Source organism: Teleopsis dalmanni, chromosome X, assembly GCF_002237135.1.
Source record: "Teleopsis dalmanni isolate 2A chromosome X, ASM223713v2, whole genome shotgun sequence".
Lineage (NCBI taxonomy): Eukaryota > Metazoa > Arthropoda > Insecta > Diptera > Diopsidae > Teleopsis > Teleopsis dalmanni.
In genome coordinates, this window is record NC_051848.1 from 45,729,819 (window position 1) to 45,842,989 (window position 113,171).

The 113,171-nt window shown below is 31.6% G+C and overlaps 4 protein-coding genes across 4 annotated transcripts; 3 read left to right on the forward strand and 1 right to left on the reverse strand.

Annotated features, from left to right (window-relative positions):
- Nucleotides 1–8,539: 8,539 nt before the first annotated feature.
- Nucleotides 8,540–74,081, reverse strand: LOC119688362. Its single transcript, XM_038103040.1, has 2 exons — nucleotides 74,049–74,081; nucleotides 8,540–9,232 (listed from the first exon to the last, which is right to left on the reverse strand). Exons 1-2 carry the CDS (start codon nucleotides 74,079–74,081, stop codon nucleotides 8,540–8,542), a joined length of 726 nt encoding a protein of 241 aa, XP_037958968.1.
- A 355-nt stretch (nucleotides 74,082–74,436) lies between these two features.
- LOC119688363 (S-phase kinase-associated protein 1-like) lies at nucleotides 74,437–74,796 on the forward strand. Its single transcript, XM_038103041.1, has one exon. The coding sequence runs from the start codon at nucleotides 74,437–74,439 to the stop codon at nucleotides 74,794–74,796; it is 360 nt and encodes a 119-aa protein (XP_037958969.1).
- A 12,499-nt stretch (nucleotides 74,797–87,295) lies between these two features.
- On the forward strand, nucleotides 87,296–88,006 carry LOC119662206 (S-phase kinase-associated protein 1-like). The gene is made up of 2 exons (XM_038071781.1): nucleotides 87,296–87,388; nucleotides 87,452–88,006. Exon 2 carries the CDS (start codon nucleotides 87,495–87,497, stop codon nucleotides 87,879–87,881), a length of 387 nt encoding a protein of 128 aa, XP_037927709.1. The 5' UTR covers nucleotides 87,296–87,388; nucleotides 87,452–87,494; the 3' UTR covers nucleotides 87,882–88,006.
- A 5,349-nt stretch (nucleotides 88,007–93,355) lies between these two features.
- LOC119662732 (dynein heavy chain 2, axonemal) lies at nucleotides 93,356–109,135 on the forward strand. Its single transcript, XM_038072466.1, has 16 exons — nucleotides 93,356–93,448; nucleotides 93,511–94,221; nucleotides 94,280–95,039; nucleotides 95,108–96,197; nucleotides 96,247–96,417; nucleotides 96,629–97,139; nucleotides 97,201–97,585; nucleotides 97,658–98,101; nucleotides 99,284–102,463; nucleotides 102,520–102,718; nucleotides 102,779–105,300; nucleotides 105,449–106,803; nucleotides 106,867–106,971; nucleotides 107,024–107,966; nucleotides 108,019–108,509; nucleotides 108,568–109,135. Exons 1-16 carry the CDS (start codon nucleotides 93,394–93,396, stop codon nucleotides 109,113–109,115), a joined length of 13,470 nt encoding a protein of 4,489 aa, XP_037928394.1. The 5' UTR covers nucleotides 93,356–93,393; the 3' UTR covers nucleotides 109,116–109,135.
- Nucleotides 109,136–113,171: the final 4,036 nt, after the last annotated feature.

The window sequence follows — 113,171 nt, forward strand, 5'->3', positions numbered from 1 at the left end:
TAATATTAGCTCACCATTTTCTGTTCTGCGACCAAGTGCATGATTACCTAAGTGGGTTCAAAAATCGTACCTTTCGGGCCAAGTTGTGCATTGAAATCGCCCATCAATATCATAATATCATTCCGTGGTACTTCAAGTAAACCTATAGTTGCCTATAAAATTCTTCTTTTTCAGTGATATTACTATCGTACCCTAATAGGTGCATAATATTGTATGGTTAATTGTTTGTAATGTTTAGAGTTAAAACGAATTGTAATTATTATTTCTGAGGCAGAATTTCACTTCAGTAATGGCTCACTTATCTTTTTTCTCAAGTAAAAACCTACATCTCTAACATACTAAAGAATCCTTGATTAGAAACTCGTTTTTCGCTGACAATTGCGCTTATTTACCCGTATAATGTAAAATACGAACATTCCAACACCCAATTCGAGTCCGTATTCCGTTGCGAATATAGTCGTCGAACTATTATTCGTCGAGCTATTATTCGATTCAGCTCTCGAGTTATATAACATTCTTCCTGTAGAAACTCGAATCAAATTACAGTTTCAACAGAGCTGCTAACTTAATGTTAAGTTATTCACTTATGTTGCCTCCAATCCTGCGGATGCCACATGTAGTTGCTATTGACATTTCCTTCAGACATCTAATACACATCATATATTCTGCCGCATGCTCTTTCGCCAGAGCATCTAAAATTGAGACAAGAACCATCACAGAACGACAGAAGTTGACATTAACTCATGGAAATCTTTGAGATATGAATCAACTCAATTAATTTCCGCTAAAATTTATTACTATGTGCTTAGCGTATAAGATCGAATTTATCTATCCATTTATCTATTCATTTTCAATACATACATTAAGACTGAAAAGTTTTCGGAAATTCTCATTTAAAATTCGCGCGCTGTATATTTTTCGATATTTTAAGTTTATGTAGTTTGGCAGCACTGTCCTTAATTACTATGCCAAAAATGAGCTCGATCTGTCAGACAGTTCGTTTACGGCAGCTGTTGAAACCAGTTCACCTCAGTAGTGCGTTGCGAAATGTCTTCGACGGTCGTACGACCGTCCTGGAAGGCTTTGTACCACTCATAAACTTGAGTTTTCGATAAAACTGATTCCCCATAAGCCTTTTGTAGCATTCGCAACGATTCTGCACACGAAATTTCGTTCGAAACACAAAATTTGATGCAAACTCTTTGTTCAATATTTTTTTCCATTGTTTTTTTCGCAACGCCCTACTGAGGTGAACTGGTTTCAACAGCTGCCGTAAACGAACTGTCTGACAGATCGCGCTCATTTTTGGCATAGTAATTAAGGACAGTGCTGCCAAACTACATAAACTTAAAATATCGAAAAATATACAGCGCGCGAATTTTAAATGAGAATTTCCGAAAACTTTTCGGTCTTAATGTATAAGCCTACAAACAAAAATGTTTAATTTTAAACTATCGTAGCATAAAAAAAACTTGTTAGGTACGAATATATGTTTAGTTGGAGTTAAGTTAAATGTTTGACTTACTTCTAATATATTTATGGTTTTATAAAATGATAATGAAACCCTTAACAAAACATTAATAACTTTAAAGGTCGTGAATCGAAACTGAACCTTAAAGGAAAACCGACAAAAACCCGATATTTTTTACATGAAACAAAACCGGCACCTTATTGAAAAAAGCATTGATTTATTTTAATTCAACATCATATGATTTTGACAATTGGTACCGAAACCAATTATTATTTCAAAAACAAATATAATTCTTATTCAGTTTAATAGAGTTGACTTATAAGTATTTGTAATTTAAAATAGGCAGTGTTGATAATTTTAATATAAATTTTTATTTTGGTGAAATTTGAAATAGAAATACCTGAAGCAATATCTAGTTTTCAATAAAAAATAATAATAAAATATATCTCAACTTTAGTTAAGATTAATTTTTTTTTGTCACCATATTAGCCTGGACACTTATGAAACAGGCATTTAATAATGTTTTTATTCATTCTATTCTATTTGATTCTAACTTTTAATATTAATTGTAATTTCTATTTTAAACAATATGAAATTAAAACAAAAATTATAAATAATTATATCATTAAAATAGCATTGCATATTTATATTAAATAGAACAATTGTTTCATCAGCTTCCACACGTTACAATCACTATCTCAATGCAAATTAAGTAACGAGGATTCATTTCAGTATAAAAATATATTATTATACACTACTTGGTTTATATAAAATTTTTTTCGACTATAAGTTGATTTTTTGCTACCCGGACCCATTATTTAGTTATGCCGCAAGTAAAGGAGTTTTAAATTAGTATGTCGAATATCAATCCCTTCATAACTCTGATACCATTGATTGTATGATATAAATATTTTTTTTCAAAAAATTGTAAATCGTTAGGTATATATAAAACTTACTTAGGGTTAACATATTTTATACCTAATATCAATCCCTTCATGACTCTGATACTATTGATTTTTTGATATAAATATTTTTTTTCAAATGATTGTAGATCGTTTGGTATATATAAAACTTACTTAGGGGTAATTTATTTTATGCCTAATATTAATCCCTTCATGACTCTGATACCATTGATTTTATGATATAGACATTTTTTTTCACAAGATTGTATATCTTTTGGTATATATAAAATTTACTTAGGGATAATATATTGTAGAAAAGTTACTCATAATATAAGAACTTCTCTGTATTCTTTCACATAGGTATTTAAAATTAATATTACGCCCAGATTTAATTAGGCAATATTTCATGTTTTATATTTACGGGCAATAAGATATATTAAATTTGTACAAAATATATTATTTGAGTTACTAAAACTCTAAAAAAAGGACTCTTAAGTTCGTTTTTAATTCGGAATGAATTAATTTGAGAAATATATTTGCAACCGAACCAGATATAAGCAAGATGTGAAGATATATATAATTGACTTGTCCAGATCATGATAAATGATTCTCTCAATTTGTGTCCTTCAAAACACAAATTTTTCTAATGTTGATTTTATTTTGTCGGAAGTGACTCGTCTTATGACGAAAAGAAACTATTTAAAAGTTAAAAGGGTTTGGATACAAATGAAAAGACAACAACAAAAATTTTTTAATTAATTTATTGCAGTTTGACTGATTGTACAATGATGTTTCGAGAATTGCCCACTGTACATCATCACTGATCCTAAAAAATATTCGAATTTTTTAATTAGTTTATAGTCCGTTTATATCTTTTTGTGTCTTTATATCAACTATTACCTTTTTCAGCATTTTAATATTAATTTTATTTCAATACTAATTGGTGTTCTCATAGTCTCATCTTTAATTTTTTTACTGTTTAATTTAATAAATTGAAACGAAAGTTAAAATTCTATTATATTTCTATTTTAGAAATAATTTTAATTTCTTTAAGATATTTAAGTATAATGAATAAATTTTTTGATGGCGGGGATTTCAAGTTCATGAAATATAATTAAGCAACACTTTATTATATTAATTACATGTCTTTCACATAGGAGTGAAAGTTTAAAGTGAACATTATTAAATGCCTCAATTAGTGCTTCAATTAAATAAAAAATAAAGACATTTTTCCACGGTTTTGCCGGTACTTGCATGTAAAACAAATTACTTATAATCAAATTAGTTCAGCCTCAATAACTGTTTCAAGACTCAAATAAAATTCTGAATCATATAAATAAATTTATTACAACACAGTTTCCTTCGACAAAAAGTAAGAAATTCTTCCCTTTTCGACTTCTAATCCAACCACCATTGCCACTCTCAGCCACCAAACGAGAAACTTTACGCACATCGAAGAAGTCAACAACTGTGCCATAATAATTAATTGATGAAATTTCCTCAGAATGCTCAGAGTTTGATTTGGAAATTTTCATATATTTTCACATGTGCCACCCGCACATTTTCACAGTTGTAAGATGCTTTCGCAAAGACTTGGTCTCAACCCGAAAGGGGGTAAGTCTCTGCACTGTATGAGTACAAGAAATCCACACTTCAGTTTTCCACACTCAAGTCTGCATATTAGTTGGTAAGTATTTGTGTGTATTTTCTGATTAACCTACATTTTATACCCCATCGATGCCGGATTCCAGCAATCAATAGCGAGCGGATGGACGATATTTTCAACGGAAATAAGCACAGTTTACAACTGTCAAGGCAGTCGGGAAAATCATGAAGTGCATAGTTTACCGCGGCATGTATCCTATATTTCCAGCTGCGCGCACTAAAAAAGTTGCGACGATGAACAAAATAAATTAAGAAATTCTGATTGAAATCATTTTGGCGTGAAATCAATCATCGCACATTCGTTAAGGATTTCAAAATTTCATTAGGGCCCTTAATGCAATTTGTGTTAGTTTTTACGATTACGATTATGCGCATTTTCACACCCCACACGATTAAGGATACATTTATACCATACACAAAGAACAACGAAAAGTTATACGCATAGTCTCTTAGGTTGTCAATCTTAACTTTGGTTTCGGAAATCAATGATAGCATATAATTTTGACTTAATAAATGTGCAGAAAGCCTTTGTGATGAACTTAATAGAGTATTTCAGTGAACTATTCAGTGCAATAATCTACATACTATAATAATTAACCCGTACTTAGCCTGATAAAGTTGCACGTAGAAAACCAGATATAATAAATAATGTGTTACTTGTTCCACCTGACGTAATTAAGTTTCGCTCCTTCACTTTATTTAAAATATTAAAAAGTTAAAAGAATTAATGTCCTCATCCACATTTGGAATCCTGCCCATTATTCGCACACTATCTAATTTATATTAGGTTAGGTAAGGTTATGCCGGCAATCCCTTTGGTAAAGCTTATAATGCTACTCAGAGGGAGGTCTTGCAATTCGTCAAGATTCTCAACAAAGAAAGGCCCGAAAGTAATAAGATGGTTTCGCGCTTATGCTGGACAGACACAAAGTAGAAGCGAGGCACTTTTACCGTCCTCTCCACAACTATGACAGATGTGGTTAAAGGAAGATTTAGTCTCCTAGCATGGTTACCTAAAATACAATGACCTGTTAGTAAACTTACTACAAGACTTATACTCGTATCTCGGCGGTATTACATTTTAGCAATATTCTGTTCACCTTGCTAATTAATAAAACTCTAAAAATTTTCAATGTTAATAAACTTTTATTCAACTTTTTACAGAGAGAAAAATCGAAACGTTCTCCTCAATCAAAACAAAAAACTTAAAAATATTTGAAATTGAATTTTACTTTTTAAATTCAATAAATGCACAGCCAACTGGGTCGCCACAGTACCCCCTCCTAGCGATGGAGTACTAGCAACAACGCGACACCACAACTAAGTCGACAACACCACTCTTAATCACGAAATTCCGCTAACCTTGCTGGGAAACGCACTACTCTACCAGCTCGTGTCACTTTCGGAATCGGCAACAGGGATTCACGCCTACAATCACCAGAAGTCACTAACTGATCACCATTCAACAACGCTGAAGGCTGACGCGTTTCTGGAACAACCTGTTCAAGATCATCACACGTTAAGTACGCCGCCTTCAACCTATCATTCGAAACAGTCACCTCTCTCCCACGGCAAACAATAACAGACGTCTTCTCACTACGACTCAGCACCTCAAATGGACCTTCGTAAGGCTGCTCAAGTGGAGCTCGAGCACGATCCACTCGAAGAAAAACGTGCTTACAATTAATAACGTCACGCGGAACATACACAGATGGATGACAATGTCTTGTTGATTCAACGGATTTAACCTTAGCTAAAGCCCTTCGCAACGCCGACACAAAATCAGTCTCGGACGACTTCTGCTTGAAATCCGAAAGCATCTGCCCTGGAACACAAAGAGGATTTCCAAACAACATCTCTGAAGGACTAGCATTTAGGTCTAGTTTCGGTGTCGTTCGCAATCCCAACAACACAAGCGGAAGAGACTGCGTCCAATTACTTGAGGAATGACATCGAATGGCTGCCTTCAATGTTCTATGGAAACGTTCAACCATACCATTTGCTTGAGGATGATAAGCCGTGGTATGAAAGTGTTTCACTCCAAGCAATCTCGTCAGTTCCCGAAATACAGCAGACTCAAACTGCCGACCCAAATCAGTGGTAATAGCCTGCGGAGAACCAAAACTTGCCACCCAACCGTCGATAAAAGCCACTGCAACTTCTTCTGCCGTAATGCCCGACAGAGGCACAGCAACAGGCCACCGAGAAAAACGATCGACGCAAGTCAAACAATAACGCTTCCCCTGAGACAAAGGCAATGGACCCACAATGTCAACATGAACATGCTGGAACCGACTATCAATATCAGCAAACGAACCAATTGGTGTTTTAGTATGCCGCTGAATCTTGGACTTCTGACACGCAATGCAACTACGCACAAACACAGCTACATCCTTAACCAAACCAAGCCAAACATACCTAGCCTGCACCAATTTCCGCGTTGCTCGAATACCAGGATGAGCCAAACCATGGAGTTTTGAGAGTACCAGCTGCCGACAGTTTGCGGGAACAAAAGGACGAACACGACTGCCTGACACATCACAGTACAGTTCAATACTCGAATCCGGCAATCTCAACTTCTTCAACCCAACACCATCTTCAGACTGGCTCTTCAGCTGAGCGAGCAACTCTGCATCAGTCTTCTGCCCCTCAGCAATTAACTCAATAACATTTGCCTCCAACTGAACCGTAGCCACCCGAGACAAAGAGTCAGCCACCGTATTATCTGCACCAGCCAGATGACGAATATCAGTGCAATACTGACTAATAAACTCCAGCTGTCTTGCACGACGAGGAGATGCCTTCTCACTTATTTGCCTGAACGCAAACGTTAATGGTTTGTGATCCGTAAAAATGACGAAATCACGACCCTCTAATGCATACTTAAAATGCTGGACAGCTTGATAGATAGCAGTCAACTCACGATCATAAGCACTATACTTAGTCTGCGCTGGACTCAAACCTTTTGAATAAAATGCCAATGGCTGAGTCACACCTTTCACTACTTGTTGGAGAACAGCACCCACCGCAACGTCTGAAGCATCAGTCGTGAGCGTCAATTGTGCATCCAGAGCCATGAAGTTAAGCAACGTAGCTTGGGCAAGATCATTCTTGCAAGCCTCAAAAACCTCTACATCTTCTGGAGTCCAAGGAATCACCGACTTATCATTCTTGCGGTTACCTGGTGTAAGATGAAACAACCGCTGCTGATTCTGCACAGCGTTACGCAGAAACGGCCGATAAAAGTTCACCATGCCTAAGAATTGTCTAAGCTGTTTAACCGTTGCTGGCAGAGGAAAATCACGAACAGCTTGAACTTTACTCTCCGGAGGACGTAAACCCTTTGCACTAATAACGTGCCCAAGGAACTCGATCTCGGAACAGCCGAACTTACACTTGGCAAAATTCACGGTCAAACCAGTTTCTCTAAGTCGATCTAAAACCAGTCGCAAATGCATTCTGTGTTCTGCTTCATCTTTTGACGCAATTAAAATATCGTCGATGTACGCAAAAACGAAATTAAGATCACCTAGAGTCTCATTCATAAAACGCTGAAACGTCTGGGCAGCATTACGGAGACCGAAAGTCATAAAGCGAAACTCGAACAGGCCAAACGGAGTTGTAATAGCTGTCTTCGGAATGTCTGCCAGAGCAAGCGGTATCTGATGATACGCTTTCTGCAAATCTATCTTCGAAAACATAGTTTTACCATGAAGAATACTCGTCACATCATGAATGAACGGAATCGGATACCGATCAGGTTTAGTTTGCGCGTTGAGCATGCGATAATCGCCACACGGTCTCCAACTTCCATCGCCTTTGCGAACCATGTGAAGTGGACTTGCCCAACAGCTTTTCGAAGGTTGACAAATCCCTGTCTGGACTAAAAATTGGAATTCCTTCTTGGCTTCTTCAAGTTTGGCTCCAACTAAACGTCGGGGACGAGCAAATGACGGCGCACCAAATGTCTCGATGCAATGTTCAACCTTAGTAACTAAACCCATCCGATTTGCACTCATAATGCCTAAATCACGGTATTCATTAACCAGCTCAGCATAAGCTGAAACTGAACCACACACACGAACAGTATCTTCTTGAGACACAGCAGCCTTACCCTTCATCATCAAAGTCGTCTTCGAATCAACTAACCGCTTCCTTTTCAAATCCACTAACAAGTCATAGTGATTAAGGAAGTCGGCTCCAACAATAGGACAGCTAACATCCGCAATCACGAACGTCCACGGGAAATCTCTACGCAAACCCAAAGACAAAAGCAGTCGACGCTCGCCAAATGTTTGAATAGGCGTACCATTAGCGGCATATAAATTAACTGATGCAACACTGTTAGCCCTTTGCTTCCAACGACAGAACGACTTCGGTAAAACTGATATGTCCGCACCAGTATCAATGAGAAAAACGGTCGACGTGGCGGGATCTTTAATACTAAGTCGAGCTATACGAACACTAACCCCTTCTCGGCTCGACGACGTAGAAGGAGTGCCTAGTTTTTTGACTGATGAGAGCTTGCCACAAAACTACAGGGCTGCCGACAAGCATTAGCTCTATCACCAAACCTTTCGTGATACCAGCACCAATCTGGATGACTTCCTGGTCGGGAACGAGTTCGCCTACGCCTCCTCGATGACGATCGACTTTGCATCGACTCACTACGACGTAAATCCAAACGACTCAGACGCTGTTCGATTTGCTCAAGCCTTCGTAAAATCACAGCATTCTCAGAATAGGCTGGACAATCAGAGGCTGACGCTACAGCTATCTGTTGAAAATCACCCGCCTCGCAAATACGATCTGCTAATTTCGCCAGTTCTGCTAGTGCCACGTTCGATGCCTGCAGAATAGCGCGCACTTGTGGTGGCAAACGCTTCAGCCAAAGAGACTTAAGGAACTCATCGCTCACCTTGTCTTTAGCTAATGCTGTCAACTCCGTTAGCAACTGTGTTGGGCGTCTATCACCAAGTTCAACTTCTGACAACAACCGTTGAATCTTCCGCTGCTCGCTCTCACTGTACCGCTCTATGATGCAAGCCTTTAAATTAGCGTATCTTCCAGTTTCAGGAGGATGAAGCACTGCATCACTTACATCGGCGATAACACTTGACTCAATCGCTGCTACTACCGTGTTGAACTGTGTGATGTCACTCGTAATGGCAGCTACTGCGAATTGCGCCTCGATCTGAGCAAACCAAATCTCCGGTCGCTCGTGCCAAAACGGTGGCACCTTCACTGCTACACGGTTTACGACACTTCCACTATCAGAAGCCATTACTACACCTTCGTCTGCAACTGACATCACAACTCGATAATTAGATATTTAGCTCAGAAGTTAATATTTCTAAATTTAAACTTTTTCGAGATCACGTCGGGGTCACCAATTTAGCAATATTCTGTTCACCTTGCTAATTAATAAAACTCTAAAAATTTTCAATGTTAATAAACTTTTATTCAACTTTTTACAGAGAGAAAAATCGAAACGTTCTCCTCAATCAAAACAAAAAACTTAAAAATATTTGAAATTGAATTTTACTTTTTAAATTCAATAAATGCACAGCCAACTGGGTCGCCACAACATTATCTCAAACGGTTATAAGTTAAAAGCTCAACAAGGCATTCACTTAACTTGAGAGAAATTTGATATATTTCGTTGGTTTTACTCTAGGTAAATATAATAGCGGTATTTCCACGTACTTATATCTAAAGTGAAGCTGAGATAAAAATAATGAAGAAACAACTATATGTGTAAATGTCACATAAGTATGTTCGGCTTTATTTAAATGGGTAAAAGATTCCGAGAGTTAGCATCAGCCAAAGTCACTCATAAAAAATATGTATCATAATAATAAAAAGTGGCAATACGAAACTTCAGAAAATCTAAAACTAACTTTTGTTCTTATTTTTGCTATAATTATTTCAATAAATTGAAATTTTTAATAAAAGATGGGATAACTCTGCGATATGCAAGCAACTGTATGCAATCTGTCCAGTTTCCATTCAAAAGAAATGCAATATTCTCTTTGAGATGCCTACTATATCAGTCTTACAGTAGGTTTACTTACAGGTTACTGCAGACTAGGGAACCATGCTCGAAGATTGAATCTTCCTTTCAATCATACCTGTCGCAGCTGAGAGAATAAAACAGTTTCTCATCTACTCTGTATTTGTACAGCTCATGCAGGACGACGACTCAACAGTTTAGGAGCTCTCTTTCTTGAGGATCTTGATCAATTAGAAGACTTACCACTGAAAAGCATTCTAAGCTTCGCTAAAAATTTTAAGTGGTTCTAAACTTCAAGATTCCTCTATGTACGGTAACACAATGAGCCAATAGGCCTATGTGGATCGCCGGTATAACCCAACCTAACCTGTTTAAATAAATAATTCACTCTAACAATTATACCACTTGATCACATTTTCTTTCGGGTGCTTGTAAACCACACTATTACATATAATTGATGCATTTGCTTGGAGCTAGATAGATTCATATGGAGAGACACGACCAAACTATTTATAACTCAATTTTTATTATAATTTTTCGAAATTTTTTTGGATATTTTATTGGGATATTTCTGTTAAGAAATATCTGTTAAGAAAACACTATATAACTACACAATTTGGAAAAATAAAATCTGTTCAAGTATTAACACTGAAACAAGGAAACATGAATTTAAACATTTGTGTCAAAAGCATTAATAGGTTTTTTTATAGATAAAGGGATTATAAAAGAGTCTTGAGAAAGGATATTTATTAACTCATAAGCTTAAGAGACTTATAAGAGAAATAACCGAGTCTTCAACAATGTCGTACTACGAATTCAATACTCGTCACAGAGTTAAGAGGTCGCAAATAATTTTTTTAATTTATCAAAATTTAATATAAGAAAATAAATAAATAGTAATAACCTGTAATATCTGTATCTAACTGTATGGTCATTCAAAATATTTTTAAATTTTTTGAGTATTTAGATGTTTAACGCATTTAATACAATAAAAATATGTCTTTACAATTTGAATAGATAGAACATATAAGCAAACGTTCATTGACATAGTGAATCAATTCTGAAATGTAAATACGTATTTGTTGGATTTCAAATTTGATCCGGAATATCTTCACGCAAATCTTAACGAGCCCTGCAATACTTTTCATACTGTCAGTTATCTGTGAGAAATGCCAATTTTTCAATTTTTTGGCATATCGTAATTTGGAAAATTTTGTAACATATGTCAATTTATGCCATATATTTTACCTAATATGGCACGTTCTGCATACCAGGATACAATGCAAATACGAATACGAATAACTTGTAAAAACTCAGTCAGGCGCAAGCACATACATTTTTGAATTATGGCTTGGAAAAAAAGCAACCAAATATCAGGAAAACGATATCTGCTTTCAAAGGTTTAACGAAAACTCAATTGAATTGAGGCTAAAAAAAAAACTGGCAGGGATGAGTTCGAAAGCCGAATCAAGTGGAATGTATGGACACGTATCTAATCACCTGGAAATAATGAATTGCCAAGGGTAACAAAGACAAGAGTTAAATGTGAATGATTTTCATCCGCATTTTTCAGGGATCAATGCCGCCATTTAAAGAATCAATTTTCCTGCTTTTATACAATATTTTGTAGGGTTCTAATGAAAATGAACTGTTTATAGATTTCGTATATCGGTCACAGGAAATTTGGACAAATCAATGATATCTTATTATATAAAATATTTTCCAATTTCCACAAAAATGTCACTGATTCAAATAATAAACAAATAAATTAAGCACTTTTATGGTATCATATTTTATTGTTATGATTCAGTGTTTTAACAAAAAAAAAATATAGACTTTTTCCTATAAGTCTATATGGAAGTATGTAAGTATAAGTATATACATTTCCAATATACACCCGTATATGCAAATCAAAAATTTAATTTTACTTAATAAATATAACATATAACTTAATAAATAACATAGGTCTATTATTCACTATTATTATGTCTATGTTCCCATATACCCCGTTTTCTTTATTAAAGCCCTTAAGATGAGATCGCATACGCATACAACTGATAAGATAAGGCATACGTGGCAACTTGTCTTACAGAAAAGATCTTCTCACTAAAATTTCGACTCTTGTGATAACACTGTTTTTACACATACATAGTTCTGATATATATATGTGAATACATATAGATATATATAAACGTACAGTAACAGGAGATCAATTCATGAGGATTTGGTTTTCTTTTTAGTACGGAAACAGTGTAAATATATCCGAGTTTTAACCATTTCAAATAATATTAAAAAGTCATTTATAATTGTAATTTAACATCAGTTATGACTATTTTTAGATAAATAGATCTATTAAAAATAGATAGATTTTTTAATAGATTTTACTGTGGTATTTAATAGAGAAGTTTCGAAAAGTAGTGATCAACAACAAAATTTATTATTTTTAATTTTTAGCTGACCATAGAGCTATTTTTAGTATTGCCGAATTTCTATCATTTGTAGTCTTAAAATTATTTCTTATATTTTTTTTTATTCGTGAATAATTTTTTGAAACTGCAAGTATCAAAGGATGAACGCATACCCTGCAAAAAATTTAATTAATTAAAATAATATAAAAAAATTTTTTGTTGTTGTAGTTCACTACTTTTCAAAACCTTTCTCTTCAATATTAATTTGAAAATATATTAAAAACACTCTTAACTTGACATATTCTCACTACAATTATATATTTTATAATCATAGTATTTTATTTTTTTTGAGTAAAAAATTTGTAGATATATGTATGTACCCGTCAAATACTTCAATTTATTTTCTTTTTTTAAATGATTTTTAAAATACATGTATATAAAGGTATATTGTACATAAAGTAAGCATTGACAAAAGAATTATAGATAAAAACAAAAGCAATTAATTTGAGTAGAAAATCCATTTCAGTCGCAATTGATGAATAACAAACAGAAATGGATTATACCTTAACAAAGCTTCGAAATCACGATTTTTAAATTATAAAATAAATCCAATTAAAATTTTTGAATACAAGACAAAACATAAAACCGCACCAATTGAAATCTACGCCTTTTAACACTAATTATGCATTCTACTCTAAAAGGGAAAACTCTATTGTCGAGTAATTCAATGTCACTTGGCTGCTGAAAAAATTTGATTCATTACGGCACTTAAGCACTTCACCCATAAGCGACTCGCATCCGACTTCAAGTATCTACAAGTTTCGATCTTATGAGTTTATTGTGTAATCGCTTCGATACTCTGACACCTACAAATATTTATGATACTCAGCTGATGCAAAGTGGCTGCATTTGCTGACCTAACATAGCAGCCTGTGAAGACTAAACACATATTCCGATAAACTAGCAAGTAATGTTTGCCCTCAAGCCAATCTCTTAATGTATACTGTAATACGTAGAGTATTATATAGCGTTGAATTTAAGTGTTTCTTATCTCCGCAGTTCGGTTAAGATCTTTTCTAAATTTTCCTACTTATACAAACAAACTTGCCCACGAAAAAGATTTTTTTCGATAGAAAAACAGCAACAAAACAATTAATCTTCATTGGAATTCATTGCATCTCGACTATGCAGTGCTTCTAACTCAAGAAGATCGCACTAGGTGAAGAAGAGAAACGCTAAAGGCTTAAGACCTAAGTTAAAGGTTTCATTTAAATGGTTTTCTGTAGATTCATCACATTACAAATTATGGCATTTACCAGGTAGTCGAATTTGTTTAAAATGACATGTCGTCCCTACTTTTTTTACAAATGAACGAAGACCACAAAAACTATCTAAGCAAGAAGACTGAAAGCAGTTAATACTGGTAATTTACACGTTAAACCTACTTATTACACTACAGTGTGACGGAATTATTTATATGATTTTAAAAGAATTCAAAATTTTTACTTGGGTTCAATGGTAATACAATTTTAATTGCTTAAATTTAATTTAAAAAATTGCAGGAATAATCTTCCGGATTTATTTCATTTTTAAAATAGTTTTTAAAAAGTTTTTTAAAAAGCTCTGTTTAGTTATGTTAATTTTAGAAAGCATACCTAAATTTCGAAAAAAATTAGAAACCTTATTCGTCTCTATTTAAAAAAATTACTCTTATTATCATTCTAATTCTTTTCTTCATATTACCACATATTTTTTAAAAACAAAAGCCTTTGATCAATATCTTTTCTTATTCCACGATTCCTAAATCTCGGAAACCCAAATCTAATGATAGATATAAGCCGATTTACCCATTTTAAACAACGTTTTTCATTTCTATATATTTCCTAAGTTTTCCAGATATCGAAGTTTAAAATTGAAAGTTGAAATACTATAGTAATAATATACATATGGTATGGTATATCGTTCCATACAAATCATATCCAATAAACACGCTCTTTACATCGAATAATTAAGAAAGAAAAAAGTATTCAAAGAAATAAAAAATAAAAAAAAAAGATCATTTTGCTAGTATTCTATTAATTATTATAGAGATGACAACTTGAACTTAAAGGGTTTGATGCATTATAGTCATATTTTTAAAACAGTTATATCAAACATCGTTTTAAATTCTTCATGTATGTGCTGCTCTTTTTCCTGATAGATTGGTTAAGTTTCTTGTTTCCGGGAATAAGGATCTAATTGAAGTGAATATTTAAGTTGTATATACTGAGGAGCATTTACTACAGAGTAAAAAATTTTGTTCTTCTTGCGATTTTGTTCTCCATCCGAAATAGTCACTAATCATTACTGATATGCCAGAATAGCTAGAAACTTATTAGACAGTAAAGTCGTAGTTTTTGCTGACACAATTTTACGTGCACTTCCATTAATGGACTAGTTTTAATAACGTAATCGAATTGAATACAGCAATATTAATTTTCTTCTTCATTTTTATCTACTACTACAACTTCTTTTTCTTATTCATCATCATCTTTTTCTTCTGCTTCCTCTTCTTCTAATTTTAATTTTCACCTACTTGTTCTTCTTCATCATCATCATCTTCTTCTTCTACTACTTACTACCTCTTCTTCTTTTTTCTTCTTTTCTTCTACTTTTTTGCTTCTATTTCTAATTCTTTTTCTTATACACCTTTTACTTCTTCTTTATCTTTTTCTTTTTTTTTTCTTTTTCTTTTTCTTGTACTTCTTTTTCTTGTACTTCTTTTTCTTGTACTTCTTTTTCTTGTACTTCTTTTTTTTCTTCTTTTTCTTTTTCGTTTACTTCTTCTTTTTCATCTACTTCTTTTTCTTCTACTTCTTCTCCTTTTATTCTAATTTTCATCTTCTTCTTCATCATCATTATCTTCTTTTTCTTCTTTTTATTTTGTTTCTTCTTTTTCTTTTTCTTCTCTTTATTCTTCTTATTATTCTTATTTTTATCCTACGGCCTCCTCTGCATCTACTTCATTCATGAAACATAGTTGTATCTCTAGATGGAATATTCTTATTCTATTTTCATTTATTTCCAGAAATGATAGGAAAATGTATTCAAACTCTTTTCAATAAGAATTTGTTAAAGAAAATCACTTCGTACTATGTGATAGATGATGTAGCATAGATGATGTAGCACAGTTTATAATGTCTGATTCTTTGTTAATTAATATTTCTATTAATTTTAATAATATAATATATAATAAATTAGCGAAAAAATGAAAACAATACGAGTATCTATACAACAATATCACTACAATCAGTTGCTTTTCGATTAAAAAAAATGGATCACTTGATTAAGAGAAATTCGTTAGGCTTCTTTTATTTGTACATAACCTCAAAAAAAGAAAAAAAACAACAAAAACGTTTAAACAATAAAAACGTGCTTTGCGGTTATTTTTAACCGCGGCATTGTTGATCAGAAATGTCGATCTAATGTCAGTCGACATGTACGGAGTGCGACTAATTTCGGTGCTACTTTGCTAGCAATTCAAAAGCAAACAAAGCAATACAATTTAACGTTGCCGCCATCAATCATTTTCAACTTAAAACCGAAAATGTTTTATTTTTTCTACAAATGCGTTGAATTTATCAAAAGTATGAAAAAATAATATAAAAATGTCAAAAATACTTTCACTCGACATGAATACAGCTAATTCGGTCTTTCCATATTTACGTTTTCCATTCTGTCTCGCATAGTTCAAATGGAGTCCACCGAATTACGCATATGTTTTGGTCTTTGTGTCGTAAATACGATACCGTAAAGCGTTTTAGTATCTCTTAATGCCGTTTTGTAAAGTACTCAAGAACTATTATTTAGTGTTTTATGTCTCATCGCATGAAGAGATGCTAAATGCTGAGAGATTAACTTATGTTGTGTTAAAGAAAAGCGATGTTCTGATATTCTGGAAAAGGTCAGAGAGAAAAGGCATTGAAATAAAAATATTTCAAACTTAGAAGTTTCACAATGAAATTTATAAGCCAATAACAATTGTATATTTATGCAAATCGCTTTAAAAGCATTTATTGATTCTATTTTATCATTCAATTCTGTCACAAATCAGATTCAGCATCTTCTTGGATGACTCATTTTTATGATTTAATTAACACAGCGAAATTTCAGGAACAAAAACATTACTCAATGCTATAAACATGATTTATCTTAAAAAAACAGAGAAGGGATTACAATAATAGTTTCAAAAAAAAAATTTTATTCATTAACTGCCCACACAACATTACTTTAATCAAAAGTATCTTGCAGATACAAGTGAAAACAACTTCAATAATCTCTCAACCTCATTTGCTTATCGAAACTCACACATGATATCTATGCGTACGTGTTGAGTGTGAAATTCGAATTGCTGGTGGGCAGATACTAGTCTAAGGCAGTGTTTCTTTGACTTAAAACTGATTCTTAGAACTCTACATCATATACGAGTATATCTTGTCAGCAATTTTTTGACGGCAAATCGTTCAATCCATTATTAGTTTGTGACAAGGGAAATGTCATAAAATGTATTGTTTTTTTTTCGACATAAAAAAACTGAGTTGCAAAATATTTTTAAAAAAAATGATTAATTTTTTGTGACTGAAATAATGTAAGAAATCAAATTGACAATTAAAAAATTATGTTCTCATAAATCAACACTCATAAATTTAGTACTCCACCACTCATATATATAATACAAACAAATAAAGTCAATTTTAAATTTGAAGGTTTTATTCAAATTAGCTTTTCCAACAATTTATTATATATTTATGGATTTTTAAACAAGCTACTTTATCTCAACAAATAAATCTCCTGAGCGTCTTTGGACCCACTTCAGTTTTGACAATTATAAGTTCGAAGTGATAAAAGAATTTGTTTAGCGTAAATACCAAAAATTACGGCGATCTACAGATTCAACGAAGAATCACTTTTGCCAACAGATGTTACTTCGGGCTAAGAAGACAATTGAGAAATAAAGACCTCTCTTAATAAACAAAAATCACGCTCTACAAGTCTTTTATCAAGCCATCTCTTAAGATTTCTTGCAAAGAATATAAAAGTAAAACGACTATTGATCGCTGATTATATACCTATAGTGGCTTAATATCTGCTGACCTACCATTGCAACCAACAATCAGGAAAACTAATAGTTCCAAGCCACTTTTAAAATATTTGCACTACCCAAATATTAATAATATTATTTTATATTATTTATTCTTCTTATTTATTATTTATTCTAGTTATCCTTCTTTCTTTATTTCCCCAAATCTCTCTTTTTATAGTAAGTCTGTCAATTAATTGTACTTCTTTATATTTTTTCCTTCTTGCTTATATGTATACATTAAGACCCATTTCTATCTATTATAGTATTTATAGTGGGAATGGTAATTAATTATTTCTAGTTGGTAATTACACAAATGTTTGTTGACGGTTTATGGTTTTTTTTAATATATTAAATTCATCACGATATTTAAAATATATAATGTAGCTAAGACGAACCAAATTTTAAAAATGTTTTACAAGATATGAACATTTTCCATAAAGAGAAACAAAAATTAGATGCTTCTTATATAAACTTAAAATTGGTTAGACATGACAATCTAATCTACTTTCAAGAGAACAATAAACTTTCAGCTTTAGGACCTGAATGGATCTCAAATTTTTTAATTTCATTACGCATTAATGGATTTAGATTCCTCATTACTCTATTAGGTTTCTAAGGTATTTTAATTATATGGTTATTTGTAAAATCTAGGATCGTATATCTTGCATGTCCAGAAAATGTATAAAATGATAGGAAAACCCATAATGATATGCCTATCAGAACCGAAATCCAGAAATGAAAGTGAACGTTAACAAAAATAAAGTTGAATAAAGCAATCATACGAAAGTAAGACAATTATATCACAAGAAAGTGTGGGCAATGTTTGAACAGGTCGACCTCGGCTAATGAGGGTGCGATCCGTTATTACAGAAAGTCAGCATAAGATGCCATTTTTTGTACAGGACAGGGGTGGATATAGAGATTTTGTTTACATACTTTACTTCTAGTTTTTTCTCTTTGACTTAAATGGGTCGAATCGAGTCTTTTCCACGGTACACTATTACGCGCTACATTCTTAGAATTTCTAACTCCATGATGATCTTTTAAGTCTAACAGTCGATTATTGAATAATTGATAATATCACAACGAGCCAAAAATTGTGCTTAAGTTAATTGTGATGCACAGCAATGCCATTCTAGCTTAACCCTTGAACTCTCGGAAACATATTTAAGTGAGTAACTTATTTAGCCATAACAATCCGTTACCGGGGTTTCGACGTTAGCTTTTAGAGCCACTGCATAGTACTTTTATGTTAACATTTTTATTATATTATTTTCTATTTAAATATTATATAAATATTAAAGGCGCCTTATTACAATTTAAAATCATAGATTTTTTAATTAATTTATAGAATTGTTGATAAGTTATTACTGGATAATAATATTAAAATTATTTTTATTAATTTATAAAATATATAATATATGGATAAATAAAACAACTTAAATAATTAAAAAATTAAAATTTTTAGACGTGATCAGCGAAATTCTTCAAGAAAAGAGTTGAAGGTTTTATTTAAGATAATAAGTTATAATATTTCTTGATTAATAAGAGTTTGTTAAAATATCATAAATCTATATATTCTCTTAGCGTTTTATTGGTATTGCAAAGAATTTACAAACTTAAACAAGAAGTAAAGATTATTTGTTGAAATTTTCCCAAATGTTGAAATTTTTTATTATAAGTCCAAACCTTAAAGTTCAGGAAAGTACTAATAGCGATAGCGGAATAAGGAATAAAGGAATAAAATATTAGGGCAACTGATAAGGCAATCCAAAGCATTATACAAAATAAATATTTACAAATGTTTAAAGTGTGCATTGGTGACGTTCGCAGTAAGACAAAATGCATGAAATAATGTTTAAAAGCATCCAAAAAAGATGACACAAAGGACGATGTCCCGGCGTTATGCTACAAATCATTAATCTTCTAGCGCGAAATTTTCTAATGTTCTCAACACGGAGAGCACAAAATGTTGTTGCGCGATAATTTTAGGATTAGTTCAAGTCAATTGCATTTTTGCACTTTCCTGGATGCAAACATTAAATTCTGTGGCCAAAGGGGATGTGCCAGTACACTTTTTATTACGAAATCAAAACATAATCAAAAGTGCACATACAGGGTCATCAAAATGAACGCATGCACTGCTCACTGCTTTGTTGGAAATGGAACGGATCTAATGCAGCACACGTGCTGACCTGTGGCGGTATCAATAACGGTGGTGTTGAATGTGGGTAGTGCGGGATAACGGAAGGGTGGCGTTATTTCGAATGCATCATCTTTATTATGTACTCGAAGGGATTTGCTAAAATTGTTCAAGTTCCTGGTAATCACAACAACTATAATCTATGGCATAAACAGAACGTTGTGAAATAATAATTTAGCTCGAGTAGAGTACACTTTACGCTACACCTCATGCTGTGCTGCGGAGAAATAAAAAGAAAGTAACAATGTCTATCAGTTTTTCCAGAAGATTTCAGTTTGATTTCATTACACATAAAATAGAAAGTTGAATTTCGCATAAACAGAAAGTGTGCGCTCGTCCAGATTAAAGTTGAACAAAAGTTTATGACGGTGAAGAGATTTTCTAAGAAACTTAACACTTCCATAAATCAATTTTACTATCTTAATGAGCCTTTAAAACAAGAGAACTGATCAAGTTTTTCTATTTCTTAAATAATAGTAGAGTAAAAAGTATTGATACGGAATGGGTATAATTATAGCAGAACAATATGTAGTTGTATTATAAACCATCTGCTTGCCATCTTTAACACACTTAGCAGAAGTTATTTATAGTGTTTTGTAGTCTTTATAATGATACCCTTACCATGAAATATTTAGAAGATCAGTATTGCTTCGGTGATATATATATTTATATATATTTGTAAATATATTAACCGTATATATAAACTGTAAACCATGTAATATATATACGTGGTTTATGGTTTATGGTATATCGATATCGATAGTATCGATAAAGAATGATACTACTGTTGCCTTGTAGAAACATTTTAAGTTATGTTGCAGCTAAAAAAATCCCTATATAAATATATATCTAACATACCATGACATAATATATATACACATATATATAAACTGATTTAAAGTTACATTATAATTTTTGTGAAAACTAAGAAAATTTAAAAATGCAACATTTTTGGCCCAACATTTCTAAGGGTTCCGAAAGGCCGATTGGGCTAAAATTAGAAAAACCATCTTAAAAACAAAGCTTTAGGAAAATATCATTTCAATGCCTCTACTAGCTCAGAAAATAACGAATTTTAAGCTGCTAACTTCTGTTTTGGGATACTAAGCGCTGGAGGCTGGAGCGCTGAAACGCTGAAGCGCTGGAGCTTCACATATTATCATATTATTGACTAACATATATGTTTTCAATATGAAAACTATAGGGTTGTATTATTATATGTATATATATATATGACTTTAGTGAAAGCTAAATTCACCATCGCTGCAGATCTAATTCTAATGTGTTATTTACTAATTAGTAATAAAAGTTACTAAGGAATAATAATCAAACCCATTTTCTGACTCAAAAATCAATGCTCTTTTGTAAATGTGTAAAGGTTAAAGGTAAAAAATATTTTTAAAAGTTTTTATTTGTAATTAAACTAATCAAACTTTCTAATTGAAACAATGGAATTTATGTTTTACAAGTGTATAAACTTAGAACTTGCCTAAGCTCTTATAAAGTACAAATAAATTTGTCGGCTTAAAGTTAAAGTACAAAAACATTACAAGTACAATTTTCAGAAACTCAAAGGGTAGAGTTTGGACTCTGCACTGATTTTCATTGATTGGTTCCCCTGCTCAAGCACTATTGTAATTTGTTTAAATTAATATTAATTTCATTGTAATTAGGCGGTCTTTAGCAAAAATAACAACGCAATACCCAAACCAATCGTTTCTCTAATTAAAATTGTCCATAAATAAAACAACATAAATCCGAGTATGTGTCTCACACATAATTACGTGCGCGCGGCTTCACACCCTTGGTCACAACTTCCACACACTCGAATTTATAACGCCAATAAATTTTCCAGTGCCAAAAAGAAACCCGAAAAAAACCCAAAAATACAGAGAAAATCTTCTACTTTAGCTGCGGTTATTGTTCGGTGACAAAATTCGAGTTTACCGTAAACGTGATTAGATTCACCAAGTGCTCCTTCCCAATATTGAATAAATTTATTTGGAATTCGAAAATTTCATCATGCAATAATTGTTGTAATGCGGGCGTTATTATTGCCAGCTTATGCAGCCAGCCTAATCGTCGTTAAAAGCCAAGCACTTGAGCAGGAGCGTGGGATATTATCCAAGAAATATTGAAGACGTCCACTGACTATTAATGTGGCGATGAAATTCTTGAGGCGGAAGTTTTCGGCATTCAAAAGTAGTAAAAAATAATCCAGGAAAATATTAAAATAATGATCGAAAACGTCAAGCAGGTGTTTTCCTTTTACCTTTTGCCCTTTACTTCAATTTTTCTTTTATTTTTCTTTTATTTCTCATTTATTTTTCATTTATTTATTTTTTTTCTTCGATGCAAATGCATTTTGTTACATTGACCCAAGATATTTTCTATATGATGGCTTTCTTATATTAGATATGATAATAAGTTCTTAGGAAGATATTATCCTGAAATAATTTTTGCATTGATTTCATCATAGGTTCATAATTACATGTACATTCAAAATAAATAGTCTTACAATAACTTAAAAATAGTTTCTTAATTAAGGGAATGAAAGTAATAACTTTTCCTAACTACCTAGATAAATCCCTTTATATTATTATGACGACATGCTATACGAAATTTGTATCCCGGTAAGGAAATATTGGAAACCAATAACCCATGCAATGAGTTTTATCCCTTCAGAGAATTTAAATTTCAAATTTAGAAAAAAAACAACACATGTCGATAATAAGTTGATAAAAAATTTAATGGATTCAATGGCATAAATCATTTCCGGCAGTATATGTTACAGAAATATTTCAGCAAATACTCCTATGCTCAATTGCTGCACCTATGCTCCAATAGCACCTATCTAATGACAATTGTGATGTCCTTGCTAGGAATTGGAACGCTACTAAAACAGAGGTGTTGTTAATCAACAGTAGGAAGAAGATTGAAAGTATCTCAATTAAAGTCCGTGGCGTTCACATATGTTCTAGGTGAGACGGGTTACATTAATCGTTTTTATCTCTATGTTTTATCTTTGTTTAACCATTTACTGTTCCAGATAAAATAAAAGAGTTCCAGTCAGTTCGCCGTCTGTAAGACGTTAAATTCATATCGTCTGTATTTTTTAATAACAAAAATAAAAAAAAAATTGGTAAATCATATGTTCTATCCATCATCGCAACTTCCCAACAATCCACATGTTGGAATAGCCCACAGTTGAAACATCGGTACATAAATTCAAGGCAACGTTAATACTCTAGTAAGGACACTAATTGCAGATCTGCTAAAGCCCATTTTCCACAACTTTTTTGAATACTTTAAAAGCAATGTTGTTGTTATCAGAAAGTAATATTATTGTTTGCAGTAATTTTTTCTCCAAATATACATATACATATACATATAAATAGATCTGCAAACGAAAAACGAATTTTTCTGAATGTAGGTCTTTTTTAAGCATCAATGGCATTTCATTATTCTTGGGACTTATAAAGCTTATAAGCTTATAAAGCTATTTATTTTCTTTTGTTGCACGGATTTTTATTAATTTAAGACATAACTTTTTGAACTACTGCTGCTGAAAACCCAGTTCTGTTCTGATTTCTGAAATATTGTGTTTGGTATTATTTCGTCGGAATATTCTATGGTACCAAATACAAAAAATTTATTCTAATTGTGGTGTTTAAATGATAAAGAGTTTTTATAATAACTAATACTAACATAGTATCACGCACTATTTCATTTGAATTCCGTCATGGGCAAATCATTTTCCTAAAAATGTAGAACACTAATGCGCTATATTATTGGGAATCGTTGTAATCTTTTTTTATCCGGTCACAAGTGAGACGTGAACCCACTAAACCTCTTGAACCTCTAAGGAATAAATGAAGAATATTTCCACAGCAATGTGCAAATTTTATTTCAGTTATCAGGGGAGAGAAATGTGTGCGAGAAACTTAATACGTTGCGGACTCGGTTTATCTAAGCCGAAAAGCATAAGTATAACACAGATTGAATGGGTGTAGTAGATGAGACGGGATTATGATGCAAATGCGGAGATCAGACTATTGATCGACTCTGTAACCAAAATCACGAGAGCAGCGGTTGAAGAGAAGGATAACAGGGGTGTCAGAGTCCTGTGATGGAGACATTGGGGGAGTCGTTGTATTAATAATGGGCATCAGTTTATATACCTATATGCGTAAATAAAACACTTTTGATGCTGACCTCTCGATCAAACTTTTATTTTAGTATATTGCATAGATCTTGCCGTAAATGATATAGTCATATTTACGAATCGTCATTAAAATAAATAAAATAAAAATATTCAAAAAAATAGCGATATGCTTTCGGATCACTCTCTGTTTTAGTTTACAGTTGCAGAAAATTAAGCTTATTTAATTCAAGAGTTAAGATTATAATCGGCGCACCAATACTATATAATATTTAATTTAATATACTATTATTATATATTCTACTTTTTTTATTATTTAATTATTATGTTATATACAGTTAGAAATGTAAGAATAATAATAATTGTATTTAATTCATATGGTAGAGTTTTTATATAAATTACATCCATCAGTGAAAGTTTATATTACTTCCTTTCATATCACCATCCATTTTAATTAACTCCGCTTTAGTGCATAGTAAGAGGCGGAGGTGTGAGAGCAAATTGCTCGATTCAATGAATCAAATTTGTTTTAAATTGAAATGTGTTAAAAATAATTTTGAATATATTCAATATATAACTTATCGGACGCACTTACAACAAAATTTATTGCTCGAAAAATGAAGCTGTGCGGAGCCAACCACTTGCAAAGCCAATGGAATCCCCAATGCAATATTGCAAAAACTTTAAAATTATTTAAAATTAATTAATTAAATATAATAAATCACACAAACGTTAAATTTTTGAATGTGAATAGTTTTCCGAATAATTCGAAAAGTAAGTTTGAATACCGCAAAAATATATAAGCTTTATTGGGCGATGCCCTTGCTCGTACCGTGGAACCCTAAATTATCGAGATAAAAGTTAAAAAACAAAATGAAGTTGTAAACTTTACGTGAAATTACACTTTTATTTCAATTTGTGAAAGCGGAAATTATTCTGAATGCCGGAAGTGAAGTCAACACATTTCGATTCGGATGAAATTATTGTATCCATACATCGATGCATCGAAACGTGTGTGATGTGTCTCTCGGGCGTGTTGTGCGTCAGTCAGTTCCATCCGTTTGTGCTTCATTGATTTAAGAGTGAGTCTAGTTCAATAAAGCTTACAGCAATTAAAAAATTTTCAATTAAAAGCTTTCGCTAAGAAAATTACAAATATTTTCATTGAAGACACATTAAATCCTCTTTTCATTTTTATTCAAAATTCATTAAAGAAAAAAAATACTTTAACGTTATATATAACCTCAAGATTGGTTTCACAGTGACAATAAACTTTCCTTTTCTCTCTTATTTGCTCATTCGAGGCGTTTTATTATCACTGACCCCCGGATAACAAATTCTTAATTTTAAAATGAGCCTGCGTGGCTTATAACAGCAATTATTTTTGAAAGATCTATATTTAGAATGTTCGGTAGGTCTATGAGTTCGTACACTTTCCTGAAAAAATATTTCAGTCATACCAGGCTTGGGCATTTGTAAAGAAAGTGCTCTATTATTTCTTTTTCCTCCACTCTCTTGCATCATTCAGCTTTACTTATGTCGTATATTCACATTATATACCGCCATAATCTATCAAACGGAAATCTCTATCAACCATTAAAAGTGGTTTAAACAAGATTCCAATGAAATACGCCAAAGAAAACTGCCTTTGATGCATCAAGCGTTTAGTTGAAGAGCTGACATTTTACAATTTGGGTCGCTCAAATAATCGCTAAATATATTTAAATGGTTAAAGTCCTAAATTCCTCTCAATGACGACGTTTATTTTTCTTTTTGTTGGCTATGACAGCAAACTAAAATGTAGCATCTGAAACAATAAGAACTCGCAAATAACAATGGAGGGACCAAAAAGTCACTATATGGTACATCAGCTAATCTGGAGATATGTTAAAACCATATTTTTTTTTGGAAAAGTACGCTGCATCCACATGATTACCAAATATTAATGTTTTTATATGAATAGTGGAATATGAATGAACTCGAAATTCGCTACACTATCCTATGGATGTGCATCATTTCATCTACTGTGAAAGAACCTAGCAAACCCTATTTTTATTCTGAAATCCCTTTTTTTTAAATACTGCTGTACGGAATTCTTTTAAGCGACACTATGGTAACTTGGATAATCTGACCTCTATGTTTTAAGTAAGGGTTTCAATAGAAAGATCTCTACGTAACATATGTAACTTTCTGACTAAGTATTAGTAAATTTTTCTTTGAGTGCCGTTTTGGATTTTTGGGAAAATACATAACCGTCAACTTATCTACCTTACTAAAAGCAATACAAGCTAATGACTTGCTAATAGATCAGCATTTTTTTTCGGGCTCATGTTTTTGCTTTTTTAGAGGGATTAAAATGTATATGAAATTTGTGAGCTTTCCTTAGCTTAATCCGATGTTTCCAAATTTCATTTTTGACAAAAGTGAGGTTCAGGTGTTTCATTGTATCTCGGTAGCTAACATTTTTGATGGCTTACGCGTTATTTTTCCGACTACGCTTCGGGTGGCTGATGAAAAATCAATGTTCCCTGATCAGTAATTTCCATTTATGAAAATAGTTGACCTGCTCATTAATATGTTATGAAATCTATATTGTACAGCATGTAATATTATATTGTGTAATATATAATATTACATTGTATAATACATAATAATATGTTGTATATTCCACTTAAGGGCAAGATCCAACAATTTATTGCAAAAAAAAGTTGGACTGAAATCTTCAACATAAATACGGTTTATTTAACTAATGGTCATAGTTTATTAGTTCATTTATAATTCTATAGACTACAATTATTTTTATTTTAACAAAAATTATTAAATCTTTAATCCGACTCGAGAACTGAAGTATACTTCTATTAATTATTTCAACTCATCAAAAAATTTTTAATTTGTATAAGATATCTATAGATTAGATTATGTATAGTTATAGATTGAATTCTATATACAATAAAGAGTAATAAAATCATGCAATAAATATTAAATAATATTATAAATAACATTTTAAAATAAAAATATAATTAATTAATTAATTTTACAGTTGCTTTATGATTTCGTTCTAATATAACACAACAATTGAATTTGGTAATGAACTTTAACAGCAAATTAACAAAACTTCAAGTTGAAACATACAAATTATATACGGCTTTGAATCAGTTGAGTCAGTTGAATGAACACTGACTCTATCTTCAAATTTAGCAGGGCATGAGTTCAACCCTTGATAATTTGCAGTCTCAAAAATAATTATTTACGAATAATTAAATAAAAGAATTATTTCCACGACCACTGATGATGGGTATTTGGCAATACTCGAAACAGCTGTATGGTCAGCCAAAAATTCAATTAATTAAAATTAATAAAAATATTTGTTGCTGCTTAATATAAAAGTTTAATAACAAATTTTGAGACCAATTCTTTTTTGATTGCTAGTCAGATTAAAATCAATAATTTAGTGTTGTTGTAAGTTCACTTTTTGTGAACTGTTCCTGTTTTTCAAAAAGGCTTCTACTTACCTCTACATATAGAAATATCGCCGACATTTCGAGGCTTGTGTGACTTCTTCCTCAGTGCGGAGTATTATTACAACTGTTTTTGAAAACATATAAGGCGGTCATAAATCAATAATATTATACTAAATAATATAAATTAAATAAATTACATAAATATTGATATTTTTACATTTTATTTTCTTTTTTTTTAAATTTTTGCAATATAATCCTATTAACTTTGAGTCCTTATTCACTATGTACATATATACTAAATCCTGAATGTCCTTTGTAATATCATCAGTGCAAATTCCGATAAACAAACTGAAGCTGAAATTGTCAAGTTTTCATGAATGCAGGATTTGTGATATATTAATGTTTCATATAAATGTCGTTATGGTAAAATTTTCTAGCTTAAGCATTCATTAGGATCATCGAATTAAAGCTACACACTCTCCGATTTGGAAATGTTTGTTCGTTTGAGGACATGAAAACATTTTTGTGCAATAAATCACATAAAATATGCACTAAATGATAGCTGGGACACTAATTCATACTTCAACACTACCAACTCCAATTCCAATTCCAACACTGGCATCGCACTGTACTTTCTCTACCACTCACACGTTTAAGCTCAATCTCGGAAAATTCCGCATAAATATGAATTCAATCCAGCGATTTGGTGATGCGTGTCCTTTCCCTTTGAGAATTCATTTCCCAACATTTTGCGAAATGTTGATATGAGTTAATTTTATTTAAATGCTCGCTTTTCAAATAAATGAAAGTCTGGTGGGCTGAAAATTTGTGAAAGAGGCAGCAAGAGGCAGCAAGAGGCAGCAAGAGACAGCAAGAGCCACCACTTTCGGAGGAGGAGGATAGTCTTTTGTTCTTATAAAATTTCCTGGCTTTTCTATATGAAAAGTTAATATGAGTTTTACGGGTGAACGTATTATATTCAAATTTGCGTATATTAACGAGTTTAAAACAATATCTGTTTGTTTGTTTGTTTGTTTGTTAGTTTGTTTGTATATTTGTGCAATTGTGTGAGCAAATATGTATTGCTAACTTGTTTGTTTATTTGTTATTTGGTTGCCTTACTTTTGTGTATTATTGAATGAATGATTTCGCATTTACCAGGACTTTAGGAAACTTATCGAAATATGGCAGGCGTCTGTGGCTTAGCGAAACTTTTTCCTTTAAATTATTCAAAGCAAGAAATTTTGTTGAATTTGTTTGTGCTAACAAAACTGAACAAAAGCACATATTGGCACAATGATATGAGTGAAAATGCAAAAATTTATATCTCAGCACTTTCGTAAGCATCATTCAACAGCTTACACAAAGGGATATGGATAAGTAAAGGGATTAAAAAGTTTAAAAGTTAAGTTCCCCGATTGTGCTAATAGTATTTAATCTTTTACATATCCTCCAACATTTAAAATTTCCTCTTCTAACACCATTTTGCTGATGGCAAATTTCTGCTATATTTAAAATATACAAACGAATCAAATGAGTTGTAATCCAAAGGAAATAAATATAAGAAGCTTTTTATTTATTATTCCTGATAATTAAGTCCTTTCAATATTTATTACACCATTAAACTACTACATATCATTTGTTATAATTTAATAACATAATTGAGATTCTAATCAAATTGAAGGAAGGCTTGTGAACCTATGATAAAAAAGTATAATTTATAATTAAAATGTTTTTTTTAATTACTGATAAATTTTAATTGGACTTTCTTTATTTCGGAAATAATAATAAACTCATCAAATCTGTATAAAATGCAATATTTTTGACAATTCTAAAAATGGTATTTCCTCTATTACATTGGCTCCAGTATAGAATTGAACTTTGAGTACTATTTTGCTTTCCTTACAGTAATTTGATTATTCTAAGAATTTAATTTCCATTTTGTAAATGCTGCCATTAAAGTATATAAAAACAATATAAAAAGAATTTTCATTATTTTCTATTAGCTTTCTAATCCAGCTAATCACAAAGTAAGTTTTTTGTTTTGATATTGTATTTCAATTCAGTAAATTGAATATACTAGAATTTAAAGTTTATATATCCTTTTCTTCAATTATTACTATTTTATTTTTAGATTATTTGAGTCCATATTCAACAGCATATCATGTTTGAAACGATATAATTAACTTTGCATTTCACAATATTTAAAGTTATTTGAAATTTTGCCCTCTTCGACACCTAGAACTCACAACCACCCTCTTCTAGACATCCACCCACACCACAAGAACACATGTCAACAACTTACATATTTCACGGAATTGACGAATTCTTGTATTGCAGTGCAATCCGGAATATTTTGTCGATGTACAATTTTTTTTCAAAAGATTAGCATTTCACACTTTCAACTGCTCTGACATCAATCCATCTTTCAATTTATCAATTGCACTCCGGAAATTTGTCACGCTTTTTCTATAGAAAAAAAATTACAATTTTTTTCAATCAAAAAAGCTATTTTCACAAATGTTTTCTTTTTACCACAAAAAAAAAAAAAATCTTTAAAAGTTCCCTCGTAGACTCTTGTAACCTTGCGGTATGGAAATGTGTCTAATAAAGTGCAAAGTACGTATTTCAGTTGTCGGTGAGGAAAGAAAAATATGTCTCCTAACCTAAATGTAAAAGAAAGGAGTACTCAACCAAGAAGTGATTTATTATATGCAAATTTATTTCACCTCAGTGTACTCGAAGAAATTTCGGCAATTGACAAATTTATTTTTATTTAATGTAACAGCTTCATTTTTTTTTTTTTTTTTTTTGCTTTGGGTGCTTTTACAATTTTACAATTTCGTAAAACATTTTATGTGGCAAACCAATTTTATTTTTTCTCAAACATAAAAAATTATTGCCGTACGTTTATCATTTCCTCATTTCCTCATTTCCTCCTATGGCATGCAAAATACATAAAGTGATCACTGTAGTACAGTGACAGTAACATGATCCTACTCATTATATCATACACTCGATACACTCGTACGTACATCATTGATATCTGGGGTTAATGAGTTTTCTTTCAGCATTGGTATTGGAGACATTACTTCAGGTCTATTAGTGACTGATTAGTGATATGGCATTAGCAGTAATATCTGAAGTAGAAATATAGCTTTACGTCAAGTTATCCCATATATGTTACATACTAGTACAATATTTGGTAGTAAAGGTTAGTTACGTCAACACATAGTTTTGGACGTACTTTTAAGAATAAAGAAAATGTTCGCTAAAACCATTACCGTTAAAATTTTATATACAAAGTCAAAGAATATTCCAATATGTTCTAGTGTCAATGCTACTCCCAACTGTTCTATTTGATTTAGCTTAAGATAAACTAATTTCATAGCTATCAAAAGAAAAATCACAACTTCAGTGTAATTTCCAGTCAGTATTTCCAGAAATCTGTGTGACTTCATTAGCTGTGTACTAAGTTAACAGATTTAGCAGCTGCTGAGTTCCAATAAGCAACATCAATAGCTTCTCCTATTTTTAATTCTAATAAAGTAATTAATGCGTTCATCTATACTGTAAGGAGAAAAAACACAGTGACCAGTCCTGACATTAGTAACCTCACAGCATACCATATCGCAATTATGGAGAGTGGAGGCTTTCAGTCCAATAGTCGATACATGCTCCTAAGACAAATATGCGGAGAACTCGTTGAGAACTGAAATTGGAGATTAACAGGTGACAGACCTTATATATTTCCATGTTCATTCATCTCTCATTTTCATTTATCTCCCCATCCAATAATAAACAACATTTATTTTTTAATTGTAATTTAACATCAGTTAAGTCGGTAGTGACTATTTTACTTCAATAGAAACTATTGTATTTGTTAGAGAGGTTTCGAAAAGTAATAAACTATAACAACAGATTTTTTATTACTTTTAATTAATTAAATTTATAGCTGACCCATTTTAAGTATAGCCAAATAACCATCATTAGTGGTCTTGGAATTATTACGAATAATTCGTAAGCAAATTTTTAAAACTGCAAGTACCGAGAGTTTAATTCGTGGCCTGCACAGACACAGCATTCATTGGTCAACTGATGCAAAGTCGTACTAGACTTGTATGTTCAAACTTAGAGTTTGAAGTCACCCAGTCAGTGACTTCTCGAGATTACTCGAGCCCTCCCGAGATCACCAATTTGGCATTTCGTCACTTATGCAAGCTGTAAAAGAGTTTTGCGCTCCTCTTCGTGATGTCTCAGGCGCCGCATATAACTTGGATTGTACATGAGTATGCATGGGTTAACATATAGGTCGATGATAGTAGTGTTAGACTAAAGGACATTGTATTTGAGTAAGACTATATTGGAGATGGGTGGGATTTTAATTGGGTTTATATCATGGAACCACTTATCCAAAAACATCTTTTGGCTTTTCATAAATCAATTAGTTATTTTAATATGTTGTGACATATTTATGCAGAAATAGAAGACTAAACTTCCACATTGCAATGGTATAAATATTATACTAAAAGTATTATGTGTGAAATACTTAATGATAGAAAATATTCCAAACTGCCAGTTGGAATGTGTTTGTCTTGCAATTACATAAAAATCATATTACTAAATTTTTATTTCCAATAAATTTTCCATTTTAAAGTAAATTTTATTGAATGTCATTATTATTCAAAAATTACGTCAATGATTGTTTATCAACTGTTTGAGATTGATTTGATTTTAAATATAATTTTGCTTAATTTTAAATATTGAACTTATGGTATGTCTGATTTTGTAAATGATGCAATCAATTGCACTTGAATCCATTCATTCATCTGTAAGAAGTTCTATGGTTTATTTACTGTCCATCCGTACTTGCTCTCATCCACTTATCTTTTGCATGCAGCAGACTGCAAATCCTTTGCACAATTTGTCATTTTTAGTGTACTTTTTGTGGTTTTACTTTTCATTGGAGCTGTCCTGTAGCAACTTTGCAGAATTTCTACATTACTTGTGCAGTCTCATACCTGCCCCATGGCATATCCCTTCATAATGTCATGTTTAATGCTTTCGTCAATTCTTCACACATGCCACATACCACACAGCACAATGGACTACATGTGAACGGATATGTGTGTCGTCCACATGACGGTAATGTTGCACTACATTCAAGCACAAAAGCATCTGAAGTTAAATTGGTGATGGAGAGTGCGTTGTCAAGTCTATATTTCAGAGAAGTAGTGCTTTTTTCTATTTGCTTACAAAAGTAGATTCAAACTGGGTCATTTTTAAACAAAAGCTTAAAAATACATTCTGATGGTTCATTCCCCGAGACTTTTCCTTTGTTATTTTATTTGCATACAGGTTGATTATTTTTATACCATACTTTCCTTAGATATTTTTTGTTATAAGAATTTACTTGAAGGGTGGACTAGAATTCCAGTATTTGGATTTCAAAAGTCAGATTCACAATGTTTAATTAAAAATTATTCATAAATAATTGGTTTCTACTTTCATACATTCGTATGGAATGGCATTATTTTCATTTAATTGCTTTTCATAACCTTTTCGAAATTCTTTCTTTACATTCGGTAATAAATTAGTTCTTAACTAATTGTTAATAATACAATACCATAAAAAATATTCGGTAAAAACCAAAAGAAACTACATATATAAGCATTCATTAAAATGCAACTAACGATTTTGAGAAAATGTTCTTTCCTTTAGTAAATTGTAATGGATTTTAATAGTTCCTGTGTTCAAAAGTGGATTCCATCAGCGCAATCACATTTATAACGGAGTATTTCGTCAAACTGTTGTTTATGTACACCCCAAGCAGCATTTATATCATATTGGGAAAGAACTAGAGATAATATTGAATGAGAGATAGTCAACCCTACTTAACAATCAGAAGATGAGTGAATTGAATGAGCTAAAGAGTTGCAATACGAAGTATATGCCACTTTTTCAATTTATGTAGCGCTATAAAAGGTGGTTAAGAATGTATTTCTTAGAAATGAGTTTAACACCATTCTGACATATAGCCTAGTAGCCATAAGAAACCATATATTTCTAAGACTTCCTGGAAGTTTAAGTCGATCTAGTTTTGACTTATTGCTTAGAACTATATAGGCTTATATTGCACTTTAACAGGTAATTATATGTGAATTCGTTAATGAAATTGGCAGAAAAGTAAACTGATAGGATAATTTCGTAGGTTAAATTTATTGAAAAACACAACTTGGAACAATGAACGAATATGACGAACATAAAGAATTCAAAACAGAAATGAAAATGAGAGTATCAATTTGACAAATCATGTGACAAACGTGAGAACCTAAAAGACGACAATTGTTCACCAAACAAAACATTGAGAAAGTCAAAAAAATTCGGATTGCTGGTTTCTCGGCTTAAACCAGTGAGTTAACATAACCCCATAAAAACTAATCGAGAGGCGTTAAATCGCACGAATCAGTGCGAGGAGACCAGTTAATAGAACCACTTCTAGAAATAAAATTATTATCAAATTGTATTCCAATAAATCGATTGTTAAGCGCGCTATATTACGTCGTCTTGTTAGAACCAAATGTCGTCGGTGCTTTAGTGATTAATTTTTGGGAATTGCAGACAAAAATTCAGTGAACATGGCCCGATAGCGCTCGCTATTCACCGTAACATCAGGTCATAACTCCTTTCTCATTTCGAAAGAAATAGGTACCGATTATGGCGCCAACGTATAAACCAAACCAGACACTCAATTCTAATGGATGTACTGGTAATTTGTTGATGGTTCTAAATTGAGAAGATTAAAATTAGTGCAAAAACGATCAATAACTGCACAAATTATTTACTTACTAGGCTGATTATGTTGACCGTAAAATGGACGAAGTGCTCTATGAACATTGCGAGCAGATTCATTTTTTTTTCAAAGTATATTTCCACAATTTAGAAGCGTTGTTTTAGCGTTAAAGGAATCATAATAAACCCTGTTTAATATTCTCAGCTGTCAAATCATATTTATCAATAGCGAAAGTTCTCATTCAGTTAAAAAAAACACCCTATATGTAAAAAGAATTATATCTTCAAAATTTTAATTTTCTTCATTTGTGCCGTTATTTACAATATATGATAGCCCTGTTTGTCAATACCAATGTGGTTCAGGTTAAAACTTGACTTAACTGGCATAGTTCCGTGCATGTAAGCTCTCTTCCTTTGCTCAAACTACTGATTGCAACAGCACTGAGCGTAAAAAGGCAATGTGGATGCAGGATTAAAACTACTTACCGTAAAATGGCTTAAGTTTATCGTGTGAAGAGCATATATTTTGCACGCTTCTAGAACACGAGTGCATAACGCAAGCAGTATAAAAGAAGTTCATGGTAAAGACATTATTTGAGGGACTAACGGCAGTTATTATTGCTGAAACTTTATTAACAGAACTGAAGTTAGTTAAAGATTCCAATATTCGGGATATCTACTCATTCATATTTGAATTATAGTATAAATTGATGCTAAATATAACCTTTTCAATCAAAATCAATTGTGACATTTGAGAAAATTTTTGTTATAGGAAGTCTTTTATAGTCGTAAAGTTTATAAATAAAACAAGAATAAGTCTTTGTGCAATTACAATCGACATTTTGTATTCCATATTTTCCTACAATTGATGGAGAATTTGTGAAATGACTAGGACATTGAGAAATCGACAAAATGGTTTACGAGACACTTAATTAAATCATTTGTTCAATCTACTTTGCATCAACAAAGCAATGCTTTTTACTGTTTAAACTTTTCCAATTAAAATGAGTAAGGCAAATTTGTATTTGTTATCTCATTCAAGTGATTTATTCAGTAATTTGATTTATTTAAAATAATGCTAGCACAATGAATGCGAAATAATGCTAGCATTTTGAAATATTTTATTAACCCAAACGAGATACTACTATCAGCAAAGTTTGTTTTTATAGATCGCAAAACAAATGCCATTCAACAAATTCGGAATAATTTTATTGTCCTTAATCCGTTCGCAATTATTTGCAAGGATTACCAAATATTAACGATGCTCATTTAGGATTAGAAGCGTAATCTTTTGTAATTTTTATTGCATTGGGTGACGTGGCAATGTTTCAAATATGATTATTTTATTTATTTGAACATTAGACATTTGGCTATAAATATTTATGTAATATATTGCAAATAATTCAATTATCCTTTTGTTAGCGAATCCTTTGTAATCCTCTTACCGCCACAAACAAAGAGTTCTTAATTAAATCCAATCGAAAAATTATCGTTAATTAATATGAATTTTACTTTGAAATGTAAATTCTGTATTTACAAATTTACTTTTTAATTCAAATAAATTCATACAGAATTACATATAAAGTATATTCAACTTTAATTGTATGCTATATTCGGTATTGTCGGCTTTGTAAATGCCCGTACTCATTAACAAACATAAAGATAATGAGCATCTAATTGTAGCAAATATTTTCGCAATATTTGAATTTGAAGTTCAATGGAATCACAATCTATTAACTTATTATTTTGTGGCAAAAAAAATACCTATCCTTGGCTTATAAATGGTCATCGAAGTCGTAGGGTTTTATTTTTTTTTTAATATTTTTTAATTTCGTTTTTTTTTATATTGCAATACCTTGATATCAGCTGTGAATTTTATCATTCAAGTGTCCTTCACAAAATATCTAACAATACTAGCACCTTTACTGTATTGTACCTTACTGTACTAAATCCAGCACTGGCAAATTTTTGGAACTTGTTGGCACATAACTGATAATAACTCTTCTATAATTTGAAGGATACTTATTTCCAGAATATAGAGAAAAGATTATATGCATTAGCACAATGCTCTGCGTTAGGTTCGGTTATACCGACGATCCCTGGTTCGTCGGTATGTGTTGCCATATATGTAGGAATAACTCAGGGTTTAAGACTACCTAGAACTTTTGACGAAACCTAAAAAAATATTTAGTGTGCTTTGCGTTAATCCACAATAAAAAAATTATAATAAATCAGTCAACTTACATCATGTGAGTAATTTCTTGCGCAAAAAAAACCCAAAATAGATCTCATTGTGTGAATATATCTTTCATCTCCACTTCTTTAATTTTTTCCAAAAAAAAAAAAATTTACTTGGTTTGGATTGGAGTGTAGTGATCATAAGTGATAGCACATCGTTTAGATTAAGTTCCGGTCACAATTATCTTTAGTCAATTTGAAAAAGCAACTTTAATAAGAAGTTGAATTAATTGCAGTATAACATATATCTGGTATATAATTTTATCAGATAATCTGTTACTATTAGGTTAATGAGCGCCACTTGACTGTACTTACTGCAATGCTATTTTTACGTCTATTTTTTACCCAAAAAATATTGGGTCATTTATTTACTGCAGGATTTACTTTTTAAGTTAATAAAAATAAAAGTTTTTAAAACCATTCCCCTTATCTGATTTTAAAAATTTATATGGGAATATTAGCCTTCTAATGATATGCAAGAATATATTCGAAAAAATATTTCTTCAGTGATTATCATCCTTTTTTAATAGACAATATATGAAATCTAAATCAGTTAAATTTCCATCAAAATCTTAGAATGTCTTGGAAATCTTTTAAACAGTATTATTATATGGTCAAAATTCAAATAAACGGCAGCACATACATTTCTTGACATGAAGCAACATTTAATCGAGTTGATCTTCTTTTCAAAATCAGGAAGATACTTCCAGCTCTCTTCTACTTGGTTTTAATATGTAGTACCTATATAAGCTTTATCACAAGTACAATGCTGGTGAATCGAAAATATGTAAACATATATATTAAAACGCGAATAAAACAAAGAAGTCTTTTCGGTCCGGTCTTATATATAGCACATACCATACGTCCAACCATATACCATGCATCCAAAAGCAGATATCCTCCTGGCAGCTACTTATGCTGATGATATGAAAAGACTAGAAAAACACATAGATAAATAGTTTTTTTTCTACAAAAGAGAAGAGCAAAAAAAGAAGATTGGTTAAAAAAATAATGTTAAGGTTTATACATAAAAACTTCGATGAAATAACTTCGAAGACCCATAAACTTACAGTGTTAATACCTATGTATATTTAAATGAAAAACTGGCTTAGAAAACAATATTCAAACTTAAAGGCACCTTTGCCATTACTTATGTCTCAGTATGGGGAATCTGAAAATCAATCTGAACGTGAGGGCTATATATACCATATAATATAAGGCTATAGAAATATAATGCAAATATAAGGATCAACAGGGGATTTTGTTTTATATTTTTTTTATCTTAAACTATATTCTGTAGAGATAGCAATGAAAACCACTTAGTATAATTTGTAAGTCTCAATGGATTTCTATTACCAAAGATGAAATCAATAACATTGGTACAATATACTTTGATTGACTAAAAATCACATAAAACTCATACCCATAATCTTCTTGCATGACACTGGTACATAAAGACATCTTAAAAGATACTCACAACTTGCATAAATCTAACACCATAAAGACTAAAATTAAAAGTCTCTTAAAGGGTGATTTGTGGAGACTAGCATTCTTCAAATGATACAAATCAAATTTTCATGACATTCTGATAATTAGTTTACAGGTTTTAGTGGTTTTCGTGACCACAGTATTGTAATTTTTAAAATAATGGAAGGAAAAAATTTTTTATGTTGATTAAACCAAACACTGGCTTGATAAGCATTATGAGGTCCCTGCACTAGGAAAATCTGATAAGCTGATAAGCTGAATTTAAACACAGCCGTACAAACAGCGATAATGCTATATGTTTTGATTAACGCAATGGATATATTTCTGGAAAACATAAAAGTTCCCATAAATTGTTGTCAGAAACCAAAAAGTGAAGTTGTGTGAGGTAGCTAGCATACAAGATGCAACAGATGGCAATGCTTTTACCATTTAATCCGAAAATGTGAACATGGTTGAGTTGTTTTCGAAAATAAGAAATTATAACCGATGATTAAATTGAATAAATTTCGTTTCGAATTTCTTACCCACTTACCGAACTCTATAGATCTAGCCTCCAGCGACTATTACCTTTTTGCATACATCAAATTTATGGGGCGGGTAAAATAATTTGGCTCAAATGAAGACTTGATTATGAAAACTGAAGCCTTTTTCTAAAGTCCGAAAAATTTGAAGTGTGTGTTACTGCAATTGTAGTTTAAATAAAAGTATGTTAAAAAAAAATTACTGAATTTCTAAAAAAAAAGTCTTTTGCCTAACTAGACTAGAGCTTAGTGATGGAAGTGTTATATTATAAAATTTATTTATTATTACAGATTTATTATATAGATTGTAAATATGTTGATTCCTACTACTGATTTCCTAAACTCCTTCAAGAGCATAGATCATCCACCATCGATTCAAATCGTATTCTATTAGGAGCTGTTCTTTTGACATTATTCTAAGTAAATCCGGCATCTTTAAATTCTCTTTTATTTGTTCTCCGCCATATTCCTGCTGATGTGCGAGGTCGCCGACTACTGTAATGTGTTTCAATATGTTTGATTAAGATCAATAAAAATCTCTACACAAAAGGCTTTAGTTGACTTATCCTCGAAAAACTCATTATCATTTTACAGAAGTAAAGAAATATGGCTCACATGAAGAAATGTTTAACGAAACTGAGGCCATTTTGAGACCAAAACAAATTGTTCTTCAAAAAAGACTTCGAAAAGTTAGAGAAGCATTGGAATATATTTCTCTCTAAGGAGAGTATAATGAAAAATAAAATGATTGAACTTGTTTGAGCTTTCCTAGGATTGCATGACTAATGTATTATGTTGTGAAATTTGCTAATCATTAAAGATTCATTTAATGGATTGTTAATTTAATGTAAATTAAATAAATTTAATAATAACGAAAAAATATATAATTTCGCTGTATTCTTCTTAGTTATTTCAAAATAAAATTTTGCTTTAGTTTTAAAAAATAGACAAACATTGTTCCTTCTCCGTACTATCACAGGTAGTCGGAACTTATTTTCGATATTATATTCCGAACTGCTAAAACAGCGGAGCTTCATGAAATCCCTTGTGAATTCATAAGACTTTTATGTATTTCATATAGTCTGACGTGAATGCTTCGCTTAAAATCCGCATTGTAAACAAAATATTCTTGAACATAATAACAATCAATTTTCTGTTTTCAATCCGCTTAAGATTGATCGGACAAAATTCTACTTCATTTTATTTGTTATGATTACTAAATGTTTTTATTTAATTGCTAAATCAGTGCATAAATACAAATGCTGCACCAACCTCCTCTCGCTGCCTACATTCAACGCAGAACGAGGACAGAAATTCAACTTAAAAACAATCTGCGCTGCAGTTTGTATCTGATGAAGATAATTTGCGTTGGCGTCTCTGGAGCGATATTAAAAAATGTTTTTCATATTCCCCAATATCCACTTTGCGGCGTACATTCAGTTGTTTTTGAAACCTAATAGTATTGAATGGAACTGGTGCTACGACGTCGTCGCTGCATAACAAGACTGTTTTGTACAAACTATCAAAACAAAATAACACAAATAAATCCCATAAAACGAAATGAGATACAAATTATAAAAAAATTATGAAAATAAGATACTACGTAAATAATGGTGCCTTAATGCAATTAAAATTTAATTTTATAAAGCAAATATCGAAAAAATCATCACTAAATCTGCTGGATCAGTTGCATGACATACAAATGAGCTGAAATCTGTTGAGCTGTTTCAGTAGCCGATGTTCACCGATGTAAACACATTTGGGATAATTCAATAAAATTTGTGGCATGACTCTGAACTAAAGAGGCAGTGGTCATTGGAGATTGATTTGAGAAGCTCATAAAAGTGGTAAACATCGAAACTTATGCTTGCTTACTGCAAATGAATGTCAACAAAAACCATTCGAATTATTGCCTAATAAAAATTGAACATAAAGAGCATATTTTCATATTTCCATCTGCTTACAATCGGTCGATGGAATAACACGATCGAATAACATAAGCTGGTTATATTTGTTTATGACTTCACACATCCTCAACTCTTGTGAATTAAAACTTGCAAAATTTGCAAATTTTAAGCCTTTCCTCGTTTGACAAGAAATATTAATTTTTTATGCAGGAAATCTTAAAAAGAAGTAAATTACAATAACTTAATTTATTTTCACAATTAATTGAATTTTTGGTTCCCAATACATCTATTTTACCTTTCGCCAAATATTCATCATCAGCGATCTTTGGAAATATTTCATTGTTTAAATAACTCATAAATTATTTTCTAAGTCCGGTTAGTGCTTTCGCAGCTTAATCACTTCACCGGACACACGGCCCACCTTTACGCCTTCTTTCTTCAACTTCCGCTTCGTTGGGACATCTTCATCCATTCTCACGGCATGACCAAGATAGCGAGACCTATGGTATTTATTAGGTGTTTCCTACCAATCATCTTACTTCAATTGTATTATTGGTGGTTTTTCCAATTTTTGTTAATAAACAACAACAAATTTATTTGCTTCATTATATTAGAACAGAAGTGTGTCTTACTTACTTACCTAATTGACTAAACAACCCATTACCGGGTTTCAACTTAACGCAACATATTTCAGCAGTCGCTTCTGCTGCATGTGTGTTTTCTTCAGTCTCAAACATACGGTTAGTACTTTTTAAACTTCATCCCTCTATAAGCTATACGTCTTTTTCCTTCAATTGTCACTTGGAACTCCTTCTCCGCTTGACCATTATCGTCATTCTTATGATATAACCAAGACAGTAAAACCGCTGTTTGTTGTTCACTGAACAACAATAACGTCAGCATAAAGTTCTTGTTTCATTCGGATGAGGTCATCCTCTTCAACTCATATAGGACAAGAAGAGCTTAAAAAACCTTTAAAAATTTGTTACTCTTTTCACAGCCAGTACCATTTCATTATTTTCAGACGACGTCCATTCTACACAGAAAAATATATTTGCATCATACAGCAGTAGATATAGCATAAGTGACCTATAAAGTTGGATCTGGGACGATCGCTGTAAACTTTTTTATTATCTATTTCGTTTTTACAAAGCTACAATAAAATATGATGGACTTCTACCCGGATAACGCAAACACAATGTAAAGAGTTCTAAATTTATTCTCCTCTTCCTTGATTATTGGAACGCCGAGGGGTTCTTCAAGGACCTGAAGTGTTATTCTCTTTTTTTTTGTCTTATATGTCAAAACAAAAAAGTTTGTATAATTAAATATATTTAAATTTTATAGAAACTTATAGAATTATATAGAAATAATATAACGGATTAATAAGGATATAAATATTCTAAATGCAAATTATTTCATAAACCTTATTCCTCCAAGGCTTAAGTGAAGCAGACCAGTAAAATACACACTTTCCGAATTTCAGAAAAAATAGACCTAAAAACTCTCAATACTGAAATTCAAGTGTAGTTGACGATTGTTAAAAATAAAATAAAAATACTGCAAATTAATAATTTCAAATATCTTAAATGATTACTGAATAACGTACGAAAATTAGGTAATAAACTACACTCAAATAAAAATAATTCCCTGCTTTCAGCTCATTTTACGTCATAATTGACACTAAATTTCGTTAACAAACTTGAAGTACTTCGTACCACAGATTGGAACTTGTTTCATTCAACATTTCTTCTGTGTGGTACATTTTTCTTCTTCGTTGTATTTGTTGGTGCATTTTGTTTCTGAAACATGTTGATAGTGGGCACTGTTGCAACAAGAAATGTTGATATGAATGTGAGTTTTTTCAAGAATGACTTATGTTTATTCAAGAATCTGAAATTAGGGCTCTATTATTCATAATAATACATAGTTTTAAAAATTGTCAATAGACTATATATATACGATGTATGTATATAATAAGAATTAAATTTATATATGGATTTAAGTTTTCAAGTTGTATCTCAACATCTTGTTTAAAAGAAGTATCTTTACTTAAATCAAATTAGGATATTTTTGGCAACATTTAGATAAGCAGATTTTTACGCTATGGATCACATTTTTTTTTTTGTAAAATTATATTGAATTCCAGGATTTTTCGAATACAGGGTTATCACGTCTATGATTGAGACTTTTGTAAAATTTAAAATTAAATATATTGATTGTATCATAGTATCATTAGGTGTGATAAATAACACTACTCAAATGATGTGAATTTTCATAACTTTATTTATTTATTTATAAATTTTTTTGTTTATTTATTTTTTTATTTATTAATATTTTTATTTATTTATTTATATACTTATTTTTTATTTATTAATGTATTGATATATTTATTCATATGTTTATTCATTTATTTGTTAATTTATTGATTTATTTACTTTTTAATATTTATTAATAATTATTTATTATATCTATATCTATTATTTATTTATTTATTTATTTAATTATTTACTTATTTTTTATTTATTTATTTATTTGTTCACTTATTTGTTTATTTATTTATGTATTGATTTATGTATTCATATGTTTATTCAATAAATTGTTTATTTATTGATTTATCTATTTTTTATTATTGGTTATTAATTATTAATTATTTATTATATCTTTATTTACTATATATTTATTTATTCATTTATTTATTTTATTATTTACCTATTTATTTATTTATTTATTTTTTCATATAATTAATAATTTATTTTTTATTTAATTTTTGTATTTATTTTTTATTTTTATTTTATTTTATTTTATTTTATTTTATTTTATTTTATTTTATTTTATTTTATTTTATTTTATTTTATTTATTTATTTATGTACTTATTAATTTATTCATTTATTTATTTTTTTATATATTTATTCGTGATTGAGTTATTTTTTATTTATATTTATATATTTATATTCTTATTTATTTATATTCTTATTTATTTATTTATTTATTTATATATTTATTTATTTATATATTTATTTATTTATATATTTTTTTATTTATATTTATTTATTTATTCACAAAAATTTAATGGAAAATAATAAGGTACAAATACATATATAAAAGACCATTCAAAAAATTACACATACGTTTTGCGAAAAATGAGATTGTCAGATTAAAGCCACCATAACTCCTAATCCCATTAAAGTATAAGAATCAGGTCTTATACTTTTCAATCATTTCTAGATATTGGTGGTTTTTTGACTGTGCGTTCTTCAGATACGATATGTAATGAAAGTGACGTCCCTACTCACCCACTTCTATAACATTTTTTTGTTTCCTTAACCAAGAAATAATTTTCCACACTTATTTTAAATAAGTGTGAAATACCCTGTATATGTGCATATATGATAAATTACTTCAGTTAATATTGAAATAAGCTGAGCTACTTATTACATATTCTTATTGTCTATTAAAATAATTTCAATATTCTATCACAGTATGAGGAAATGAATTCGAGAATCACCAAAACTAGAAATATAATCCACTCATGATGCTGGAATATTGATATGAGCTCATTAATTAGCACCAACGGAGCAGCAGCTACTCTATTATTCCGAAAGTGACTGCAGCTATTAAGCAGCATAAAAATATTTTAAAATGCCGTATTCATCCTTTTCGGGTGCATAATCCACTCTCAGTTACATAAGCATATATTTATCCTGGCATAATTATGGTTGAATATCAAAGCCAATAAAATTTGGAAATTTCAATTTACTAAGCTCTAAGCCTCTAAAACGTCGGCTAACAAATGGACAGCCCATAATTATTTCGCTTATAATGAAGTATTTATGGACTCGGAGTACACACACTTCCATATATGCGTTGGAAAGATATGATTGGCCAAATTGAAAAAATTTCCATATTTTTGCAGTGACAATCGAGCCAACTGTGCCGTCCAGCAACAATATTTCAAATTATTATTTTAATTTTTTTTTTTTTGTTTTTGGGAAACGAGCATTTAAATATCTTGCAGTTTTCGTTTTGATTTCACGTTATTGAAAACCGCATGTAACCCGATTATGTAGGACCACAAAATGCATTTTAGCTTCTTAATTGGTTTAGTCGGAAGTGTGAGTTGATCTGCGGTTACTGCTGATTAGTCTGATTAGGCAGCACTGAAGAGATTGGATTTGCTGTTCAGTTTTGGAAAGCTGTTGGCTGCTTGTGGCTTCCAACGAAATTTGTGTGCTCGGTGCAACTGCAGTTGGACTGATATCGATGATATTGTATTTTGGGTGTATTGCACTGGAAAGGGCCAATATGTGAGTTGGAGTTATAATTAAATTTACATATCAGTAAATCTAATTACCGGCGATTGTTATTGTTTGATAAACATGCTCTGGCATCCATATTTCAGCTTTTGTTTTAACTAAATTTAAACAAATATGTTTACATTTAATTCAGTAAATTCAGTGAAATTTTAAAATAACACATCCTTCGCTTTAACTTATCTAAAAAAAATAAAAACAGACACAAGTCATCAAGATTGATATTCGAGCAAAAAACCCAACTGGAAATTATAAAATATTTCTTAGCAAATGTGAACTATTCTTATATGAAAATATTTATTTTTCAAGTATTTTTAAAAAAATATATAAATTTATTATAACCTTGGAAAACCAATGTAAAATCAATACTTAGCAATAAGTGCCGTTTAGTTAAATTTCAGACCACTGTCTCTCATTACTTATAATACCACCCGCGTAAGATTTTGAGAAAATTGCAATGCTTAACAAATATAAAACAAATTTTTTTTTTAAAGGGGCGGTCTTTGAAAAAGTTATGAAGTTATGAAACTGTCGACCTAAAAATTTGAACATCTAATCATCACCACAGCGCTAAAATTACCGGACACATTTTATATAGAAGTCCAATTTTGAATTGTACCCTTCAACTATCAAAGTGCTCGGTTGTGAGACGTAACTCTATCTAGAAAAAATCTGTCTCATATTGAGAATATAATTTCTATTCAATTATCAAGTTTCGAATTTCGAATTCGAATCACCTTTTAATAATCAAAGTGCCCTATTGTGAGACGTAAGTCCTTCTAGATAAATTTTGCCCTATCCCAAAGCCATAATTTCAGTTCAATTATTAAAATTCCAATATTCGAATTTAAGTACCAATACAAAACTCTCACCATTGTTAGCAAGTTAGAAGAAATTAAAAGAAGACTAACTTGACGTCTACACTGGGTAAAATACGGTAAAATTTTTATATTTGAACGCATTTTATATAATATTTTGGCAAAGTCTAGCCTGTGTAGCTGTGACAAGGTTAGAATTTTGGCAGATTAGGTTCTTGGCACTGATTTAGCAGTGTATTGTCAATTCATTATATTGTCAAAAGAGTTTTTCTTTCTCTTTACAAGAGAAGTGTTTGAGAAAAAAGTGATTATACTAACTTCAAATTATAAATTAAACCAATTTTTTTTTAAACTAGAATCCCTTAATATGTGTTTCTGTCAAAAATTTGGATTACCTCCATTTCACTCACTTAATAGTTTCTTCGATTCAACTTCGATTATTCAAAAACTGATAATCATTTTATGAACACAGTTCCATGTCTTAATGTTGATTAAGAAATTATTGTGTAACCAAAAATCAAAAAATACATTTGGAACTAACACCCTAACTCATGGTCATAGAATATAAAGCAATGAGAACTGCTCTCTGATTTCCAAACGTTGTCTATTTTCATTTTGAAATAACAGAGGGAGAAGTTGTCTTCATAAAGTGTATCTGAATATTGAAAAATAGTTCTTGTATAACCACCGTTACACAGAGTAAAACGTTCTCAAGCAATGAGAACATATTTTATATTTTCAAACATCGAGAAGTTTATTTTGAAGAGAGAGAAGTTGTCTTTATATAGTATATCCCAAAATTTGAAATACGCATCTTGAATTGTCACCCTTACATATAATCATATGATCTAGAAGAGGTCACATAATCATTTGTCAACCTGAAAAGGATAGCAAAGACTTGTTAGCCCTTATGATACACTAGATGAATTTTGGACAGTTATATTACTTTATTTTTGGCCACTTTGTGACAGCGCTATTAGTGAAAATAAGCTTTGTCATGGTTTGGATATTTACATGATAAATTGACCAATACATTAATTAAGTATTAAATTATATTTTAGTGATATTTAGTTTAAAAGTAATTAGCGAACAATCAAATTTAATTAAAATAACATATGTTTACATGGTTCGAATTGCACTTATATGTACATTGGCGATGTAAATAGTGAGTTTGATTGACACCTCTAACCAAGCCTAAGTTATCCTACATTATACACTTGATTTCAACTTTACAGAATATTGGTTATGCATTTATTTTAAATTTTTTAATAATAGCAAATGTCTCATACTTTGTTGCAAATTGAATCCGAATTAATTAAAGTTTACGACGATGGAGATGGAGATAGTTGCAGGAACTCTATGCCATCATATGCAATAGTAATAACAGTGTGTAAAGGTACCTGATAAGATAACTATGAAGAAATTTCTGCAAGAAATTTATACTAAAATTAATTAACTATTTTTGTTTTATTTAATTTTAAATACAAATGACGATAAGAAAATATTTGATGACAGAACAATCAAACGAACTTCAGAAAGTGCACTGAAAATATAATATTATGCATCACAAACCGCAATGGCATTCAGCAGCAAAGGATTATATATCAAAAGGATTCCGTAGTAATGAATAATAACAGACAAGCACTCGCAAAATGATGAAATTTTCATGTTTGGAAACAAGACTCTACAAAATGAATCTGTCATTTGTTGACAACCACAACTAAGCAAATTTATTGCATTCCCTTGTATTTTTAAATGCAATAGAAAAACAAAGTGTCAGAAAACGATTCATTTAAAATTAACACGTTTGTGGATTCCAGTTCATCAAAATTCACTTAATTAATTTGATTGACTTTGATAGCTATATGAGTTTGAGTTGCCACACAATCAGCCACACGGAGGCAAACTGATGAAGTGCTTTGCGTACATTGCGTGTGAATGTGCAGGTTAAGTTAAAAATCATGTCAAAGAAATCCATATAACTTTGCATTGGTTTTTGAATATTCATAAAGAATTGATATCAATAAAAATTTTCATCAAACAAACATAGATTGGCTATTATTAAAGTGCAATGTTCATAGAGTTATAAGATACTTTTCATTGGTTACGATGTTCCAAACCAATGAAAAAGGAACTTAAATTCGATGCGATAAACATTTGCTTTGAATATTAACAAAATTACTTCAACCGAGAACGAAAACGAAACAATTTCACGTAAATCGTTGTCGAAGGGGCTGTACTAGGTAGAAAACTATTTTACGGTCATTGAACAAGTATTTTGACTTAATTATCAACGAGTCAAGCTGAAAAAGAAAAGAAGAACTACCATAGCATCGTTCGAGGCTGGCGCAGAGACATTATGCCGAGGATAAGAACGACAAACAACAATAAATAAGTCGCATAAATTTGACAAGGAAAATTAAACACAATCCATTTACAACCTTAACCCACAATGGCTCAACTACGCACTGTCAGATACGAGATACAAGATACGAGCCAGTTCCACATCGTTTTCAGATTCACGGTATTTAAGGGATTTGCGGTCAAACTCCCGAAGCCAATAAAAATTAAAGTTGACATTTAAGGTCATAACTTGGAGTTAAAACATAATTGAAAGTTTTCCGCGGTGCATAACAATGACTCGTATTAAAATTCCTTCTCATACTTAACATTGCCAATGCACAGAAGTGGAACAAATGTTCTCTGCGCCGAAGAGTGCCACAATGTCATAATGCACGGAACGCATTAGAGCAGGACCCGTTTAAACACTGTGCTGCCACTTCATTAATGTCCTGTTTACATTGATGTTGCTCAACTTTTTAAAATTTTCGTTCCCATAATGCGACTCGTTTCAGCCATTACGACTGAAAGCGCAAGTGAGTCCTCCTCTAGCTACAGCAGGGAGTTAATTTTTTAATTTTATGCTTTGCTGTATCTGCTTGAGAATAGAATAATTTACAATAAAATCTCCAATAAACAAAATTCACTATAGAGACATTAACTTTCTTTAATCGTTTTTACCACAGCTTTCTACTCTTAGTAGAATAATTTTAACTGACTACCATGTCACAATTTTAGATTTCCAACTTTGTAACATATATTTACAAAGCGAATTCTAACGTTCCTTATGGACTTTGCTGACCCAGATGGCAAATGAGTATATTTGAAAAAAGCTTTAATATATTATTTAACATAAACTATTCTTCTAACACCGCATTATCGAATCTCATAATGGTTTCAGGCTCCTCGGGGAGGTCTGCAAATCTGAGGTCAATTATTGCTTAGTCTGATGAAGTGATATACAGTAATCCTATCAAGGCGTAAAGATGGGTGTTGAAGAAACCTCACAGTTAATACCATAGAGAGTAAAAGTGCTCAAGTGCACTGGCGCAAATATCTTCAATATAATAATAAACTATTCTGGGATAACTTAAAGTTTTTAATATACAAAGATTTATTTATAAAAGTTTCAATAAAGAAAATAGTTTCTTTCGTCATAAAATATATTTTAATTTATAATCCACTCAAATCCATAATTTAACTATGATAAGTATCTTTCCGAATGTTTTTAACAGCTGACATTTTGACTTGCATACGAACTTCAGAGTGTTTTTTCTTCAATTAGGGTCACTAAGCTGCACATGAGGTCAGGCATGTCGCAATAATCCACTCTGCTGGGTGTCCGTACTCCTATTCATAATATCTCTTTTATTTTGATCTTTTGAAACCATATGAATAAAAGTACTACTAATGAATCAAAAAAATCCTTTTAATGCACAATATGAACTTTATTGATTATTTTTAATCCAGAACTATTCAAATCAATTGAATAATTAAAATCTTCTAATTTTAGTGTTTTTTACATTTACCGGTAAAGCCGGTAAATATCTTAGAAGATAACATATTAAATCGATTTTTAATATACGTTTTGACGAAAGAAACTAAGTTCTTTATATAAAGAATTGCCTTCAATAGAGAGGTTTCTTTATTGAACAATACTGAATTGCAACAACAAACATTTTTATTACTTCTAAATAATTAAAAATAATTTAATTTTTGTCTAACCATATAGCCTTTTGGGTATTGCCGAATACCCATCAATAGTGATTTTGGAATATAAGAAATAATTCCAAGACTATCATTTTTATAGTCCATTTTGATGAAACAAACTATATTGTTAAAATAAAGTATTGTTAGAAACGTAGCGAATTGCAACAACAAAAATTTTTATTATTTATAAATAATTGAATTTTTGGCTGACCATACAGATGTTTCGAACATTACCAAATATGCATCATCGGTGGTCTTGAAATTATTTCTTGTATTCAAACCAAGGTTTGAACTCGTACCCCGCTAAATTTGAAGCTCAGAGTCAACTTTCATTAAACAACTGGCCCAAAGCCGTACTTGACTTGATTTTTTGTTAAATGTTCTAGTGCTTAATTCCATATTTTTAATTCGAATAAAAAAATGTGAATGATTTAATTATAAATTCAACGACAGAAGTGAAATTAAAAAAATCAAATTCTTTAAATATTCCTTTTTGGAATTTTTCGAATATTCTTAAACATACCTCACTTGCTGGAGAGGTGTTAAATGAAGAATTAATTCCTAGACCCATAATAATGAAGTAAATAGAACATTTAAACATCAATAGACATAAATGGCCATACATTCATTTATTTATTACAGAAAATAATACTTTAAACTCCTTTCATATAACAAAAATCTATTAACGAAAATGGACATAAGTCCATTATCTATAATTTCTTTTATAAAACAGAACCAGTTTCTTTCGGCAATGAAATCTTTACCTTATATGATTTGTAAACAGAAAATTTTTGAAAATGATAATAAATCAGGTGAAAATTTTATACAATTAAAATATACTAACGATTATAGCTGTATATATGTGGAAATAAATAAATGAATCATTAAATTCGCATTCGATCCACTCAGGATGTGACAGTAACTCATTGTGGTCACTATTAAATCACTATTTATCAGCTGCACATCACAGCGAACAGTGTAGCAAGTGTCATAAAACTCTAATAACAACTAATCCACATCATCCGTGTGGGGAGGGACTGTATTTTACATTGACAAGAAACAAGTTTTTAGAAATTCTAAAAATATTGAAAAATTCTCATAAAAAACCAATAGAGACGCACATTAAATTCGTAATCTTCCGTCGAGTTGCTCTATTTTTGCCATAAAATTTTTTTCTGTGATGTGAACGTCTGTTCCTTAAATTGGAACATTGTCGTATTACAGTTGTCCACGGTCTTAATTATTTGTATTTATGAAATTTTTTGTTTTTAGATATCTCTCTGCTATTTTTAACAAAAGCCAGACTAAAGACATACGATTGCCTCCTATCCATTTGCCCTTCTCCGTGCCGCAGTGAACGCAGCACAAAGCCATTCACGAGTAAATCACAATGCTGCATTCATGCTTGATAGGCACAAATAATATAATTTCTTGGCCACAATCCAAGGAGCAAATTAAAATAATCCACATTTTACCTATGAAATTGAGAAAATAAATATAAGTATTTTGAAATGAATTCGTTAGAATAGCAAAAATTTCGCATGCTCTATTCTCTATTACAAATGACACATATGCAAAGTTTTATAGATACGCATTTCACTTGCAAGTCCACAATTTATTATTCTCAAAATAAGTAATTGCTTAATAGTGATCAGTCACTTTTAAGATAAGCAGTGTCATTTTATACACTGTGAAATCATCAATTTTACTGACATTATCCATAAGTCAATTGTAAGATTAAAGTTGCTAATGTCAAATCCATCCTAAGCTCATCGTATTGAACCATTCTACCAGAAATACGGTACTGCATCGAAGGAATAAAAAACTTGGAACTTCCTTTGCACACATCTAAGCTTCATAAGTGTCAAACCATTCTACTATAGAAGTTTGCAACTAATGGGCCTGGCGTATATTTCAATTAAAAATCTTTCAAAATAAACTTCTTCATCTACCGCTCATGTTCAGTATAAAGTTTAAACTTAAAGGCTACCTTGATAGATAGCCTCTCACTAAAGGCTATCTGGATGAAAAGAAAACTCTGACGCCAACAAAACCGACTAACTATATGGTATTTATATATAATATGGACCTGAAAGAAAATAGTTCTAATTTTCATTTGTACACAAACTATTAAATACTACCATTAAGCGCGATACATTGTGACCGAAAAGCTTTCGGAAATTCTCATTTAAAATTCGCGCGCTGTATATTTTTCGATATTTTAAGTTTATGTAGTTTGGCAGCACTGTCCTTAATTACTATGCCAAAAATGAGCGCGATCTGTCGGACAGTTCGTTTACGGCAGCTGTTGAAACCAGTTCACCTCAGTAGTGCGTTGCGAAAAAAACAATGGAAAAAAATATTGAACAAAGAGTTTGCATCAAATTTTGTTTTTCGAACGAAATTTCGTGTGCAGAATCGTTGCGAATGCTACAAAAGGCTTATGGGGAATCAGTTTTATCGAAAACTCAAGTTTATGAGTGGTACAAAGCCTTTCAGGACTGTCGTACGACCGTCGAAGACATGCCGCGTTCTGGACGACCTTCGACCTCTACCACCGACGAAAACATTGAAAAGGCAAAGGAAATCGTGTTCAAAAATCCTCATGTGAGTGTTAGAGAGATAGCACGAGAGCTAGGCATCGGTCGTGAGATGGCTCGTTTGATTTTGGTGGACAATTTGTGTATGCGACGTGTCAACGCCCGGCTTGTTCCGATTCACCTCAATTTGTTCAACATTATCAACGATTTTAAGGCCAAACATTCAATAAATACCATCGAACAGCCACCGTATTCACCTGATCTTGCACCGTGTGACTTTTTCCTGTTTCCCAACCTCAAATTACCACTCAGAGGAACGCGTTTTGAATCCATAGAAGACGTAAAACAGAATTCGCAGAGGGAACTCAAAGCCATACCGGAAAGCGCCTATAAAAATGTTTGATGATTGGAAGAAACGTTGGCATTTGTGTATCGCTTCTAATGGAGCATATTTTGAAGGAGATAAAATAAATATTGATGAAGATTAAGAATTTTGCGTTTTATTTAAAATTTTCCGGAAACTTTTCGGTCACAATGTATGTATTTCCCGGGCATGTCGATTCGATAATACAGTCAACTATTTTCAGCAACTTATTTTTCGATATATGGAGGTTTAAATTTCTAAAATTTTTAAATTGATTACAAAAACAAGAACTACATATAGCACGCCAACTTCCTGATAATGGTTTTTAGGTAAAAATCTCTGACTTCAAGAGCCGATATTTCGATAACTAATCTATAATGACATATTGCGTGGTAAAACATGTTATTCAAGATAGAGTCTTTACTGAAATCCGACTTTAAATGTATGGTACTTGTTCGGTATATCACAATGGTATCTTACATTTTTATGTCTTTATTATTCATATCAGAGATAGACAAAGTCACATATAAATATCGTCTACCATAAATTTTGTGTTTCCGCTTTTTATTCAACGACTGGATATTCAATACGAATGGATTGAAGATATGCAAAACTTGAAGATATGTAAATCCAATGCAATAATTTGACTCCCAATATGTTGCAATACGTAATACAGAATACTGTTTATAATTTATTTCCCCACTTAGAACTGTTTGAATACATAGAAGCCATGAAACTCAACAGACTTAAGACAGCTTATATTAGAAATACTTCTTCACCTGTTTCAGGAATATTAATTTAGAATAATAATACGGCTTAAAAAAAAAGGCAATAAGAAATAGAGCACTTAATGTGAAAATACTTATAAACTACGTCCACCTTAATATTGGCTTCTAAAACAAATATGTTCTTTGTTGTTGATTGCCCATCTAGGATCAATATTACCATTGCACAATTCTCTATTAATTCTATTAATTCTCTATTAATTCTCTATAATTGATTTTTAACGTCGGTTTTGGGGAAGAAACTAAGTTCTTAATATAAAGCATTATTTTCAATAGAGAAGTATTTTGAGCAGTAGTGAATTGTAACAACAAATTTTATTATTTATTAATTAATTGAATTTTTGGGTAACCATACAGCTGGTTCGATTATTGCTAAATATCAATCATCAATAGTCTTGGAATTATATCTTTTTTTTTATAATTAATTCGTAAATAATTTTTTGACACTACAAGTACAAAGCATTGAACTCGTGCCCCGTCAAATTTGAAGCTCAGAGTCGATGTTCATTAGTCAACTGTTCATTAGCTACATTTTCTTCCCGGTTTAATGTAAAACTGAAAGCTATCGAACTCTTTATTGAAAGCAACTAAAGTTTGTGGAAATCTGAAATTAATAAAAGGTTCTACTCTAAAAGCTACTGAAAATAGATTCAAATTCTTCCTCATTAACAACTATTACTGATGTCTTCTATTTCATCGATTAATTTATTTAGATACAAATTCACTCGTCTGATCTTAAGTTTCAATTAGATTAACAGGTTAAAAAATATAAAACCGATATAAAACTGTCAAATGCAGGGCTGTTTATCAGACCCTTAACAATTTTTTCCATTTTTTAAGAAGCAACATATCAAACAAGGTTTTTAAGCTACTTAAAATTGATGTGTCGTAGGAACTCTTTGAGACTTTCATCTTAAAAGGTTTTATACATCTGAGATCAATATATCCCAAAATTTCGATTTTGGGATTTTAAAATTGAAGAAGAAATCGTTAAAGATATGAAGATTATGCTCTTTCACTTTTGCCCCGCTCTCGTAAGACTCAGACTTATTATTCATGAATAAGCAGTTTAGATAGGAGCTACTTACATGTTCCAAATATTCTCCAACTCATTAAAAGAAGCCAAACATGCTTGCAATATATTGATTAGGATCCAGATTTAAATGGACTGGAATAGTAGTTTTAATAAATTAAAGTATCACATGATAGTATTTAATATTTTTCAAAATCTTAGTAGATTTTCAAAGTGCTCAAATGGAGCACTTTTCAAAAAAAAAAAGTGCAAAGTCCACAAAGCACCATTCAAAAAATGCTGCGATGACTCTATTAAATATTTTTCGAAGAAATAATTGTCTTTATAATGCGGTTTTTGTTCGAAAATGTCTAACGTGTTGGAATCTACTCTGTATTCGGAGTTTATTACCTATAATAAAATTTCAAGTCATCAAATATTTTTAAATTTATTAGACAAATATGCCACCTCTCAAGAGCTGTGATAAAATATATAATTTATGTCGAATTACAAATAAGTAGTACAGGCTGGATTCGGCACCGAAGGCAGCTAATTACATTCGTAAATTTCACGTAGGCCAGAGATCCAGTAGTGCATCCAGTATTTTGTACTCCAGTTTTTATTAATTTTTTTATAGGCACCCGCGAGCCTTATGTAAAACGTGAAGAGTGAATATGTTGGCAAATCAGAAAATCTCGAGTGACGAGAATGCGGAGTGCTAGCTGTGGCGGTAGATACACTGCGTCTTTATCTACGTTGACAAGTCGGCAGACAATAACACATGTTCAACTTAAAAAAAATTGCTGTACAAATATTTGATTAAAAATTTTTCCTGATATTTTGCTTCCTTTGCTTTTATATGTTGGCTCGTATTGAAGTTATTCCATCTCATGGGGACATAATTTGTTTACTAATTATAGTCGGTAATGAGGCTTGCAACAAAGGTTGCGCTGTGTGGTGTCAATTTTATTAAAATTTTATTAAATTTAAAATCAACATTTTATTATAAGAACAGCGGTATTACAATTCCCCGTATGCCTGAAAATTCTGCAAAAAATTTTATTTTTTTTTAAATATTATTTAGTAGATGAAGTCAGGAACAGATGGTAAGTAAGTAAAACGAAATGGTTCCGAAAATCTGATATAGTCCACGTTACATTCAAAATTTCTTAGGACTGAGTATAAAATGAAAATGTATCATTTATTATATCAAATATCTACAATTGTAAACTATTACAATTAATTTTTTTTTTATATTTATACAATTATCTAATTGCACTTATTTGATACAAATAAAAAAAAGATATGTAAATCAACTTGAGATACTTTTACAAATTACTCTCGTCGCATTATATTTTGCGCTTCTGTAAAAATTTATAGATGCTTTACTTTCAATAATTGTTATAAATTGTTTCTTTGGTGTTGTGCCTAAGACACTTAATAAATCTGCACTCATAGAACGGGCCTCCGTAGGCCTCTCAGAATAGTACGATTTCATCTGCCTTTGGTGTTGCTTAAGCTGTCATTTATATTGTGTCGCCTTGAATTAAATGATGCACGCGAATGTGACAGAAATCACAGCTGCGACTTTTCAGCACATAAAATCCCTTTAAACTTTTGAATGAATAACAGAGCATATTGACAAAAATTTAAAAAGGAAGAAAACCAAATAAGATTACCACAGACGGGATTTAAAAATATAACAAAAATAAAATTATGCAAAATAAAAAACTGACAAATACATTCAATCATCATCAGAACACATACAGGAACAGAAGGAAGAGGAATATATCTATGAATCGACTCAATTCGTAGATATACTAAGACTTGAGATGTAACATACTAAATCTAAATCAAAGCAAACAGTTACAATAAATAACAGTTCAATGACCTTTCCTACCTTTCCTTTCCTAAATGTATATCAAAATTTTAAGACATCAATCAATTATAATAGAACTAAAATAAATAATTTCTTCAATTTTCCGATTCCTGATCATCTAATTGAACTAACTGATAATAATTAAAATATTTAATAACAGGAAATAGACCACCCGAAAATCAGACAATTTATACCAATTCATCTCCAATTCAGATACTCGTACTATTGTACAAGTGGGTTAAAAAGCCTACATATCGGAAATCGGGGAAGCTTTTTAAAGAAAAGAGGTACCCTTTCGCTTTTTACAGTGCAAATATTTCATAAAATCATAAAATTTACTAACGAAATTCAATAGGAAGATCTGGTATTAGTTCGATTTTCTTTTAACCTCATTTCTGTTCTGAAGTTCTTAACCGATTTTTGATATTTTATGTGCTGATATTAGATATATTTCTTCAACAAACCATATATATGGAAATATGTTAACAAGTAGAATTTAAAAAAGTCAATAATAATATCGATAGAATTTCAATTCTCATATACTTTTTTTGTGTTTGTTTATAAAACCGAAAATTACTTATATTCTAGATTGAGTATATTTTAATATAAAGTTTCTAATAAGTTGTCCAGTTGAGTGTCTGGCAAAAGAAATGTGGACAAATACTATGAAGTAAAGACTGACATGGAATTAATTGTTTTTAATATTTTTCTACGAACTATTTATCTATTTATACAGTACATATGATTACCACATCATTAAGATATGTTAAATTAATTTCTATTAAAATTTTTAACTAAATTTTATCTCATTATATCAATGATAGTCCTATTTCTCATGCCAAATTAACATAGATATATTCGTAAATACAACTTTTTACTAGACATATAAAACCATTGAAGACACACATTCATGTATGTAATTTATAGAGAATGAGTAGACTCATTACTGAAGGAAGTTTTTTTTATCATTCCAAATCCAAGTGCAAAATCTAGTAGTAGTAGATCTATCTACTAACTACTGTGTAATGGATAATTTTTTTTTATTCTGCTACACTTTCACTAACTGTAATGTTTTCAGATGAACAAGCATTTCAATGATGTCTGCACCTTGGCACTTATCTTACTGATTTTTATTTCTGAACAGTTTTACCTATAGTGAGCTGAAATGAATAAGTGATCTTCATGTGCTTACTTACTTGTTCGACTATAACAACCCGGATTACCGGATTTCGTCCTGAAAGAGCATGTCTCTTCAGGCGCCTCTTTTTCCAGTTTTGTCTGGTCAATGCTCCTTCAATTTCATCAGTCTACCAGAGACATAGTCTATCTTTGCATCTTTTTCATCCAACTACTGCTTTAAATAACTTTTTCGCTGAGGAATCTTCATCCATTCTCACGCTGAATTATATCAATGTCGCAATAAAGTTCGGACTGCTCGTAGTTCATTTGCATGCAGTAGTCGTCACCAACTCGTTGAGGACCAAAGTTCTCACAATCTTCCCGTAGTGCATATATTACAGTATAACCGTTTTCGTGGTAATTTTTTTTTGCAATTTTAACAGGGCTAGAGGTTATAAATGATTTATTTTGTAAGATGACATGTCTTCAACTAATATTATAATGCTGTGGATACAAGTTCTGTTCTACATATGTCACCGAAATAATGCTAGCAAATCAATACCACGAATATGATAATCTCTTATATTATTTAAAAACTCTAAATCATTATTAATTTAATGTTTTAAGTTATTTTCAAATATATTTTTTCCACAAATTTCTACCAGAAATGCTACATGAGTACTGAGCAATTTAATAAACAGCATTACATTGTGACCGAAAAGTTTTCGGAAATTCTCATTTAAAATTCGCGCGCTGTATATTTTTCGATATTTTAAGTTTATGTAGTTTGGCAGCACTGTCCTTAATTACTATGCCAAAAATGAGCGCGATCTGTCAGACAGTTCGTTTACGGCAGCTGTTGAAACCAGTTCACCTCAGTAGTGCGTTGCGAAAAAAACAATGGAAAAAAATATTGAACAAAGAGTTTGCATCAAATTTTGTTTTTCGAACGAAATTTCGTGTGCAGAATCGTTGCGAATGCTACAAAAGGCTTATGGGGAATCAGTTTTATCGAAAACTCAAGTTTATGAGTGGTACAAAGCCTTTCAGGACTGTCGTACGACCGTCGAAGACATGCCGCGTTCTGGACGACCTTCGACCTCTACCACCGACGAAAACATTGAAAAGGCAAAGGAAATCGTGTTCAAAAATCCTCATGTGAGTGTTAGAGAGATAGCACGAGAGCTAGGCATCGGTCGTGAGATGGCTCGTTTGATTTTGGTGGACAATTTGTGTATGCGACGTGTCAACGCCCGGCTTGTTCCGATTCACCTCAATTTGTTCAACATTATCAACGATTTTAAGGCCAAACATTCAATAAATACCATCGAACAGCCACCGTATTCACCTGATCTTGCACCGTGTGACTTTTTCCTGTTTCCCAACCTCAAATTACCACTCAGAGGAACGCGTTTTGAATCCATAGAAGACGTAAAACAGAATTCGCAGAGGGAACTCAAAGCCATACCGGAAAGCGCCTATAAAAATGTTTTGATGATTGGAAGAAACGTTGGCATTTGTGTATCGCTTCTAATGGAGCATATTTTGAAGGAGATAAAATAAATATTGATGAAGATTAAGAATTTTGCGTTTTATTTAAAATTTCCCGAAAACTTTTCGGTCACAATGTATGTAGCTTATTATATGTAAAAGTAATATTCTCGAATATAATTTCCATATCCTCGCCCATGAATACAGTGCCCGCAGAGCCACACAAACAAAGGATTAAAATGTAAGTACCAAATAACTTCTTAAAATACTTATTTCGCCAAAAATAATACAATAAGTACTTGACAGTAATTACTGATCTTTACGTACTCATGAGGATGAAATGTCTATCAGACGTTGGGAAATAATGAACCTGAATGAAACGCAATGAAGGATGCTGGGTAAATTGAGCTGAAATGCGAAATAAAATGAGCCCGAAGTGGAACTCAAATTGATATTGTGTTACATTTTCGCACAACAAAGCGAATTCATAAAGACTTCAATCGAAATAGAATTATTTTATTTAAAATTCAGAAAACGGAAACTCTCTCAGTGTTGGAGGAAGGCGCACAATAGACGTCCTCGACTGTGTTGTAAAATATGCTAATAATAGTGATTATAGAAAAGTGACAGTTGTTAGGCTAATCCTTGAAATGGCCGCGAGCTACGTGAATGCATTGGCAGTGAATGTTTAGAGTTCGACTTACTCCGGTGACAAATGCGGTGGTGTGTTCCATCCGGATCGCATGAAGTACCACAATGTCAAAGGTGTCGGCAAGCAAATTTGGAAAATGTATATTCGAATCGAATCGCAAAAAGAAATAAAATTAAAAATAATATTTTATTTTCATATCGAAAAGTATTTATAAGGTAAAAGGCAGAGCGAAGTGGGCACGCGTAAGCAACGTGCTGAACGGTGGAAGCAATTGCCCGGATTGTTCTCTTCAAGGGTTGTTTCCGCGTACTTGAAGCACTCATTGTTCCGATTTAATTTTTTTTTTTGTTTTTTTTGTTTTGTTTTTTCACGAGTGAATAATATTAATGGATATTTTATACAACAAATTAAATACTCGGTATTGTAATTGCGTTCGTCCTTTGTGCTCCGAATGTGCAGTGCATGGATACACGTGACTCTTGCAGTTGAAGATGAGGTTTAAGCCGTGAATAAACTTGTAAAACGTGTGCAAAGTCAAATAGTTGTCCCACTAAAAAAATTTTTAATTTTGTTTTTAATTAATACTTTTATTGCTAGTTTTTTTACAACATCTCATAATACGTGATTTGCTAATACTTTCCTCTTAACTCAGTCTTAAATTTGCATACCAACGATTATCTTTAAGGGTTATTAAAATAATTTACCAAGAGAGTTCATCGATTTGGAAAATCTTTTCGGCAAATATAATTAATTTAAATACAGAAATGTTAAAAAAAAACGTTGATATGCCTTAATATGTTTAAGTATTACAACAACTGTGTAGTTCAAGCGTTGTAAATAAATATTAAAACTTAATAATAAACACTTTTTTGATAGAATAAGGATATCATTAAATCTATCCTATAATTCAAATATTATTTAAAAGCGCAGTTAATAGGTGCATGCAGAAGTTTTTCCCTGCCTAAGATGTGAAATGTCTTCGAAGGACTGAATAAATCTTCTAATCATTGCTTTCTGATCATTGTAATTTTTTTCAGGCGAAAGTGACCACCATTAGGGAAACTATAGCTTGTATTGAAATAGATGATATATTTAATTGGAATATAAACATATAATCAAATAGTCAAGTTGCTTTAAAATCCTTAAGTTCAGTCTAACTTACATCCAGCATGTTTTTTCACTGCTCTACATCTTGTAACGAGAAGTCGACGCAGTTTAAAATTTCTCTAATCTGGCTCCACGATGAAAATAAATACACTAACTCTGCTAATAACAATGATGCCGGTTGTAGGGTATTTAAACGGGATTCATGCACTACTTAACATATTTAAAAGAGTAGGCTCTACCGGGTTTGTGGTATGAAAACAAGGGCTATATGATACTTTAGACTAGGCAGAAGCTCTAACGGGTGTGTGATAAGAAGATAGAGACATTGCTACTTGAACTGAGGAAAAGCTCTACCGGATGTATGATAACAAAACATGAACAATGCGCTAATTGGTCAGAAGAGAAAATTCAAATTAATTTTTAATAACGAAACGAGGGCTGTGCACTACTTGAGCAAAAGGGAAAAGTCAACTAAGTGTTTGAAAAACAAATGAGGGCTATGTGTTACTTGTACAAGATAGTATCTCCTGTCGGATATGTATTTTGAAAACAGGGTCTAAGCGATTCTTGAACAGAAGAGCAGGAAGTGCCCGTTACGAAATGACACAGCAAGAACTCTACGCTTTTTGACAGAAGGGAAAGTTCTATCGGGTATTCGATAACAACACGATGTCTATACGCTACATAGACTACCCATCAACAATGAGATGATCCACAAATATTTTATTATCGAAATATAATTCAAATTAGAGTGGCATTTTTATTAGAGTGCAATTTTATTTAAGCAATTGTGCTACTATTATTATCATGAGATACATTCTTAAATTTGACATTAACAACCATTTTTCGTCTGATCTAAGGGAAGTTTAGTTCTATGTATATTTCTGTGTATATAAAATGTTATACTCCTGATTTTTTTGTGTTATTATTTGCCAACTACAAATGAATGAAAAATTATTTAATTGCAATTTAGAAGAGTATTATACTGAACTATTTAAATGGTCATTATATGAGAATCACTCAAAGTTTAGTTTTCTCATAATGCCTACTAAATATGGGATGGTACAGTGATATTTGCTTTATTGACTCTATAAAAATGTTAATGTCTATAGCAATACTAAAAATTTTTTCTATTTAACTATTTAAAGAATTTTTAACTTGTTAACTCAGTTGTAGATTTCCCACAGTTAATCGAACGGAAACTATAAAGGTTTTCACTGCCATTCACCCTCGATAGACTTTCAGAGGATATCAAAGAAATAAAAATTAAAATTGTATGAAGTTAAGTAAACGGTAAAAAATGAATTAATTATAAAATAACAAGAAATTTTGTTATTTGGCATAAATTTTGCTTTTTAAATATTTACACAAATCAAATAAAATTAAATGAAATAAAGCACAAATAAGTACAAGTATATCAGCTGAACCACGAGCGAGAGCAACCCTTTCCTGCTGTTCGAAAGTCACAATTTGTTGTCTGAAAGATATTTCCTCAAAATGCTAATGTATTGATTCATTCCTTCGGCAGATCAAAGCCTTCCAAGGCAAACAACGTTTACGTTATTTACAGTGGCGGCTTCCGGTTTATTTTGTGGCTTGCGTCAAATCGCTTCTCGCCTTTTGTTTGTGAAAGTTTGGCTCGGCGCAGACACATCGCGTGATGCGCTACTGTCATCGTTCGAGGGAAAACAGTTCCAAAATAAACAATTCGGTATTTTAGTGTCATCAAAGCGAATTGAATAAGACCAAAAATAAACCCAACCGAAAATGTATTTAATTTGTAAATTTCAGAATAAATTATGTATTTAGTCTCCGTGCAACACACATTTCATGATGATGTTTCACCTTCAGCGCTGCGGACTTAAATTCGGTCAATTATGCTCTAACGCAGAAGTGGTTCAGTGTAAATGTTTATAAACATAACATAACATGATTACCCATTATTAGACGAGCAATGAAACTATTAATAAAAAAATTCCTCGTCTGAAAAGCGATTCAACTTAAAAATTGTTTCTGTTTATATTCCGGATGAATTTAAGTTGATAATCCTTTTGATGATGAAGAAATGCAAGAAGTTTTTAAATAAAAAAAACATGATAGTTTGGTAAATAACAATAGATAACACAACTATATTCTTGCTATTCTATATGTACTTTAAATTATTATTACTATTATAAAATAATATGCTTTGAACGCACCCCGACCTGAAAGATCTATTGTGCGACTAAAGACCCAACTAAAACAATTCTTGACTATTTATAAAACTTGTAATTGCTGTGGGCTTAATTTTACCTATTTGATTTGGGACTAAGCTCCCGCTTCCAAAGTAGTCAAGTCTACGTCATGCCACCACTGGGCTGTTGCATAAAATATGTTTTGATATTTCCTTCGCATTATGACAAAATCTAATTTCTACTTGAGTCTACAGTATCCTGTAAGAAGTTTAGTGCAGAGTTTCATATCGTTTCTTATAAGGTTAAGGATAGCGTCAACTTTAACGTGTTCAGAATCAATTAATCTTCTTGACTGCCGCATTTCTGTTTAAGCTCTCCAGTGTTCAAAAAGATTTTGGTTCTCCAAAATCTCACATAATAAGTTATTTGTAAAGTTATTTGTTACCCCGCAGAAGAACTCTGGATCATTGAAAGGAGTACATACACCTTTCTTTGCTAGAGAGTCTGCTATTTCCAGGTACCCATATAAGAGTAATATAGCTCCTCGAAGTATATTAAATACTCACAATTGTTGTATACACACATGTAGAAAAATAATTTGGCTAATTTTACCGATTGGTTAATCTTAACAAAATCTAAGGTCAAAATATGCTTACTCGACGCATCATGTTGGTTTAACCATACCAAAACATGTTCGTTTTCAATCTTCTTCAGCACATAAGCTATTTTTCTACCAATATAAATAAATGAATTTAACTAGTATAAAGTAAGAACATATTTTTGTTAGTTAGTAAGTTAGTTGTAGGGGATGGAGGACCGAATCTTCCTCATTTAGCTAAGAAAGCCATTTTGAATACACAAATGCTCGTAATAGCGGGTAGTAAAGAGAAGATCAAGCTAGATCCGGCTAGCGGCATTTAAATAGGTAAGTGTCTGGCCAATGATAAAGCTAGAGGTATCGCCGAGTGTGTTGAAGAAGAGGGCCCCTAGGAACCAAATCGTAGTTTTGGCCAACGTTGGACATAGATATAGCAGGTGTTCTAGTGTCCTTTCTTCTATAGCTGGTAGATACGTATCAAACACGCTGTCACACGGTAGGCCAAGCATAGCTCCATGCCGTCCTAAGGTCCAGTGCCCTGTAAAGACAGTGATTAACCTAGATACATCTAATTTGCTCCTATGTAAGGATAACATATTTTTCTGAGTGTATATATTTATATTCCGCATCTGAATTGAGATTCGTTTTGCTTTATTTAGCTAAAATTAAAATTAATTTGATATCTTTGATTAGTATACGTAAATTGTTATAAAGCAAATATATTATTAAATAAATATTAAAATTGTTTTTAACGTCCAATTTGACGAATGAAATGAAATTCTTAATATAAACTATTCTTTTCAATAGAGTGATATTCTGAACAGTAGTAAATCATAACAACAAAATTTTATTATTTATTAATTAAGTCAATTTTTGACTGACCATCCCACTGCTTCGAGTATTGCCAAATGTCAATCATCAGTGGTCTTGGAATTATTTCTTATATTTAATTATCTGTAAATAGTTTTTTCAGATTGCTAGTAGCAAGGGATGAACTCAAGCCTTGCCAAATTTAAAGCACGGGATCAGTATTCATTAGCCAGCCGACCTACGTTTATTAGCCGTACTTGACTAATATGTTCAAAATTCGAGTTTTGTTAATTTACTGTGAAAGTTTATTAACAAATTAACTTGCTGTGAATTATTAGAATAAAGTCTTCAGCGTCTTTTACTGGTCACTTTTCTACGGCCTTACTTCTATGACCGAATTGCTAATCTCTAACCATTTTCTGAAACTTGAACTAATTTTGGTAGTTGTTGTTTCTTCATTACTATTTGAATCCTTCTCTGATAAAGAGTGTTGGATAAGAACTTTTGATATTGAAGATCAATCTACTGATTATTGATGTGATGTATGACTCACGGAAAGGCAGTCTTTTGATATAGCAAATTTTTTAAACGATTTAATAAGAACTATCAACCAATTTAATAAGAAACTTCAATCACCATATTATTGATGATAGTCGCCCTGATGATGATTCATTCAATTAAATTGTCGCCGTTGTTCATTTTATTTAGTTTTTAATAAAAATATTTGCAACCATTAATAGTTTCTATCCATAAACATTTTTGTACATACTGCTTTACAGTTTTGCTTACCCTGTATATAAAAGAGTTGTTTAAAAACGACCATTATTAGAACCAATAAAGTTAAGATGGTCAAAATATATATGAGTACACCAATGATAAGATTGCCAAGTCTAAATATTGGAAAAAACCATACAATACTTTTATGTAGTATACTAAGTTAGAGCTCATATTAGTGAGAGATAAAAAAATAAGAACAAAATAGTTGGAGTATTATTACAGACTGCCTAACGTCACGCTTTTGTTCAATATCTCATTACTCAGTTGAGGGACCCACCAACGGAATAACTATGAGAAACCCTTCTGTCAAAATGAAAAAATTAGGAAAGTATTTTTAAAAGGTAGGAGTTCTTTGTCTAACATCACCCCTCAACAAAAACTAAAACTTTAAAACCTTCTTTCTCAACAATTGCTACTACCTTCTCTTTTTGCCACCTTTGTAGATAGTTGGAAGCTATCCCTCGATGCTTCCATTTGTAGTTTTTTTGCCAAGTTTAAAACATCTCTTTTTCTTTTGAATAATAGATTATTGATTGTTTTAAACTTTTTAATATTTAATATAATATACGTATGTAATAACTTTAAAAATGTTCTCACTATCCATAACCTTATAACTTCGTGAGTGGAGTATGACTTAGCGGATTATTTTTAAAAATAGGTCAACTCCAAATAGTAGACGAAAAATAATAAATATTAAAATTTTATAACACCCGTCGTACAAGTTTAATGACTCTCCTCTAATATGTACACTTCCAACTCCAACCTCCAACCTTTTACGGATTGCAGCTTGTAGCTCTAAAACTTAAAGTATTGGGTCGTAATCTGCTCACAACTACCATCCAAATTGTTAAGAGCATTGTGAATTACTGATATGCTTTAGTCAAACTTTCGTTTTTAGGAGTTTCGCAATGTCCTTAAGTATTTTCCATTGTTCGCAGTTATTGTGGGATTTTTCACATTTGTGACAATAAGCGCTTTGCTATTGCAGTTGGTGCAGCTCACACATTTACCGGAGCTTAATGTTATTTTGAGTTTGTTTTTCTTAAGCATTTTCCCTCAATTACTTGGTACTTTACCCACGTTTTGCCTGCAATAAAATCATTAACCATTCAGAAATCAAACATCCTTTGTTCGCTCGCCTTTTGGACTCAACATCTTCCCAAATTGGTTTGCAGTAAATTGAGTAATATTACATACACATTATGCCAACGTGACCAAATATTTTCGTATGCACATAAATATTTATTTTATAATACTTTTATGTATCGGGCATATATTTGTCTCTACGAATATATGAATCCATAAACATATGCGTATGTGTATACACATACATAAATATGCACAGTGGTTTAGACCGGACGCCTCGAGAAAAGGTTTATGGAATTTATTCAAAATCAACAAAAATTTTAGAAACTGTCGTCTAGGAATGAGAGTTCAATGGGAACATGAAAACTGCCCACAATTTTTTCTTTTCTGTTTTTAGAGTAGAATTTACTGAATACCTTATAAAAATTGATACCAAATAAAAACTAATATAAAACTCTCCGGTAGACTTAGTCCAAAACCTTGAATCAAACTGCTAAAGTAATTGTCTCGAATGTCAACTATTATTTATTTCTTCTATTTCTACATACCACACCTTAAGACTATGCATTTCTTTAAATTGTTCCATAAAATTATAATCAAATTAGAATCATCACTTCATAATAATTTAAAAAAAACAGTCTTGGAAGGAAAGGGGTTAAATAAAACAAGGTTAAATATCTAATTGTATTTATCCCGGCGAACGCCTGCGTGTTAGTTTGCTCTGCTTGAGTCTAGTTAAGACACAACCTGAACATGGTTCTCTCTGAGAAAGTGACCCAATATATCTATGTATATAACTTTGAGATTATGCGTTGGACTCGCCTCATAATCAAACTCACCATATAAAATGATTTTCTGTGAATTGAAAAATCATAATTTAGAAAAGAGCCCCTAGTTTTATGGACTGAGTAAGCTCTGTTATACTTAAACACTGGAGAGCCCAAACAAATGTGCGACATTCAAGAAGATTTATTAATCCTGAACACATCAAAATTGGCGCTATCCTCAACCTTAGCAGAAATGATATTAAAATCTGCACTGAACTTCTTGCAGAACACTGTAGACTCAATTACTACATGAAAAATTTTGATGCGGTAGAAAGTGATTCCTGTCGACTCTGTCATGAGGAGAATGAAACCTCAGAACACATTCTATGCAACTGCCCATTGGCGGCAAGACGTAGACTTGACTACCTTGGAAGGGGGATCTTAGTTCCAATTCAAATGGACAAAATTAATCCCACAGGAATTACGAGTTTTTTAAATAGCGTATTATTTAATAATATTAAAGCTGTCAAATCTATCTGACACGTGACCATGAGAAGATTATTGGATAGGAAGATCCTCTTTTAACGTAAGGTTAGAGTATCCCTAACAGCTAACATTTCAACTTTCACTCGAATAATGAAGTTTCTGGTATGCAATCAGAGTCAGTTAAAAACACAAACGATCAACCATGGTCGTCCGGTTCACATCACCGGAAGTAGCCAATACCTCATATACAACATACCTCATATGTGTTACAACAAACATAAAGCCGACTTGTAAATATTGCAAGTAAGTAAATAGAATCAACAATATGTACGCATCAGCATGCAGTTTGGCTACACTCCATTAAAAGAAAATCCACTACTCTCATTGAGATGCCCCGTAGAGATGTCAGCCTTTTGGTAGGCTTACCCACGCATCATAACAAATTAGGTAACCCTGCGAGAAGATTGAATGTCTCTTTCAATTATATCTGTCGCAGTTATGGAAAGTAAAATTAAAGTACCTCCACAACTACAATGAAAGTGAACTTGTGCGAAGTCGCATTACTACTTTAGGGGCTTACTTTTTTAAGGATCTTAGTCAACTACAAGACCTCCTTTTAAATACCATTATAAACTTTACTAAAGATTCAAGTTGGCTTTAAACCACTGAGTTTTTATGTTATATGGTAACACAATAGAGCTACAGGATTAAGTGAATACATTAAGATCGCCGGTACAACCTAACCTAACCTTGATTATATGATTCGCGATCAGATAACAGAGGTGGATTTTACACTCGCATATTACACAATTTGTAGATGTGAGTGTTTCTTAGTCCTAACATATCTTTTAAAGATGACAGGTTAATAATAGGTTAAGATTAGTTAGGAAGCCTGCCTTCAATCTAAGTTTAAATCAAAATTGAATAACATTTTATTAATAGAATTTTTCTCTTTTCTGTTTTAAGGCAAGATTGTTGAGTTCCATATTATATTTAAATGAGGTGATTCCTTAAGCAATTAATTGATGTATTTACTGTGAAACATTAATTTTGTTTCAAAAAACGGTTTCCTTAGCTTCACGTAAATTGTTTTTCCAATCGACACCTTGATTATTACAAACTACGAAGGAGAAAAAATTAAGAAAAACAGAAAAACTAATTAGTTAAAAATTGCTTCTTACTTATAAAACTTAAAGTGTCAAAAATTCCTGAAGACATTTTATTTAAGGTTTGTACATCGTTCTTTATTCGAAATATTAGACCACAAAATCAATCAAACAATCCCGTTGTGAGCAACAAGAAAAGTGTACCCAAATCAAATGTTCACAGGAAACTTTTCAATTGCCACGTAAAAATATTTACCAAACTTTTTTCGTCTGATAAATGGAAAAGCGATGCAACTTTGTTCAAAACAAAAAGTGTTCATGCAAGAGTCTATGCCTTCTGTTTCGCCTCCGCCTCCGCACCGCATCCGCCTCCGACTCCGACTCAGCCAGTATAGGCTCGAAAGCCAAAGTATTGTCGACAGAATAAAGAAGCATTTTCGTAAAATGTCAATGCGGAAAAAATTAATTTACCTACGAAAAGCACTTTAACTGTTCAAACTTTTCACAAAGCCAAGATGTCAAGAAATCAGCACCAAAAGTGCACAGGCAAAATTTTCGGGATTGGAAAGTTGGTGAAGAAATTTTCTTTTTTGTACCAAAGAAGCAACATTTTTTTCATAGTTTTTCAATTGTTATAATTTTTTTAACAAAGTTGCTAAAAGGTTAAATATTTTATTTAATTAATTTAAAAAAATTTTCTTTAATTTATTATTGAAATAAAGTTGTTCACGCAGAAAGATGAAATGGGTATGATGAGAAATTGTTTGTAAAGAATGAATCAGACTGGATGCGGAAACTTCATGGCAAGATGTAACAACTTTGTCATATTCCACTTCTTTCTTTCTGTATGAAGCCGAAGTGACTATCACTGGACTAATAAATGGACATGGCGGCACTGTAGAAGATTTCAATTAATGACAAACAGACTGTTTGTTTGTCAGTCAGTCGCTATTTCGGTTGATTTTGTGCTTCTGATCAATAAGATATATGGTATATGAGTTATTCTTTTACAAACGGACCGATTTTTCAGCTCGTCACCTTTGGCTTAATATTTTTTTACAGGCTACTTTATTTAAATGAAAATATTTGTGTCACAGTAAAAACTTATGAACATGATAACTGTCTCTACACACTTCGATTTCCTCTCAGTTGCCTCTTTCCTGAACTCCTTTCTTCTTTCTGAATAGACGACTCCTTGTCTTCCACATCGCGTAGCTACTGACTTCGTTCCGTTTATGGGCTACATTCTTCGCAACAGAAATTTGTTGTACTATTGGTTCCGTCGCTGGGGATCTTGAAATCCAAGGACACCTTTTGCAGTTATGCGTAGGGAGTAAGAAATATATTCCCATTTTCTACCGCCATTGTTGGAACGGGAGAGTTGATTATTTAATTGTTTAGAGAGTTGTGTGGTGAAAATTTCGACTATCTTCGGTGATCGAAACTTATTTGTGGGTTAGTATGTTTTTGACTCTTTCTTGCTAACTACAAAACACAGTTTGTACCTTTAAAGCAGCTTTAGCCTATCTAGCGCATTTCTTTGATAGCAGTGTTGTCAACTCAACTAATTAAAGGCATCCATTAGTTGGATAGAGGCACGTTCATCTATTGTATGTTTGCAAGAGTCGTCAACATTCAGGTTCCGATTACGAGGCAGTCTTATATTCTTCACTGGCGGTTGATTTGAGGTGACGAGTGCCAAACTCTGTACACAACCCGAATTTTGTTGCAAATTTTAATTTTCTACTAACAAGTGAACTTCTGATATCGAACTTGTCTTTTCATATAAATTACAATCCTATATTAACGTTCGGACAGTAAAAACTACTATACTACCTCATCATTTGCACTTCAGACTCGACACAGCTAAAATATTAAAATTATATTTTGAGCTGGATGAAAATGGGCAACGTTTAGGTTAAGTTAAGTTATACCAGCAATCCCTAGTAGATTCACTTAGGCCTATTGGCCCATTATATTAATGGATAAGTAGGTAAACTCAGTGTTTAAAACCATTTTTGGTGAAGCCTAGTGTCAGGTCTTGTAATTCATCAAGATCCTCAAGAGAGAGGGCTCCTAAAGTGATGAGTCGCCGCCGTGCATAAGCTGTGCATGGGCAACGTTTAGTGGTTATTTCTAATATTCATCTCCTAAATCGTACCATATACAGTATTCCATATACAACACCCATGTAAAAAGTTTATAATTTTTACCTTTAAAAATGTAGCTATGTTGTTCTGCTGCTAATTCCAACATTTCTAAGTTGGATCTACTTTTGTACACCTCTCCACAATCCTGGGCTTGATATCGTAATCCAGCAGCTTTGACGATTTAATATGTGTTTTTAAACGTTATAGTAAAATATTGCAGAACTTTTTGCGATATCGCACAAAATCCTTTAATCGTTATCCTAAGATCGTATAAATCGTATGATGCGTATAAATCATATGATGCGTATAAATCGTATGATTTGTTTAAAACGTATGATTCATATACCATAAATCGTATTAAACGAAATTTATTAATTGTGTTTGAACGATTATATGCACAATTACTAACTGGAATACCCTTTGACCATATAGAAAGACACATATGCTCAAAGCGAATGATACGAGCGATAAATATTGCGAGCACCCGAAAAGTAGGCAACGTTTTAAATCGGAAAGCTTTGTGATTTTAAACAGAAAATTTAAAAATACATATTGTCAAAAATATTTGTTTTTGTTAAATAAAAAATGATGATTGACAAATACTTTGTGTTTCTAATAACACCAACATGCAATTTAAATGTACCATGTGTAGTATCGAAGAAAGATATTTGATTTCACACATCAAATACTAGACGCAGCTGCGTCTTTAGTAAGTTTTTAATACTTCTGTGCTGCTTAAAGCCATCTCAGTGTAAACGTTTTATTTTGTCGCATTTTGAATGGCAACTCATTTACAAAAGAAAAAAAGAAGCGAAAAAAAGGAAAAAGAATGAATACGATTATCGCTATCCGAAATGACAAAATATTGTATTAAAAAGTTTTTGGAAACAAAGATAAAAAAGTGTCATTTTAAAAATAAATATTGTCATAATAAACTTTTTTCGCACACTTTACGTTCAACAGCATTTCGATTTCAATTCAATATTTTTTTTTTTTTTTCTAAAGAAATGCTGAACTAAATTTATTGTATTTTGTTTTGTTGAAGGTTTTGCTCATTGCACAACACATGCCCATCGTTTCCCTTATTATGTCCACCCCAAAATCATGCTACAAAAAATGTTGTACGTCATAACTACTTAATTAATGCTTTGTTATTGCAAGCCCAAAAGTATACACTGGAAAATTGTTTTGCGAATTAAATTTTGCTAAATATTTCAGGAACTACATTTCATTAAAAAAATAATTGTAATGGATTTAGAAAAGTGTAGGGGCAGAGGAAAAGACAAACAATTCCTTGAAGAAGGAAACTTATTTAGTTCGATTCATTTTTAAGTGGCAGAGAGTAAGGAATTCTGGTTCATTTAATGGTTCATTGCGGCACACATGCTGATGCCGATGCTGGGTAAATGGCAGACGCATTTGAACAGATTTCTTGCAACTTTTTCATTTCATTCATACGGTGACGAAGACCTTTAAATGAACGGAACAGAAAGTGTTTCTTTGAAGCCACCATATGAGAATACCTTGAATATAAGACAGTTTTTTCATGCCAAGACTAACTTCTCAAGTTTTCAATTTTTTTCCTCTGCAGTTTGAGCAACAAGACGAAATTCAATTACAACATTTCGGCGCAAGAGGAATACAAAGAATTGCGGAAAGAACATTTTTCGCAAATTAAATGGTAAACTTTTTTCACATTGAATATCTGCAAATGATGTTTTCATATTCGACGAGTTCGTTTTTTTTTCTTTACATATTCTGCACTGCTTTTCTTTTCTTGGAATAATTTGCTTTCAACTCTATTAGAAATTTGTGGACCGTTTGATGCATGCATGCAGCATACAAATGGGGAGAGTCAATGCCAGACTACTGCCATTTCTGGCTGCTACTAGATTCGTATTCTGTGGAGTTAGAAATTAGAAATTAAAAATTTGCTGGAATCGTGAATTCGACCAAAGCCAATTTACTTTAATTAAAAATATATTGAAAATACTTTTTGTCGTAGTATTGTTCAAGGAAACTTTTTGTGAAGATTTTATAGTCAACTGAATTGATTTTCCGCTGGCAATTGGAGCAATTAATTTACGCTTCTACATTAGATTAAAAACTTTAAGGATGTCATTATCTTGCTATTTTTTATACATGTATACCTAGAAAGCAGAAAGACTTAGACTAAAAAATCGACTTATGAAGAATTGCTTTAAAATATGGATGAAGTTATTCATAACAAATTCGTTATCTAAATACATTCAACTTTAATAAAAGACAAATATCAAAATAATAATATTTTTCTATCCTAAAAAAAAAGTAATATGTGCCGGTGTATTTTTATAATTTATGACGCCAATATGCTGACACTGTAGTGATGTATTATTTTTACATACATGACATTACCATACTCGCATTACGATGTAGTGTCATTTCGCTCTCTCTTTTTCTCTTCCTTTCTCCCTCTTTTTCTCTCTCTCTCTGTCTCTCTCTTTCCCTCTCTCTTTTTCTCTTCCTTTCTCTCTTCCTTTCTCTCTTCCTCTCTCTGTCTCTTTATTTCTATCTCTCTCTCTCTTTATTTCTATCTCTCTCACTTTCTATCTCTCTCTTTCTCCCTCTCTCTCTCTTTTTCTTTCTTTTTCTCTCTCTCTTTATTTCTTTCCTCTCTTCCTCTCTCTTTTCATCTCTGATACAAAAAGAAAGTTATATATGCCATCATACATTTATGACATCATCATCTCGCACATTTTTATTAAAAATAGCAAAAAAAAAAAGAAATAATAGGTTGTTTACTGCTTAGTAAGATTTTCATTCCCGCTAGATTGTTGCTTAACCATGTTAGTTTGAATTTCTTCAATGCATTATGCTTTTCTATTTTCATTCCTTTACTCTTAGAAATGAATTGTGGATATATTTTTGAGCACATTTTATTAAGAACAGTATTTGTTCTCTTGCTAAGGATGCCTCTAATCCTTATCTAACTAGTTCATCTGTAATTTAATTTCTTTGTATTTCTTGGTACCCTCAAATCCAAATTAATAACCTCATGCTTTCACTAAATCACGTGATTCAGATATGGTCACTTTAAGTTGTAGTTGTACGATGACATCGTATATGGCAAAAACTATATACAAAACTATTTTAATCTTAGACGACATTTTTAGTATACTCATAAAATCTTTGTTAGAGACTTAATTTAGTTGACGTTATTTATAATTTGAAACTCATTTAAAAGATTAACTGCAAGTTCTATACAATACAGCAATTATTCTAATTAAAGATACTACTAATTACATTATAAATTTTTCTAAAACTATATCTGAATTTTATGTGGTTAGATCACAGTCCAAAATTTCTTTAGTCTTCTTTCAGATAGGCTGTTGCTGAGAAGATTCACAGATAGCTTATTTGGATGTCAGCTTAGCATTTCTGCATGTCTCTGGATACTAGATTCTCTAATATTTTTTCTTACAAACGTGTTTAATTACCATTTATTGTTGCCGTGTATGGAGACTATTTGACTTAGTAGGGTAATTAAACCGCAGATCAAAAAAAAAATATATTAAAAAAAGCGGATAATCTTGAAACATCAACTATTTAAAAGAATCATTTGTCCAATTACCTTTGATCGAATTGAGTCAGTGCAAGAAGTCATATCATATACCTCATAGAATCATTGAAATCATAGAAATCCAACATACTACAGTGGTCTATAATATTCATAATAACATAATCTATTAAGTTTTATAGTTAAACTCTTTAATTGCAACTCTCTAACTAATCTAATACTACGAATTGAAAAGATAACGAGAAACACTTGTGGCAGCGAAGACTCTTTAAAAACGTCTTCACTTGCGTTTAAGCTTCAGTTTTACTTTGTAAGACTTACTATCAATATCAGTAAAGCTTTAATCTGTTAAAGAATTGTTAAATTTTTTGTTTCAATTACAAATTACTATTTAATTAAAATTAATATTGTTTAATCTTCGAAATTACTCATTATTACCAAAATGTCAATCGTGCGCTTGAAGTCCTGTGATGGGAAAATTTGTTCAATTGAGATTGCTGCTGCAAGACGTTCGGAGACTATTTCGAACCTTTTGGACGCTGGAAAGCTACATATTGGTGATACCCTAACGCTTCCGAATACTAATGCTCGATTATTGGAAAAAATCATAACTTGGATTAATCGCTATCATAAGATAACTTACGATAAGAACTCTGATCAAGCATGGCGACAGGAATACTTTCATGTCAACTTGAATTTTTTGTCTTCAATCAGAAATGTCGCCAACTCTCTGAAAATTTCAGATTTGATCATTGAAGCCGAAAATGCAATCAATTCTCTGTTAACATTTTTGGGAAAATAAAATTGAGGCCTTAGTTCTTGCAGTTTGCTGAAAATCTTAAATATTAAGATACAAATATATATTAAAATATTTTCAATAAATAATGTATGATTCAGTGGTTTAATAAAATCCGTTTCAAAATGTTGTAAAAACAATTGTTTTGAGTTATTGGGGGGGGTTGGCTCATAAGGCACATGAGATATTTAACACAGCTGTGACTATTTGATAGTTAACTATTGTTTTCACTTAACATAGAAGTAAGTTAGTTTGTTCTGTTTTGTTAAATGATATCGATAATTATAGTTCATTATATCTATTTGATATATACAGGCGTTTAGGAATCAAGTGTTTTATTTCAATTTAATTAAGTCTGAATCTGTTTTTCACAAATGAATCAGAAGCAAAATTCCTCTAAGCTGCTGTTTTCACGAAATTATTCAATTCCAGTGTGAATATTAAAAAGCTGGTTATATCTCATGACTTCTTTTAAATTATTCCACGAAATCACATTACATCTTTATGTAAAATAATTTCAAACGTTAACATATCATATAATATATCGTACAATCTGCATTGGTTAATTCTTTTACGTTTTGTGCGACGGGAGGTAGAGGAATGCCTACACAGTGATCATGATGCAGCGCCCTATCTCTCATTCCTGAAGACCATGCCCTACGCCGAGGTTACGTTAATATTACTTCGAAGTAGCGTCCCTATTAATGTTTAAGACTTCCATCGATGTGGCCTGCTTCCAGGCATCTGCATTGGTCAAAAAGAGATAGATAAAATTCAATGGAACTTATATTTGAGAAAATTTTCTTCAGATATTTGTAATATACTTGAAAGATAATAAATCAAATTTCGTAGCAAGTATTGCACATGATAGAATCAAATAGATTCTTAGGAAAAAGATCTCAGATTTTATAATAAGTTTATAAAATATTTGTCCCTATTAAATTTGTGAAGCTTATATCTCGTTTCCTACTGAAGTGTACTAGAACCTCTTCCATACAAATTTTTTAATCTGGAATTTGTTTGTGTATTTAATATTTGAGTCTTTTCACTACATGGTGATAAATTCATAATTTAATATTGTGCGAATGTCCACATTTCTGTTAGTAGTCAAGAATGTTTTCTACAACAATTAAAAAGTAGTATTCAAATATAAATAGAAGTAATGTTGAAAAAGTTAAGCGATGTGTCTCTCATGAATATTACTAAGTTCTCGACACGAACATCTCTATACAAGTTCAACAGTCTTATGTAGGAATCTCTATCAAGATGGTTTCATGATCCTTTTGAACGCTTGAGATTGACATGAGTAGAGACATTATAGTGTAATTTTAGAAGCCTTACCATATCCTACACAGCTACAGAAGAAAATCTATCACAATATTTATTAATAAAAGTATAATTTTTTTAATGTTGTGCTTTCCACTATTTATAAACAGAAAGAATATTTAAATACTTGAGCTTGAGATTGTTTGATGAAAACATAGTCCTTTCAAAAGAATTTTTTACTGAAAGTAAGACCCAAAATGTTTTCTAGCATATGCGCGCCATCTATGTTATGTTTTAAATAAAAAAAAAATAATATACAAATATAAGAGTCATTTATCATAGCTATAATGCCAGTTGAACTGCATTTTACTATCATCATCTTTCACCTTATGAAAAATTAATAAAACTCCAATTTTGAATCGGATTGAGTAAAAGTAATCACCAACTGAGATATTAATCTATATCACCTAATTGCAGTATATTCAACATCCTTTATATATTTTTGTAACCTATGTAATAGAAATGTCATCAAGTCATTGTTATCCGTGCTCAAATAATTTTACAGCATATTTTTATAATTTAAATATTAATTTAAAATATTAAAATATTAATTTAAAATTAATATTTATTTTATTTTAATCCGAGCTTTTTTGTTTTTAATGTAGGTGGAAAGCATCGACAGCTCCATTATGAGACTTCAACCCACTAAACCACCTCTTAGGAATGAATGGAGAAGATTTCGACAGCAATGATGAAATTTTATTCCAGTAATCAGGAGAGAGAGATGAAAACAGATAGACTTAATACCTAGTGGGCTAGATTCATCGAAGCTAGAAAGCGTGGGGGAAAGTTAGGGAGAATGGGTAATACTGAAGGGGCTTAAATTTATTATTAAATTTATAGAGATTGAATTATGCTCAAAGGTTGCCAATATTTAATACAGTTATAGAAAATAGTCTATGCCACAATCTAGTATTAGCTCTTATTATGCTCTATAAATGATATATATGTATTTATAATAATTTATAATATATTAAATATTTTATAAGATATTGGATTTAATGCATTATAGTATGTTATATCAAATGGTATGACATTAGAAGGCGCACACACATAATTATGTATATTTCAAATATCTTAATTTAGAATTTCAGCAAAAGGATGTCAAGGCACATTTTCCAATATTAGAACTGCTTTAATTAATATAATTTTTTCATACACAGCAGTTGTATGGTTAGCCAAAATTCAATTTATTAAAATAATAATAAAAATTGTCGTTGTTGTTGTACACTACTTTTCGAAATCTCTCTAGGAAAATACAATAGTTTATATAAAGTGTAATCGCTGCCGTCACAACTGACATTAAATCACGATTTTTGTATTAACTGATTAATTATATTTAATTTATTTCTCTGAGTTTCTAATATTTAATATCATTTATTTGAGTTGCCAATAAGAACCCATGGGAAAAATATATTCTAAACTCAAGAACTAAATCCAGCTTGATTTTTATTTTATAGGATCATAAGATTCAAGCCTGTTTGTTGTTTTTTTTTTTGTGGCTGGAACAGATCTTGATTACCAGAATAAAGTAGTTATAAGTCAAATTTTTTCCATGTTTATTGATTAATACTTAATATAACCCGAAACATTGCCATTCGAGACTATATATAGAATACAGTTGACAGTTGGTTTTTTAAAAAAACACTGCAATACCAGACTTTAAAAGAAAGTTTTTTTAAAGTTTATGGTCACACGACGAAATTCAATGCCACAATGACTACAACCAGCTAAATGATAATGACCTCAACAGTTGCAGAGATAGAAAATGCTGATATAAAAGTTCATTTTAATATGTAATTATATACGGTAGGAAAACAGTCCTCTAATTTCACGAGAACAGACGTGTTTATGAATTCTAGGTCTAGCAATAAAATCGCATTAACATAAAAAAATGTATTAACATAAATTTCGCAGAACATTGACATTATATACGAGTTACACTGCCAACTAAAAGTATGGGAATAGAACCAATATAATATAAATAAAAACAGTTTAAAAAAAAGTGATTAAATTGCTACTATATTTTTAAATGTGATATATATTTCTCAGGAAAGAAAAATGTTTTTATATGAAATATTTGGTATAATTTATTGAAATAAATATGTGCTTATGCAACAGGTTATATGTTTCGAGGTCCTTATCATCCAAGGCAATATTTGTTTACAATACGCAACGTTTAACAACCGCAGCACATATTATATATATATTTTGAAAATTTAATACAAAAATTTTGCTTTAAATTTTTCGTAGAGATAAGTCTTACTTTCCGCTTGATAGACATGTCAAAAAATGTCAAAAAATGAAATTGTCACATCTGGAGCTTTTGTGCTCACAAGGAATCGGTTAAACACGCCCATGAAAAGAAATCAGACTTATAAACGAATTATACAAAAATTCTCAACTGGGAAATAAAAATTGATTATTAAAAGACTTTAGTCTAAAGTAAACATCAGGAAACATATTTTTAACAATAATAAAAAATTGACATAATGGGTCAATCAACAACTACCCATCATAAGAATTAGTTAACATGACTGATATCTCTTCGGCTATCAATTTTTTTTTTTTGTTGAAGATACTGCCCTCGTCTCCAGAGTCCATCCAGATTTCTTTCGTACAAAGTCTATGCATCATTATAACAGTATCATACAAATCAGCCAATACATGGAAAGATTTTCCATTTATAAGTCCTTACACAATATTTTTTTAATACATTCAAACTAAACATCTACATCTTCATCAAGTTCCCAAATTTTCCGACGACGATCAATTATTTTCACCCACTGCATTTAAAAAAGGGTTTCATGAATTAATATTATAAGATCATTATAAGAAATTAAAAATTCACTTACCTTACTCTAATATCTGATACGATAGATTCCCAATAATTTCGGATTAAATTTGAAATGTCGTATTATTTTCTATGTTGACAACTAGATATTCAAGATTTAAAGCGCAAAGCCAGAATAAGGTCTGTGGAGAGGATGCTGGGGGTGGCGACGTTATGTAGCCATAATTTATTAGTTTATCATAATTTATTTATAATTTAATAAAATGATTATTAAACATTAAATACCATATAGCACTATAATATGATTAAGTTGATCTCATAATGCAGTTAATTATATATCGTATGTTAGTTATTAACATTTTTAGTTAAAAATGTTAATTGTAATGTTTTTGTTATAAAAATTAAAAATAAAAATATTATAAAGAAAAACTCATTACAAAAACAAAATATTTTTTAAAAATAGAAACATTCTTCCATCAGTTTTCTATACGTTAGAGTTACTTCCTCAATGCAAATCAAGTAACTAAGGTTCTTTTAAATTGAATAACGTATATATACGTTATATATATATGTATATATACATGTTAGTATTATGTACTAATTTATTTCAAAAAAAATAATAATGTTAGATTATAAGTTAGTTTTATTACCTAGACCCATTACCGTCGCTGTGATAGAAGTTTCTCATCAAGTGACGGACTTTGCAACTCGTATATCTGAAATCAATTACTTTTATGACTCGATAATAAATTTGGTAAAAGCAATGATTTGTTGAAGTAAACATTCTCTTTCATACAGATCGTAGATAAAATTGTATATAAAATAATTATAAAATTGACTCTTCTGGAACGTTTCGGAAAGATACAATTTTCATTGCGGGGTCCGAAAAGTAGTAAACTACAACAACAAAAACTCTTTATATATGTATTTAATTAATTGAATTTTTGGCTGACCATACAGAGGTTTTGAGTATTGCCAAATACCCATCAATAATGGTCTTGGAATTATTTACTAAATTTTTTTATTTGTAAATAATTTTTTGAAACTTCAAGTACCAAGAGAGAAACTCGGGTCCTGCCAAATTTGAAGCACAGAGTCAGCGTTCATCAGTCAACTGATCTAAAGCAATACTTGACTTGTATGTTCGAGTTCTGAGTTTTATTATATTAGAACGAAATCACAGACCAGCTATAGACTTATTGAATTAAATAATTATAGTTATTTTTAGTTGTTAAATTTTAATACTGTTCTTTTTGTGGAGGCATTATTTATATTATGTGAAGGAAACTTTTAAACATTAGTTTCTATTAAGAAATATGATTTCTTTTGTCATAATTGACTTTAAAACTCAAACACAATATTTAATATTTTTATGAATACTAAAAGTACAGGGATCAATCATGATATCGATCTTTTGAAAAACTAATATGGTTCGTTGGCTGATTTGCAATACTTTCTTAGGGTAGTAGTACCTTTACCATAATCACTGCGCTAATGTTTTTTGAACCGATTTTCTCGTAAATTCCTAACACGATTGATGTGATCCAAATGCAATTTCAATATCTGGGTATATAGCGTCGATAGTCCAGTCTCTATATGAGTCTGCACCATATTATTTGGGATATTGTTTGCGGACGAAAGTAATCGAAATATTGAAGTATATTATTATTCAGCGTGATAAGTTGAATCAATAAAGCCATGTCCTTGGGCAAGTCTGTCCAATAATCTGTCTATGTATCAGTTTGTCTGTATGCTGATATATAAATTAGTCATTTAATTATTAGGTGATTAAGTGGTTAGTTTATACAGTAATTTTGGGGTAGATTAAATATCAAATTTAGCTGACAAATCTAAAAAATTCGATTACATCATTTCGCATACATAGCCAAAACATTAAATTTTAAGTGCCCACAATTTTACACAAACAAACAACAGAATATATTAGTGGTAAAATATTTTCATCAGATATTAAAGTGTTGCTAATTTTATAAAAAAAACTAGATATTTTTACAACTTTAAAGCAATTCCTAAAAATCCATGCCATAAAAATATGTTATGATTCCGATTTCATTCACTTTAAATATATCGACTTACAATGAAAAATTTATACCAGGAATTAGAAAAACAACCACAGTGTCGATCATTAGTCAAAGCAGTTGCACATACATAAGCACATAAAAATATATATCACAAACCATAATTTTAATTAAAATAAATAAACATATATATTTATGTACATATATACAATATAGGAGTCCTAATTAAGTACATCTGACTATAGATATACAGTTAATCCATTCATTTAGATACTTTGATGTGTATTAGTGCCACTGAGACCCAGACAGATGAGAACGCTATGCTTTTATTAACCTTTAATCCTTTTTACGATAGTAATTATAATACATATTAAAATGCAAATTATTCTACATATAATAACAAGTACTAAACTAAATGCCTTTAGGTTACTTTCTATATATTACACAAAGGTATATAATTCACATTAAATTCCAAATTAAAATTAAATTGACAGGAAATTAAAAAAAAACTGTTAATTAATATTGAATTTTCGCTCCTATTTACAGAGAGAGTTTTATGTACCCCACAAGTCATTATTTTTCTCTCTAAATCAAAGCTTTCAAAAAAATTAACTAAGTATCTTCTTGCAATAAACCCTTCACATGTACTCCACACAGACTTAACATGGATGAAGAACCACGACTGTATTATAGTATCAAAGGATATTTATATCTTCCAAAATTTTTAGAAACATTATTTGGGTATTATCATATAATACATTTAAGATAATATTAAGAATTATATTATATATGTGTGAAATATATACTACAATTAAACTTTGATAATTATTTATAATTTTTATATATCGAATATAAATTAGTTAACTTTAGGTTCAGGTTCCTTATCCATATTTTGAAAGTATTCAAAACGCGAAAGAAGAGAACAACACTATTTCTATTGCCACTAGCAATAGAAATTTTCAAATAAAAATATATTAAAACGATTTACAAACATCAAAATGTATTTATTGCATATCAAAATATTAACGCTTACTATAAGAACCCAAATCCCAAAATATATATATTATGTTAAGTAATTTAATTTTCTATTGCCACTAGCAATAGAAATTTTCAAATAAAAATATATTAAAACGATTTACAAACATCAAAATGTATTTATTGCATATCAAAATATTAACGCTTACTATAAGAACCCAAATCCCAAAATATATATATATTATGTTAAGTATTTTAGTTTTATTCAGGAACAAACTTCATGTTGGTTAGTAATTCAAATTCAAAGTTTCGGCGGCTGACAAGCCCAAGAAATGTCCATATATGGCCTTACGAGCATCGTCTACTAGCGGCGGTATTTTAAGATTTATTGCGCATGCCATCATTGTTACCATGAAATAGTAGTCGTTTTTGAAAAATGTATCATTCCATGGTGAAACCGGTCCATGATACGGATAGTGATGATAGAGAGTCAACCACTTGATAACGTTATCAAGGGTTTGATTTTTAATAAATGGAATAGTCACTTCAACGCCTTCTTCAATGGAACCTGTTTCAACTAAATCCATTATCAGCCCCATACGCTGTGCAATGTCAATATGTACTTCGAATATATAACCATCACCAGATATTAATTTGATCATCAGCATTTTGAATTCAGTGCTCTGTTTAAATTTCCGTTGACTTATATTTTATTTGCCCTCCTTTGAGTCTAAGTAAATGTCTACTAGCAAGGTTGCTCTTCACCACTCGATATTATCTACAAAACTGAAGCTGATGGTAACATATCATGCATATAATGACTTAACATAATGATGCCACATTATCAAATTATTTCAATTGAAGTTTTATAATCAGCTCAGCCGTATTACTTTATTTTACGTTTTATAAAAGCTTATGTTTTACATGAAGCGCAAAGTAGAAAAAATTTAAAGTCAGTCAATTCCATAAACAAAATTGTGTCGCCAAATAATCATTCATGAATCGCAGAAGCAGTTTAAAGGAGATTAATTGATTTTGCATAGGGATTTAGAATGAACAATACTTGGAATATTCTTTCTCATAAGTGTTTGATTGTTTTCTAATCACTTCTGGAATAAGTTAGAAGAAAAGCCTCGGGGGAAACATTTCAGGAAATAGATCCTTCCCTTTTAAATATAACCTACGCGTAATTATAACTATACAGTTCTGATATATACAATGTTTGCTTTTATATTTCAATATAAATGTCCACTGCTTACAACCGATTATCTAAAAATAAAACTATTATGTCGAACAAAGTTATACATTTTGTGATTCCGAAAGTAAATTTAAAATATTTGCGTGGTCCTTGCCATTAGGCATAACACACATTCTCTTTTAAATGTCCTCTACATAAAATCTTAGAATACTTGATTTTTTGGAAATTACTTTCGATCATATGTCGACATATAGTTGACAATAACTGTACAATTTTAATGGAAAGAGTCAGAAAGTATCCCCTTGAAATGGAAGAATATCGATTCTCAAGAGTAAGCGTATAGTTTCCTGATCACCACCATTGCCATGATTTAAAGCAACGATAGAACTATTACAGCTCTGTAATTTTTGGAGGATTATAATTATTTGCTATAGCAAATAGCTAACTATTTTAGTCTTAAAAGATGGAAAGACTTAACGATATGCAGGCATTTGTATGCAATCTGGCCAAGTTCCGATAAAAGGAAATTCAAAAATTCTCATTGAGATATCCCGTTGGTAGATTTACTTACAGGTCACTGTAAACTAGAAAACCCTGCTATAAGATTATGTCTCCCTTTCAATTAAATTTGACGCACCTGTGAAGAAGACGAAGTGAGTAACTCTCATCTACTATGTTTTTGCCCAGCTTTAAGCCCTGAGTTTTTCTATATATACGGTGATACAATGGGCCAATAGGCCTAAGTGAATCCACCAGGGATCGCCGGTATAACCTAACCTAACCTAACATTCTTTCAAAATATTATAGGTAGTCGTGTATATGAAGGAGTTGGAATTTGCAAATTGACTAATGATAATAACTAACTATATAATTAATATAAATACCATATATAATTATATTAATTAAATTAAACAATCAATCGAAATAAATAGATTTAACACTCATACGGAACAAAATTCCCTACTGTCGGGACGGACAGACAACAATCAACTATGTTTTATCTTCTTTCTTAAGAATCTTATTATTATCCGTCATTATCATCTATTTTACTTAGCCAACCAAAGTTTTCATAATAATATATTGTATATAAATATTAAATATTAGTGATATATTAAAAACTAGAGAAACTGACAGAGTAACCATAAAAGAACAACTGTGTATCCAGTGAACGGGTAAATTAATGATACTGCTAGAATATTAAAAAGACTAATTTTGGAAGTGATGAGAATGGAATAATTAATGATAGAAACATTTTGACAATTTTCTGTTTAATGCCAAATGAAATATAAATAGGAGTAGTAAACTCTAGTACCATTAGAAAATAATGTGACATACTTCTTTATTTAAAGGACAATGTAATTCAACTGCAGTTCTTTAAAATGCAATTTTTTATTTTGAATTAAGAATCTTCGATATCTTCGATATGACAGCCTTTAACTCAATCTATGGCTCAAAGATGATCGATGCGTTTATCGAACACTTCCCAAATATGGCCTTGTAAAGTATTCATCTATTCAAGAAAAATCACTTCTTGAATACCTCAACACGTTCATTTCAGCCGATAGAAGTCCAAAACAATATAAATGCCTTCGTCCTATAATTTCTTGCGGTCAGTGGTATATCTAAATTTTCATAACACCTCGATCACTTTGCTTTTTAACAAACCACTTAATTGGAAAATAGAAGACATTCAGGGAAAATTTTTTATTCGAATATTAATAAAATTTTACCCGTTTTGGAACTTGTAAATCTTCACCGTGAGCTAATTTTTATATAATTAGCTATAATCTTATATTTTCAGCTCAATACTTTCACTAATGCTCGGATTCCCCTCAATCCAAGTATAAACTCTTTAGATCACTACTGTTGCAAATACAGTTTTTTCCAACATGACGTTTTGCAACACTGCTAATTTTGTCGTATACGTAATATGCTATAGTCTTGACTCAACAAATTGACACATATTGAAACGCTCTAAGTATGGAGGCTTTACTCTAACGAAAACGGACTGTAAGATTCTTACATTTAAATACTATTATACATAAAATTATTTAAAATATGAAGGCGCAAATACTTATGCATTCTTGAAAATAAACAAATCAGCTGTTATTAAGCAAAATCTAGAAGCAGTGTTGCCACCAATTTGACAGTTTTTAAAGTTTGAAATTGATTGCAGTTTAGAGCCATGTTATGTATAGCGAATTCTGTGTATTGTAGTAGTACTACCATCTTGGGTCAACTGTAGCAGCAAACACAACTTGGAAGAAGAAATTAAGAAACAACTTCCGACTATAGACTGTCGAAGCCCTTTGATAATATACTAACGTATATTATCGTTAAGCCTTAAAAAGTGTATGTGTTCTTGACAAATCGACAATATACATCTATCAGCCAAATTCCTTCAAATACAAGTTATTATGAAACTTATTTATATATCTATTATTATTATCTTATTATTATCTTATTAGTATTATCTATTATTTAAATACCTTAAAAAATGTATATTCATGCAATCAGAACAATCTTTAGATCAACATGGCTTCATATGGGCTGAAGAGTGCAGCCGTAAAATCCTTGGTAATCATACAAGGGCTGCCTTTTTGGGCCTAACAATAAAAACACCGTGATCAATCAGTAAAAATGGTTTTATTGTTTTTTCAAAGTATTTCCATTCTCCATTAATACATTTTTGCATTCAATTGAACCATTTTCAGAAGCAGTTTTGCCACTCTAAAGTTGATATATCCAAAACCAGGATTTCAAATGTCTCAACAGTATGTTCGGGCATAGAAAAACGCTCACACCACATATTTTTGTAAATGTTTGGAAAGAAAAAGTCATTGGGTGCCAAGTCGGGACTATAAGGCTCGAGTGCTTAGATATTTTTTTGTTTGAGTTGATGTGTGGAAGCTCGTATTGTCCTAGTGGAGGATGATCTCCTTTCGGCGGTTGGTTTTCCTTAATTCTCTGAAGATTTCACTTTTAAGTGGAATAGTTGTAATATGGTTTTTTTATAAAAACATACGACCCTTTACTGGGATTTGTACCATCCGCGGACAACTTTTATTGAGGTCTGTTCACTTTGGAAGACCCAAACTCTAGATTTCTATTTTGTTTCGGGCTCATAGGCATACATTCATGACTCTTCACTTATCACGATGTCGTAGATGTATTTTGAGCTACGACGACCGTATTTTTCAGCATTACTTTGAGCCAATCAACACGTGTCTTCTTTTGAACGATAGACAGATTATAAAGAATTCAACTGGAGTAAATTTTTCTGAAAGCTAAATGTATATATAAAATTAAATGTATATTAATCCCACTAATGTCTAGGGATGCTTCTAGCTCCCGATATGTAACATGCCGATCCATCTCAATCATTTCTCACACTTCATCAATTTTTCCTGGCACAACACTCGTTGTTGGACGACCTTCATGGACGAACTTCGAACTTATTAAACTGGCGTTTTACAGTCGCTGTATGTGGTGTTTAATCACCAAATTCATTACTAACTTGATCAATGCAATCTTTTCTGGTTAATGCGTTATAATAACATTTGTGCTAGAAAATGTCAAATTTTTCGAGCAGATATGACGCAACACTTAAAAGGAGAGATCCGAGACAGTTCTCTTTCTTAAAAACAGAAGAAAAAGAAAACCTCATTCGACTTGACTAATCAGAAAGTTCTTATACAAACATAACTGTTATTGATGCACAAGAATGTTTGATAAGCACATACTCTCATGCCCCTACCTATGCTATTAACTTGGGTACTAGTTTAGGTGGTGACAGTTTCCAATAAGCCCTTTGGGTGTGTGTACTTATAAAGGGTCACCATTTTAAAGGCTAAATTCACTTCATATATTAATTTACTTGTACTTAAAGACCGGGAATTAGATATATATCAGTTGCACTTACTATTATCAATCAAAGGGAATATAAAGAAAGCAAGATCAAAAATTATATCGTTGTATTTATTTAAATGATCTTCAAATTTATTAAAAATTTTATTTACTCCAAATATCTTTACGAAATCATAACATTTCAAAACATTTTCAAAATATCTAGCAACTTTGCAACACTGTAAGAACATCTTCACCACACTTGACTTCTGTACGATTTAAACAATATCAGCCGCGCTTGACTTGAGCTTTTAGCAATAGATTAGTGAGTTGAAGTAGTTACTGACGGCGAAATCGTATCTTTTGTTTCACAGTTAAATTTAACTAAAAATTTTCAAAAGTATATAAAAAGCTATTGAAAGAGTGAGATATATAAACTTATACAATTTTACCTAAATTAAGTGAATTTATTCTTGTGATTTGCAGATTTGTTTCTAAAAGATTAATAAGTGATCGATAACGAACTATAATGTCTTTAATATATTTGCGAGGAGCTGACAACTCATTGTTTTGCATTAACATGGAAGTTGCTAAACGTTCGGGTGTCATATTGGGATTAATTGAGGTCGGCGATGTTCGCCCGGGGGATGAAATACCATTGATAAATATCGACTTTTATGTATTAGAAGCCGTCGTACACTGGTTAAATCATTATTATATTAATCCATATAATCCGGCTATAGTGGCACCATGGAGTCAATACTTCTTCTATAAGGATATTCATTTGTTGGCCTCTATAATGGCAGCCGCATGTGACTTAAATATACTTGATATGATCAAGGATATGGGCAACATTATTGGTCTTGTGCTAAGAACCAAGACATTGGACGAATTAATCGAACTTTTCGGCCATTAAATAAATTAATGTTTCGGTATGATTTTATGATTATAAAAAATTATATTATTAATACAATAGTTTAGTATTATTTGAGATGCCAATTTGCAAAATGACCACTGTCATATGTTAAAAAAATAGTTATATGTGTGTTTTTATAAATAAATAATTTTTAGTTTTAAAGCTAAACCAATTTTTCTTTTAAACTTAAAGTTACAGATTTTTTATATAAATTATTAAAAAACTATGATTGTTGTTTAAAGTGCTTAGAAAAAGAATTTTTTTTTAATTTTCTATTTTAATTATTTTTTTGTAAATATTTTTCAACAAAAAAATTTTTTTTACGACTTCTGTGATGAAATTTATTGAATAAATCAGTTGATTCAGCGTTAGTAACGTTCCAAATAGTGTTGACGTAGATCAATAACTGTTCATTTAAACTCGACCGAAGGTTCCAAAATCGACAAATTTATTTACTCTATAATTTTTTTATTATTAAACGCCTTGAACTTGAAACCAAATGGTTTTTATGTATCAATCAAATTTTGTATATAAATATATCAAAACAGTTTTGCAATATAATCATTTTAAGGATCGTAAAATTCTGTGCGTATTTTCTTATGGAAATCATAAAAACTGACTGTAAAAAAAGTATGGAATTTAGAATAGAAGATAATAGAATAGAATAGAAAGTACTTCAAAATTATTACTTACTTAAGTTACTTAAGTTTTTCGCCGATGATAGAACTGCTTTGAGTTTTGGCAAATACCTTTCAACAATGATATAAGAGGTAAGACCATTAGATGTGTGGTTCACAGAATGGATTTAATTATTTGAAAATATCCTTTTTAAGTAGAATATACTAAGAATCAGCTCGTAGCCTGTCTAACTTGTATTGATATTATTGATATTGATAACGAAATCATAAACTTTCTTTACAGAAAACATACTTCAGAACCAGTTCAGTTCAGAACATATTATTCAAGAACCAGTTCCTAAATTTTTCGAGAAAAATAATATCATGAAAAACAAAAAAAAATATATTCTAAGAACCTTTTTCAGGAAACAGTAGCAATCGGAAAACGCTAGCTTAGCTTTTAATGAGCCATTTCAAATTGCTAAGATTTTCGTTATGGAAACAAAAAATAGATTAAGTAAACTAGGTTTTTTTTCATCTCCAAGCGTAATTCACATTTATATAATTTTTTACACATAAAGAATTCAATTAAAATAAAGATTCTATATTCAAATATTCAGCGAAGAGACCACCATGAGCAAAAATCAATTTCCGCTTATTGGTCTTTGACATTGCCTAGGACTTTACCCTTCTATAGATTTAGTGATCAAGATAGTAACGTTAGCTTGATACATCTATTGATGATTTTTGAAGCACTTTTACAAATTTATTTTCTTTGACAGTTTCAGCAGATTACCTACCATTATCTCTCTTTCTTCGTGATTCTTATAAAATGTTTTTACGAACCTGAATCCTTAAGAAGCATGGGTGTCCACGCAAGAAATAAGCGTTTATTAACTTTTCCGACACAATCAGTTCTTTATAGCAACATCAGTATTTGTAAAAATAATCATAAGATCAAATATATATTATTTGTGCTATATTGTTATAGGTTAATGCTTATGATACCGGACTTTGAAGTTGTAAAGTTTAAACATTAATCACATATTGATTAGTTGTGCGTATACCTATTAGAACATTCTTATTTACAAGGGGATAATGTTATCAACTTTACTTAAATTTATTAAGTTTCTAATGTAATTCATAGATAGTCAAAAATTTAGTTTTAGATATATATGAGATTGATTGTTTCATATGATTTTTTAGTTTAACCGTGCATTAATCTCTCAATAATGGTTTCTGATATTAGCAAAATTCTGTTACATATTGAGCCTGAGAAAATTTCAAAGATATTTCATAATTCTACTGCTAAGTTTTTTGTCTAATATACAATATATTGTAAATAATTAAATTAAATATCTGTTATATTTATACACTTGTGTTTATTTAAAAGTGGCATTTTATGTTATACATGACTAATTTGAATTCTTATTTATAATGAAACATATTTCACTTAAGGCAATGTATGAATCAGCGTATATGTCAAGTGCATAAAGAATCAAATTCATTATAATTAAATTTTATATATATATATTTTTTGATTCCAGATATTTTGTTTAAGTTGACTTCATTTGATTTTCTGGAAACTAAATTACAATCAATACGAAACCATACTTAATAATGAAAAACATATGTGAAGTCGAAATGTTTATAGATTATATATTAAGTATAGATTTTTTATGTAGGAATACTAGCAATTTTCACAACTATTCGATATTTGACCAGTGCATGCCTGGTTATACTTTAAAGGGTCTTAGAAACAAACTATTTATAATTAAAGTAATACCTACGATCTATTATATTTATCTAGTATAAATATTGATTAATAATAAAGAGTTAAAGTGTAGTATAATATTTAATTCTGTTTTTAAAAAAGGAAGAAACTTTCGAAAAAGTTTCAGCTTAAAATCCATTTAGTCAAATAATATCAAACTGATTGCTTTGTCCAATTATACTGAATCTCTACTTGTATGTGCTTTCAGACTTCTTACTAATCAGAGACTCGTAGTGCTTAGTATATAATATATAATATAATAGTATATAATATAATATATAATCCAAATATGACACCTTATTCGAGTAATAATTTGAAATGATCTTATTTTAAAGAAGTATTTAAAATAAGAACTAATCTGAATTTTTGACCATCTGATGTTCTCAAACATTTAGGTATACACCTATCTATGTTACATACCAGCATGATCTGAAAATCTTTTTATGCTTGTCAATTGTCAATATATAAAAATTGTGTCTTTTCCTGTCCTTCCACCGTAGATTCGGATGTCCCTTACCGTGTTTTCCACCCGCAGGTACCCAATTAAACACCTTTCTAGCCAGAGCCAAGCCAGCGAAGCCGCTGAGTTTTTATACGCCTAACTATGTCAATGGCGCGATATAGCTCATACTGCTCAACGTTCTCTAATTTGATACTTGTCAACAATGCGTAAGGACCCATAGATCTTCCAAAAATATATGCCTGCTCTTCACTGTTGGTAATTATCTACGCTTCTGCACCATACAGCAGGACAGGCGTGATAAGCAACTTGTAATTCTCTTCGTTAAATCTCTATCGTGACGTCATTTTTGATGTTTACACTGGCTTCCAAATAATCAGAGTCTTTCACAACTTCAAACTTATAATTGTTAACAGTGACGTGAGTCCCAAGATGCTCACAAGATTTGTTTATTACCTGAAGGGACTTCACAGACTAACTTCAGAATTCTGAGTTAGGTATTATTTGACAAATCTACGAGGAAAACATCACAGTTAAAATTTGTAAGAAAAAATAATGAATCTAAGCTGTGTTTTCAACATTTTGAGAAATTTAGATCAACATAATTAAATTTAGAAGTTTTATATTTGTATCTGTGTTTTTAAGAACCTAATCTGTCAAAAACATACCTAAATGTTGAACGACTTTCTCTCGAGAAAGTCCATGCAATATGGAAATCTAAAAAAATTAACAGGTTAATGTGGTTTATAATCTTGATTCTCTTCTAATGACAATTTGTTAAAACATTATTACTAAAAGTTTTTGACAAAGAAAAATTATTTGGACTTGAACAATTAACGATTTCAACAAGATATTGTATAACACACCATTCATCCAATAATCTTGTGATCTCCATAAATGCCAATGTAAATTCCGAGATTCCGATAAATTGTTGATTTGATCTAATGCAGAACAGATTCTCAACGACGGACCAGACAAAAATATTTAAGACTAGACAAAAAAAACTTTTTTACAATATAATATAACTTTCAATCTTAACCAAAATTCAAAATAAAAAAAAACCTAAGTTTTCTTAAGGGATCTCGGAAGATGCAAGACCAAATATGTATATCTTCTGTAATACAGGGTGTTAAATCATCAACGAAACGCTAACAATATTTATATTTTCGTAGAATTATGCAATATTAATTAGTGAAAGTATTTTAACTAGGGCAAAAAAAAAAAAATATTTTAATTATCTACTTAAATTTAGAAGCATGTAACTGACTCGCCTGAAAATCGTCATATTTTACGATAATTTTTTAACGATATTTCACGCTAATTAACTATTCATATTTCTGCGAAAACTAATTTATAAGAAAACATATGTTTAGTAAACATTTTCATTTACTAAATCGGATATTTACCAGATGATTTGGTTTTACTTAAATAAAAACTTGTCATCGTATTTTATTACTTTCTAGCTACTTTCATATAAATAGCAAAACAGACTGTCTGCCTTTATCTGGAAATGTCTATTTATTTAATGTCTGTTTTGTGAAACAATGTTGTGAGCACATGATATATAACGATAGATACGACTCATCGTACTTAATGTCTTCTCTACATTTCTTCTTATTTTTAATAAATTATTTTTAAATTATTTTAGAAAATCTTATAATTATCGTAAATTAGATTTATCATTACTTTTGTTATTACTTTTTTTAAACTCAGTATATTGGTTTCCAGGCCATTGAAAAACTATATCACTTCTAACATTACCTAATTCATCCATGTTATTAATTTTTTAAATAGAAAAGAGTATCATTATTAGAGTTCGCTTCCTACAACTTTATGTTTTTCAATGGTGCTATCTAAAGTACATTTGGTTGAGGTTAGGTTAGGTTAGGTTGTACCGGCGACCCAGAATATCTACTTAAAGACCTATAGGCCCATTGTGTCAACCTATAAGGAAACTCAAGAAGTTCACAACTACCTTGAACCTTTGGCAAAACTTATAATTCTATTTAAGGAGAGGTCTTGCAGTTGACGAAGTTCCTCAAAACGATCTCGTAAAAATAAAATTTCTAAGGACAGACTCCAAAACTAAGAGATTTACTATACAAGTAACACTACTTGTTTTGATTGTTTCTAAAGTCTTATTTTGTTGTGAATGAAGGTAATATAAAAAAGTATTACCTAATAATACCAGGCCATGGTAGACATTTTTAATACTGTAATAAATGCAAGCAGAGGTTATATTTTTGAATATACTTAATTTTTATTAATTTATTTTTATTAATTAATCTTTATTACTTTATTCATTTAATCAATTAAATTAATAAGATCAACTGATTGCTTACTAGATGGATTTAGTTTAAAAGCCCAGAACTTGGGAGTTCACACAATATATTCACTGGCATGGTGTAATCGTTAATGGTGCTTACTTTAGGACGAGTTTAAATTTTTTCAATGTATGGAGAAGATAACCGATTTCAATAATAATGCGATTATTATTTTTTATGTATTATTATATATTTAGTTTACAAATATATTTAAAAATTTAATTTAAAATACGAACTTGATTCTGTTTTCATAAATTTGACAATTGAAAAATAATTTTTTACTGCAAAGAATAAATTGTTTTCACATTTTTGAATATCTATTAATTTATGCAAGAAAATGGAAAACTTTGTGTACCCAGATGACTACGACACTTCGGAACTCGAGGAACAAGGTAAGGATAAAACAAATATTAGATTTATAAAACTGATCAACTGAATATACTATCTTGTGTAGCAAAAGCGCAACCAGTTGTAGTTAACACTGAGATTGAAATTCCTATACCTGACTACACCGATGAGGAATTAGACACTTTGGTACAATATGTGAAGTCTTTGGTAATGCTTCGTTGTTACGATGTAGACAGTTGGTCGGAAAGAGCAATTACCAATATTCGCCGATGGTTTATGAATATTAATTTTTTGTACTTAACTACATTTTACGATAGTGGATTTATTGAGGCATGTTGTGGATTTCCATTAGCACCTGTAGGGGATATTTGTTATTTTGAACGAAAACCTTTAGAAATATTTAGAAGTAGTACGTTTCACACAGACGTTATGAGAGGATCGCTTCAAGTGGACTTAGATGGTTGCTTACTAGATACTATCAATCATGTATATTCCTTATTAGTAAGAAATACAGTGCTTTGGAATGAAAATTTGAAATTTATAATGGTTAAAGATTTGGATAAGTTTTTATCCATTCTCAATAATTTTCACCATAGACTCGCAGGAACTACAGTGCTGTTTGTTCCACACAAATCAAAAGTACCAATGGTTGCATCTGAAAATGATGACGATGATGAACGGGATGACAACAAATGTATGGAAACTCTTGTGCTGTACTGGACTACTCAAATCCGAGCCCTTTTAAGTGATAAGATACTAATTGCTGATAATGAGCTATTAATACCAGAAGACGAATTAAATTTTTGGATATATCGATGTGAGTTATTTCTATATTATAATTACTCACTATAATTTCGTAATGACTAAATCCATAGGTGAAATACTACAAGGTCTATACAATCAGTTTTTTCACACTGATGTTGCTGGTGTAATACGAATCTTGCGACAAATCCATTCCGTGTATGTGAAGCAAATCGATGATTTAATTCAGCATTGTTTGAGAGAAATTGCTGAAGCCAAATTAAATATCAAATTTCTTAGCCTTATGATAAAACCCTGTAACAGAATGGAAGAAGCAAGAAAGTTAAGCGAAATCACGCAATTCATTCCTGATTTCATAAATACTGTACGATTTATTTGGACAAATTCTAAGCATTACAATCGACGTGATCAAATTACCAATATTTTTCGATATTTCACTAACTTTATTATAAAAATGTGTACCAAGCACTTAAGAATTGATTATGTGTTGAGAGGATACTCGCGTACTGGTATAAGATTAGCCAATCTTAGTTGTGACATAATATTTTGTTACAGGTGGATGTATGATATTATGTCGAAATATCATGCCAGACGAATGCCAAGATTTGGTTGGGGCTTAGAAATGGCAATGATTTTCAATCACATCGATGCATTTGTTGAACGCTTAAATGATGTGCTTGACATTTGTGAAGCAATGATTGTTTTTGGTCGTTATGGAGAGAAAGAAGAAATGCCGAAAGTGCAATTTGGAGGAACCCATGGAATGATGTTCGAAAAAACAGTCAAAAGTGTTGAAGTTCAGTTCCGAAAAACCTTGCTCAATCTACGTAACGATTGTAGAGATGTGATACTGAATGTGCACAGAAACGAATGGTAAGTTGTGTGTAATGACACTGATATAAATATGCAACCATATATAACTTTCTGATGTTAATTTTCAGGTACGCAGAAGTACTGGTATATCGTAAAACAGTGCAGACTTATGAGGAAACAATTCAACGTCTAATGTCTGCTGTTTTTCAACGAATACGTAACATAGAGGAAGGTGTTGAAGTTCTTCATGCCTTATTTTATTTTTCCTATCGTCCAGACTTACGAAAATTGTACCTGCGTCAAGTCACGGAATTATGGGTGATGGTGATGGCGGAAATGGACCACACTGTTACCGCACTAATGGGTCGTGTCAAGCATCACCTCTCTTGGATACCATACTATGCACTGCGTGCTCAGTACAATATAATTAATATTGAACGTTTAGAGTGGTTGAAAAATCTAATTTGGAATTCAGATTGGCTGCCAATCGTTCCTGAAACAAACATGGCACAAGATAAATTCGAAGATATACAATTGACTTTTGATTCCAACAAAATCCAGTACTTTGAGGATTGGTCAAATGAAATTGAAAATGACGATTTAGATGCAAAACTTAATTACACACTGATTAGGAGAAGTGAATTATCAGACGAAATGATTGAGTGTAACATGGATGATGCTATATTATATTGTTGTGAGCAAGCGGTTCACTTTGAAAAAATGGGATTCCAAAGTCCTTTTACTGTTAAGCCTGTTCTTGACAAATACAGTACTATTCGATTTGTATATAATAGTGTTGTTAAGGTTTGCATAGATTACAACACCATAGTGAGTTATTTGTCAGATAAAGAAAGAGAACTTTTTCGGGCACTTATACAAGCCTGCGATCGAAAAATATCGCCTGGAGTATTAAAACTTACATGGGGAGGCGAACTAAGTGATGCTTATGTTGCTGATTGTGCTCTTCATACATCAAGACTTGAGGAATCACTTATAACATATAAAAGATCTAACCGCGAGATCGCAACGGTTTGTAGGCTTATATGTGATTACCCGTTTTTCCAAATTAAGGATCCCCCAATTTCTTCACTCGATGAATTTGAATTTCTCGTTGAAGATGACAACGATGACAATATGGATATAGTCATTGGATATTACAAAGATTTGCTCGATTTAGTTTATGCAGTTTTTGCCGAATTCGAAAATTATATCAGCGAAGTATACGCTTAGAAATTTCTGTTATTATGATAATAACAATTTCTTTCAGATGCCTACAGAGTGGTTCGATTATGTGTATATAATAGATGCAATGTTAGCGGTCGGGTTGGTAACAAGTGCGCGTAACTCTCTCGTGAATATGCATTTAATGCTCACTCCAGAGGGAAATTTGGAGCCCACACCTATTATTCAATCATTCCTTGATATAAGATTTGGTGAAGTTAGTATAATTTTCTTTTTTTTTCACTACTGTTCGATAAAACCTCTCTATTGAAAACAATAGTTTATATTAAGAATTTAATTTCTTTCGTCAAGCAGACATTAAAATTCAGTTTCATACATATTTATATAATTAATATGAATATATGTGTATTATTAATTCAATTTTAGAAACAGATTTCTTTAGTTAAATATGAAACATTTTTTTGTAGAAAATATTGGACCCAAGCATGGAAGACATTTTTGAGCTATTTGAACGCATATTTGAACAAATTTGCACCAATTTAAATAGTTTCCCTAGAGTTGGCGAAAAAATGGGAGCGCCGCCTGAGTGTCTCAACATTTTATTTCTGGATTTATACAATGAAGATCAGGACGCACTAACTGTTAAAATTGCCATTCTCAGTGAGCTATACAATAACAGTGTGGCTATAGAGAATTATATGGTATATTGGGATACTTATGCCGATCTATGGGAGATATCGGAATCTGAACTCACAAAAATAATTGAATCTTCTGAGCAAACTGCTGAATATTATGAAGAAATTTTACTTGCTTATACAGCAATGGCCAAGGAAATAGCTGCAGCACCAAAAAGTACCAATGTTCGTGTAGTGCTAATCGAGCTAGGTCCAATTAAATCAAGTCTTCTCTCATTGGTCGAAAAATGGCAGGTAGTTATGGTCAAATTACTGCAGAAACGTGCTGCAGCTCGCTTAAAAGGTATCAAGTCATAGAATATATTTTAATTAATGTATTGCACTCATATTATGTCTTGTAACAGGAATATATCGATACATTCATAGAAATGGCAGGCGAATAAGGTTTCAGCCACGTAATTTAAAAGAGGCGAAAGAAGCTACATTATTCTACAATCGTTTAGTAGAAGAAATTCCACAAAAAGAGAGCGAATTTCCACATGTTCGTGCACTTTTTGATGCCATTGATAGGTGCAATACTGCAATACCAGAATTGATGAGAGTGCTCTTAATAAACTTAGATGCTGAATGGCTGGCATATTTAAAAAAAATTGCTGAAGCGGAGGAAATGCTTGAAGTAACACGCGATGAATTTAAAAAACATTTATTAGCCCAGGCTGACAGATTTAAGACAGCCATTAAAGAATTTTTAGCCGACTTTTTTCTTAAGGTCCCAACCTCTATTGCTACGTAAGTGCAATTTGATATTTGCGATAACGAGTTCTCAACACAACCTTTATTTTAATGATGATTTTATTTCAGGCATCCAAAGATAGCTCTGAAGTATTTAAATATAATTGGGAACAAAATCGACGCATGCTTTGAATTTGAGAACTCGCTCATAAATGATTTAACGGTATTTAATATAAATCAATCAGAAAACTTGGATCTCCGTAAGCTGCAAGCAGAGTTAGCTATAATAAAAGAAATTTGGGAACTGGTCAATGAATGGCAAAAGAACTGGAATGAGTGGAAAAGTGGGAACTTTTGGGAAATAAATATTGATATTATGGAGGACACGGCCATTACTTTATACAAGAGTCTGAACGTTTTATGTAAGAAATATAAAGATCGCAACTGGGAAATGTTGGAGGTTACTACAAAAACTCTGGACTCATTTCGTAGAACCCTACCTCTTATTACTGCTTTAAAAAATCCTTGCATGCGAAAAAGACATTGGGATCAAGTTCGGGAATTAATGCAAACGTTAGTAGCAACCAATTTACAGATTTTTGCAATAATAACTCTTTTCTTACACAAGATAAAATTGAATTATTGCTAAAGTATTTTGATTCACTAAACTTTAATATAAGTAAGTTAATAATAATCTGCAAAGATGAATAACAGACACTTAATTTTCGAAATTGCTTACTGCACCCATTTCAAAGTCCTATACGAGTGTATCAAAAAAAGAAAAGACTAAAAAACATCCATCGATGTTTGTTAATGTTGTAATCCATTGAGTACTTGTTATACTAAATGGATAAAAACTTCTAAAAATGTTAATAATATTTAAGCTATTTATAAATAAGCATTTAAATGAATAAGATAAAAGTTTAGATTTGCTTTAAGGAAAAATATAAAAAGGAATTATGGCTCTTTACCGATTTTATTTTAAATTCACTCTGTCGTGCAAATTTATTACAAGATGCACGAAATGCACAGATTGCGCGAATTTGCAATGGACTACAGCAAAATACACACACAAAATTTCTTGCTATTGATTACAATCTTGCTATTCCTAAACCTATGTATATATGCTTGCAACGAAACAAGAAAAACAAACAGTCGTTTCATTTTGATGTTGCAATTCTGCACTCTTGCAATTTTAGAATAGCATTTTTGCATTTCGTGCACCTTGCAATGACTTCGCAAGATGGAGTGATATTCAGTGATATTCACCCCTAATATATTTTATGTTATGCAATGGACTTATTATATATATATGGCTTAAACTGATTATGTATATATATATCCCTAGTTCATCGATATGGACTCAACAAAGTTCAGCATAAAGGAATCCACGAGTTCAAAACTGATATTTTCTAATCACTGGAATTAAAAAAAAAACTATTATATCTCACAAATCTTTCCACGAATTACTTTTTATTAACATATACAAATACATCACAAAACATATTTTAGAAATGTTGGGCCCTATGCTGAGATCTTGTGTACATTTTACTATGTATTTTTAATAGATTTTTTGTTATTTATTTCTTTCTAAGAGCATTTCTAAAAATAATCCAATATACACGAAAAATATAAATTTATTAATCCCGACTAAACTCTTGTATAGTTTGGGTATAAAGGTCAAGAACTTGAATTTCTAATCGTGTTTTTCAATTAAATATATTTAAAACTAATCGAAATTTGTGTTTTTTGTAGAGATTTTGACGAGACATCAAAAAAGTTTACTTTGGAATTAATTATAGAGTTGGATTTTCAATCCTTTTCTGAAGAAATACAGGATATATCAAATGCAGCAACTATGGAACTGCAAATTGAGAATGGCATCAAAAATATCGCTCATATATGGAAAACACAATCGTTTGAAATGATGTTTTATCGCGATGGCATATATCGTATTAAAAACGTGGACGATTGTTTCCAATTGTTAGAGGAGCATATGGTACAAATTTCGGCAATGAAATCGACGCGTTTCGTAGAACCATTTGCTGAAATTGTAGATTATTGGGAGAGAACATTATCATATGTAGCAGAGACACTTGAAAACACTTTAAATGTACAAAGGCAATGGCTTTATCTTGAAAATATATTCTCTGGTGAAGATATACGTAAGCAATTGCCAGAGGAAACTGAGAGATTTAATTTTATAACCGAAGAGTTTCGTGTTATTACGTCAAGAATGTTCGAGGTTAAGACAGCTGTGAAAGCAACTCATTTAGGGGGTCCACCATTTCTTTTAAAACGTTTATTCAGTATAAATGACCGTCTTGAACTTATTCAACGTGCGCTTGAAATATACTTGGAAAGTAAAAGACAGATATTTCCAAGATTTTATTTTATATCGAACGACGATTTACTAGAAATTTTAGGAAACGCAAAACGTCCTGATTTAGTACAAATTCATCTGAAAAAACTATTTGATAATTTATACAAATTGGAACTTAGAAAAGCAGGTAAAACACTTAACAAGTGGCAAGCAACGGGAATGTACTCAGACGATGGTGAACATGTAGAATTTCTTAGTCATGTCTTTCTTGATGGACCTTCGGAAAGGTGGTTGGCCGGTGTTGAAGATGCTATGATAGCAGTAATGAAGGAGAGACTTAAAGAAACGCGTGTATCGCTTAGGAAATTAAATACGAACCGAGAGAAATGGATATCTCTATGGCCAGGACAATGTATATTAACCACATCTCAACTCACATGGACCACAGAATGTACACGGAGTCTAATACATTGTCAAATGGTGAAACAAAAAAAACCACTGCGTAAACTGAAAAGCAAACAGAACAAAGTGTTGAATAGATTATCAGAAATGAGTCGAAAGGATTTGGTGAAAATTATGCGCCTCAAAGTGAGCACACTTATCACAGTTGAAATTCACGGTCGTGATGTTATTGAGCGCATGTATAAAAACAATTGTATCGATGTTACTCATTTTGAATGGTTTTCCCAGCTGCGTTTTTATTGGCTTCGCGATAAAGAAATTTGTTATATTCGCCAAACAAATACGGAGCACAAATATGCATACGAGTATACTGGGAATTCTGGCAGACTGGTCATAACTCCTTTAACAGATCGATGCTACATAACTTTAACGACAGCCTTACACTTGCATAGAGGTGGCAGTCCAAAAGGCCCAGCTGGTACAGGTAAAACAGAAACAGTGAAAGACTTGGGAAAAGCTTTAGGTATGTGGGTTATCGTAACTAATTGCTCAGAAGGCCTTGACTACAAAAGCATTGGTAAAAACTTTTCTGGTTTGGCGCAAACTGGTGCTTGGGGTTGCTTTGATGAATTTAATCGTATAAATATTGAAGTGTTGTCCGTCGTCGCCCAACAGATACTTTCAATTATTTCTGCTTTGACTGCGAAATTGACAGAATTTGTCTTTGAGGGAACACTTATAAAATTGATACACACTGTTGGTCTCTTTATAACTATGAATCCTGGATATGCTGGAAGAACAGAATTACCGGATAATTTAAAATCAATGTTTAGACCTATTTCAATGATGGTTCCTGACAATATGATCATTGCTGAAAACATTTTGTTTTCTGATGGATTTACGAATACTCGTAGCTTAGCCCGCAAAGTGTATACATTGTATGAATTGGCTAAACAACAGTTATCAAAGCAATACCATTATGATTTTGGTCTACGATCTATGGCAGCACTACTGAGATATGCTGGCCGTAAACGAAGACAACTGCCCGGAACAAACGAGGAAGAAATTGTTTATTTAGCTATGAGAGATATGAATGTTGCGCGTTTAACTGCGGCCGATTTACCACTTTTTAATGGTATCATGTCAGACATATTTCCTGGAGTTGTTTTACCAGTTATAGACTATAGCTATTTTAAAACAGCTATTGAAAATGAACTGCGGGACCATAATCTTCAAATTATACCCATTGCCATTAAGAAGATATTGGAACTTTACGAAACAAAAAATTCTCGACATTCCACCATGATAATTGGTGATACAGGTACTGCAAAATCAATCACATGGAAATGTTTGCAAGGTGCTTTTGGGCGGATGAATGCTGACAAGCATGCAGGCTGGGAGTGTGTTATTGTACATCCCATTAATCCAAAAGCTTTGAATTTAGCTGAATTGTATGGTGAGTATAACCTTTCAACTGGAGAATGGTTAGATGGTGTCCTTAGTTCTATAATGCGTGTTATTTGTGCTGATGAGGAACTCACACAAAAATGGTTACTATTTGATGGTCCAGTTGACGCTGTCTGGATCGAAAACATGAACTCAGTAATGGATGATAACAAGATTTTGACATTGGTTAATAGTGAACGAATAACAATGCCAGCACAGGTATCACTTCTATTTGAAGTAGCTGATTTAGCTGTTGCCTCACCAGCTACCGTCTCCCGGTGTGGAATGGTTTATAATGACTACAATGACTGGGGTTGGCGGCCATATGTGAAATCCTGGCTTCGAAACCAAAAACCGCCTGAGTATGTGGAATTAGTTGAAACTCACTTTGACGATTATTTAACTAAAGTGCTAGAGATGAAACGTACCAAATGTAAAGAAATAGTAAAAACAAATGAGCTTAATCTGGTTATTTCAATGTGCAAGTTGTTAGAGGGGTTTGCTACCAAACAAAACGGAATATCCGCACATAATATTGACCAATTAGAACAAATGACAAAGTACTGGTTTATGTTTTGCCTTGTATGGGGTATATGCCCTGTAGTCGATGAAGAAGGGCGTAATAGAATGGATGCATATATAAGGGAGTTGGAAAGCTGTTTTCCAATCAAAGATACAGTGTATGATTATTATGTAGATCCACATCAAAAAGCACTATTGCCCTGGGACGCCAAACTGTCAGAAACTTGGAGATATAATGCAAAGTAAGTAAAAAACATCAACTTATTTTTTTTTCAATCTCATGATTCTATGTTTTCAGTCAACCATTTTATAAGATAATTGTACCTACAATAGACACTGTTCGGTATGACTATGTCGTTTCAAAACTACTACAAGAAGAAAATCCTGTCATGTTGGTTGGAAATGTAGGAACTGGTAAAACATCCACAGCAGTGAGCGTAATGGATTCATGTGACAAAACACGCTATACAGTGCTATCCATTAATATATCAGCCCAAGTACACAAATGATTCGTAAAATAATTCTTAAATAATCATTATTCACATTTAATTTTTTAGACAACAGCTGCTGGCTTGCAAGAATCAATCGAAAACCGCACTGAAAAACGTACGAAAACATATTTCGTTCCAATAGGTGGCAAAAAAATGGTGTGCTTTATGGATGATTTTAACATGCCTGCAAAGGACACATACGGATCTCAACCTCCTTTAGAATTGATAAGGCAATGGATAGACTATAAGTATTGGTTTAATAGAAAGAATCAACAAAAAATCTACGTTCAAAATACTATACTAATGGCCGCTATGGGACCACCTGGTGGGGGACGTCAAGTTATATCTCCTCGGACACTTAGTCGGTTTACTATAATCAATATGACATTCCCTACAGAAGCTACTATTGTTCGTATATTTGGCACAATGCTAAAGCAAAAACTTGAAGACTTTGAAACGGAGATTAGAGAAATAGGACTCAAAGTTACTCAGGCAACTATTACATTATACAACGACGTCGTTGTACGCATGTTGCCAACGCCTGCAAAATCCCATTACTTATACAATTTACGTGATATATCAAGAGTGTTTCAAGGCTTGCTACGCAGCCATCCAGAAGCTCATACGAAGCGATCAATGTTCTTGCGATTATGGGTGCATGAATGCTTCCGTGTATTTAGTGATCGGTTAGTCGACGACAATGATCAAGGATGGTTCTTGAATGAAATGAACGACGTATTGGGAAAGTATATGGAGATAACTTTCCATAGTTTATGTCCAAACAAAACCATACCTATATTTGGAGATTTTATTAGTAATTTAGGCTACTACGAAGATTTTGTTTTTGAAACGTTACGTAAATTTATTTTAAATCAATTAGATGAATATAACAACTTTCCCGGGATGACACGCATGAACATTGTTTTCTTTAAAGAAGCAATTGAACACGTCACACGAATAGTACGAGTTATTTCTCAACCACGGGGTCACATGTTAAATATTGGCATAGGTGGATCGGGCAGGCAAGTTTTAGCAAAAATGGCTGCTTTTATTTGCGAAATAGGAATATTCCAAATTGAAGTTACCAAGAAATACAAGTCACATGAATTTAAGGAAGATCTAAAGAATTTGTATAAATCTACAGGTGTTAAACAGCGGCCAACCATTTTCATTTTCTCTGGAGAGCAAGTTGTTGAAAATACTTTTTTGGAAATAATCAATAATATGTTAAGCACTGGAGAAGCCAATTTGTTTAAAGCAGATGAGTTTGATGAACTCAAAGCTGAATTGGAACGTCCAGCTAAAAAGGCTGGTGTTATGATTACCACTGAATCTTTATATAACTTCTTTATGCAAAATGTGCGAGAAAATATGCACATTGCTATAGCCATCAGCCCAATAGGAGAAGAATTTAGAAGTTATTTACGACAGTATCCTGCACTTATTAGCACAACAACTCCTGATTGGTTCCGGCTTTGGCCGCAAGAAGCATTGCTTGAAGTTGCACAAAAGTTTTTAGCTGACTTTAGCATTAATGTTCCAGTTCCAGGAAAAGAAAATGAAGTCCATCGTGATAGTTTAGTTGAGACTACTGAAGATGTTCTTCAAAGATCAGTATCTTATGTATTTTCAGTTATTCATTCAAGTGTGGCTGATGTCTCTGAACGAATGTGGCTTGAAGTAAAACGGCGCAACTATGTTACTTCACCTACTTATTTGGAACTTGTTACTGGATTTCAGAGGTTATTAGAATACAAGCGAGGTGAAATTAGCGCTAGTGCAAACAAGCTACGAAATGGCTTATGGAAAATTGCAGATACCCAAGAAAAGGTAACCTCAATGTCTGAAGAACTGAAAATTAGTTCTGAACAAGTAAAAGTCCTTGCGAAGGAATGCGAAGAATTTATTGCAGAAATTGAGGTTCAAAAAGCTCAAGCAACCGAAAGAAAAGAAGAAGTCGATGCAGAAGCAGTAATTATTAGAAAAGAAGAGGTCATATGTATGGAACTAGCAGCAACTGCTCAAGCAGACTTGGAAGTAGTGATGCCAATGGTTGATGCTGCCATTAAGGCGCTTGACGCATTAAATAAAAAAGATATTGCGGAAGTGAAATCATATGGTCGACCTCCTATGAAAATTGAAAAGGTAATGGAAGCTGTTCTAATACTACTTGGTAAAGAGCCAACGTGGGAAAATGCTAAGAAAGTTCTCAGTGACCAGAACTTCTTAAACGATCTGAGGTTCTTTGATCGTGATAATATTTCCGACAAAACTCTTAAACGAATCGCATTGTACACAAAGAACCCCGAACTAGAACCAGATAAGGTAGCTATTGTGTCACTAGCCTGTAAGTCGCTTATGCTTTGGATTATAGCAATTGAAAACTATGGTAAGGTTTATCGAATAGTTGCTCCAAAACAAGAAAAACTAGATAATGCAATGCGGTCTTTGGCTGAAAAACAAGCTATGCTAGCTGCAGCTAAAAAGAGGTTACAAGAACTGATGGATCAAATTGCGGAGTTATATCGCCTATTGAATGAAAAGATTGAAATGCTGAACGAATTACGGATAAGAGAAGAAAAGCTACGGTAAAATATTAAATTTCTAATTTTCTCTGATTCTTCTATGTATTAGAAATACAGAATGCAAAATCAGTATTATGTTCATAATTTACTCATGTTTAAGCTTCGTACATTTACTTATTACATTGTATATAACGTATATTTTTTTTATCAGAAAACAACTAGAACGCGCCATTATTTTAGTCGAATCATTATCTGGAGAACAACAACGTTGGATCGATACTGTTGCCCAACTGGATTTGGCATTTGAAAGATTACCAGGAGACTGCCTCATTGCAACAGCGTTTTTATCATATTTAGGCCCATTTGACACAAAATACAGAACAATACTTCTAGAGCAATGGAATAAATTAATACTTGATAATGGTATTCCAGCAACAGATGAATTAAACATAACTCTTTTTCTAAGTGATGCAGTTACAATTCGAGAGTGGAATATCCAAGGTTTACCAGCAGACGATTTTAGTACAGAAAACGGTGTCATTGTAAATAGAGGTCAACGATGGCCATTAATTATAGATCCCCAAATGCAAGCAAACACTTGGATTAAAAACCTTGAACCGGAGTTATTGGTATCCGACTTCGGACAATTTGATTATTTAAAGACATTAGAAACAGCTTTACAAGTCGGTGCTCCCGTTCTACTACAAAATGTTGGAGAGCAAATAGATCAGGCCATTAATCCAATTCTTCGAAAGAGCTTCACAATTCAAGCTGGACAAAAGCTAATCAAATTTAATGATAAATACATTTCATATAATAATAATTTCAGGCTATATTTAACAACCAAAATAGCAAATCCTCACTATCCACCGGAAATTGCTTCAAAAACTACAATTGTCAACTTCGCTGTTAAACAGAGTGGATTGCAAGCGCAACTGCTTGGAATAATAGTGAGAAAAGAAAAACCAATTCTTGAGGAACAAAAAGATGATCTTGTACTAACAATTGCGAAACACAAACGCACTCTAATTGATTTAGACAACGAAATTTTGCGTTTATTAAACGAGAGCCGTGGGTCAATACTTGAAGACGATGAGCTATTCTCAACACTCCAAAAATCTAGACAAACTTCAGTTTTAGTAAAAGAATCTCTAACTACCGCAGAATTTACTGAGATTGAAATTGATGGTGCTCGACAAGAATATCAGCCTGCCGCTGAACGTGCAGCAGTATTATTTTTTGTACTCATGGATATGTCGAAGATTGACCCTATGTACGAATTTTCCCTGGCTGCTTATATACTCCTGTTTACTCAATCCATAGATCGTAGTCCACGTCATAACATCGTTTACGAGCGAATTTTACATATAAATGATTACCACACCTACTCAGTATATAAAAACACATGTCGAGGATTGTTCGAGGTACATAAATTGTTGCTGTCGGTGCATATGGCTGCCAAAATCTTAGATTGTGCAGGAAGACTAGTAGAAGCAGAGTACGAGTTTATTCTGAAAGGTGGAATTGTGCTAGATAGACAAGGCCAAGCACCTAATCCAAACCAAAGTAAATTTAATTCATTTCCAGTTTATATATATTTTTTAAAATCTTACTTACTAAAAATTTTAGAATGGATTAGTGAGCAATCTTGGGATAATGTAAGTGAACTCGATAAAATTGCTGGCTTTCATGGAATTGTCGATTCCTTTGAACAAAACAACTATAATTGGTCAGGTATAAAAACTGTACAAAATAAATGAAACATTTCTAGCATATTTTTTCTTAGTTTGGTACGCAACTACAAGTCCAGAGAGTGAAGATCTCATTGGGGAGTGGAACGAAAAATTAACCGATTTTCAAAAAATTTGTGTTGTCAGGTGCTTGCGACCGGATCGTATATCATTTTGTTTTACCCATTTTGTTGTAAGTGTTTTGGGAACGCGGTTTGTTGAACCACCTGTATTAGATTTGAAAGCAGTTTTCGAAGAATCTATGGCACAAACTCCACTAATATTTGTACTTTCACCTGGTGTGGATCCAACGCAATCACTTATGACTTTAGCTGAACAATTAAAAATGACTTCGCGAATGTTCTCACTTAGTTTAGGGCAAGGTCAAGCACCTGTAGCCACGAAACTTATAATGGATGGCGTCCGCGATGGGAATTGGGTATTTTTAGCAAACTGTCATTTATCACTTAGTTGGATGCCCACGCTAGATAAAATAATTGCTACTATGCAGTCAATGAAAATTCACAAAAGGTTTCGTTTATGGCTGAGTTCGAGTCCAAATCCAGAATTTCCAATCTCAATTTTGCAAACCAGCATTAAAATGACTACAGAGCCACCGAGAGGAATCAAAGCAAATATGAAACGCTTATATAATACACTATCTGATGTTAATTTAGAACAATGCAATGACCCATCGAAATACAAAAAACTGATATTTTCGTTATGCTTCTTCCATTCCATTTTGCTCGAAAGAAAAAAGTTCCTTCAACTAGGCTGGAATGTAGTTTACAGTTTCAATGATTCTGATTTTGAAGTGTCTGAAATATTACTGGCCTTGTACTTAAATGAATATGAAGAAACCCCATTTGGAGCATTACGGTTTTTAATTGCCGGTATTAATTATGGAGGACATATAACCGATGATTGGGATCGTCGTTTGTTATTAACTTATATTAATCAATTTTTCAATGAAGAAGCATTAACACAATTGAGATATAGGTAAACTAATTATAGTTAGCATGCAAATTAAGTTATAACTTATCTCTTTCAGACTTTCAACACTTCAGAATTATTATATACCAGGGGATGGTGATCATCAATTTTATCTAGATCAAATTTCACAGTTACCTAATTTCGATAAGCCCGAAGCATTTGGTCAGCATCCGAATGCTGATATTGCCTCACTAATTGGTGAAGCTCGAATGTTATTTGAAACACTCTTATCCATGCAGGGACAAGCAGCTACAGCAGTCGGAGAAAACAAGGAAACGAGAGTATTGCACTTAGCTTTTGATATCTTAATAAATACTCCAGAAGAATTAAACTACGAGCAAACTTCTAAAATTATTGGACTCAATCGAACTCCTTTGGAAGTTGTGCTTTTGCAAGAAATTGAACGATACAACGTGCTTTTAGGAAACATTAAGGTACATTTAAGAGATCTTCAGAAAGGAATAAAAGGCTTAGTCGTAATGAGCACTGATTTGGAGGAAATATTTCATGCTGTTTACGAAGGACGAGTTCCTCTTGTGTGGCTTAAAGGTACACGAATAATGCGATATAAAACAAATGATAATTTAACAAAATTAATTGATTTCAGCTTATCCATCTCTAAAACCATTGGCCGCGTGGTCTCGCGATCTATCCCTTCGCATAGAGCATTTCTTTTTTTGGTCAAAAACATTGCGACCACCAAACCTATTTTGGTTATCAGCATACACATTTCCAACTGGTTTTCTGACAGCAGTTTTACAAACATCTGCGCGAGCAACTCGTACACCTATTGATGAGTTATCTTGGGATTTTCATGTGTTTATTGAAGAGGATGCAGCAGCAGCACGTATTGTTCGTGAAGGTGGTGGTGTGTACGTGCGTAGTTTATTCCTTGAAGCGGCTGGCTGGCAACGTAAAATGCAATGTTTGCAAGATCCACTACCTATGGAACTGGTCTGTCCAATGCCTGTTGTACATTTTAAACCAGTTGAAAGCTTAAAGAAGAAAACAAGAGGAGTGTATCAATGCCCAACATATTATTATCCAATTCGTTCTGGCTCATATGTGATAGCTGTGGACCTCAAATCGGGGGTTGAAAAAGGGGAGTTTTGGACTAAACGCGCAACAGCGCTCCTTTTGAGTTTAAGCACTTAACAATATTTTTTTTTATATAAAACTCAAAAATTTAATGTTTTTATGTATTTATTTTTGTTTGTTTTATCATTTTCAGATTAGTTAAAGTTTCTATTTGAATAAAGTTTATTCATATATTAGCATTAATAAAGTATTAATGAACTCTATATATTTATTTGTGTACTTATAGTCTACTGGAGTAACGCAATAGTAATACTTCCATATATGTAATCTAATAATGCACGTAAAACTGAGCGAAACCATATTTAACAGTGAAAATTTGAAAATTATCCACATAAACAAGATCCTTTGCATGATCTTTCAGACCAATCGCCATCATCAGAATGTGGAATAACTTACTTCCTCACTTATTTGGCCATAGTAACCTATTACCGTATTTCGGCCTGTCACAGCATGTTTCTCAAGCCACCTTTGCTCCGCGCGTGCCCCCTTCAGTTTCGAATATCAAATCCAGTTAGTGCTCCCTTAACTTGAGCACCGGAGACACGGTATACCTCTACGCCTTCTTTTCCCAACTACTGCTTCAAACAACTTTTTCGCTGAACCTTCTTCATCCTCTCTCACGACATATTCAAGCCAGCGAAACCGCTGGATATTAATTCGATAAATTATATCAATATCGTGATAAAGCTCATATAGCTCGTGGTTCATTTGGATGCTACTATGCTACGAAAACTGCTACTAGTGGGTCGTGAAACAATATGTCCGGGAATTATCTCACACAACGAAGCCAGATGTGTGATGTATGACTTGTGATGTATAATACTGTTATGCTAAACTCACATATCCTTCACATCAAAATCTTTCTACTTTCTTCTAGTCTACTATAAACAGGTTAAAAAGGAGTGCGCTAAGAACCAAGCCCTGGGGGACGCCGGCGTCGATGAGAAAATCATGGGACAGAGAGGAATCGACTGGAACCTAAAAGGTTTTGTTGGGCAGAAATTTGTGAACCACACTGCAGAGCGTTAGGGAAAGCCGAACTGGTGGAACTTTAGAATTAAGCCCTCAAACCAGTCGGTATCGTAAGCTTTTTCAATGTCAAGGCTCAATGCCACAGTGGGCTGCTTATTGAATAAGCCTACGCATATCTCATTTTGGAGATGTTGTAGAGCATGGACGGTGAGAGTTTGACTCCTAAAACCAAACTGATAAGAGGAAAAAATATTATTCCACGAGGAGAAAGACAATGACTTCGCAAGATAAAGTGAATACCTCTAATAGGTTTTATTTATTTTTATTACAAATCATTATCAATGTATAAATTAATTATTAAAATTTATAGTTTCATTATTTATATGAATCTTGATTTAAATTCTGAATCTCAATTGTGTTATGCTTTAAGTTTTAATTTAAAAATATAGTGAAAAGCACTGACGAGTGTACTAAACAAAAATGATAAAATTTTAATGAAAAAATGCCTCACAATAAGAAAGGAAATTTAAAATAATTCGCTTTTAATGCTACGTAATGGATTTTAATTATGCATAGAAAAATTCTCAAGCATTGGTCAAAAGTGAAGAATGCGAGAGGAATATAATGGAATTTCTGACAAAATTATTAAAAGGGTAACAAGAAAGGAAAGCACTTTGAAAAGTTTATTAAATAATTAAGAGCTGTTAGCAACAATTGTTCATCTTCATTAAGAAAACGTAGGTATGAAAATTCTTCTCAAACTTGACTAAAAACATTCAACATTTCAATATTCACCTTCTACCCTCAAAAGTACTTTTTGGAAAAGTACTCTTAAGCTGGATGCTGACGCAAATCGGGCTTTATCAATGAAAGTACCACCAACGATTGCACATATGTATACATTAGGTTCGATGTAAAAGGGTTTAACATATCACAGCATCACAAACAGAAGATTTATTTTGAAACTACGAAATAGCCAGGTAAGAGCAGTGTTTCAATATTTGGACATATAAGACGAAACTATATTCAGATAAGATTTAAAAGCGGACAAATTGCTTTAAAATACGCAAAATCGAAATTACTACAAAACAATCTTTGGAAGTTAAAATTATTTTTAATTTATTATTATTTTTATTTTATTAAACATGACTTGAATGCAATGAAAATCATATCGCCGTTACTCTACATTGCATCGCACAAAATTGGTATAAATTCTATCCTTGAAATTCTATCCTTTTATATAGAAATTTGATCCTTTTATAAAGCACGACACTCAAGTATTAGTACGCAGAACTGTTCATTTAGTGTTCTCAGAAATGATAAACGCTAAGATTTTTGAGTGCTTTTTCTTCATGCTTTAATATTAAGGATCACTAATCAAACGCCAAGCTTTCCTCAATGTTTAATGATGAATATTAATAATTATACCTCAGACACAATTTAGAACTTTAGTAGATAACACTATTCGTACTATTTTTATAACTAGGATACCTATTTCATCTGTTTTTAAAAATATCTTATATACTACACTCTAACCCTAACAAATGTGGCTAATGTCAAATAACAATTTGAAAGTACAATAAACAAATATATATCTCCATCAAAGTATTGTATAAATAATGGTATTCTTGATTGTACAATTTGTAATAAAAAATCCTATGTATAACATTTTAAAAGCATTATATAATTCAAAAAAATACTAAAGTCTATAGTCTATAAGTCTAAACATTCTAATTTTCTTTATTGAAAATACAGCAGTTTTTTATCAACATGCGCAAAAGTGTTACCAGTCGAAACATGCTGTGCTGACTGGTTCCTGGCATAGAGAAGAGTGACAAATAGAACGAACATAAAATTTCGCTACGATAGAATTCTCGAAGTCTCGATCGTATAATTGAAAGAACCAAAGAAGGGTTGGTTTGAAACCAAAATTAATCTCGTAATACATTGACAGTTCTTAAACTATAAAACTAGTTGATGTATATGCCTTTGACCTTAACATAAGAATCTCGCTCGCGCTAGGTGAGTTGTCCAAAGTCTTTCAAACAAATGTTCAATTAAAAACTTAAATCTCTATTAAAAGACAACAAATTTTTTATCAATATGCATAGAAGTTAATAATCGAAACATGCTCTGTTAACTACTTTCTGACATAGATATCTGCAATAGAACAGATTACATAAATATAAAATTGCTCCTCAGACGAAAATTTAAAGTTCTTATCAGAAGGACTTCGAAAGAACCAAAAAGGGATTGGTTTAGAACCAAAGTTGATCTCATAATATATTGACAGTTCCAAAACTAGAGATATAATAGATTCAGAGATTTTCAACTCTAACACCAGAATATCGCTCGCACTAGATGTCTTTCAAAGGAAGGTTCAACCTTACTAAAGGATTTAAAAATGCTCAGATCTATAGCTGCACTTTTAATTAAGCAGCAATCAAAATGTTGTTGTCTTGCAAATTATGTTCAAGAATTTTGGAAGAGTGCTATGATATGCTGCAGAAACAGTCAATCAAAGACCAGTTAATATTTTGTTGATTGTCTTGTCATACACAAATTAATGACAATTAGTCAGAAGACAATTTCACAAACAGCGAATCAGGTATTATATTTTATAGGCCAGAGGTCTCTAAAAGAAAAATGATTTCTTGCTACTGGGACGATACTCCAGGTAACCGCCAGACCACAAGTTGGATTGTGTCTACTATTACGGTAGAACAGAGTTTTATATTTTGGTAGGTTATTTAATGGGTCAATATGCCCTACGTTATCATCTTAACGAAATGAATCGCTCTAAGGAGACAAGAAGTCGGCTTTGCTTAAAAATACAAAAGACCTCCAGTTGATGATTGTCTTTATGGAATTTGGAGCAATAGAAAATGTTGGAACGGGAATTTGTATTTCTGTCTGATGGTGGAATTTCCCAAACAATTTAGATTTTGGTCTTTATTGAAACAGCAAAGTATACTCTCTTCAGGTTGGCTCAGTTAATAGCACAAAAGATCAAAAATAGTAGTATTTATTTACTGGAAAACAATACTCTAGACCAATTCTATTCTACGGCATTTAAAATTTTGCTTTGGGTATAGTTTTTTTTTGTTTTTTTTTTTGCAGTAGATGAAAACCATCTAAAGC

Coding starts and splice junctions, on each gene's coding strand:
- LOC119688363 (XM_038103041.1), top strand. CDS start 74,437: ATGTCAATCGTGCGCTTGAAGTCCTGTGATGGGAAAATTTGTTCAATT.
- LOC119662732 (XM_038072466.1), top strand. CDS start 93,394: ATGGAAAACTTTGTGTACCCAGATGACTACGACACTTCGGAACTCGAG. Junction 106,972..107,023: donor AAACAACTATAATTGGTCAG/GTATAAAAACTG, acceptor ATTTTTTCTTAG/TTTGGTACGCAACTACAAGT. Junction 108,510..108,567: donor TCCTCTTGTGTGGCTTAAAG/GTACACGAATAA, acceptor AATTGATTTCAG/CTTATCCATCTCTAAAACCA.
- LOC119662206 (XM_038071781.1), top strand. CDS start 87,495: ATGTCTTTAATATATTTGCGAGGAGCTGACAACTCATTGTTTTGCATT.
- LOC119688362 (XM_038103040.1), bottom strand. CDS start 74,081: ATGACTTCTTGCACTGACTCAATTCGATCAAAG. Junction 9,233..74,048: donor CTGACTCAATTCGATCAAAG/GTAATTGGACAA, acceptor TGGTTTGCTCAG/ATCGAGGCGCAATTCGCAGT.